General features: G+C 47.3%; 2 protein-coding genes across 5 annotated transcripts; one reads left to right on the top strand and one right to left on the bottom strand.

Annotated features, from left to right (window-relative positions):
• Positions 1–29,603: 29,603 nt before the first annotated feature.
• LOC123056897 (DNA recombination protein RmuC homolog) lies at positions 29,604–59,477 on the top strand. The gene is made up of 4 exons (XM_044480127.1): positions 29,604–29,744; positions 30,427–30,667; positions 30,751–30,824; positions 59,424–59,477. The coding sequence occupies exons 1-4, from the start codon at positions 29,604–29,606 to the stop codon at positions 59,475–59,477; spliced, it is 510 nt and encodes a 169-aa protein (XP_044336062.1).
• Positions 59,478–73,513: 14,036 nt separating this feature from the next.
• On the bottom strand, positions 73,514–96,584 carry LOC123061126 (probable peptide/nitrate transporter At3g43790). Of its 4 annotated transcripts, none has more exons than XM_044484075.1 (18): positions 96,456–96,584; positions 96,178–96,366; positions 87,118–87,158; positions 86,910–86,970; positions 86,656–86,758; positions 86,463–86,565; positions 86,318–86,371; positions 86,154–86,216; positions 76,187–76,236; positions 76,023–76,098; positions 75,739–75,948; positions 75,480–75,567; positions 75,228–75,313; positions 75,033–75,140; positions 74,426–74,470; positions 74,259–74,347; positions 74,109–74,152; positions 73,514–73,872 (listed from the first exon to the last, which is right to left on the bottom strand). In XM_044484075.1, exons 2-18 carry the CDS (start codon positions 96,350–96,352, stop codon positions 73,775–73,777), a joined length of 1,494 nt encoding a protein of 497 aa, XP_044340010.1. In that variant the 5' UTR covers positions 96,353–96,366; positions 96,456–96,584; the 3' UTR covers positions 73,514–73,774. The 4 variants fall into 4 exon arrangements, 3 of the variants coding, with proteins under 3 accessions (XP_044340010.1, XP_044340012.1, XP_044340013.1); XR_006428502.1 differs by having other exon boundaries at positions 73,837–73,872; positions 75,033–75,166; XM_044484077.1 differs by lacking the exon at positions 96,456–96,584 and having other exon boundaries at positions 96,178–96,454.
• Positions 96,585–144,179: the final 47,595 nt, after the last annotated feature.

The following is a 144,179-nucleotide window of genomic DNA, read 5'->3' as shown; positions in this document are numbered from 1 at the left end:
GGGGGCGAGCATAAGGGAAGGTGCAGGAGCTCACATGGGGTCGGAAGAGAAGCTCGGCGGGCTCGGGGAGGCTTCTGCGCCGGCGAATTGACGGCGGCGATCTCCGGGCACCGGAGGTGAAGACGATGATGCTCCGGTCGACTGCGGCCTCCTCTGGTCGCGTGCGTCGCGTGGGTAGCTTCACGGGGTCAGGGCGGAGCTCAGGGACGCATAGTGGGAGCGAGGGGGTGGCTGTGGCCCCGGTAACGGCGTCGGCGGCGATGGGCTCCGCTCGGGCGCGTGCAGGGAGGGAAGCAGAGGAGGGAACGGGGTCCAGGGGAGGAGAGGGAGGGCTGGACGGCTCCGGGCGGCTGCGTGGCGTCTCCACGCATGGATAGACTCGAAGGGGGAGGCCTCCAGCGCGAAGCAGGAGGTGGCCGGCGTCGACGCGCGCCACGCCTCGCCTCTGCTCGTCCTCCTGGCAGAGGAGGAAGAGGACAAGGGAGGAGGAGGTGGGCTGGGCCGGCTGGGGAACTGGGCCAGCTCTGGTGGCTGCGCGGGTAAGGCCAGGTAAGTGGGCTTCTCTCTCTCTCTTTTTTCTCATTTACTGTTCTGTTTTATTTTAACTCTGTTTTCTATTTTGCAGGGTTGTTTTTGATTTGTTTTAATATCAAATCATTTTATAAAATCCTGGAAATAATTATGGGTGCTTTCTGAATTATTCCAGTGACCCTTATCAATTTCCAACATTTATTTGAGCATTTAAATTATTTATAGTATTTAAAAGCCCAAAGTCAAATACAATATGATTTAATTCAAAAATCCAAAAATGACCTAAGGATATATTCATCATTTTTGGCAGAGGTTTCCACCTTAACCAGAAATCATGAACTTTTCTTAGGGGCCTTTTGGGTTTATTGAAAAGATTTTAACTTACCCTAGTTGAGTTGATTTAATGCTAGGGTTTGAACATCCCCATTTAAATTTTAGGCAAAAATTTAAACATGATGCAACACAAGGGGTCTAGCCTAGTGCATTACCAGAAGCTAGGGATGTGACAACTCACCCCCACTAAACAAGAATCTCGTCTCGAGATTCAAGCGTAGGGTAAGGTGAAGGGGAACGCAACTAGTATAATCTTCACGATCCCGGTTGCACTTCAAATGAACGTTGATTTGCACACCATCTTTGTCTTGTCGTCTTGTTCTGAGAATTCCAGCTAATCATGACAAGAAGAGGAAAGGAAAACTCTGGAAGGATCGGTCTTCTCGAAGATCGAACAACTCAGGATTATCTCCCGGAATGAGACATAGAACCGTCTCTCGGGTTGAGACACGAGATACACATCAAGAGGGGTGGAAGAAACGGATGACGGAGGTTCACTAGGTAGACCACAATTTCACGCTTAGGAAGGTGGTAAACGATTGTCAACGTAGCGAGGAGTTGAGTTGCCATGATACCACGACGAAACATCCTGAAGGAGGGTGATTCGTAGATTATCCCCTTAAGTGGCAAAAAGAATTACCTTTGATTCAGAGATCATTTAAAACCTTTATACCAGCCTAAGGAAATTCTCAAGCGATCGTTTGGAGGGGGGTCGGTAGAATGGCATACTCAGACTTGGATGATGTGGATTACCTTGTTGAAGACAACGCAATGTATGATTTTGCTTATCACCGGAAATGGAAGGGACCCATGGTAGAATGGCACATTGGCGGGGCAAGCTGGAAACAGAATGCAAATGCTGGGAATGATTCTGGTAACTGGGGAAGAACCCAACAACAGAGAGTGAATTCACTGTTTGAAAAGATCATAGCATTGCCGAGGAAACTGAGAGCAAACCCAGTTAGTGCCGACGATAACACCTAGAGCTTGTGCGTGCTCTCAAGAACTTGAGCATTTCCATATTCATCAAGGTTTTACCAACATCCGTGTCAAGGGTCCGGTAACACAACTTGCTGCCATGATGAATGATGATGGATGATGCAGATGCAAAGGAAGATAACACTTTCTCAGATTTCACCTTAGCGAGGCCAAGGAAATAAAAATCTGGATGATCGACCGAGAGACATTTAGCACTCCGCTTCTAATGTTCTCCTTGATGTGCTAGTGTAACCCATTCATAGATATGGTTTTGTATCTAGAACATCAAGTAAAGGTCGGACTTCGGAAACACAAAAATCCATAGGGGCAACTAGGGAGCAAACCCTACGAATCCTTATGGGGAGGTGGCCAACTTCATCAATCAAGATATTATAATAACAGGTCTTCCGGCTGGGTGTGTTGGCCACGACATCCACTTTACCGGTTATCGCGCGACTAATATTATAATTCTTGGGAAATATTCCAACCATCATATCTGCCTGAGATTCAGATCTGGTTGGTGTCAGGATATTCCAGACTCATCGAGTCTAGGAAGAAAAACGGAAATTTGCAACACAAATCGACGAGATGACATTGCGAGATTCTCGGGGAATGAACTACGATAGTAAGCTCCAAAACATGAGCTGGTTCTGCTACAAACATGTGAACACGCTGTCCCAGACAAGCATGACCACATAGTAGTCTTATAATAAAACACTACCGAGTTCAGGAGGGGAAACCATCAACGAGGGTATCGAAGTCCTTACATAAGTCCGGATTAGCTCTTATGAAGAAACTCCTTCTCCTTGAACAAATCAATCAGTGGCTTGGTGTGCTAGGGATACATATAGATTGAAGGTTGCAAGTCTTCAAACCACAGCATTCTTCGCACGTGTGCATGACTGATTTGGAATGATTCCAAAGAAAGCAACATTGACTTTCTCGAATCCACGGTGGCAACTTGCATCAGATGCACATGAATTAAAGGAAGTCACTACCTTCATCCAAACATATGCTTCATGAGCTAGCATGAACAAATGCTTTCAAAAATTTCCAACACTAGCTTAATGTTCAACAAAATTATGGAGGAGATAGGGATGTTGTCAATGGGCTCAACAACAATTCATTTAGGTTTCCTTTTTAAAAGGAATTCCATAGTTAAGTGAACAAGTAGTAGCATTGGTCAGACCAGAGATGTAATGGTGTATGCTCGAGGAATCAACCACGAATAAGACAACATTACGAGCATCGTTGGTACTGATTTGATTTGACGATAGCCCACACTCAAATCAAAGGATTGATAAGACAATAGGTCCAGCAACTGATCACAAGGACCAATCGATGAAGATATCATCTTTCTCCAACACACACTACACAAGAATATCCCTTTGGGACGAACTAAGTCAGGCAAGCTTTTATCTTCCAACTCTCCAAGTTGTTGTCTAGCTTAACCAACTAGCTCAGGGGTATCTAACGCCGATTCTTGGAGAGAAGGTGGTTCACAAGAAACCAACTTGATCACGAACTCAACATAACGGTCAGGTGACAACCCGGTAACACCTCCAAGAAGATATTTGGAAAGTCACGAACCACCGATATGTTACTAAGCTCGAGATCAATCTTGCTTTTCAGGGCAAGACGATATGATCAAATGGGTGAGGACTTGACAAAATCCTAACTCATCAATCGAAGGGTGCACCAAAATAAGGACTAGGTAGCACGATCAGTCTTAGAAGGATGATTCAAAAACCAACATACTAAGAATGAAATTATTATCCTTTAACTACCAAGCAACGAGGTTGCTAGGAGTATTGATTTCACACACCATGATTCATTTGTCGGCATTCCGGTGACAATAACACAGGAACCGAGGAATGAACAATGATGGCAAGAAGTATCACTGTACCAAGAGTTCATAGGATGGTGTGCAATTCCTATAACAATCTCGATATAAAGATGGTAATACTTCAAGGTAGAACAGACCAGAAGCTGGATTAGCATTTTGATCTGCGGAATACAATTGCTTTGACCCAATCCTAGATATGGAAGAGGTACTGGAGTTTGTTTCTCCTAGTCATTCCGGAATAGAATGGCTTGACAGACCACAAGAGTCATAGGCATCGATGAACGAACGCACGCATACTCCTGACTATCAATTGATAGACGAGGGTCAGAATACAACTACGGAGAACAACTCAAAGGAACATATAATTTTCTGAGTTGTGGATGCATAGGTTAGTATGTCGGACGAAGTTCAACATATTTCTTCCGGATAACCCATGCAGAAAGGTTGAGCTGGCAGAGTCACAATATAGCATGGAGAACCCATCGAGAGCACTCTGGTTATGATCTTTTGATCCAACAAACTACTGCCATAAGTGGTTCATAGTATTTGGAAGAAGGGAAATACCATGGACCTCGAGGACCAATGCAAAGGTTACTAATACCCTAAAGGAACTAGCAGACACTATCAACATGAAGCAAGTAGGGTGAATCTTGGTTCGAAAACCCAAGGAGTAGAATGTCTACTACTAAGTGGCATCACGGGATGCTTTCGAGAATAAAAGCCAGAATCATCACACTGGGACACAAAACATTGCTAGATTACTAGGTGACTCCCTAAACACCTAGGGCCATAATAGTATCTCCAACATATATGTCAAGGTAACGGAGTACCTCAACTCACTGATTAGTGTGGTTAATCTGGCCCATGGGAACATTGAAACAGGAAGAAAGGATTTGCAATTGCATCAGACTGCTTAGAAACCTGGGATGACTCGGACAGCATAACGGCTGTAAATGCTCAGAAAAGATTTGAGACATTCACAAAAATGGTGGCATAACCACTCAGAAGCACAATATCAAGGTCTCGAGATCAATAATTAACATACAGAAGTAGTAGGAACTGAAACGAGGCTTAAGCCCAACAATCTTATAAGTCTACGGATTAGTAACACGTGATCCTGATGGAAAGAAGAGATAGCCTAGTTCTTAATCCCCGTAGAAGAGAAGATGATGACTCAGATCAGAAGGCCATGAGGTATAAGGAGTAAAAAGAGCCTTACGTTCCATCCCACAATCAATTCCCTTACATAACTAAAGAATATCTAGACTCAACTTCGACCAGTTTGGCTTGGTAATCCTACAGGCAGTCAAGCTCTGATACCAACGCTGTCAGGACCCCGACTCAATGCCACATCGATCTAGCATGTAACACCTCATATCACTTTGCGGCCTCACGCACGGTATTCCCACGGGTGTCGCCTTACCTTTGCCCGGGACCGTTTGCGCCTTTTGGCACACGTATATGACAGTGTCGCTAGCATCCATATGATAAGGAGCCCGGGCTGACATGGCTAGTCGTAAACCCAAAGCGGCACAGACTTACAGGGACAGGCATCCATGACCCAGCATCGAACGTGTCGGTCATCAGCGAGTGAATCCAGGCTGTAGCACTGGCTAGCAGGACTCCGGTGAACCGGGCTGTAGCGGGCTAACAGGACTCCGGTATTCACTGCGTGACATTTCCCCGAAGGGACAGACACAGGAACGAAGAAGGACACATGCCGGCCAGCCTAAGTGTTCCGGAGCAGTAGCAAGCTACCATGGCTCGGTGGAAACACTAGGAGACATTTCCCCATAAGAGAGGCTACTAAAGATAAACAACTAGATGGTCAGATCCCACACATACCAAGCATTTCAATAACATACACACAATATGCTCGATATGTGCAAATACAACATGGCATCACAACATGACTCTATGACTCAAGTAATCTATTCAATAGGCTCCGAGGAGCGAGATATTACAAACATGGGTCTCATGACCCAACATTCAGAGCATACAAATCAAGCACAAGCGGAAGCTATCATGTCTGAGTACAGACATCTATAAATGAAAAAGGCTGAGAAGCCTGACTATCTACCAAATCCTGCCGAGGCACAAGATCGTAGCTGAGGTAACAAGCTAAACGTTGAAGACCACGCGGAAATACTAGTGAGACTGAAGTCTCTCTGCAAAACATAAAATAGGCAAACGTGAGTACAAATGTACCCAGCAAGACTTACATCAGATCTATCTACATATGCATCATTATCAACAAAGGGGTGGTGGGGTTTAACTGCAGCAAGCCAGCTCTGACTCGGTGGCTATCCTAAACTACGACTGCAATGTAACTCTTTGAGGTGGCGCACACGAGTCCACATATTCACCAACCAATACCCCACTATGGATCCGCTCCCGTCTCCCTACGAGAACGCCATCCATAGCACTCACGCTTATCTTGCGTATTTTAGAGTATCCACTTTCACTTGTCTATGAACTGATATAAGCAACCCAGAAGTCCTTTTCCGCGGACACGGCTATTCGAATAGATCATATTAACCCTGCAGGGGTGTACTTCTTCACACACGCTCTCACCACTTACCGCCGTTTACACGACATGTACTCGGCAACCTTCAAGCGGAAGCCCAACGTGGGTGTCGGCCACGACCTACCTAATCACTCAAGTCTCTAGTCCAGGTTTATCGCCTATTCGGGTTCCATCCATGAGGAGATCCGGCCGGAGTTTCGCTCACAGCCCCAAACGATGTGAACAGGGTTCCCGAGACACCAAACGGGCGCCCGGTACACCGTGCCACGTGCCTACCGCATCACAGCCCACCCCTACGGTCAGCGCTGTCCACGGCCTCCAGCATACTACAAACACCAGAAACTACTTGCAACTCCTGGACAGAGGACAAGGGTGATTAAGAAGCCGAGAGGGTCCATTGGTTTCGGGCCCAATGCGTGGTAGTAGCTGAATCATGGATCACAAACACAGAACTCAGTTCCTGAGGACGGCTGCAATGAGACAACCCACCATGTACTCCTACATGGCCTCTCACCGCTACCTTTACCAAATCGTGTTCACACACTTAGCTCACACACAGTAGGACATGTTCACACACCTCTGATTCATCCCCGATGAATCAGACCTGACTCAACTCTAAGCAGTAGCAGGCATGACAAACAAGCATGAATGAGTAGGCACATCAGGGCTCAAACAACTCCTACTCATGCTAGTGGGTTTCATCTAATTACTATGGAATGACAGGTCATGCAGAGGATAAAGGGGTTCAACTACCGCAGCAAGTAACAGATGAATCGATGTTGTCCTAATGCAGTAAAAGAGAGCAGGAGCGAGAGAGTAGGATTGTATCGGAATGAACAAGGGGGTTTTGCTTGCCTGGCACTTCTGAAGATAACATTGAGTCTTCATCAGTGTCAACGATCACATCATCGGTATCACGTCTATCGAGAGGGGACAAATACCGGCAACACAGAAAGGAACACAATCAATGCAATGCACAATATGATGCATGATCATGACATGGCAAAATGAATGTGTTTTGAGCCAATGCAACTAGCAACAGATTAAATGAAGTTGGTTTGAATACAAGATTCAAATTCAAACTCCATATGTGATTATTTAAATGCCCTTTATTTGATTTGTGCTAAACAGCAGCTATAAGTTGTTCTAACATGCATGAAAATGGTACAGATGGATTCTTTGAATTTTTCTGATAATTTTTCATATATAAATTATTTAATTTGGAGTTACGGTTAATTTTCTATGAATTTTAGAAGTTTTTACAATTTTCTGGAATTTTCTGATTATTTAGAATTAAAACAATTCCAGAAAATTAATTATGACATCAGCACTGCGTCATGCTTGCGTCAGCAAGTCAACAGGGCTGCCCCGGGTCAAACCTGACCAGTGGGGTCCACTGGTCAGTGACACAGGGACTAATCCCGCGTTGACCCGGGCTGGTTAGCTCTGACTAAGCCCTGGGGCCCACTGTCAGTGGCCTAGGGGGTTGGTTAGCGGGGGTAGTTAGGCCCTAATGACTGGCCACGTCGGCTCCTGCCGGAGTTTCGCCGGCGGCGACCATTAGCGCGGCGGCGAGAGTGGTTTGGGCCACTCCGGCGACCAAATGGGCCGCGGAGGGCATCTAGGAGGAGCTGGGGACGAGCCGATGCTCCTGGTGGAGTCAGTTGCACTCGGGGCGGCCGGAATCGGTGCCGACGGCGAGCGAGGCGGCGGCCGGAGCTCGGGTGAGCTCGGAGTCGGCGTTAGGGAGCTCGGGAGGAGGAGCTGGTGGGATCTGCGTGCTCCTGGGAGGGCACCGAACGCGTTGACACACTCAGGCACGGGCTGTGGTGGCTAAAACGACGGAGGCATCATGGCCGGCGGCGATGAGCTCTCGGCTCCGGCGGAATCGAGCTAGCGGAGAGAAACAGGGGGGGCGAGCATAAGGGAAGGTGCAGGAGCTCACATGGGGTCGGAAGAGAAGCTCGGCGGGCTCGGGGAGGCTTCTGCGCCGGCGAATTGACGGCGGCGATCTCCGGGCACCGGAGGTGAAGACGATGATGCTCCGGTCGACTGCGGCCTCCTCTGGTCGCGTGCGTCGCGTGGGTAGCTTCACGGGGTCAGGGCAGAGCTCAGGGACGCATAGTGGGAGCGAGGGGGTGGCTGTGGCCCCGGTAACGGCGTCGGCGGCGATGGGCTCCGCTCGGGCGCGTGCAGGGAGGGAAGCAGAGGAGGGAACGGGGTCCAGGGGAGGAGAGGGAGGGCTGGACGGCTCCGGGCGGCTGCGTGGCGTCTCCACGCATGGATAGACTCGAAGGGGGAGGCCTCCAGCGCGAAGCAGGAGGTGGCCGGCGTCGACGCGCGCCACGCCTCGCCTCTGCTCGTCCTCCTGGCAGAGGAGGAAGAGGACAAGGGAGGAGGAGGTGGGCTGGGCCGGCTGGGGAACTGGGCCAGCTCTGGTGGCTGCACGGGTAAGGCCAGGTAAGTGGGCTTCTCTCTCTCTTTTTTTTCTCATTTACTGTTCTGTTTTATTTTAACTCTGTTTTCTATTTTGCAGGGTTGTTTTTGATTTGTTTTAATATCAAATCATTTTATAAAATCCTGGAAATAATTATGGGTGCTTTCTGAATTATTCCAGTGACCCTTATCAATTTCCAACATTTATTTGAGCATTTAAATTATTTATAGTATTTAAAAGCCCAAAGTCAAATACAATATGATTTAATTCAAAAATCCAAAAATGACCTAAGGATATATTCATCATTTTTGGCAGAGGTTTCCACCTTAACCAGAAATCATGAACTTTTCTTAGGGGCCTTTTGGGTTTATTGAAAAGATTTTAACTTACCCTAGTTGAGTTGATTTAATGCTAGGGTTTGAACATCCCCATTTCAATTTTAGGCAAAAATTTAAACATGATGCAACACAAGGGGTCTAGCCTAGTGCATTACCAGAAGCTAGGGATGTGACACCATCTCCTTCTCTGCCGCCGCGGCCCGGAGGTGGGAGGTGTCCGTCGTGGCCGCCACCCGACTGTCGGCCATCATGGTCATCACCCACTTCGCCACCGTGGCCCGAAGGCGGGAGGTGGTGGTCGCGGCCACCACCCCATCATCGGCCGTCGTGGCCGCCAGCCCACCGTCAACCGCTGGGATCATCACCCGCTCTGCCACTGCATCTCGAAGGAGGGAGGCGGAGCTGGAGGCCCACACGTGCGTCAGCAACCTTGCGCGCTACATCGAGTTCCTGCAAGAGGAGGGGGAGCGCCTCGTCGAGCACGCAAAGAGCCTTACCGCAGCTATGGCCACACCACACGTCGATGCAGAGGCGAGGAATCAGGAGACCTATGAGCAGTCTGGCCGCTTCAAGAGGAATCGTCTGGAGCGGCAGTGGGCGTTCGAGCTGGCGAGCGTCGCAGAACGTGCAGCAGCGGCAGGCACCGTATTGCATTTCTCGAGCTCGTTGGTAGGCTCCTCCTCCTCTGCCTCTTACTGAGCGCGCTTGGCAGAGGAGAGGCTGCCAGAAGTAGCACAAAGCCCTTCCGTGGTAGTAGTATTTAGGGGCTATTTTGTTCAGTTCATCTGACTATAGATGTGTGGTCGAACTGTCCAACGTACTTAAAATTAGGTAGTATATATATTTGGACTAGCTACTTCAGTACGTGGTTGGCAACAATTAGGGAAAAGTTTGGTCGGTTCAGCTGTCGAGTTGAACTGTTTGTATAAATTAAGAATAACTGCTTAATCTATGAATGAAATCTATGCTTAATTACTAAATTTTAGTTGCAAAAATTAGATAGTGCTAGTGATTTATAGCTGCATATTTCGACAAATCGCAGTGTTACAAGGATTGAAAAATGGCAACGTTACTAGATCAACAAATGTAAATATTTCCAGTTTGACAAATGGCAACATACCCAATATGACAGATGCAAATCTTACCAAATTGTTTGTACATGGTTGCACACGGGTCATCCAAAACAAACGTTTGTGTTGAAGGGATGCACAAATCCTGTGTTGAGGATTTTCCCTCGACATAGGGGGATGATGAAAGTGCAACTATCCGTAGGTGGTTTTGGTAATTCCTAACAACATATAGTTCATTGAGCTAATACTATTTCAAGACTAATATTCCAGGAAAGCTCAATGATTGGCATGGCATGGATGAGAAAAGTGGACCCCTCAAAACACTAAGGACAAAAGGATTGGCTCAACCTCAAAAGCTCAAGACTCTACATTTTCCATTTTAGTGATCCAAGATCACATTGAGTCTATAGGAAAAGCCAATACTATCAAGGAGGGATGAGGTGTTGCTTAATGAGTTTCTTGCTCAAAATGCTTAGTGATATGCTCCAAAACCCTCAACTACTTTCTCACATCCACATATGACCAAAACCAAAAGTCAAACTCGGCCCCACCGATTCTTCCTATCCGGCGCCACCGAGTTTCAAATGTCATTGCCAGTGCCACAAACCCTAGGCAAATCGGTCTCACCGATAGGGATCTCGGTCTCACCGAGATGGGGTTGTAATCTCTCTGTTTCCCTTCGTAACATTTCAGTCTCACCGAGATGAGCGATCAGTCCCACCGAGATTGCAATGTAAACTTTCTGTTTTCCCTTCGTAATGTTTCGGTCTCACCTAAATGAGCGATCGGTCCCACCGAGTTTACCTGACCAGCTCTCTGGTTAGCTTATTACCAAAATCGGTCTCACAGAGTTTGTGTAATCGGTCTCACCGAGATTACGTTATGCCCTAACCCTAATCATATCGGTCCTACCGAGTTGCATGTCGATCCCACCGAAAACCCTAATGGTCACTAGCTTTGCTGAATCAGTCCGACCGAGTTTAACCATTTGGTCCCACCGAGTTTGGGAAGTTATGTGTAACGGTTTGATTTTGTGTGGAGTCTATATATACCCCTCCACCACCTCTTCATTCGTGGAGAGAGCCATCAGAACGAACCTACACTTCCAACTTATTTTTTCTGAGAGAGAACCACCTACACTTGTGTTGAGACGAAGATATTCCATTCCTACCATATGAATCTTGATCTCTAGCCTTCCCAAGTTGCTTTCCACTCAAATCTTCTTTCCACCAAATCCAAATCCTATGAGAGAGAGTTGAGTGTTGGGGAGACAATCATTTGAAGCACAAGCGCAAGGAGTTCAACATCAACACACCATTTGTTACTTCTTGGAGAGTGGTGTCTCCTAGATTGGCTAGGTGTCACTTGGGAGCCTCCGACAATATTGTGGAGTTGAACCAAGGAGTTTGTAAGGGCAACGAGATCGCCTACTTCGTGAACATCTACCGCTAGTGAGGCAAGTCCTTCGTGGGCGATGGCCATGGTGGGATAGACAAGGTTGCTTCTTCGTGGACCCTTCGTGGGTGGAGCCCTCCGTGGACTCGTGCAACCGTTACCCTTCGTGGGTTGAAGTCTCCATCAACGTGGATGTACGATAGCACCACCTATCGGAACCACGACAAGAACATTCGTGTCTCCAATTGCGTTTGAATCCTCCAAACCCTTCCTTTTACATTCTTTCAAGTTGCATACTTTAATTTCCGCTACTCATATACTCTTTGCATGCTTGCTTGAATTGTGATAAGATTGCTTGACTTGTCCGAAGTTGCTAAAATATGCCAAGAACTCAAATTGGGAAAAGGCTAGATTTTTATTTGGTCAAGTAGTCTAATCACCCCCCTAGACATACTTTCGATCTTACAAGTGGTATCAGAGCTTTGGTCTCCATTTGCTTTGATTTCCATAGCTTTTGGTGGTCATAGCCTTGGTTTCGCAACCTAGGAGAGTATGGCGTCTAGCGAGGGAAATTACCACCGTAGAGGTCCTTACTTTGATGGCACTAATTTTGCTAGTTGGAAGCATAAGATGAAAATGCATATTCTTGGACATAACCCCGCCATTTGGGCTATTGTGTGTATTGGCTTGCAAGGTGAATTCTTTGATGGGAGAGAACCGAACCTTGAAGCTACCGCGGAAGAATTGAAGATGCTACAATACAATGCTCAAGCTTGTGACATCCTCTTCAACGGATTGTGCCCCGAAGAATTCAACAAAATCAGCCGTCTTGAGAATGCAAAGGAAATTTGGGATACTTTGATTGATATGCACGAAGGTACCGACTCCGTCAAAGAATCCAAGTTGGATGTGCTTCAAAGTAAACTTGACAAGTTCAAAATGAAGGATGGTGGAGGTGTCGCTGAAATGTACTCTAGGCTTGCTCTTATCACAAATGAGATTGCCGGCTTAGGAAGTGAAGAGATGACCAACAAATTCACAATCAAGAAGATCCTAAGAGCCTTGGATGGAAAATATGATACCATATGCACATTGATCCAAATGATGCCAAATTAAAAAGATCTCAAGCCAACGGAAGTCATTGGAAGAATTGTTGCTCATGAGATGTCACTCAAGGATAAGGAGGAGCTCCATAACAAGTCAAGTGGTGCTTACAAAGCCTCATGTGAAGCTCCCACATGATCAAGTGAGAAACAAACCTTCAATGAAGAATTGAGCCTATTGGTGAAGAACTTCAACAAGTTCTACAAGAGTAGAAGCAAAGAGAGAAGTTCCAAGTCAAGGTCCTACAATGACAAAAGATCTTCTAGTCGAGAGCGAAACTGCTACAATTGTGGAAGACCCGGACACTACTCCAATGAGTGTACGGCCCCCTACAAGAGAAGATAAGATTCTCCCAAAAGAAGAAGTAGAAGAGAAGAATCGCCATCAAGGGAGAGAAGGAGTAGGGATGATCGTTATGAACGAAGACCCTCTCGGAGAAGCAGGGATTCAGAAAGGAAGGACAAGTCACAAAACGAAGACATCAAGCTCATGTTGGTGAATGGGTATCCGGCTCCGACTCCGAGAATCACTCCGACTCCGAATATACTCAAGATGAAGGTGTTGCCAGTCTAGCACTTGTGTCAACCAACTCCTACGACATATTTGATTCACCAAATGAAGGAATTGAAAGATGCTTCATGGCCAAAGGTCCAAAGGTATCACAACCCGAGTATGTTGATTTCAATAGTGATGAAGATGACTTGTTAGGTGATGATGATTTACTTGTTGACAACTCTAGTGATGAATACTATGATGAAACTTCAATTAATCATGCCAATCAAGATAAAAAGAATGACAATGATAAGGAGAAGATTGAGTCTCTAACTAAAGATCTAAACACTCTTAAGTTAGCTCACGAAACTATCTTAGGAGATCATCGAGAACTTTTAAGGACTCGTGAGAAATTACGTTTTGAGAAGCTCAATCTTGAGCAAGAGCATGAGTTCTTAAAGGCAATCAATGATGATCTTCGCAAGAAAAGTTCTTCTTACATTGCCATGTGTTTACTCTTATCCACTTACATGCCTCAAGTCAAGTCTAGTAACAAGAACAAGAAAGATTCTTTCTCTAGTAGTAACAATAATCATGCTAAATCCAATATTGTTGCTTCTAGTAGTTCTCTTGATTCCACTAATGATTCTCTTAGCCAAGTTACACTTGAGCAAGAAAATAGCTTATTGAAGGGAATCATAGAGAAAGGTGTTTACAAGAGCCTTGCCGGGAGTAAGCAATTCGAGGAAATTGTATGCAAGCAAGGAAGGCACCGGAAGAATCAAGGTATTGGTTTTGAACGAAAGTTCAATGCCAATGGAGTTGAGTGGGAAGGAGATCAATACCCCAAGATAAAGTTTGTTCCTCAACAAGAGAAGTATGATCCTACTTCTTTCAAAGGGACACAAGCTCAAGATGATCTTCCACCACAAGACCAAAAGGAAAAAGGCAAGGACAAGCTTCAAGAGGAAATTGCTGCATTTGAAGAAGCTCCTAAGGCCTTGGTCAAGTGGGTTCCCAAGACTACATCAAGGACCACTTCATCAAGTACAACTACAACTCCGAGGATTCCCATCAAGATGGTGTGGATCCCGAAGAAGAAGAACTAGAGTTCTTGAGGGTGACTCCGACAACATACTTCACTCTTATCATTTTGGCAAGAACAAGTGCAATCAACTTCCACATCTTGCACTAGTTCACGGAGTCACAAACTCTCTTGTTGGTAAGACAAGGGACAAGGTACCCCAATGCTCTCATAGACATCATCTTGTGTGTGCATCACTCTATGTCTATGGATATCCTTGTTTGTTCCTTGTGGGACTAACCCGTGTAGGTATTGAAAGTGCAACTCACTCCAAAGGATAGCTCCGAATGATCTACATCAACTTAGAGCATCCACATCTTCAACACCTACATGAAGTCATCATCGACAAAACCCAAGGTTAGTTCATCCCTCTTAGGGGGGATCTCACATCTAGGGGGAGCTTTACTCTAAAAATTGAGCTAAAGCAACTCTAATGGTGTGAACACAACAACGCTTTATGTAAAAGTGTTAACCCCACTTGTGCTTAAACGATGAGTATGACCTATGATCAAATGTTATCATTTGACTCCTAAGTCAATATACTCATATATAGATGACCTAGTCATCACCAATTGCTTGATAGATGCTAGAATTGTTTGTGCATGCTTTGCCACATATTTCACTTGTTATTTTATTGTGTGAGCATGTTGGTTGCATAATTTACTCATTCAAGGACATCCACTTGTTGTTTTGATTGATTGGTTTCCTTTTCTCTTTCCAAGTGGATGGACAAGAATGCCTAAGAACCTTCTCTACTATCTATGCTCTTCGCGTCTCAAACTCTATTCATGTTGCATCACAAAGCTTGATCAAGTCAGATTCGAACCACTCTGTGTGAGGAGCACTCGGAGTCCCCGATTCGTCATAGACTTAAACTTCCAAAACTTCTTTGTGCATTTTGGTCTAACCGATTCATCCATTTCGTTCATACCAAGATCACTAAGTCGATCTAGGTTTTTAATCTCGGTGCAACTGATTTGAACTTTTTGGTCACATCGAGTTGCAGTAACTGCTTGCAGTTATGCATCTCGGTGCCACCGAGTTGTTCCACTGGGTCACACCGACAGGGTCAGGCTATATATACCCACGGGCCAAAATTTGGAAAACTTTTCGAACCTCTTCGCCCGCGCTCAGCCTGCTTTGCCTCACTGGGTCTCCGCATCGTCCTCCTCGTCGCCAGCCGCCTCCAGACACTGGTCTCCGCCGCCGTCAACAGGATCGTCTCCGTCGTTGCCGCCGTAGCAAGTCCATCGCGGAACTAGGGTATGGACTTGATCTTTGTGTTGTTCTCACTCCGATTCCCTAGCACATTGTTTTTCCATGTATCTTGCCACGATTGAGATCACTCTATCCAATAAAAACACTCTGTAGTTTAATTGTGGATTGAAAATTTAGAGTTAGGTTTCCGCCGAAACCATCTCGGACCGACCGAGTTGTTGAAATCGGTTCAACCGATTTGGCTCAGGCCATTGCACATGTGATTCTCGGTCTAACCGAGAATTGCAAATCGGTGTGACCGAGTTCGAGTCTTTGTGAAACCCTAGCAGTCTCGGTGCCACCGAACTGTGACTCGGTTTGACCGAGTTCACTAGTTTAGGTTCCAATAACTGCGTCGGTATCACCGATATTTCAAATCGGCAGATCCAAAATGCTTTTTGTGGAAAACTAAAACTAAGTCTTTGATTCATTCTTTTGCAAAAACCTCTGCACTTTGTGATGCTCATCCACTCTACCTCATCTATAATCTATTCACAGGGTCTGCTGTCAGTGTTTGCATCATGTCAAATCAGAGTGATAGTCAGAACAAATCTGAGGAGCAGGTTCAGATGAGTGAGGGAACTAGTCCCTCCAGTAGCTCAGATGATGGAAGCAGGAGCACACCCAGCAACTTTCCTAAGGTAGCCACCAGGACCAGAAAGAAGAAAACCTCAGATTCTGAGGATGAGGACTATGTGGCTATTGAGGAAGAGGCCACCTCAAAGAGGAAGGTCCTGAAAAAGTAATGTGGCACAGCTGCTTCCACTAAGCCAGGGATGAAGCAAAAGGTTCCTACCAAGAGAGCTCCCATGTCAAAAGCCAGAACATCCACTCAAGAGACTTTGGGATCTGCACTCAAAGAGTAGGTTATGGCAGAAAAGAAAAGGAAAGAGAGGGTCAAGAAGACCACTGCCAGAGTGCTTGGGAGATCTTCAATAATGAAACACTCTGAAGAAGAGGAAGAGGAAGAGGATGCAACACCAGCACCCAAAGCTCAAAAGCTTATGGGAGATGCCATAAGATCAGGGGTTGCTCCATCTAAGCCGAAAGGAACTCCTAAGCAAGTTGCTCCAAAACCCAAAACTGCACCCAAGAGGAGCACGAGGAACATCCCAGCAGCAGAAAAGAACAAGGCCCCAGTGCCTGAAGCTGCAATGGAAGAAAAAGATGACGAGTCACATTTCTTGAGGAAGTTGTAGCCGAAAATTCCAGATCACAATGATGCTCATCCAGTAGCTGAGAACATGAAGATAAGGAAGGATTCAGGATTGAGGCTATGGAGAGAGTCAGATCCATATGCCACCAGAAGAAGAACTGTTGTGGACTACAGGTTCCATACCAAGGAACAGCAGGACTTCTATGAGACTATCTTACTTGACAAGAAGCCCATAGTGTGTGACATGAGATGGGTTGATTGGAAATTCATTGAGGAAAATGAGGATCACTTCCCTAGTGTATATGACAGCTTCAGGGTGTGCGGAGTCGATGAGTTTGTGGCTTATAAGCTCACAATGTGCAATGATGAGCTCATCATGCAGTTCTACTCCACAGCTCATTTCTACCCAGATGGAAGGATTGTCTGGATGTCTGAAGGCACTAGGTACCAGTCAACAGTTGTAGAATGGGCTCAGTTGATCAATGCCCTAGAAGAACAAGAAGATAACTTGGATGTCTATGCCAAGAAGAAGGAGGATCACAACACCATGGCACACATGTACAAAGAGATCCCAGATGCTGCTCTTGAGACACACAAGTTTGAATCAGTACATTACCTTCTGTCAGGCTTACCAACAATCAACTGGATCCTCAGGCACACTCTCTTGCCAAAGTCAGGTGATCACAAGATGATCAGAGGTCACTCCATCAACTTGCTGCACATATTTGATGTTCCACAGAAGTTCAAGGTCATGAGCCTAATTGTGGAAACCATAAAGAGGACAGCTGCAGATCAGAAGAGGAGTTGTGGGTATGCCCCACAAATCCAGGAGCTGATCAACTCCAAGATGGGCACTGGCACATATCTGCTGGACAAGGAGCACCTGCCCATCTACCCAGACTTTGAGGACAACACTTTGGTGATGGGTGAAAATGAACCATCTTCTATGCACACATAAGCCAAGAAGGAGAAGGCCAGGGCTAAAAAGGCTGCAAAGATGCCAACCACTGAAGAGGCATCTCAGTATCTTCTGAAGAGCAAGCAAGATCAGCTTGGCTACTTGATTGCCTCCACTCTGAGGATTGAGAAGGGATTGGCTACCCTGACTCAAAACCAGGAGAGCTTGGAGAGGATCGTGGAGCAGAAGTTCTATGACTTAGATGTGAAGGTCACTGAGATCCAGTCAGTCTTTGAGCAACTTCAGGATGAAGTGCATGAAAAGAAGGGCAAGTCTACCACTGATGCTTTTGCTAGAGTGCCTAGAGGACAAAGATCTGCTGCAGTGCCTGTTCCAGACACCAGAGCAACTTCATCTGCACCAGCTACAGCTTCAGTGCCACCAGCTCCAGCACCTACTCCACCAGCTCCATCTACATCAACTGACGCCTTCATCCTTGGAGTTCTGTCTACACCACCACCTAAAGACCAAGCCTGAGAGTCAATTTAGCACTATGCATTTTTTATGAACTTTTTGGTAACTTGTTGCCAAAGGGGGAGAAAATGTATAGATTATAGGCTTCGAGAGAGAGTGTTGCTTTTGTTCTCTCTTGCGTTTCTCCTTGGTGGTTGAACTTTATTATTTGCTCGTTTGAGATACTTTATGGTTGCGTGTGATACTTGGATGATCATGTGTTTGATCATATACTACTTTATGCTTGTTGGATGACATTATCCTTTTATATTCCATATGATCACTCACTTTGCTTGGTGATGAGTGCATGTATTTTAATTATTATCATTTTGAGCGCTCCACCAAGATGTATGTGACATGGAAGAGTAACCCATGATCCTAACTCTTTGTGCATTTGTGGTCCAAAGCAAATCTTAAACTATGCACAAATTTAGGGGGAGCTTTTGCATTTCACATACTTTTCAAAGCGACAATGTTTTTCACTCTTATTATCATTTTGTCGAAGCTTTGATCTATATGTTGTCATCAATTACCAAAAAAGGGGAGATTGAAAGTGCAACTATCCCTAGGTGGTTTTGGTAATTCCTAACAACATATAGTTCATTGAGCTAATGCTATTTCAAGACTAATATTTCAAGAAAGCTCAATGATTGGCATGGCATGGATGAGAAAAGTGGACCCCTCAAAACACTAAGGACAAAAGGATTGGCTCAAGCTCAAAAGCTCAAGACTCTACATTTCCCATTTTAGTGATCCAAGATCACATTGAGTCTATAGGAAAAGCCAATACTATCAAGGAGGGATGAGGTGTTGCTTAATGAGGTTCTTGCTCAAAATGCTTAGTGATATGTTCCAAAACCCTCAACTACTTTCTCACATCCACATATGACCTAAACCAAAAGTGAAACTCGGCCCCAGCGATTCTTCTATCCGGCACCACCGAGTTTCAAATGTCATAGCCACTGCCACAAACCCTAGGCAAATCGGTCTCACCGATAGGGATCTCGGTCTCACCGAGATGGGGCTGTAATCTCTCTGGTTCCCTTTGTAACATTTCGGTCTCACCGAGATGAGCGATCGGTCCCACTGAGATTGCAATGTAAACTCTTTGTTTTCCCTTCGTAACGTTTTGGTCTCATCGAAATGAGTGATCAGTCCCACCGAGTTTACCTGACCAACTCTCTGGTTAGCTTATTACCAAAATCGACCTCACCAAGTTTGTGTAATCGGTCTCACCGAGATTACTTTATGCCCTAACCCTAATCATATCGGTGCTACCGAGTTGCATGTCAGTCCCACCGAAAACCCTAACAGTCACTAGCTTTGCTGAATCGGTCCGACCAAGTTTAACCATTCGGTCCCACCGAGTTGGGAAGTTATGTGTAACGGTTAGATTTTGTGTGGAGGCTATATATACCCCTCCACCACCTCTTCATTTGTGGAGAGAGCCATCAGAACGAACCTACACTTCCAACTTATTTTTTCTGAGAGAGAACCACCTACACTTGTGTTGAGACGAAGATATTCCATTCCTACCATATGAATCTTGATCTCTAGCCTTCCCAAGTTGCTTTCAACTCCAATATTCTTTCCACCAAATCCAAATCCTATGAGAGAGAGTTGAGTGTTGGGGAGACTATCATTTGAAGCACAAGAGCAAGGAGTTCATCATCAACACACCATTTGTTACTTCTTGGAGAGTGGTGTCTCCTAGATTGGCTAGGTGTCACTTGGGAGCCTCCGACAAGATTGTCGAGTTGAACCAAGGAGTTTGTAAGGGCAAGGAGATCTCCTACTTCATGAAGATCTACCGCTAGTGAGGCATGTCCTTCATGGGCGATGGCCATGGTGGGATAGACAAGGTTGATTCTTCGTGGACCCTTCGTGGGTGGAGACCTCCGTGGACTCGCGCAACTGTTACCCTTCATGGGTTGAAGTCTCCATCAACGTGGATGTACGATAGCACCACCTATCGGAACCATGACAAAAACATCCGTGTCTCCAATTGCGTTTGAATCATCCAAACCCTTCCCTTTACATTCTTGCAAGTTGCATGCTTTACATTCCGCTGCTAATATACTCTTTGCATGCTTGCTTGAAATGTGTTAAGATTGCTTGACTTGTCCAAAGTTGCTAAAATCTGCCAAGAACTAAAATTGGGAAAAGGCTAGATTTTTATTTGGTCAAGTAGTCTAATCACCCCCCCTCTAGACATACTTTCGATCCTACAGAAGACCATAGCTCTCACATTGCATACGGGTGTTCTATAAAAAATGTTTGCGATCAAGAGCTGCAGAAATCATGTGTGGCGTACAGCATGCATGCTTCTCGGTGAGCCTCCGCATTGGAGTACAGCTCGCACGCCTTCCGTTAATCAAGCACTCAAGCACCTGTCCGCACGGCACCTCCTAGCCTTTAAAAGAGTGAGGCGTGGAGACACGTGAATGGTTAATAGAACGCACACAATTTCAATTATACAAAACGCTTGAGATGTTACAGTGGCAGCTATTTGTTTCAAAATGCCTTTGTTCGCTGTTATTCGAGTGCGCCTTCTCTCAAAATGGGCACGAAAAATACCACAGCATGTCAGGTTCCATTCCATTATACCATGCCAAGTTTCATGAATTTCAGACGAGTTTTTACTAGAATTTAAAAATAAAGTATCTCAATGTTTTTCCGGTTATCCACAGTGCCCTGGTGTTTGAAATTCATTCCCATTTCTTGCATGGGACCAAAGCATGCCCCGAAGGACACATATTTGATTTTTCAACCAATTTTTTTGCACTGGAGCTTGTGCATGTAGTTCAAATTTGAATTTTGCACATGAAATGCCTAGAAAACCCAGTTAATGTATCAAAATGTCCAAATGAACCCCCAAAAATTCCAAAAGTAAACACAACGCTCCTGTTGTTCTATGTTGACACTAGAAAAAAAATTGAAAGCAATAAGAGGCAATGGATATCGTTTCGTCCCCAAAGGTGGCACGTTCCCTACGGAAACCATCACGCTTGTTGTGAGAAGCTAAGGTTTGTGAGAAGCTTATACCCAAACATGCCCCAAATGGGACAAAAAATTTACCACAGCATGTTGATGCTACTCCATGATAGCATGCCAAGTTTCATGAATTTCAGACAACTTTTGGTTTTACTAGAATTTAAAAGCCAGGTATCTCAATGTTTGCGGCCGAGTGACGGTGGCAGGGTGTTTGAAATTCATTCCCATTTCTTGCATGGGACCTAAGCATGCAACCAAGGACACATATTTGATTTTTTTAACCAGTTTATATGCACTGGAGAATGTGCATGTAGTTCAAATTTGAATTATTCACATAAAATGCCTGGAAAACCCAGTTAATGTATAAAAATGTCCAAATGAACCCCGAAAAATTCTAAAATTGAAAACAACACTCCTATTGTTCTATGTTGACACTCGAAAATTTTTGAAAGCAATAAGAGGCAATGGATACCGTTTTGTCCCCAAAGGTGGCACGTTCCCTACCGAAACCATCACGCTTGTTGTGAGAAGCTCTGGTTTGTGAGAAGCTTATACCCAAACCTGCCCCAAATGGGACAAATTTTTTACCATGCCATGTTGATGCTGCTCCATGATAGCATACCAAGTTTCATGAATTTCAGACGACTTTTGGATTTACAAGAATTTAAAAGCCAGGTATCTCAATGTGTTGCGGCCGAGTGACGGTTGCGGGGTGTTTGAAATTCCTTCCCATTTCTTGCATGGGACCTAAGCATGCAACCAAGGACACATATTTGACTATTCAACGAGTTTATATGCACTGGATAATGTGCATGTAGTTCAAATTTGAATTATGCACATAAAATGCCTGGAAAACCCAGTTAATGTATAAAAATGTCCAAACGAACCCCCAAAATTCCAAAATTGAACACATAACTCCTATTGTTCTATATTGACACTTGAAATTTTTTTAAAGTAATAAGAGGCAACGGATATCGTTTCGTCCCCAAAGGTGGCACGTACCCTACCGAAACCATGAAGCTTGTTGTGAGAAGCTCTGGTTTGTGAGAAGCTTATACCCAAACCTGCCCCAAATGGGACAAAAATTTTACCACGGCATGTTGATGCTGCTCCATGATAGCATGCCAAGTTTCATGAATTTCAGACGACTTTTGGATTTACTAGAATTTAAAGACATGTATCTCAATGTTTGCGGCCGAGTGACGGCGGCAAGGTGTTTGAAATCCATTCCCATTTCTTTCATGGGACCTAAGCATGCAACCAAGGACACATATTTGATTTTTCAACCAATTTATATACACTAGAGAATGTGCATGTAGTTCAAATTTAAATTATGCACATAAAATGCTTGGAAAACCCAGTTAATGTATGAAAATGTCCAAACAAACCCCGAAAAATTACAAAATTGAACACAACACTCCGTTGTTCTACGTTGACACTCAAAATTTTTTGAAAGCAATAATAGGCAAACAATATCGTTTCATCCCCAAAGGTGGCACGTTCCCTACCGAAACCATCACGCTTGTTGTGAGAAGCTCTGGCTTGTGAGAAGCTTATACCCAAACCTACCCCAAATAGGAGAAAAATTTTACCACGGCATGTTAATGCCGCTCCATGATAGCATGCCAAGTTTCATGAATTTCAGACGAGTTTTGGATTTACTAGAATTTAAAAATTAGGTATCTCAATGTTTGTGACCGAGTGACGATGGCAGGGTGTTTGAAATTCATTCCTGTTTCTTGCATGGGACCTAAGCATGCAACCAAGGACACATATTTGATTTTTGAACCAGTTTATATGCACTTGAGAATGTGCATGTAGTTCAAATTTGAATTATGCGCATAAAATGCCTGGGAAACCAAGTTAATATATAAAAATGTCCAAACGAACCCCAAAAAATTGCAAAATTAAACACAACACTCGTGTTGTTCTATGTTGACACTCGAAAAATTTTGAAAGCAATAAGAGGCAATAGATGTCATTTCGTCCCCAAAGGTCGCACGTTCCCTACCGAAACCATCACGCTTGTTGTGAGAAGCTCTGGTTTGTGAGAAGCTCTGGTTTGTGAGAAGCTTACACCCAAACCTGCCCCAAATGGGACAAAACATTACCACGGCATGTTGATGCCGCTCCATGATAGCATGCCAAGTTTCATGAATTTCAAACTAATTTTGGATTTATTATAATTTAAAAACCAGGTATCTCAATGTTTGCGGCTGAGTGACGTTGGCAGGGTGTGTGACATTCATTCCCATTTCTTCCAGGGGACCTAAGCATGCAACCAAGGACATAGATTTGATTTTTCAACCCGTTTATATGCATTGGAGAATGTGCATGTAGTTCATATTAGAATTATGCACCTCCAATGCCTACAAAACCAAGTTAATGTATAAAAACATCCAAACAAACCCTGAATAATTCCAATTTATTTGACGACACACCTATAGTTGCATGTGCACTGCAGATAAAAGTTCTAGCAATTCAAGCACCATCCTTTGTAGTTGTGACCCCATAATTAAAATCAAGACTATAAATCAAGTAGATTGCACACAGTTTATTATCACCAACCATGTGAGATACATCCCAAAATGTGATGCCCCCGATTTGACCGTACACTAATCATACACGCAAATGTGTACGATCAAGATCAGGGACTCATGGGAAGATATCACAACACAACTCTACAAATAAAATAAGTCATACAAGTATCATATTACAAGCCAGGGGCCTCGAAGGCTCGAATACAAGGGTTGGATCATAGACGAGTCAGCAGAAGCAACAAAATCTGAGTACAGACATAAGTTAAACAAGTTTGCCTTAAGAAGGCTAGCACAAACTGGGATACAAATCGAAAGAGGTGCAGGCCTCCTGCCTGGGATCCTCCTAAACTACTCCTGGTCGTCGTCAGCGGGCTGCACGTAGTAGTAGGCACCTCCCGAGTAGTAGTAGTCGTCATCGACAGTGGCGTCTGGCTCCTGGACTCCAACGTCTGGTCGCAACAATCGGGTATAGGAAAGGGGAAAAGGGGGAGCAAAGCAACCGTGAGTACTCATCCAAAGTACTCGCAAGCAAGGAGCTACACTACATATGTATGCATTGGTAATAAATGGAAAAAGGGGGTAACATATGTGGACTGAACTGCAGAATGCCGTAATAATAGGGGGATAGCTAGTCCTATCGAAGACTACGCTTCTCGTAACCTCCATCTTGCAGCAGAGGAAGAGAGTGGACGGTAAGTTCACCAAGTAACATCGCACAGCAATAATCCTAACCGATGATCCTCCCCTCGTCGCCTTGTGAGAGAGCGATCGTCGGTTGTATCTGGCACTTGGAAGGATGTGTTCTATTAAGTATCCGGTTCTAGTTGTCATAAGGTCAAGGTACAACTCCAAGTCGTCCTGTTACCGAAGATCACGGCTATTCAAATAGATTAACTTCCCTGCAGGGGTGCACCACATTTCCCAACACGCTCGATCCCCTTTGTCCGGGGACACTTTCCTAGGTCATGCCCGTCCTCGGAAGATCAACACGTCGCAGCCCTACCTAGGCACAACAAAGATGTCAGCACGCCGGTCTAAATCCTATGGCGCAGGGGTCTGGGCCCATCGCCCATTGCACACCTGCACGTTGCGAGGGCGGCCGGTGAGTAGACCTAGCAACCTCCATTACAAAGGAAGTGACGTTACGTGGTCCAACCCGGTGCGCGCCGTTCAGTCACTGATGTCACGAAGGCTTCGGCTGATACCACGACATTGAGTGCCCATAATTGTTCCAGCGTAGTTGGTTAGTGCGTATAGGCCAGTAGCCAGACTCAGATAAAATACCAAGATCTCATTAAGCGTGTTATCTTGAACACACCGAATGCTGACCAGGGCCAGGCCCACCTCTCACCTGGGTGGTCTCAACCTGCACTGTCGCTCCGCCACAAAGATCCACACAGAAGGCCGTCGGGAAAGTATGTCCTTCCAGCCCCCAATTCGTGAATCAACCGCGGGTACTCAACAAGCCGACCCGACTTTAGTCACAACATATATCATGTGTAATAGGTAAAGTATATACCCATGATCAACACCCGACGTGATCACGGCCCGATAGTATAGCATGGCAGACAAATAAGAATGTAGGGCCACTAATGATAAACTAGCATCCTATACTAAGCATTTAGGACTGCAGGTAAGGTATCAACAGTTGTAGCAACAATGGCAGGCTATGCATCAGAATAGGATTAACGGAAAGCAGTAACATGCTACACTACTCTAATGCAAGCAGTAGAGAGAAGAGTAGGCGATATCTGGTGATCAAGGGTGGGCTTGCCTGGTTGCTCTAGCAAGAGAGAGGGGTCGTCAACACCGAAGTCGTACTAGGTAGCAGCGGCGTCGGTCTCGGTGTCTAGCGAGAGAAGAGGGGGAAGAAAAAATAAATATTAAGAAAACAAATGCATAGTGATGCATGACATGACAAGTAGCGGTGCTAGGGGTGCCCTAACGCGGTATGAGGTGGTACCAGTGAAGGGGGGAAACATCCGGGAAAATATCCACGGGGTTTCATGTTTCCGGACAGATGAACCGGAGGGGGAAAGTTGCGTGTTCGATATGCTAGGGATGCGTGGCGAACGAATGGGTTGCGTATCCGGATTCGTCTCGTCGTTCTGAGCAACTTTCATGTACAAAGTTTTTCTATCCGAGCTACGGTTTATTTTATATTAATTTTAAAAGAATTAAATCATTTTTAGGATTTATTTAATTATTTTAAATTAACATTATTCAGAACAGTGTTTGCTAACGTCATCATGACGTCAGCAGTCAACAAAAGTGTTGACTGGGTCAAACTGACGGTGGGTCCCACTAGTCATAGACTACTAACTAATTAACCAATTTAATTAGTTTAAATAACAGATTAGTCAGGTTAATTAATTAATTAGGCTAATCTAGTCAGGATTAATTAAGTTAATTAATTAATTTAGTTAATTAATTAATTAAAATTATTTTTTATTTTTAATCTTCTTTTTTTAAAACGTTCTGAGCTGGTCCCCATTTGTCATAGGCCCTAGGGGTCTTAGCAGGCGCCGACTGTCGGGTGGTAGGTGCGACATATGCCAACGGGTGGCTTATCATTGTGGGAGCCAGTAAGACGTCGCCGGTGCTTGGAAATGGGATGAGGCGAAGACATGCACGCCGGCGAATCTTACCCAGTTTCGGGGCTCTCCATGGAGATAACACCCCTACTGCTGCTCTGCGGGGTCTCCGCATGGTCACTAGATGAACAAGTAGCTACACGGTGCTCCTTGAGCTGTTTGGCGAGAGGAGGAAGAAGGGCACGGCTTGCTCTCTTCTCCTTCCTATGTGGTGTCTAAGACTAGCAGGGATTGATCTCCCTTTGCACGGATGCCCCGGGGGGTTTATATAGGCCTACCCCCCGGGGGTACAATGGTAATCCGGCTGGGCGCGGGGCCCAGCCGTCTGTGTCTATGCTCTCCGGCTTCTGCGCCGGCTGCTGGGGCCCGCCGGCTAGTGGGTCCCGTCGGCTGCCGGCTCCTTGGTCGACAGGCAGGCCCCATTGTCAGGGCCTTGTCGGCGGCTGGTTACTATTGCTCAATCTTGGTGGCGAGGGCTTCGCCGAAGTGGGCGTGGCTCCAATGCCGCCGCCCGGTGTGCGATCACTGTAGCCCCACTGTGTCTTGTCTCCTTAATGGGGCGTCTTCTTCGAGGGAGGTGGCAAGCCGGCTGTGGGGAGCCGACTCTATCTTGGGCCGACTGGGGGAGGTCTGGCCGCCTTCGGGTGTCTCTTTGCCCGAAGGGGCCCACCGCCCGTGGGCCGTACTGGTAGCCCGTCGTGGATGACATCAGGGTCAACATGGCAACAGTGCTGCGCCGGACGGGTCATGGCCACCCGTACGGCGCACTGTGCCAGGCGTGCTCCGGGATTCGGGGGTGGCAGGCTTCACTGTAGCCACACCCCGTCACATCGCCGTTATGTGGATGCAGACTTCGAGGGTACGATTTTGACCGCTTTATGGGAGTCGGCTTTTTGGAGTTGGCCTTCTCGCGGCCGGCTTCTCGGAGCCGGCCCCCCGCGGCTTTTCTTCATGAGGGCTGAAGTCGGGCCGCCTTCCGATAGCCGGCCTGGAGACATCCGGCAAGGGGAAGGCGGCCCTGTGTCTTGGATTCTAGAGGGCCGAATCGGCTCGTAATTTTTTCAGAAGGGCCAGGGGGAGCCGGCTAGGCTACCCATGGTTATTTACTCCGACAGTAGTACCCGAAGCTGATCGAGCTTCGAGGCTGACAAAGGGACGAGAAGCTAGGTCAGCTTCCTATCCCGAGGGGCCGGCTTTGCTCGTGTGCGCCGTCTTCGAAAAAGCTCTGTTTCTCGTAGGCGGGAACGCGGGCCACGTGGCGAGGAAATCCTGCCAACGCATGCGCGCGACGGGACGCCGCCGCAGGCCCGGGCCCGCCACTCGCAGGCCTCGATCCGAGCGTGGATCTTCTGTGGCCCACATGGACCACTCGCCTTCCCGCGGCGGTTTTATTCTGCCATCAAGGCACAATAATCGCGGGACATGGGGGAGTGGGCGCAGTTGATCCCCACATTCCCCCACGCCGCGCCTCCTCGGCTCCACCGCGCGGTCTATAAGTAGGAGGAGGAGGGGGGGCGGCAGAGGCTCGCGCGCTCTCCCTCACTCCGCCCCTTCTCGCCCTCCTTCTTCTTCTCTTCGCCGCAGCAACTCTTTGCCGCGCCGTTCCACCGTCGCTTCGTCTTGCTCCCCACCGCAGCAATCCTTTGCCGCGTCGTTTCGCCGTCGCTTTGTCTTGCTCCCGCTGCATCGCTCCCATGTCGCTGTCGAGCTCGTGGGATGGCTCCAATGTCCACGAGGACCACGTCGAGTTCCTCCGCCGGACGCGGCGTCTGCCCGGCGAGAACCTTGTGCGGGTTCATCAAGCGCCAGCGAGGGAGATTTCGTCGGCACCGGAGGAGGGCGAGCGGGTGATCTTCCACTCGCACTGCCTGCGCGGCTTCAGCCTCCCGGCGAGCGGATTCCTTCGAGCCTTCCTCGAGTTCTACCACCTCCAGCCGCATCACCTCACGCCCAACGCGGTGATGCTACTGTCGGCCTTCGTCACCCTGTGCGAGGGTTTTCTTGGAGTTCTCCCCACGCTCGAGCTCTGGGGGGGAGTTCTTCCAAAGCAAGCTCGGCACCGTCGTCGCGAGCGTGCCCGCCCCCTGCAGAGCCATCATTGCCATGAGGCGGGCGAGCGAGAACAATCTGTTCCCGTCCATTCCGCTGATCCAGTCGGTGAAGCTTTGGCAGAAGTCTTATTTCTACGTCAAGAACGTCGCCCAGCAAGGCAACTACGTCAACCTGCCGGCTTACATAGCCGGCCCACCGGCTGGGAGGCAGCCTTCGTGGAGCTACCGGGCCAGGTCGCTGTCTCAGGCCGGGAACGCAGCCGTCTCCCAGCTTCGGGTGATGATCCAGTCGGATGGCCTGACCGGAGCCGACTTGGTGGCCGCCTTCGTGGAGCGCCGGGTTCTTCCGCTCCAAGGCCGGCCTCACATGATCTGCCAAATGAGCGGCCGCTTCGACCCGTGCCGCCTGAGCACCAGGGAGATGCCTCACGCAGAGGTGTCTTACATGGTGAATTATATCTCCAACTACAAGCTCGCCGAGAATTGGCGATACGGCAAGGAGCCGTATTCCCGCGCCAACCCTCCACCTGCCGTAAGTTCTTTCTTCTTTTCTTCCTTTTTTGTAGCCGGCCTCATGATAGCCGACTCTTGATCAATTGGTTTGCCTTTTGCAGAACCCTCTTCTCCCGCCGACAGCCGGGGCCGCGGGGGTAGAGCGCCAGCTCCTCCCCGACCGCACGGTGGACGACGCCGACGATCCGGACCTGGGAGCGGCCGCCATGGAAGACGCCATCGTGGGGAAAGGCGATGAGGCCGGAGGCACGGGACTCGGGGCCAGCTTCGAGGACTGGCCGGATGACGACGATGTCGAAGTCGCCCCGCACCGCCAGCCGGCGCCCGATCATCAAGGCGCGGGCTCGTCTGCCGTGACGGCTGCCTGTGGCGGCGCGCAGAAGCACCGGGCCATGTCGACCTTCTTCGGCAGCTGGCCAAAAAAATCCAAGGCCTCCACGGCGGCGACCAAGCGGGATGAGGCGGCCGCGAAGGCGGCCCGCTTCCGCATGGTGGTGAAGCAGCCGCAGGCGATCTCTGCGTAAGTCGTCGAATGTCTTGCGTATATATTTTTTGTCTTCTTCGTCCGAAACTCTTCTAAACCTTTCTTTTCTTGCCGGACAGGGCGCTGCTTTCTCTCGAGCGAGGTCTCGGCGGCTCCTTAGTCGGGCCGACTAGAGGGTCCTCAAGCTGCCGCCACGTGGATCCCCGCGCCGACCTTAAGGAGGCCACGGAGTGGAACGCGTGGGAGGCGCGGGAGGAGCGGGAGGCGGCGGAGCGAAGGACCGCCCAGGCGAATAAGGAGCAGGCCGACGCGGCGGCCAAGGCCCGGGCGAAGGCGGCAGCCGCGGAGACGGAGACGGAGGCGGAGGCCTCACGCAACCGGCCTCCGCTGCTTGTTGTTCCCCTCCGCACCGTGGCCCCCGACGTTCCCGTGCCCCCGTCGGAGGAGGTCGACCAAGGCCCGCCGGTGATGGAGAGGCGGGAGGACCCCGTGATCTTCGTGGAGGAGGCGTCGCAGACGGCGCCAACTGGAGCGGGCCAAAGCGTCCAATCAGCTGCGGCGCCAGAGCAGCCATCCAGGGGCGAGCCAGCGGCAGGGGCCGGCCTCGAGGTGCAGTCGGCATTGCGCCGGCGCGCAGGGGTGGCGCCTCTGCGCTGGAACCGCACCGAGCAGCGGGCGCCAGCCAGACGGCGGAGGCCCTGGAAGCGGCCAGCATCAGCACGTCCGAGTGGACTCCCAGCAGGGGGACAGGCGAGCTGAACGCGGCGGCCCAGGAGGTCCGGAACCGGCTTCAAGCTCAGGCCACCTCGCTGCAGCGATACACTCAAGAGTTTCTCTCGACGCGGGCCGTCATCCGGGTGAGTCTTCTGTCCTTTGTTATTTTGCTCTTTCGATTTCTTCCGTGGGGGCGTGTCAGCGCACCCACTGGGTGTAGTCCCCGAGTTCCAAGCCGGCTGCTGCGCAGGCGGCTTGGAACTTACTAGGTTCTGACAACGTAGCTTATCCTTGCCTCCTGTATAATCTTCCAGGAGTATCATAACCTTCGCGCAGCCGCCTTTAACTCCCAGGCTCAGGAGCTGGGCTGGAGAACTGAGGACCTGACCAGCAGCCGGAGTGCGTGTTTGTCTCGTTCATCTCCTGCGGGGGCGCGTCAGCGCACCCACTGCATGTAGTCCCCGAGATTCGAGCTGACTGCTGAGCAGCCGGGTCGGATCTTCCTTGACGACTTCCCCTTATTAATTTTTCCTTTGTCTTCATGCTTGCAGGAGCCAATGCCGACTTGAGGGAGCAGCTCAGCAGGGCCCAGGCCTCCCTTCGCGCCAAGGAAGCCGAGTACAGCGCCTTGGTCCTGGAGCGTGACCGCCTGGTCAAGAAGTTGGCCGACCAGGAGGAGAGCCACAAGGAGGCCCTAAAGAAGGCGCAGGACAACGAGGACGCCCTGAAGGCCGAGTTTGAGACCGAAGCGGCGGGCTGGGCTGAAGCGAAGCAGGCGCTGAGCGAGGGCTTCAGCCGTATCGAGGATCTGATCGACGGTAAGCCGCCTTCTTCACTCCCTGCTTGCCCTTTGATCCCTGATTTGTGTTCCGACTTGTGCTGCTTTTTGTTCTCTGTGCAGACTACTTTCCCGGCTACTCCGTCTTCGCCACCCAATCCATCGAGGCCCATCGCGAGGTACGCCGGGAGGCGGGGGCTGAAATCGCGCCGGACGCGAGCCGGACGCTTGAGGAGCAGCTCTTGGCGGTCCAAGCCCGGCTGCAGCCGAATCACCGTATGCTCCGCCGCCTCCAGCGTGCCGGGGCGCAGGTGTTGGCCGCCCTCTGGCCAAGCGAGACGATTCCCCACACCCCGAGTCGGACTGCCGACTGGCTGGAGGTGGCAGTTGGCCGCTTCGAGGCCTGGAAGGCGTCGGCAGCCCGGCTTGGAGCTGGGCGGGCGATGGAGTTTGTCCGAGCCTGGTATCCGGGGCTGAACCTGGACCAGTTGCGCATCTGGCGGCTGGAGGCCGACGAAGAGTTGGAGGAGGTGCGGCCGGCTATCGCTCAGCGCGCTTCGGCGATCGCCGAGTGTATTGACATCAGCGTCTTCGCTCCTGAGATCAATGACGACGGCATTGCCCAGCCGGAGGAGTTGTTCGGGCTAGACCCGGCAGCGGGTGAAGACTCGGCAGAGGAGATCGCCTCCAGTGATGAAGGCGAAGACGACGAAGGAGAGGACGGCGAAGATGTTGAGCCGACTGGTGAACCAGGCAGCCAACCTCAGCCTGATCGTGCCTCCGGCAACAAGGCGCGTGCTAGCGCGCCCTCTGCAGGAGGCGGTGATCATGCCGAGGTTCGCCAGCCGGCCACTCCTCCAGCCGGCACTGCCGTCTCCACTGACATGCCCGACTCGCCAGTCGCTCCCTTGGCTTAGTCTGCCGTCCTTGTTTTTTCCTGCTTGTTGCCTTTTGAACAACTTTATTAAACTTGCGCAGTTCCACCCACTGGGGGTGTATTCGAACTATGTTGAATGCTGGCCTTTTGAAGGTCTTTTATGTAAATATTATTGCGTGTTTGGTTTCCATTCATGTATGCTTTTTATCCTTAGGCTGTTTCCTTTGCCGCCTTCCCCTTCTGGGAAGGCAAGTACTCGAGCTTTCTTAGATTGGAGTGAGGTGAATGGAAGCCGGCCGGCCGGCTACTCTGGTAGCCGGTCGGCGGTGGGAGAAAAACCGGCTTTTGTTATATTAGTCCGTTAGTCCCTAGCTGTTTTTCGTGTGGGCACCCGTTCCTGCCCTTAACTCTTGCCAGCTGGACAGCCGGTTCTTCGAATTGCGACTTTTGGCAAGAGAGGCTTGGGAGCTGGCACACTACTTGTCTGACTGCGGGTAGGACTTCTAATATAACTCCAGGCGGCCAGTCCCCGGGCCGACTAGTCGAACCCGGTGCCAGACGGAAAAAAGTGAATGCAATGACAAGGCCATAAGCATGATACTTTTCATTCATAGATAAAAGATGGCAGTCCCCGAGCTCTCCTCGGGGGCCTATTGTCTCATACTTAGTACAAAAGTTAGCATGATACATACTGCGTTTCAACTGTAAAACCTTAGGAGGAGGTTGGCGTTCCATGGTCGTTCCGACTCCTTGCCGGAGTCGTCTCTCTTTCATGCCTTCGGCTTCTGCACGTCGATCAGGTAGTAGGAGTCGTTGCCTAAGGCTCTGCTGATGAAGAAGGGGCACTCCCAAGGGGCCGAGAGCTTGTGCTGGCCGGCTGTTCGCTGGATCAGCCGGAGCACAAGATCACCCTCTTGGAAGGATCTTGGCTTGACCTTCCGCCTGTGGTAGCGGCGCAGGCCCTGCTGATAGATGGCGGACCGGCTGAGGGCTAACAGTCAGCCTTCTTCCAGCAGGTCGACGCCGTCTTCTCGTGCTTCCTTGGCCTCGGCTTCCGTGTACATGGTTACCCGAGGCGAGTCGAACTCGATGTCAGTTGGGATGACCGCCTCGGCACCATATACGAGGAAGAAAGGAGTGAAGCCGGTTGACTTGTTTGGTGTAGTGCGCAGACTCCAGAGGACAGTCGGCAGCTCATCGAGCCAACAGACGGTTGAACGCTCCAGTGGTACGATCAGTCGGGGCTTGATGCCGGAAAGGATGAGGCCGTTGGCTCGCTCGACCTGGCCATTTGACTGCGGGTGGGCGACGGACGCTAGGTCCAACCGGATGCCTTGCGTCGCGCAGAAACATGCCAAGGCTCCCTTGGCGAAATTCATGCCATTGTCGGTGATGATGCTGTGTGGCACGCCGTACCGAGTTGTTATATCTGCGATAAATGTCACGGCAGTCGGCCCATTCAGCTTCTTGATCGGCTTTGCCTCAATCCATTTGGTGAATTTGTCCACGGCGACAAGCAGATGTGTCATGCCACCGCGCGCCGTCTTGAATGGGCCCACCATGTCCAGTCCCCAAACGATGAAGGGCCAAGTGAGGGGAATGGTCTTGAGTGCTGAAGCCAGCATGTGTTGCTTGGAGCTGAAGAGTTGGCACCCTTTGCAATGTTTAACTAACTCCTTGGTGTCATCCAAAGCAGTCGGCCAAAAGAAACCATGGCGGAAGGCTTTGGCGACGAGTGATCTTGAGGCCGCATGGTGGCCGCATTCTCCTTGGTGGATGTCTCTGAGGATTGCAATGCCCTTCTCTTGCTCGAGGCATCGCTGGAGGACACCAGTGACACTGCGCTTGACGAGTTCTCTGTTGACGATTGTGTATGCCCCGGCTCGGCGTTGGACTTGTCTTGCCTCTACTTCCTCAGCCGGCAGATCTTGGTTTATTAGGATGTTGAGGATGGATTGAGCCCATGACGGAGCTGCGACTTCTTCTATTGCCAAAACGGCTACTACGACCAGGGCGGGCGGGCTGGGCGGTGAAATGCTGGAGTCGGCCGCCGCCTGTTGTGTTGGTGTAGTCTCCGGGCCGACTACCGCAGTCCCCGAGCCGGGTGAGGTAGTCCCCGGGTCGGGCGTAACTACGGAAGTCCCCGAGCCGCCTGCTGATACCCCCTGGCCGACTATCGAAGTCCCCAGGTCACCTGCTTGGTTCTTCGAGCCAGCTGGGTCGGGGTCAGGCGGCACGAAGATGGAATCGAACTCTGGGGACGGCTTGATAGACGGCTTGAGGAGGCGTTGTAGAGAGACACCGGTTGGTATTGCTTGCCGAGTAGAGCCTATTCGAGCCAGGGCATCAGCTGGCTCGTTGTCGGCTCGTGGTACGTGGAGGAACTCGCATCCTTCAAAATACCCACTGATCTGCTGAACGAGGAAGCGGTAGCTTGCCATATTTGCGTCCTTGGCATCCCAGTCGCCGGATGATTGCTGGACCACCAAGTCCAAGTCGCCATAACATAGGATCCGGCGAATGCCGAGTTCTTTGGCAAGCCGGAGCCCGTGTATGAGCGCCTCGTACTCGGCCACATTGTTGGAGGCGGCAAAGTGAATTTGCAGCGTGTATCTGAGCTTATCGCCTTTGGGAGAGGTGAGGATGACACCGGCTCCCAAGCCGGTGCGCATCTTGGACCCATCAAAGTGCATGCGCCAATGAGTGGAGTCGGGAGCCGGCGGTAGGTACTGGGTCTTGGCCCAGTCGATAAGGAAGTCGGCAAATGCTTGGGACTTGATGGCGGTGCGAGGCTGGTAGAAGATCGTATAGGGGGCCAGATCGATGGCCCATTTTGCCACCCGGCCGGATGCATCCCGGCTGCCTATGATCTCGGCCAGCGGGGCGGTGCATACAACCGTGATGGGATGCTCTTGGAAGTAGGGCTTCAGCTTCTTGGCGGCGAAGTACACGCCATAGCACATCTTCTGGTAGTGCGGGTAGTTCTGCTTCGAGGTAGACAGCACCTCGCTCAAATAGTACATCGGCCTCTGGACCGGCTGGGCTCGGCTTTCTTCTGGGCGTTGGACTACGATGACGGTGCTGACCACCCGGCTGGTTGCGGCAATGTAGAGGAGCATGGGCTCTTTCTCAGTCAGCGCCGCCAGGACAGGCGGCGTGGCCAGCATCTTCTTCAGCTCGTGAAAAGCTCGATCAGCTTGGTCATTCCACTCGAAGTGGTTGGTCTTCTTCATGAGGCGGTAGAGGGGAAGAGCTTTCTCTCCGAGCCGGCTGATGCAGCGGTTCAGGGATGCCAAGCAACCGGTAAACTTCTGGACGTCTCAAAGTTTGGTGGGAATCGCCATTCTCTCAATGGCCTTGATCTTTACTGGGTTGCATTCGATGCCGCGTTCGGAGACCAGGAAGCCTAGGAGCTAGTCGGCTGGCACTCCGAACACGCATTTCTCGGGGTTAAGCTTGATTTGGAACCGGCGTAGGTTCTCAAATGTTTCCTTGAGGTCTTCCAGCAAGGTGTCGCGCTTCTCCGTCTTCACCACAATGTCGTCTACGTAGACGTGGGCATTTCTGCCGAGTTGCTTGAGGAGGCACTTCTGCATGCAACGTTGAAAAGTGGCACCGGCATTTCTCAAGCCGAATGTCATAGTCAGGTAGCAGAAGGCTCCAAATGGCGTGATGAAGGCGGTCTTCAGGCGGTCTGCCGGATCTAACTTTATCTGGTGATACCCTGAGTAAGCATCCAAGAAACTCAACAGCTCGCATCCGGCTGTGGAGTCTATCACTTGGTCAATCCTTGGCAGGGCAAAGGGATCTTTGGGGCAGGCCTTGTTGAGGCTCGTGTAGTCTATACACATGCGCCACTTGTTGTTCTTCTTTAGCACGAGGACCGGGTTGGCGAGCCACTCTGGAAAGAAAACTTCCATAATGAAGCCGGCTGCCAGAAGCCGGGCAATCTCCTCTCCCACAATCCTGCGTTTCTCCTCTGATAGTCGGCGGAGGGGTTGTTTGACTGGCCTTGCGTCTTCTCGGACGTGTAGTTTGTGCTCGGCGAATTCCTTCGGAACGCCCGGCATGTCCTTGGGGGACCATGCCAAGATGTCCCGATTCTCACGGAGGAAATCGGTGAGCTCGCCTTCCTATTTGCTGTTTAGGTTTGCCCCGATGACGGCAAACCTCTCTGGGTGCTCGGGGTCAAGAGGTATCTTCTTCGTCTCCTTGGCTGGCTGGAAAGATCCTTGAGCATCATGCTCCTTGGGATCGGGGGACAAGGCTGACTGCTTGCCGGCCATGGCCACGACTCGGTCCAACATCTTCTTTTCTTCGACAATCACAAGGGACTCGGCCAGCCGGCTGCTGGCTGCTGCGCACTTAGAGGACTTCTTGTAATCGGCGGCTACGGTGATGACGCCTTTGGTGCTTGATATCTTCATCTTGAGGTATGCATAGTGGGGAACTGCCATGAACTTGGCCAAGGCAGGTCGGCCAAGCAATGCATGGTAAGGGCTCTCCAGGTCCACCACTTCAAACCAGATCACTTCCCAGCGGAAATGCTCCTTGTCCCCAAAAAGTACATCAATCTTGATCTTGCCAGGACAGGCCGGGTACGATGCCATGGAACACAGTCCGAGTAGGCATGAGTTGCTTCGTCTTGACATTCAGCTTCTCCATGGTGTCACGGTACAGTATGTTGATGCTGCTCCCGCCGTCTATCAGCACGCGGGAGAATCAGGCAGCGCGTCTATCCGTTGCAAGGGTGGCATCCAAAACCAACGCATAAGAGCCAGGAGACGGCATCACCTCTGGGTGGTCGGTCCGGCTCCAGCTGATATGTTTTTCTGACCAGTGCATGTGCTCGGCGGGGTTGGCAGCAACCATGCTGACTTCTTGGTGCCCTTGGCGTTTGCTGCGCCGGTCTTCGGGCTGACTTGTAAAGATGATATAGGCGGCATGCTCGTCGGGGAACTCATCGTGCACGGCTCCGACTGCGGGCCGAGCGGCCTACGGCTGCGGAGCCGGAGGCGGCGGACCGGCAGGCGGAGGCGGTGCGAGCCCTTCGCCTTTAGAGATTCGGGTGAGCCAGTGGCACTTCCGGGTCGTGTGGTTGGACGGCTTCGTGCCGCTGTGGAACTTGCACGAGGCGTCGAGAGTCTGCTCGTAGGAGAAGGCCGGCTGCCAAGCCGGCTTGCCGCCCCTCTGCTTCTTGGGTGCAGGCCGCGCTTCGGGCTGCTCGTCTTCGACTGTGGCCACCTGCCGACTAGTGGAGGGCGGCACCGGGCCCTTGCGCTTGTGGTTGTTCTGGTGTGGGCGTCGGCCGGAGTCCCCAGCCGGCGTCTTGGGCGCCAGGTTGAGTACCTTTCCGGACGCGTCTACCCGGAGTTTGGTATTCATCGAGGAGTCGGCAGTGGCGTACTTGTCCGCTATGATCAGAAGCTCATCGAGGGTAGTCGGCTCGTCGCAGAGGAGCTTGTGCTTGAGGAGGGGTGCCTTCTCGGCACCCGGCAGTGAAGTATTCTATGGCTTGCACCTCATGCACCCCTTCGCAAGAGTTGCAGAGCTCGGCCCAATGCGTGAGGTAGTCGCGAGTGGACTCGGCGGGGCCTTGTACGCACAAGGAGAGCTGTCTGGGCTTGGGAGCCCACTTGTAGGTGCTGGTGAAGTTGCGGACGAAGGCTTCTGTGAAGTCTAGCCAGCTGTTGATGCTGTATGGTTTGAGGCTGTTGAGCCAGGTCCGCGCCGTGCCCTGCAGCATGAGGGGCACGTACTTCACGGCAACGCGCCTGTTGCCGTTGGCTATGCTAACCGCCGTGGAGTAGTCGATGAACCAATCTTCCGGCTTCACGGAGCCGTTGTACTTGGGCATGTCTCTTGGGAGCGAGAACCCTTTGGGGAAAGGCTCGTCGCGGATGCGGGGGCCGAAGCAAGGCGGGCCGATATCATCTTCTTCTTCTAGCGCCAGGGATCGCGCCAGGCGGTCAATCCGATGGCGGGCGTCGTTCTCGCCGACTCCTTCGCGGCGACCTAGCCGGCCGCTGAGAGTCGGATGCGCAACAGGCGGCGGGGTGGGATATCTCTCTCCATGGGGCCGGGGCGGAGGTGGGTTGCCCCGCCACTCCACGGCCCGGGGGTGGCCTTCTGCGTCTCGCTCGATGGAGATTCGGGTTCGGCTTCGGCTGGCAGCCGGTTCTTTCTCGCGCCGCACGCGGGTTTTACCCGTAGTCGGCGTCTGGAACGTCGCGTCATGATCTCGGCACGGGGGAGGGCTTTCCGTGCGGGCGTCGGCTTCGTGCCGCTGTGCGGCTGCATCGATCAGCTGCTGGATGCGTCGGGTCATGTGGGGGAGTTCTTCGGCCCCCAATCCATCTAGCTCGTCTACGGCCGCCTGGGCGGCGCGCAGGTTCTCGAGTGGAGTAGTGTAGACTGGGCGATCCACTCCTAGCGTATCGGCGACGACAGCGCCGCGCTGTCTGACAACGTCGGCCCGGCTAGGCCAGCCTGGGGGCGGCGTGCCAAAGGCGGCGCGGTCGGCCTCGCGTCGGTGGGCCTCAGCGAGGTGTCTCATGGAAACCAACTTCCGGCCCTCCGCAAGGAGGGCAAGGCGGCGAGCTTCCAGTGCTTCAGCATCGGCATCGGCCGAGAGGGGGCTGGACAAGTCGTGGACTGCCGCGTGCGGGGCGTCGTGGGCGCTCTCGTCAGAAGCGCCGCCGTGGCCGATGACCATCACCTCGGTGGTGACAGCGTCGCCGCCATCGGTCTGGGGAAGCGGGTCGTTGTAGATCGCGACATTGGTGGGGAACGTGTCGAGTGAGGCCGTGTCGGAGTTGATAGACATCGGATCGGTGGAGCCAACCGACTCCAAGTCCACGGCAGGCTCGCCGGAGACGTGGAGCTGGCCGAGGAGGTTAACGAGGTGGTCGGTGCCCGCGTCGGAGGCGAGCTCGTCAGAGATGAGAGTCTTGTCAAGGAGATCGGCGAGGCTGCTCGTCGGACAAATGTTGGTGACGCCTTGTAGCGCGTCGTGGCAAGCGCCATCGGGCGTGCCGGGCTATCTACGCTCGCGGGGGAGGAAGAGGGTTCCCGTCCAGAACAGGTCTCCGGATGACGGTGCACCTGGCCCCACGGTGGGCGCCAAATATTGGGTGGTAGGTGCGACATATGCCAACGGGTGGCTTATCATTGTGGGAGCCAGTAAGACATCGCCGGTGCCTGGAAACGGGATGAGGCGAAGACATGCACGCCAGCGAATCTTACCCAGCTTCGGGGCTCTCCGTGGAGATAACACCCCTACTGCTGCTCTGCAGGGTCTCCGCATGGTCACTAGATGAACAAGTAGCTACATGGTGCTCCTTGAGCTGTTTGGCGAGAGAAGGAAGAAGGGCACGGCTTGCTCTCTTCTCCTCCCTATGTGGTGTCTAAGACTAGCAGGGATTGATCTCCCTTTGCATGGATGCCCCGGGGGGTTTATATAGGCCTACCCCCCGGGGGTACAATGGTAATCCGGTCGGGCACGGGGCCCAGCCGTCTGTGTCTACGCTCTCTGGCTTCTGCGCCGGCTGCTGGGGCCCGCCGGCTAGTGGGTCCCGCTGGCTGCCGGCTCCTTGGTCGACAGGCAGGCCCCACTGTCAGGGCCTTGTCAGCGGCTGGTTACTGTTGCTCAATCTTGGTGGCGAGGGCTTCGCCGAAGTGGGTGTGGCTACAGTGCCGCCGCCCGGTGGGCGATCACTGTAGCCCCACCGTGTCTTGTCTCCTTAATGGGGCGTCTTCTTCGAGGGAGGTGGCAAGCCGGCTGTGGGGAGCCGGCTCTATCTTGGGCCGACTGGGGGATGTCTGGCCACCTTCGGGTGTCTCTTTGCCCGAAGGGGCCCACCGCCCGTGGGCCGTACTAGTAGCCCATCGTGGATGACATCAGGGTCAACGTGGCAACAGTGCTGCGCCGGACGGGTCATGGCCACCCGTACGGCGCACTGTGCCAGGCGTGCTCCGGGATTCGGGGGTGGCAGGCTTCACAGTAGCCATGCCCCGTCACATTGCCGTTATGTGGATGCAGACTTCGAGGGTACGATCTTGACCGCTTTATGGGAGTCGGCTTCTTGGAGTCGGCCTTCTCAAGGCCGGCTTCTCGGAGCCGGCCCTCCCGTGGCTTTTCTTCATGAGGGCTGAAGTCAGGCCGCCTTCCGATAGCCGGCCTGGAGACAGCCGGCAAGGGGAAGGCGGCCCTGTGTCTTGGATTCTTGAGGGCCGAATCGGCTCGTAATTTTTTCAGAAGGGCCAGGGGAGCCGGCTAGGCTACCCATGGTTATTTACTCCGACACCGGCATTAGCGGGTTCGGGCGCAACGGGTGCCCAGCACCCGTTCGTTCGGGCGCACGCCCAGGGGCGGTTGCGGCGGCCGGCGACAGGGAGGCGTGGGCGCGGGGGCTGCAGCGGCGACGAGCAGGGACGGCGGCTCGCCGGTCGAGTGGGGAGTGCGGCAGCGGGGGTGATCGCAAAAGGGGGTGTACGGCCAGGAGCGAGAGAGGGTGCGGCGGAGCAAGCGGTGGGCGTTGCCGGTCGCGACCACCGCGTGGGTGCGCAACCAAGGCGAACGGCGGACGAGGCCACCGCGGTTGCGAAGCGAGAGAGCACGGGGCGCGGGCGACGTGCGTGTGCAGTGGAGCGAGGCGCGGGCTGCTGCAGCGATGCGGGGAGCGAGCACAGCGGTGAGCCACGGGGCAGGGGCAGGCCAAGCGGGCGGTGCATGGGGGGCGCACAGAAGCAGCGGGGCGAGGCAACGACGGAGGAGGGGCGGTGCGACCGGAGCTAGGTGGGAGCCGCGGCGGGGGTAGCCGGGCGCGGCCACCATGCGGTGGAGTGGGGCTAGGCAGGCAGTGGCGAGCAGCGGGGCTCGGCAGCGGGCGCGCGGGGCCTGGCGGTGAGCACAGCGATGTAGTGCAGTAGGGGAGGAGGCGCGGGCGGGCGGGCGGCAGGGCGTCGCCGTTGGCGCATGCGGAGGCACGCCGGTCGCGGCGTGGCCGCGGTGAGCAGGGGCGCGAGTGCGTCGCACGCGCGGTGGAGCCACGCGAGCGGGCGGTTGAGGCCCGAGCGGAGACGGGGGAGAGAGGAGGACCGGAGTGCTCACCGCGGGCATAGGGAACGGAGCAACGAGGCGCGGGGAGGAGGTCGGAGACGACCAGGCGACAGGGAGGCAGTCCGGTGGGGATGAGTCGAGGAGGTAGGCCGGCGTGGTTCAGTCAGCGTCGAGCGGCGATGGGGTTGGGGCGTCGTGCCCCGATCCAGATCCAGCGGGGGGAGTGGGGGAGTGGGGTGTGCTGGGAGTTAGGGTTTCTGGGTAGTGGGGGATATGGGCACGGTTGGTGGGCCGGCCTAGCGGCCTGGTGGCCTGCTGGGCTGTGGCCCAGTGGGGGGTGGGCTTTTCTTGTTTTTCTTTTCTTTTGTTTTATTTTCACCTTTCTTTTTATTTATATTCTTTTCTGTTTTAAATCATTTTAAAATATTTAGGCATTTTCTAAAAATGAGTTTTCTCCACAATAATTACTAGTGCAATATTTGACACCCATCGAACATTTTGTTTCAATGTTTGAAAACTTCTGTTGTTTGTCATATTTTGAATTGATTTTTGAATTGGTTTTGATCTAACAAGAGATTAGCAACAGTAACGGAGGTGACGTGGCATCATTAGCATGGCTTTATTGTAGCATAATTATCTGGGCGTTACAAAACTCCTCCACTACAAGAAATCTCGTCCCGAGATTTTAGTAGCTAGAGGGAAACAGTGTGGGGTATTCATCACGCAGGTGATCCTCGCGTTCCCAAGTGGCTTCTTCTTCAGAGTGTTGTGACCACTGGACCTTGAGGAATTTGATCGCCTTCTGACATGTGCGGCATTTAGCTTGGTCGAGAATGCGGACCGAATGCTCTTTATAGGAGAGGTCCTGTTGAAATTCGAGCACTTCATGATCCACTGCTAAGATTGGGTCCTTGAAGCAGCGGCGGAGCTGTGACACGTGGAACACATCGTGAACCTTAGAAAGGTTCGGCGGAAGCTCCAGTTGATATGCCACTTTTCCACGCCTTTCGAGAATAGTGAAGGGACCGATATAGCGAGGAGCTAGCTTGCCCTTGATCCCGAAGCGGTGAGCACCCTTCATTGGTGTAACTCAAAGGTAAGCCTTTTCGCCAGGTTGATAGACCATGTCTTTGTGATGACGGTCATACTGACTTTTCTGACGTGACTGGGCAGTCTTGAGATTCTCGCAAATAATGCGGACTTGTTCTTCGGCCTGTTGGATAATATCCGGACCAAAGAGTGGACGTTCCCCAGTTTCTGACCAGTTCAGAGGGGTCCGACACTTTCGTCCATATAGCACTTCGAAGGGGGACATCTTCAGACTAGCTTGATAGCTATTATTATAAGAGAACTCGGCATATGGAAGAGATTCCTCCCATTTCTTGCCGAAGGAAATTACACAAGCTCAAAGCATGTCTTCAATAACTTGGTTGACACGTTCAACCTGTCCTTGCGACTGAGGATGAAACGCAGTACTGAACGACAGATGAGTTCCCATAGCTTCTTGGAAACTTGCCCAGAATCTTGAAGTGAATAAGCTGCCACGGTCCAAACTGATAACCAGTGGAATACCGTGAAGTGAAACAATTCTGGACATGTAGAGAGTTGCAAGCTGACTAGCCATGATTGTTTCTTTGACCGCTCGAAAATGTGCAACTTTAGAAAGCCGGTCAATGATGACAAGAATAGCATCATTACCTTTCTGCGATTTGGGAAATCTAGTGATGAAATCCATTTCAACATGGTCCCATTTCCATTCAGGAATAGAGATAGGTTGCAGAGTTCCAGCAGGCCTTTGATGTTTAGCTTTGATACGACGGCAAACGTCACACTCATCAACAGAACGAGCAATGTTTTGCTTCATATTAGACCACCATAATCTCTGACGGATGTCTTGGTACATCTTTGTACTACCAGGATGGATGGACAGAGGCGTATCATGAGCTTCTTTCATAACCTTTTTAGTCTGATCCAGGTTTTCCTCGAACATGGTACCATTAGGAGGCCTTTGAAGTACAAGGCGCCATCATCGGCGATAGTGAAGAATGAGGGCTTTCCTTCTACGAGATGGCGTTTAATCTTCTGGACTTCAGAGTCATAACCTTGAATAGTCTTTATACCATCAATGAGATCTGGTATGATAGCCAGGGCATTTAGAGAACCCTTAGTAACAACACGGAGATTCATCTTCTGAAACTCTGGGGGAGGGGGAGCGAGCCCTCCAGGAGGAACAATATGAAGGTTCAGCTTTCTAAATTCTTCGACAAGCGAAGGCTGAACCTTGTGAACCTGGAGGTGGTTGTAGTAAGACTTGCGGCTGAAGGCATCAGCCATTACATTAGCCTTGCCGGGGGTATAGGATATACCCACGTCAAAGTCTGCAACAGTCTCCATCCATCTCTGCTGACGGAGGTTCAGATCTGGCTGAGTAAATAGATACTTCAGACTTTGGTGGTCGGTGAAGATCTCGCAACAATTACCGAGAAGGTAATGTCACCACTGCTTCAGAGCATGAATGACAGCAGCAAGCTCGAGGTCGTGAACTGGGTAGTTTTCTTCATGAGGGCGCAGTTGACGAGAGGCATAAGCAATCACTCTACGCTCTTGCATTAGGACACAGGCTAATCCTTGACGGGAAGCGTCACAGTAAATGACGAAGTCCTTCTTAGTATCAGGTGGAGCAAGCACTGGGGCAGAAGTCAACTTATCTTTGAGCGCCTGGAAACTTTCCTGACACTTGTCTTTCCATTGGAACTTTACACCCTTATGCAACAGATTAGTCAGAGGCTTGGCAATCTTGGAGAAGTTCTCGATGAATCGACGGCAATAGCTGGAGAGACCGAGAAAACTTCGGACTTGCTTGACATTCTTCGCGGGAGTCCAATCGAGAATAGCTTGAACTTGTTCAGGGTTGACAGCAATACCATCCTTGGAGATGACATACCCAAGATAGGTTACTTCAGGGAGCCAGAATTCACACTTGGAATACTTAGCATAGAGTTGATGCTCTCGAAGCTTTTCCAGCACAAGAGAAGATGTTCAGCATGTTCTTATTTGTTCTTGTAAAATACAAGGATATCGTCCAAATAAACCACGACGAACTTTTCGAGGTAATCCATGAATATATAGTTCATTAGACGAGAGAAAGCGGCTGGAGCATTCGTTAAGCTGAATGACATGACGGTGTACTCGTATGATCCATACCGAGTCACGAAGGTGGTCTTTGGGATATCCTCTTCACGAACACGGATCTGGTGGTAACCCAACCTCAAGTCAAGTTTGGAGAACACTGATGAGCCAGCCAGTTGATCATAAAGATCAATGATCTGAGGAAGAGGATATTTATTCTGAATGGTAGCTTGGTTTATAGGATGGTAGTCTTGGACTAATCGGTTCGTCCCATCCTTATTCTTAACAAAGAGAGAAGGTACTCCCCAAGGAGAGCAACTAGGGCGAATGAAACCTTTGCTAAGAGATTTGTCGATTTCCTCCTTAAGCTCAGTGAGTTCATGTGGCGGCATCTTGTAGGGTCGTTTGGCTATAGGTGTGGTGCCTGGTTTCAAGTCGATGATGAATTCGACAGCTCTAGCAGGGGGAATCCCTGGAAGTTCTTCTGTAAAGACATCTTGGAATTCACGAACGATGGGAATGTTTTCAATGCCCTCGAGTGGTGCAGCGTTCAACGCATTCAAGGCATAAAGCCGTGCCTCGGCGTTCTAAACTAGATGAGCTTGGTAAGCAATTATTTCATCAGAAGGGTGTAGCAGATGGACGATCTTAGTGGCGCAAACTATAGAAGAAGTATGCGCTTTCAACCAATCCATTCCCAGAATGAGTTCGATGCTACAAGACTTTAGAACGATGGGAGAGACAAGGAATTCCAGTCCTTCGATTTCAACAGGGATGTCGTTGCAAATCATGGAGGTCCGACATTGGCCCGCGGGAGTGTGTACTAGTAGCGAAGTGTTCATGTCCTCGCTTTTAATGCCATGCATGAATGCAAAATCTTCTGACATGAATGAATGTGATGCAGCTGTATCAAATAAAACAGATGCTGGTACTGAATTTACGAGGAGTGTACCCATCACGGTAGCAGGCTGGTCTAGAAATTCATTGAGATCAACGTGGTTGGCATGAACACGACCATAAGACCTGGCATTTTTGTTGCGAGGCTGTTGCTTCCACGACCAGCTGCAGGAAGGGCCAGTTGATTCTGGTTCTGAAAATAGTTCCTGGCGAGGTGACCTGGTTGGCCACACTTGTAGCACAGACCATTATTGGGAGTGGGAACAGGAGCTCGGGGTGGTGGAGCTGGAAGTCTTGGTTGCCTAGTTGGTGGGGGAGGCAAACGTGGTGCAGCATAGGACTGTCTTGGAGCAAGTGCAGTTGGCTGGTACATGCTGTTGGAAATCCATATCATATGCTTCTGAGAGGACGGGCCCGAAGATGAGCCCTTGTCATGGTTGCGCCTGTGAGAGCTCTGGTGTTCCTGCAGACCATTTTCGACATTGATGGCCTTGTTTACCAAGGTGGCGAAATCAACAAAGTCATGCACTAAAAGTGCGAGCTTGATGTCAGCTTGAAGGCCATCACGGAACTTCTCATGTCTGCGTGCATCAGTTGCAATGTCTTCTTCATCATAGCGGGACAAGTCCAGAAACTCCCGTTGATAAGCTTCCATAGTTTTGTTGCCCTGGGTGAGGTTGTGGAACTCGTGCTTCTTCTGGTCCATGACTCCCTGAGGAATGAAGCGGGCACGGAAAGCAGCTTGGAAGTCTGGCCAGGTGATGATTGTTCCAACTGGCAAAGTACGCCTATGGTTGTCCCACCATTGAGCAGCGGGTCCTTTCAGGAAGAAGGAAGCAAAGGTGACATAGTTAGCAGGGGCTACATCAGCAGACTCCATCTCATAGGTGATGTCACGGAGCCAGTCCTCAGCATTCAGAGGCTGAGTTGAGCTGCGATACACCATTGGGTTGAGGCGTATGAAATCTTGCAGAGTCACTTGGGCTAGCTGCTGGTTCATATGGGGGCGAGGAAACTGAGCCATCATATTTTCCATCAATTGGCGGTTCAGCTCGAACTGTTGGATCATACCAGCCATGTACTCAGGCGGTGGTGGGGCACGGCCACCACGACCACGACCACCTGGTCTAACCATCCTGCTTATATATAACAGGGGTAGTTCAGCATTGAGAAATTGCAAGGACAAGAATCATTCATGATGAAACATGCATAATGAAAGGAACACGATAGATACTACATAGTAGTTGGCATATCTTACAAAAGAGATCATGCATAGAGTTCGATACACAGAGTTCAGTACATAGGCTAAGAACATCATAGGCGGCACGCAGGCTCGCAATGATTGCATCTAACACTAACAAGAAAGCCTACATCAGTCCCAGGAAGAACTGTGGAGGTTGGTGTAGCCTGACAGTTGGTAGTGACGCGACGGGAAGTCCTCCGCGTGAGTAGCCTGGGGTCCGCGGATACTCTGGTGCGGAACCTAACGTGCAGGTGGCAGGAGAGGACCAAGTGCGGGAGAGTAGCCTCCCACATCTGGCCAGCTGATGCCCTGGGGCATCACGGTGCTGGCAGGGTAGATCACAGAACGCGACAGATCACCAGATCGGACAGAGGGGTGCAACAGCGTCAGAGCACCGTACAGGTGCTGACGAGTGGTGTACAACTCGTGGCGAAGAGCTCGGTTAGCTCTATCCAGCCCATCAGCATGCAGAACTAGGTTCTGATGGTAGAAGGGCTCTCGGGTGACAGTGGAGTAGGCAGCAGTGTAGTATCCCTCCGCACCAACATCGGATGCGATAGCAATGTGCCTGAAGGGGGAGGTGTCCAACTCACGGTACTCTCCACGAAGACGTGTCAGAGCAGCATAAGCAGCATCGTGGACCGCCATGTCGATAGTCACTCCAACACCATGAGTAGTGTGCAGCACGGTAGTGGAGTCATACTCCCGAGAGTAGAGGTGGACGATGGCACGGTACTGCTCCTGGTTGAAGTCCTGGTACTCCTCGTAAACGGTGTACTCAGGGTGCCAGCGATAACCTAGATAGGTCATCATCTCAACCAACACAACAGGTGATCCTGAGGCACCAATGGCCGTCGTGTGGCGCACGACCTGTCTCATGGGTTCCATCTGAAAACAAAGATGTTTCAAAGGAGTCAAATGACAGTGTGGATAATGTTCAATATACTACTCTAAATAATAGCTAGGGCTTATCCAACTTTGGGGTGAACGTGGTCATGGGATCCTAATGTTAGAGTTAGTAAAATCGTTTAACCCGAGTAGGAGAGAGTTCAGAGTCCCACAGTAAGGATCGAGGACTAAAAGATCCTAATACCACCCAAATGGCGACGTGGGCCTGTAAGACACACAGCCATGTTAGTAAAAAGTTTTGTAATGTCTAGACTCGACTTCGGCCAAGGAGTGTCGAAGGGGGATTCCTACAGGCAGTCGGCTCTGATACCAACTTGTGACGCCCCTGATTTGACCCTACACTAATCATACACGCAAACGTGTATGATCAAGATTAGGGACTCGCGGGAAGATATCACAACACAACTCTGCAAATAAAATAAGTCATGCAAGCATCATATTACAAGCCAGGGGCCTCGAAGGCTTGAATACAAGGGCTGGATCATAGACGAGTCAGCGGAAGCAACAAAATCTGAGTACAGACATAAGTTAAACAAGTTTTCCTTAAGAAGGCTAGCACAAACTGGGATACAAATCGAAAGAGGCGCAGGCCTCCTGCCTGGGATCCTACTAAACTACTCCTGGTCGTCATCAGCGGGCTGCACGTAGTAGTAGGCACCTCCCGAGTAGTAGTAGTCGTCATCAACAGTGGCGTCTGGCTCCTGGACTCCAATGTCTGGTCGCAACAAACGGGTATAGGAAAGGGGAAAGGGGGAGCAAAGCAACCGTGAGTACTCATCCAAAGTACTCGCAAGCAAGGAGCTACACTACATATGTATGCATTGGTATTAAATGGAAAAAGGGGGTAACATATGTGGACTGAACTGCAGAATGCCGGAATAATAGGGGGATAGCTACTCCTATCGAAGACTACGCTTCTGGTAACCTCCATCTTGCAGCAGAGGAAGAGAGTGGACGGTAAGTTCACCAAGTAACATCGCATAGTAATAATCCTAACCGATGATCCTCCCCTCGTCGCCCTATGAGAGACGGTCGTCGGTTGTATCTGGCACTTGGAAGGATGTGTTTTATTAAGTATCCGGTTCTAGTTGTCATAAGGTCAAGGTACAACTCCAAGTTGTCCTGTTACCGAAGATCACGGCTATTCGAATAGATTAACTTCCCTGCAGGGGTGCACCACATTTCCCAACACGCTCGATCCCCTTTGTCCGGACACACTTTCCTAGGTCATGCCCGGCCTCGGAAGATCAACACGTCGCAGCCCTACCTAGGCACAACAGAGATGTCAGCACGCCGGTCTAAATCCTATTGCGCAGGGGTCTGGGCCCATCGCCCATTGCACACCCGCACGTTGCGAGGGCGGCCGGTGAGTAGACCTAGTAACCTCCATTACAAAGGAAGTGACGTTACGTGGTCCAACCGGGTGCGCGCCGTTCAGTCACTGATGTCACGAAGGCTTCGGCTGATACCACGACATTGAGTGCCCATAATTGTTCCAGCGTAGTTGGTTAGTGCGTATAGGCCAGTAGCCAAACTCAGATCAAATACCAAGATCTCGTTAAGCGTGGGATCTTGAAGTCACCACGAACGCCGACCAGGGCCAGGCCCACCTCTCACCTGGGTGGTCTCAACCTGCCCTGTCGCTCCGCCACAAAGATCCACACAGAAGGCCGTCGAGAAAGTATGTCCTTCCAGCCCCCAATTCGTGAATCAACCGCGGGTACTCAACGAGCCGACCCGACTTTAGTCACAACATATATCATGTGTAATAGGTAAAGTATATACCTGTGATCAACACCCGACGTGATCACGGCCCGATAGTATAGCATGGCAGACAGACAAGAATGTAGGGCCACTGATGATAAACTATCATCCTATACTAAGCATTTAGGATTGCAGGTAAGGTATCAACAGTTGTAGCAACAATGGTAGGCTATGCATCAGAATAGGATTAACGGAAAGCAGTAACATGCTACAGTACTCTAATGCAAGCAGTAGAGAGAAGAGTAGGCGATATCTGGTGATCAAGGGGGGCTTGCCTGGTTGCTTTGGCAAGAGAGAGGGGTCGTCAACACCGTAGTCATACTGGGTAGCAGCGGCGTCATTCTCGGTGTCTAGCGAGAGAAGAGGGGGAAGAAAAAATAAATATTAAGCAAACAAATGCATAGCGATGCATGACATGACAAGTAGCGGTGCTAGGGGTGCCCTAACGCGGTATGAGGTGGTACCAGTGAAGGGGGCAAACATCCGGGAAAATATCCACGGGGTTTCGCATTTCCGGACAGATGAACCGGAGGGGGAAAGTTGCGTGTTCGCTATGCTAGGGATGCGTGGCGGACGAATGGGTTGCGTATCCGGATTCGTCTCGTCGTTCTGAGCAACTTTCATGTACAAAGTTTTCTATCCGAGCTACGATTTATTTTATATTAATTTTAAAAGATTTAAATCATTTTTAGGATTTATTTAATTATTTTAAATTAACATTATTCAGAACTGTGTTTGCTGATGTCATCATGACGTCAGCATGACGTCAGCAGTCAACAGAAGTGTTGACTGGGTCAAACTGACGGTGGGTCCCACTAGTTATAGACTACTAACTAATTAACCAATTTAATTAGTTTAAATAACAGATTATTTAGGTTAATTAATTAATTAGGCTAATCTTATCAGGATTAATTAAGTTAATTAATTAATTTAGTTAATTAATTAATTAAATTTATTTTTTATTATTATTATTTTTAATCTTATTTTTTTAAAAACGTTCTTTGGTCCCCGTTTGTCATAGGCCCTAGGGGCCTTAGCAGGCGTCGGCGTTAGCGGGTTCGGGCGCAATGGGTGCCCAGCACCCGTTCGTTCGGGCGCACGCCCAGGGGCGGTTGCGGCGGCCGGTGACAGGGAGGCGTGGGCGCGGGGGCTGCAGCGGCGACGAGCAAGGACGGTGGCTCGCCGGTCGAGCAGGGAGTGCGGCCGCGGGGGTGATCGCAAAAGGGGGTGTACGGCCAGGAGCGAGAGAGGGTGCGGCGGGGCAAGCGGTGGGCGTTGCCGGTCGCAACCACTGCGCAGTTGCGCAGCCAAGGCGAACGGCGGATGATGCCACCGCAGTTCCGCGGCGAGAGAGGCACGGGGCGTGAGCGATGTACGTGTGCAGCGGAGCGAGGCGAGCGAGGCACGGGCGGCTGCAGCGATGCGGGGAGCGAGCACAGCGGTGAGCCACGGGGCAGGGGCAGGCCAAGCGGGCGGCGCATGGGGGGCACACAGAAGCAGCGGGGCGAGGCGACGACGGAGGCGGGGCGAGGCGACGACGGAGGCGGGGCGGCGCGACCGGAGCGAGGCGGGAGCCGCGGCGGGCGTAGTCGGACGCGGCCACCGTGCGGTGGGGCGGTGCTAGGCGGGCAGTGGCGAGCAGCGGGGCTCCACAGCGGGCGCGCGGGGCCTGGCGGTGAGCACGGCGGTTTAGTGCAGCAGGGGCGGAGGCGCGCGCGGGCGTGCAGCAGCGCGTCAGCCCGTTCGGAGGGCGTCGCCGTTGGCGCGTGCGGAGGCACGCCAGTCGGGGCGGGGCCGCGGTGAGCAGGGGCGAGTGCGTCACGCGCACGATGGAGCCACGCGAGTGGGTGGTTGAGCCCCGAGCAGAGACGAGGGAGAGAGGAGGACCGGGGTCCTCACCGCGGGCGTAGGGAACCGGGCAATGAAGCGCGGGGAGGACGTCGGAGACGACCGGGCGACGGGAAGGCAGTCCGGCGGGGATGAGTTGAGGAGGCAGGCCGGCGTGGTTCAGTCAGCGTCGGGCGGCGACGGGGTCGGGGCGTCGTGCCCCGATCCATATCCAGTGGGGGGAGTGGGGAGTGGGGTGTGCTGGGAGTTAGGGTTTCTGGGTAGTGGGGGGATATGGGCGCGGTTGGTGGGCCGGCCTAGCGGTCTGGTGGCCTGCTGGGCTGTGCCCCAGTGGGGGTGGGCTTTTCTTGTTTTTCTTTTCTTTTGTTTTATTTTCACCTTTCTTTTTATTTATTTTCTTTTCTATTTTAAATCATTTTAAAATATTTAGGCATTTTCTAAAAATGAGTTTTCTCCACAATAATTACTAGTGTAATATTTGACACCCACCGAACATTTTTGTTTCAATGTTTGAAAACTTTTGTTGTTTGTCATATTTTGAATTGATTTTCGAATCGGTTTTGATCTAACAAGAGATCAGAAATAGTAACGAAGGTGGCGTGGCATCATTAGCATGGGTTCACTGTAGCATAATTATCCGAGCGTTACACAAAATATCTTGGAGCACCGTCGGTGTATAGTACGCCTATGGCCTACGCAAGAAGGTGCATCGGCTACAGCCCACAGCCGGCGTGTCAAGCACACTAGCTCACTCCCCAAATATCATTTCACTATTCATTCGTCACCCGTGAAAGATGGGGACGTGGACCCATGTCGTGAGGGCAACTTCGGCGACCCACTGTTGCTTCTCAGGCGGCGGCGGCAGCATCTGCCTCGGGGATAACAACTGGCGAGAGCGGCATAGCAGCTGTCCGTTCCGCAGCAGCGGCCTTAGCCCCGATGGAGGCTGCCCACTACCATGTCGTGGCCGTCCATTCCCAGCTCATGGCGGTCACCGCACAAATCGAACGAAGCTTCTCTGACAACGGTCGGCAACCCACGGCCGAAGAGTTGGCAATCGCCGAGAGAGTTCGAGCAACCGTCCGTTCCTACGCGGCATACCTTGCCACGACGGAGCCCGCCAGAGCCCAAATCGCGGCCGCCCACGCCCAGCTCGTGGCGGTCAATTCCAAAGATATGGCGAACGCGGATGGCGAGATGCTTGCCGAGTATGGTGCAATTGATGCCATGGAGCCCCTTCCCCAGGAGACCATCGGTCGTGAGCTGGACATGGAGGCGGCGGCGGAGATCGACGAGCACCAGCCATAATAGTACTCTTTGTTTTGTTAATTAAGAGCACCGGTCTTTAATTTGTTGGAGTAATGTTTAGGTCAGGTAGCTTTGTTTAATTGTCGAACTTGCTCGATTAAGAAGTTAGTCTCCTTTGTGTACCCAAATTATGCAATGACGTGGATGATCACTGTAACCAGGGAAATTCGAACCAAAATTTTTGACGTTCAAACTCAACACACACGGGTTAAGTTATCTGAATCATTTGTGATGTTCACATATCGTACACAGTTCTGAATAAGGGACCGTGCTTGATGACACTTTGCGCGCTAGTTTTTTCGCTGAAGCGATTCCAAATTTTCGGCTTCCGCGAAAATATCTACCTCCCCGCCCCCTCCCCCTTACCAAACGCCACATTTTCCCTGTTTCCGTCTTCCTTTCCAAGTTGAAACCTTCACTCCTTGTTTGCAGTGCCGCCTCCTTGCCGGCAACCCTCCTCGATGTTTCTCGGCCTCGTCTATCCAGGCAGGTAATCCACACCCGACCCCCATCCTCCTTCTCCTTCCACATCCCACATGCCCCGACCGCCGACGTGACACCTTCCACCCAAATCACCGACCCCTCCACCAAATAAGCGCCGGCCTAAGCCATGGTGCATGCAGTATAGCCAGGATCCCAAGGACCATTTGGCAGCGGAGAAGCAAATCGCGGCCGCATGCGTGGATGAGGTCACGATGGCTGCCATTCGTGTCGACCCCCAGATCTTGGAGGAGCACCTCGCCATCGAGGCCACCGTCGATGCCTCGCGCGCCGATGACGCGACGCGGTTGGTTGTTTGGTTCAATTCTGCAATGCGATGTTCAATTGTTGTGGGTGCATTCTGCTATTGTATACCATGTGAGAAATAAATCGAATTTGGTTGTACTAAATACATGAGAAACAAATATAATTGCTATATTTCCATGTTGTTAAGCATGCTTGGTTTGGTTAACTGTCTGGTCTTCTATTAGGAGTATGTTATATTGTGCAATGTGGTGCTTAGTTAATGTTTGGTTCATTTGTTGTGGTGTTTAGCTAACTGCTTGGTTCAATTCTACACTGCGATGTCCAATTGTCATGGGTAGAATTTTGTATTGTTGTGCATGTGAGGAATAAATCAAATTTGGCTGCACTTAATACATGAGAAACATACACAAGTGTTATATTTCCTAGTTCTTAATCATGCTTGGTTTGGATAAATGGGTTTTCCATGTGGCTTGAATTAATCTGATGAATCTGCAACGTGCTTATTTTTATCAACATATTTTACTGATAGCATGTGAACCCTTACTTAACCAAATGATTAACTACCTTATATGTGTTGTAGGGAAACAATGGGAAGCACTGAGGTTTACAATTGAGGTTAGCACGTGCATGGTCCGTTGTCTAATAGCACATTATTGTGCAATTGTAGGAACCATTCTAATATTTAGGTTTTTAACAATTTGGTCTTGCACATGTAGGTCCTGCTGTCAGAGGTTTTGACCCACTGTTCGACCCTTTTTGCATATGGGGAAATGAGTTGCCCATGAATATCAGTCAAGTCAAGAAACTCAGAAAGATTGCTAGGATAAAGAAATTAGAGACAAAAACAACAAGATCTTTGTCTGCACAATGAAGAAGACATCAGTTCACTACAGGATGGTACTAACTATTATATCTTGCCTTTTTTATTCATTTGCCCCATTTTCAATATAGAGAAGATATTTATGCACATCCTTATTTTCAGGCCTTTCCAAAGCAGTTCACTGATGATTACCTCCCAATCCACGTGTATGGTCAGGAGGCGAGGAAGGTATTCATACAACACCCATGGTTCAATATTGAAGTGTTTCTGAAGAGGACGAAGGATGGACGGTCAATCATCCATAGGCACTGGCCTAAAGTTACAAAGACCTTCAACATCAATGAAGGCTCAATATTCGCCTTCTGCTTCAGCAGTTTTCCAGATGAGATACATCTGTCTATGTACCGTCTATGATGCTAATTTCGAAAGGTTATAGATGTTGCATGTGAAACTTGGTCCTGGTGTAGTTGTGTAATGGGGTAGATGAGTGCTGAAGCTATATGATGTTGTACTATGATTTATTTCAATTATAAAAATGAAATATATTGTGTGCTTAATATGAAATGTCAATTAGATTAATAAATGGATTTTGAATAATCAGATAATTAGCCTGCTAATTGGGTTTTTCTATTGCAAAAGGTTATTGAGAAAACACTGTGTGTGATGCATTCAATAACGCACACAGTTTTTAGGAATAAATCGTGTTAGATTAATGAACAATCACACATGGCATCCTCTTGAAAACTGTTTACGTTAGGCCACCTGGCGCAAACGTTTACCACATAAAAATTATGTGTGATGGACAGCCCTTGACACACGGTTTCTTCTAGGCACCATGTGTGATGAGTTCACTAACGCAAACAATAAAATTGTTAATACCATGTGCAATGGAAACGCTATCACAAACAATTTAACCGGGAAAATTGTGTGTGATGTACTTGCGAACAGAAACGTTTTCCTTGGAGCGACTGTGTGGGATGTATATACGAACAGAAACGTTTAGTGTTGGCTGACTGTGTGGGATGTACTTACGAACGGAAATGATTTCGCATGTATAATTGTATTTTTTAGCACTATTGTACGTATTTCTGTATTTGAGTGATCGCCGGTCGCACACGACCTCATTTTGCCGAGCGTGTGTGCCAGGAGGACATATCCCCGACGGTTTCTAGGTCATGTGGGAAGGACCCCCCCCCCTATCGCCCACACTCACTTGGTGACGGTTCCAAATGCCGTCGCGTAAAGGGGTTAAAAACCGTTTGTTCAGCACCTCGCTATACTAGTGTACCTCCCAAGGGGGCGGTACTACCACTAGAGACCGGAACTACCGCTTCCTATAGCTGCTGAGGAAAATAGAGGCCTGAGGGGAGAACAGAGCACCGAGCGATAGTGGCAGCGGTGGTAGGGCGATACTACCGCCAACAGGCGGCACTACCGCCTCTACTGTCACTCCCACTTCCACTCGTCCTGCTAGGTCTAACGAGGTTCCACGGAAGTGACCCAGAGGTACTATCATAGAACCCGACACGAAAATTTGAGACCAGAGAAGAAAGCGGTAGTACAAGCGGAACTAGCAGCGGTAGTACCGCTAACAAGCGGTACTACTGCTGCCGCCCGCGGTACTACCGCTGGAAGCTCTCCACAACCACTTCAGCAAAATAGAGGGACAACTCCAAAGAAGCGAAAGATGACAATTGACAAGGGTGCAATATGAGTGTGTACATGATGATTCCAACCAAACCTTTCTAAAGCGGACCCCCTCTTGATAGTATGGTTTATCCTACGACTCAAATCCACCGAAAAGAAATGTAGGAAAATAAACCGTCTTCTGTAACATGCTTCGAGGGTCAGTAATTGTCGTGTGCCTTATGATGGAATATCTAAAATGCTCAATGCACACGATTAGTCTGCAAAAGTATTGTCATCAATCACCAAAACCACCAAGGGAGAAATATGCCCTACAGGCCCGCTACCCGAATTACAACCCGGATAACATCCTAACTACACCAGTCAATGGAGACTGTAGCTGGATCAAGTCGAAGGAATACTTTTCCAAAGTTCATAGTCATCCTGCATCGGTCTCTAAATACTGTGACTTATGGGAGTACATTACAAAAGTCCATGGTATGGAAATTGCTCCATGGAGTGCCGAGCAAAAAACCTATGAAAACATCTACCAATCCTCTAACACCATAGATTTATTTATGCGTTCTTGGTAAACAGAGTATCGGGTGCACCGGCATTGTAGCCGAGTAGGCTAGTGTGAAGCTGCGATCCCAACATTGATTGTCCCATACTTTTGGTGTGTTGTCAGTGGCCTCGTGTGTTTGTCATTGGTCTGCGCTGGGTCTCTCTCGTTCGGTTATTAGCCTGCTTTCGCCATATCTCTCGTGCAATGTAGTCGGGTTGCTGGTGGGTCATTGCTTTTCGGGCCTAGTCTGCCGGTCACTTTTGGTGTGTTGTCGGTGGGCAGTTAGGAAGTCCTTGAGGATGTTGCTGCTTGGGTTGGTTGTGTCGGCGCGGTGGTACTCGGATCGTCCAGTTTGGTGCTGCCTTGGCCGGCATGGCTAAGTCAGCGTTTATGTTGTCTATGGCCGCTTAGGAGGTCCTTGGGGCGGGCATTGCTTTCTGGGTCCGGCATGCTGGCCACTTTTGGTGTGTTGTCGATGGGCGGTTAGGAAATCCTTAAGCATGTTGTCGCTCTATTTTTTCGTGCCGGCATCATGGCGCTGGCTCGTCCGGTGTGGTGTTTCCTTAGAGCATCTCCAATAGATGATGTAGATTTGGAGATGTAAAAGTAGGCGTTCTATAATTTACATCTACAAAAAAGTCTACGATCCAACAGATGATGTATATTTGGTGATGTAAAACTCCAACTCCAACAAATGATGTAAAAATAGCTAAACGTCCATGCGGTAATCGTTGTACAGTAGCACTTTAGTCATTGTACAATTTGAAATAAAAACATCCCGAATTAAAACTTAGAATTTTCACCTGTCCACAATATCAAATTATTACATAATTCATCAAATCCACAACATCAAATGCAACACAAATACAACAAAGTTATTGCACTATATAGCAAACAAATAAGGAAACTAGGTGGTTCTTTCTCTATGCCATCTCCAGTACTCCTCCATCAAATCTTTCTGAAGTTCATCGTGTGTATTGCAGTCTCTAATTTCAGTGTACACCTTCATGAAATGTCTAATTTGCTCGTCTTCTCTCATCAACATAACGCGTACGGCCATCAGATCATAGAAGGTGTAATCTACATCCTATCCATGCTCATTCTCAATGATCATGTTATGCATGATCCCAGAATCTAGATGGTCATCACACAATAGAAAATTGGGTTTGCAAAATCCCAAATGCCCTATCCACATCTTTCCTAGCTGCCGCTTGAGCATTATGAAAGTAGAGTTCTTTCTTACCTTGGGTGGTTTGGATTGGCCTGACAAAAATACTCCACCTCAGGTAGATCGCATCTGCAAGGTAGTACACATAGTTGTATGTGTGGCCATTTGCTTCGAAGGTCACCAGTGGAGCTTCTCCATTGGCTAACTTGGAAAAAAGAGGTGAGTGGTCGAGCACGTTGATGTCATTGCAAGATTTAGGCATCCCAAAATATGAATGCCAAAACCATGTTTCTTGATCGGCAACGGCCTCAAGAATATGGTGGCCTCCTTCCCATGACCCTTAAAGTGCACATGCCATTCTTTAGGACAATTCTTCCACTTCCAGTGCATGCAATCGACAGACTCTAGCAAACCTGGAAACCCACGGGCTTTGTTCATCTCCAAAAGCATGTGACTATCTTGAGCATTGGGTGCTCTCAAGCACTGTGTACCAAACACTTCTACCATAGTCTTTGCAAATTGTTTGACATGGAAGATAGAAATGCTCTCTGCAATCGCCAAATTGCCATCAATGTAGTCTACCAAAACACCATAGGCCACCATGAGCAAAGCGGCAGTGACCTTCTGCTTGGGGCTATGTCTAAGCAACCCGACACAATTCCTCTTGTGCTGGACGGATCGATCATGCTGCTTCACAGAATTGCAAATGTGGATGAACAAATCTTTGGCCATCCTAAACCGGCGACTAAAGTACCTATCTGGAAAAACGGTTGCGCATCAACCTCTCATGTGCCTCAACCCGTTCTCTTCGGATGAGCTCACAGCCAAACATGGAACCACCGTGCTTCGGCTTCTTCCTCTTGTGCATTGCCACTAGCATAGCAATATCCTCTTCTTAGGTCAAACCAAATTCCTCATCTGACAAGGAATAGTCCATGAAAGAGGAGTCCTATGAGCTCATCTACAATATGGAACACCGTCAAACTATATCTTGACGCCCGATAAAAAAATCATAGTTTGCACGATTTTTACCTTGGGGGAATTTGCTCGAACAGATTGTGTGCGAGGTGGAAGAAATTGGCCGGCGGCGGGTCGGATAGTTGATGGGCGACGGCTGCGGATGACCTATGGACGACCGCGACGTTGTAGTAGAACACCGCCCATGGCGACGGGAACAACCAAGTACCGGCGGCGGCTCCACGAGTGGGCGGGCGGGCGTCGCGCGGATCCTCTATCTCCGGCGGTGGGCAGCGGCTAGCAGAAGCACCAACGCGTCCATGACCACGCCTTCGATGACATTATGGCAGCCGGAGCTCCAACAAATCTGCAAATCGGTCGTGCGTCGTCGACTAGGCAAAATCAAATCGTCGTCGGTGGCGGCTATGGCGGCGGGATCGGAGATGGACGGGCGAGCAGCGGCGATGGCGTTTCAGGGCAAAAATCGCCAGTGGTGGAGGCGGACGGACGTCGGGTAGGCGGAAACAGAATGAAGGCAGTTGGGCAGCTGACACACGACTGAAGATTTATATCACCTAGGTGGAGCTGCAAATTTGCATCTCCAAGTGTTATATTTTACACACTTGGAGGAGGTGATGTAATGTTTTTTGCATCTACATCATCTATTGGAGGTGGGATTTGGGGGGCCTCAAAGATGTATAACTTTATTATTTTGGACGCTGATAACGCCCACACATGTAACATACTAGACATCCGCCACACATCGTGTGTGGCATAAGCATGAGGTAGCCCACAAGGGCCATGTGTGGACGAACATTAGAACTACCCACACATGTGGGTGCAGCTACTTCGTGTCACATGCCCAACAAGTACTACTCATCCCCATGCGCGTGTGGCACGAAGTAAAAATGCCCACGCGTCCTGGCGTAGCTACATTAGTTACCCACGGGATGAAGCTTTCGTTGCCATCTCGGATGGCAAATGTAGTTGTAAAAGCATGGCAACTCTCTTTATTTTGGTTAGCTATAGTTGCCATGTCTAATTTATGATAGTTGTCGCGTGCATTCAAACCATAGTTTTCGTGTGTGATTAACTACTTGCTACATGTGGTCAAACAAAATAGTTGCCATGTGTGTTTACCTAGCTGCCACGTGTGGTCCAACCATAGTTGACATGTATGGCTAATCATAGTTGTCGTGTGTGTTTACCTGGTTGCCGCATACGCGCAACTGCAGTTGCCATCTACCAACGAATCATAGTTGCCATGTGTATTTACCTCATTGTCACGTACGTGCAACTGCAGTTGCCATCTATTATCGTACAAGTGTCGTGTGGGCGAAGAGCAGTTCACCACAAGCGAGTGGGCTGGTTGGTGACTATGTGGGCGGGAACTGGTTCGCCCACATGACGCAGCTGGCAACCGCGCACTGCGAGTCGTGTGGGCGAGCACTCTAATGCCCACACAACACGCTATGCCTACGTGACACTCAGATTCCTTTAGGATTCGTCCAAAACAAAATCAAGGTGGATCAAGGCATGTGAGTGATGTGAAAAAATGTCACACGTGTGGACGTTATCATTTGGGATTATTTTTGCATCTACATCATCTATTAGATATGCTCTTAGCCGGCATGGTTAAGCCGCTCAAGTGTTGTCTCCGGACGATTAGGACATCCTTGGAACCTTGGGAGGATGGCCATCTCTGATTAGCCCGCTTGATACCGATTGTATTCCTGTTCCTTGATTAATAAAGCTCCCGATTCAGTCTCAAATAAAGAGACCCTTAATCATGTCCCCTTTTCACCCCCAACAAAAGAGTTTTGTCCTTTGACTGAAAACAGCTACCTGTGTTTCAGTTTGCTAGTTCCGCAATGCAGGCAATGCAAGCTGCTCTGGCGGATATTGAGGTTTTGTCTTTTAAACGTGGATAGCAAGGTTTAGATAGAAATAATAGTTTCCCAATCTGAAAAAATGGATTCATTGTTGCGGAGTTCAAGGTACATATGAAACTCTTTAGATTAACTATTAGAATCCAAGTTATATATGTTTATAGATACCTATTCGTATCTACCTTGTACATGTAATATCTACTCCTATATATTGAGAAGCAGCGCACCCCTGTTGGCCTCAAACAAGCCCCTCGTGCTTGGCATGCTCGTCTTGGTTCTACTCTTTGGTCGCATGGATTTGTTCCCTCTACTGCAGACACATCTATGTTTCTTCTGCAGCACCTAGGGCTCACGATGTACCTATTGGTTTATGTTGATGATATTATTCTCATCAGTTCTTCACCTACTGCAGTTGATAAACTCATACTAAGTCTTCAACATGACTTTACTGTTAAGGATCTTGGTCCTCTTCACTATTTTTTGGGGATAGAAGTGACTCGTACTACTGCTGGTCTCTCACTCACTCGGAGGAAATATTCCCTGGACCTTCTTCGACGTGCGGGTATGCTTAAGTGTAAGCCTGTCACCACACCAATGACTGTGACTGAGAAGCTCTCTGCTGATGTTGGTGCTCTCCTCTCGCCTAGTGATGCTACAAAGTATCGCAGTATTGTTGGTGGGCTACAATATCTTACTATTACTCGACCAGATCTTTCCTTTGCAGTTAACCGTGTCTGCTAGTATCTTCATGAGCCTCATGACACACACTGGTCTGCGGTCAAACGCATCATGCTTTATGTTCGTCTCACTGCCGCCTTTGGTTTGCATCTTCGACCGACCACCTCTACAGTGTTGTCTGTTTTCTCTTATGCGGACTAGGTAGGGAGTCCTGATGACCGGCGATCTTTTGGGGATATGTTGTGTTCATTGGTTCCAACTTGATTGCCTGGAGTGCTCCCAAGCAAGCCATTGTTTCTCGTAGTAGTACAGAAGTTGAGTACAAAGTTGTTGCTAATGCTACTGCTGAACTCATTTGGGTGCAGTCTTTGCTGCGAGAACTGGGTATTCCTCGAGACGTACCCCCGGTTCTATGGTGTGATAATATTGGAGCTACATATCTTTCATGCAATCATGTCTTTCATGCAAGGACGAAGCACATGAAGTTGACTTTCACTTTGTGAGGGAATGAGTTCACTAGTAGAAAAAGGGCCTATTGTCCCGGTTCGTAAGGGCCTTTTGTCTCGGTTCCTGAACCAGGACTAAAGGGTCGGTACTAATGCCCTATCCCTTTAGTCCCGGTTCAATCCAGAACCGGGACAGATGGGCCTCCACGTGGCATGTGCGCGGAGCCCAGGTAGGAGGGCCTTTGGTCCCGGTTGGTGGCACCAACTGGGACCAATAGGCATCCACGCGTCAGCATTTCTGTGGCTGGGGTTTTTGTTTTTTTTGAAAGGGGGGGGGTTTGGGGGTTTGGGGGGTTAATTTAGGTGTTTCATATATTGTGTTAGCTAGCTATAATTAATAGAGAGAAGTGTCCTCTCTTATGTTCGTGCTTGGTCGACGCTACGTACTATACATACGTATAGAGAGGACTAGACACGCTAGCTAGCTAGTAAGCAAACGAAGGAAACAGAAGATTGTCATGAACATATATGCATACAGAGAGAAGTGATATCGACCACCTCTCCTCTCCGAGAGATTGGTCGAACAACAAGTTCTCGTATATCTATCCGACACTACCGGCTACATATATACAATAATTATCTCTTACAAATATAATCTCCTAACATACGGACTCATGGTCCACATAGTATTCTCCGTCTTCAGCGATCACGTGGTCAAGAAAGAATGCCGCCAATTCCTCTTGAATTGCTCGCATGCGAGCTGGTGCTAGGAGTTCATCCCGCTTCCGAAACATCTAATTTGAAGAAGGGGGTCAATACATATATATATATATGAATGAATGAAACTCAACACAAATGATGGTAATAAAATAAAATTGTGAATGTTGTTATTTACGCACTTCATATTGTTCGTCAGAGTAGCCCCGCTCACAGGTCGTGTGGCGGATGGACTCGCAAACGTAGTATCCACAGAAATCATTCCCTTGTTCCTGCCACAACCACTTTACAAGAAATAGAGGTCAATCAAACTGATAAGCAAGAATGCCAAATGGTATTGATGAAACTAGCGCTTGAATCAATAGGAGATGCGCGGAACATGCTACTATAGTACTTACTTTCGGGTGTCTAAATTGCAGCTTCTTCGGGAGTCCCGGAGCTTTTTTGGTGAATTTTTTCCAAACCCTGCCAGACAAAGAAAACAATTACTTGATATATCAGGAAATGAACAAAGTTGCTGATATGGTGGATAATGATCGATTTAACTTACTTCTCGAGCATTTGAGTCATGTCCGCATAGTCCTGGGGATCTTTTCGTCTTGAGTCTAAGACGGTTACTAGTCCCTGCTCAAGCTTAATCTCTAGGAGAATATAGTGGAAACTGCACACGCATGCATAACTCATCAATTACATTACTATAACCTTGACTAATATATAAGGGAAACCGAATATGCACAAGACAGTAACACTCACTTGAAGTTGTAAGGAAAGAGTATTATATCTTTGTTTTCATTTATTACCAACGATCGTAGCAAGTTGGCCTCGGTATCTGCGGCATGAAATTTAACCTGAGTTGCATCTATGATATTTGTGTTAATGAACCCAATATCACCGATTTGTCTTTTCTTCAATTCGACGATCTTCAATCTGCATAATATAGTGAGGATAATTATAAATACATGCAATGAAAGAGCTGAGCTATATAGAGAGACTTAATGACAGAAGTAGTACTACTTACAGACAGTAGCAGGTGACCGTTGCTTTATCGAGGGCCAATTGATTGAAAAACTGAAAGAACTCCTCAAATGGAACAGGCAACAGATCAATTCCAACGAGGTCATGCTCCTTTTTAACTCTCACATACAAAGTACTCCTCCCCCCAGACTCTCTGCAGATTTTCAAGTACCAATCATGCAATCTTCGCATCATCGTTGATAGAGATCTTTCATCTTTGACGAGAGGCTTCCCGTACTCGTATCTTTGTATCTGCACCTCCATGAAATCATAATGTACATCGTCGGGCAGGTAATCTCCAAGATTGCTATAACCGGGCACCATCCTCGGATCATTAGCGACGATGTCGCTAGGCACCTTGAGCGGGGGGCACGATTGCTTCGCTTGTTCGCCGAGCTGGGCAATTTGTTTCCCAGCTCGTCGTTCTTTCAGCCTTTGATCACTGACAGTACTTCCCGACCGCTCCGCTTCGGCAAATTCCTTTCCAATAATGCGCTCATAGTTTCCTTTCGGCGGAGACTTGGGTGGTTTTGTCAGGGCAGCCAGAGTGCGCTTCGCTTTCACCGGATCTACCTTCTCCTCCGGAGGTGGATGTTTCTTTGCTTTCACCCCTTCAAAGAAGTTCCTCACTTCTTCTCGCGCGATCTCGGCGTTCTCCTCTGGGGTCCTCTCGTATGGTAACTTCTCTGGAGTCTTCAGAGAAGGACCGAATCTGTATGTCCTCCCGCCTCTGGCTGTACTGCTAGACGCCGGCAGAGCAGACGGAGCGGTTGTCTTCTTTACTTGCTTACGAGGCGGAGGAGAAGGACTACGACGCGCCGGAGCAGCCGGAGCGGCGGCAGGTCTCTTCCGCCCTTGCTGATGAGGCGGAGAAGGAGGAGGCTGGCTGCTCGGGCGCGCCGGCGCAGGCGGAGAAGGAGGCGGAGTGCCGCCACGCGCCGGAGAAGGAGCCGGCCGAGTGCCCTGATCGTCACTCGCCGGAGGAGGAGGCGGTGGAGGAGGCGGAGTGCCCTGACTCGCCGGAGGAGGAGGAGGAGGCGGAGGCGTCCAGTTCGGAAGGTTGATGAGCTCCTTCCGCCATAGGCATGGAGTCTTCAGAGCAGAACCCAGCCGAGTCTCCCCTTCACCGGTAGGGTGGTCAAGCTGGAGGTCCTCAAATCCCTCCGTTATTTCATCCACCATCACCCTAGCATATCCTTCTGGAATCGGCCGACAGTGAAAAGTTGCGCCGGGTTCAGTAGGAAAAACAGAGCCAACAGCCGCCTTGACCTTCATATTAATCCATTGCGTCATAAGGTGGCAATTTTGAGACTCCGTGATAGCATCCACGGGATAGCTGGCAGGAGCCGTCAAGACATGCTCCGGCTGAAGCAGCTCGGTGGAAGCCACGCTGCTTCTCCGCTGAGATGGCGGGGTAGCTTCGGGGGAAGCTTCGGCAGTTCGTTTGCTGGATTTGCTTCTCGTTCCTCTATCGCTTGTACCCTAGCGTGCAGCGCCTGCAGTTGGGTCTGCTCCACTTTCTTCCTCCTCTCGTGGCATTTGTAACCGCCTGCGTCCGGAAACCCAGCCTTCCACGGAATGGAGCCTGGCGTGCCTCGTGTCCGTCCAGGGTGCTCAGGATTCCCGAGGGCCATTGTGAGCTCGTCGTTCTCTCTGTCTGGAACGAACGTCCCTTGCTGCGCTGCTTCGATATAGTGCTTAAGCCTCTTGACTGGTATTTCCATTTGCTCGTCCGTCCAAATGCACTTCCCTGATACAGGGTCCAAGGTTCCGCCAGCCCCGAAGAACCAAGTCCGGCAACGGTCTGGCCAGTTAATTGTCTCTGGTTCGATCCCTTTATCAACCAGATCATTCTCAATCTTGGCCCACTTAGGCCGGGCTGCGAGGTAGCCACCTGACCCCGTGCGATGGTGATGCTTCTTCTTCGCAGCATTTTGCTTGTTTGTCGCCGACATCTTCTTACTCTTTTCCGATGTCTTGTGGGCCACAAATGCGGGCCAGTGATCTCTGATCTTCTCATATCTGCCCTTGAATTCTGGTGTCTCTTTATTTTCGACAAACTTATTCAGCTCTTTCTTCCACCTCCTGAATAGTTCTGCCATCCTCTTAAGAGCAAAAGACTTGATTAATTGCTCTTTAACTGGCTTCTCCGGATCATCCTCTGGCGGTAGGGTGAAATTTGACTTCAGCTCAGTCCAAAGATCATTTTTCTGCATATCATTGACATAAGACACCTCAGGGTCTTCTGTAGCCGGCTTTAACCATTGCTGGATGCTGATCGGGATCTTGTCCCTAACCAAAACCCCGCACTGAGCAACAAATGCGCTCTTTGTCCGGAGGGGTTCAATCGGTTGGCCGTCGGGCGCGATTGCTATGATCTCAAACTTTTCATCCGAGCTCAACTTTTTCTTCGGGCCTCGTCTCTTTACCGAAGTTGTGCTCGATCCGGAGGGCTAGAAAAAAGAACAAAGACTTAATTAATATGTGTACATACCAAAACAATGAATGCATCAATTAGCTAGTCAGCAGAAGCTTAACTAATATATATACCTGGCCGGACTCGGTTCGGTCACCGGAGACGTCATCACGGTCTCCTTCTTGCACCGGCATTGTGTCACCGGAGCCGTCCTCACGGTCTCCTTCTTGCACCGGCATTAGGTCACCGGAGCCATCATAATCATAGCCAGCTGCTTCCAGACCATCGGTGTCGTTGAGAAACAACGAGCAGACGGCATCACTTCCTCGTGCGATTATGTCCCCCAACAACTCTTCTTGTACTTCGTCTCGGGCGGTGTCCATAGTTTCTACAAATATTTACAACATGGCAATTATTATTCAAACATGACAGATGGATATATTAGTGGCAAACGTAGAACTAATATTAATTAGTGGCCTCGACGCTGCTTCTCTAGGGTTTGGGGTGGCCTCGACGCTGCTTCTCTAGGGTTTGGAGTGGCCTTGACAACACTTCAAGGATAAAAAAAGAAGAGGAAGAAGAAAAAAAGAGGAGAAGAAAGAATAGAGGAGTAAGAACTCCTCTATTCTTTCTTCTCCTCTTTTTTTTCTTCTTCTTCCTCTTTTTTTATCGGGACGAGGGTCGTCGAGGGTCGCCGAGCGGTAGAGGAAACCCTAAATAGCAAGTATCGTGGGTGTGAGATACATGTGGCCGTCGGTGTCGGACACTACATCCACGTCCCACAAGTGACGTGGGCGTCGAAGCCCGCGTCACTTGTGGGACGTGGATGTAGTGTCCGACATCGACGGCCACATGTATCTCACATCGACGATACTTGATATTTAGGGTTTCCTCTACCGCTCGGCGACCCTGACCCTCGACGACCCTCGTTCCCGATAAAAAAAGAGGAAGAAGAAGAAAAAAAGAGGAGAAGAAAGATTATTTCTTCTCTTTTTTTCTTCTTCATCCTCTTTTTTTATCGGGAACGAGGGTCATCGAGGGTCTTTCTTCTCCTCTTTTTTTTCTTCTTCTTCCTCTTTTTTTACGGGAACGAGGGTCATCGAGGGTCAGGGTCGCCGAGCGGTAGAGGAAACCCTAAATAGCAAGTATCGTGGGTGTGAGATACATGTGGCCGTCGGTGTCGGACACTACATCCACGTCCCACAAGTGACGCGGGTCGACGCCTGCGTCACTTGTGGGACGTGGATGTACTGTCCGACACCGACGGCCACATGTATCTCACACCGACGATACTTGCTATTTAGGGTATATCGACCCCCCCCCTCGTGTTGAAGTTATCGGGAGGTGGTATATATATCGACCCCCCTCGTGTTGAAGTTATCGGGAGGGGGTATATCGACCCCCCCTCGTGTTGAAGTTATCGGGAGGGAGTATATCGACCCCCCCCTCGTGTTGAAGTTATCGAGAGGGGTATATCGATGACGACAGACCCGATAAAACATAAGAATACGAAGAAGAAATAAAAAGAGGAGAAGAAGAAAGGAATAGAGGAGAAGATCGAAGAAAAAAGAAGAAAAAAAGAGGAGAAGAAGAAAGGAATAGAGGAGAAGAAGAAAAAATAGAAAAATTCTATTTTTCTTCTTCTCCTCTATTCCTTTCTTCTTCTCCTCTTCCTTTTCTTCCTCTCCTCTTCTTCTCCTCTTCCTTTTCTTCCTCTCCTCTTCTTCTCCTTTTTCCTCTTCTTATTTTCCTTTTTCCTCTCCTAAATATATAAAAATTTTCTAGAAATGAAACTAACCTAAAATGTACTAAATCAGAGAACATATATAGATAATCCTTTTCTAAATATTTAAATCTAACTTTTGCATATATGAACATATATACACAGAGAACATACAAACATATATACATTTTTATAAAAAAGCAAAATACAAAATACAAACATATATATGAAAAAAATCTGAAAAGAAGCAATATACACAATATATATACTGACATATATACATAATATACACAATATACACAAGCATATAATATATGAAAAACAGGGGGGCCGGACCAACGGAGGGGCAGGGCGACGGCGACGGGCGGGTCGGGGCGACAGCGACGGGCGGGGCAGGGCGACGGCGACGGGCGGGCAGGGCGACGACGACGGGCGGGCCGGGGGGCGCCACGCGCGTCGGGGCAGGGCGGCGAGCGGCGTCGGGCGAGGGCACGGCGAGGCACGGGCGACGGCGACGGTGCGGTCGGGGGCGAATGCAGGGGCGATGGACGGCGTCGGGGCAGCCTGGCGGCGTCAATGAGCTCGGCATCGTCGGGGGCAAATGGTCGATGAGAAACTGAAATTTTCACAAGTCCTGGTTATATATCAAGAGCATTGGTCCCAGTTCGTGGCACCAACCGGGACCAATGTCACCTTTAGTCCCGGTTGGTGCCACCAACCGAGACCAAAGGCCTCTTTTCAGCAGCCCAAAGGGCGGGAAGCGGCGGCCTTTGGTCCCGGTTGGTGGCACCAACCGGGACTAAAGGGGGGCATTGGTCACGGTTTGTGCCACGAACCGTGACCAATGCCCCCTTTAGTCCCGGTTGGTGCCATCAACCGGGACCAAAGGCCTGCGCCTGCCAAAGCCGCGGTGCGGTGGGATGTTTAGTCCCACCTCGCTAGCTGAGGAGCGGCCGCACCTGTTTATAAGCGCTGCCCCGCCCTCTCCATCGAACTCCTCAGAACTGCAGGCCTTTGGGCCTAATCTCACACCGCTATGCCTGTGGGCCTGCTGGGCCTTCTGCGGGCCTGAATCCTGGCCCATGGATGGGCTTCTAGTCGTATTCAGGCCGTGGTGGCCCAGTAGGTGCCATTTTTTTACTATTTGTTTTTTCATTTCTACTTAGAACTAAATACTTATAGTTTTTAGTGATTTTTTTCTTTTAGGTCACAAAAATTATAAACTTTCTGTTAGTGCCATTAGTTTTAAAATTTGAATAGTTTAAATTTGAATTTTTTAAAATTTGTGTGAATCACTAGTTTATGAATAACTTTACTAAAAATTGATTTTTGAGTCATTATTTTTCCTGCTATTTAATATTACTGTGTTTTATCATTATACTCAATTTGGTAATTTTAGTTAGTCATAACAAATATTATAGGCATTTTTTTCTTTTTTGCTATTTATTTTTTCATTTCTACTTAGAACAAAATACTTATAGTTTTTTAGTGATTTCTTTTTTCTTTTAGGTCACAAAAATTATAAACTTTCTGTTAGTGCCATTAGTTTTCAAATTTGAAAACACTTTTTTGGTTTTTTTTTGCTTTTAGTGCCTATTTTTTCTAGTTTTTTTGTTTTGTTTTCTGCATTATTTATTTTCTTTTGTTTTTTGCTTTATTTTTTAATTCTTTTTGCTTTTAGTTTTAGAAAAATTATAAACTTTCTGTTAGTGCCATTAGTTTTCAAATTTGAAAACACTTTTTTAGTTTTTTGTTTCTTTGTTGCTTTATTTATTTTATTTTGTTTCTACTTACAACAAAATACTTATTGTTGCTATTTTTATTTTTTTCAGTTTTTTTGTTTTGTTTTCTGTATTATTTATTTTCTTTTGTTTTTGCTTTATTTTTTAATTCTTTTTGCTTTTAGGTCAGCAAAATTATAAACTTTCTGTTAGTGCCATTAGTTTTAGAAAAATTATAAACTTTCTGTTAGTGCCATTAGTTTTCAAATTTGAATAGTTAAAATTTGAATTCTTTGAAATTTGTGTGAATCACAAGTTTGTGATTAACTTTACTAAAAAATGAACATAGATGCACCTATAGAGAAAATTCGACCTAAATTCATAGTTTTCAAATGAACTCTGAAAAAGTTGGCATAGCATACTCGTGTGTTACAAAGTTGGCATGGTATCATCATAATAGTTGCGGGAGAAAGTCTTCACTTTTTCTTCGCTTGTGTCATTTGCTTATTGCGCCGTAACCATGGATAATCTTCATCGTTTATCAGGATGCTTGGGTCAGCCTTGACATTGAAGGGAGGAATTTCATGAAACTTTTCATAATCTTCAGACATGTCTGTCTTGCCCTCCACTCCCAGGATATCCCTTTTTCCTGAAAGAACTATGTGGCGCTTTGGCTCATCGTATGATGTATTCGCTTCCTTATCTTTTCTTTTTCTCGGTTTGGTAGACATGTCCTTCACATAGATAACCTGTGCCACATCATTGGCTAGGACGAACGGTTCGTCAGTGTACCCAAGATTTTTCAGATCCACTGTTGTCATTCCGTACTGTGGGTCTACCTGTACCCCGCCGCCTGACAGATTGACCCATTTGCACTTAAACAAAGGGACCTTAAAATCATGTCCGTAGTCAAGTTCCCATATGTCCACTATGTAACCATAATATGTGTCCTTTCCGCTCTCGGTTGCTGCATCAAAGCGGACACCGCTGTTTTGGTTGGTGCTCTTTTGATCTTGGGCGATCGTGTAAAATGTATTCCCATTTATCTCGTATCCTTTGTAAGTCAATACAGTCAAAGATGGTCCCCTGGACAACAAGTACAGCTCATCACAAACAGTGTTGTCACCTCTGAGACGTGTTTCCAACCAACTGCTGAAAGTCCTGATGTGTTCACATGTAATCCAGTCGTCGCACTGCTCCGGGTGTTTGGAGCGCAGACTGTTCTTGTGTTCATCGACATACGGGGTCACCAAGGTAGAGTTCTGTAGAACTGTGTAGTGTGCTTGAGACCAAGAATATCCGTCCCTGCATATTATTGAGTCACTTCCAAGAGTGCCTTTTCCAGTCAGTCTCCCCTCATACCGCGATTTAGGGAGACCTATCTTCTTAAGGCCAGGAATGAAGTCAACACAAAACCCGATAACATCCTCTGTTTGATGGCCCATGGAGATGCTTCCTTCTGGCCTAGCGCGGTTACGGACATATTTCTTTAGGACTCCCATGAACCTCTCAAAGGGGAACATATTGTGTAGAAATACGGGCCCCAGGATGACAATCTCGTCGACTAGATGAACTAGGACGTGCGTCATGATATTGAAGAAGGATGGTGGGAACACCAGCTCGAAACTGACAAGACATTGCGCCACATCACTCCTTAGCCTTGGTACGATTTCTGGATCGATCACCTTCTGAGAGATTGCATTGAGGAATGCACATAGCTTCACAATGGCTAATCGGACGTTTTCCGGTAGAAGCCCCCTCAATGCAACCGGAAGCAGTTGCGTCATAATCACGTGGCAGTCATGAGACTTTAGGTTCTGAAACTTTTTCTCTGGCATATTTATTATTCCCTTTATATTCGACGAGAAGCCAGTCGTGACCTTCATACTGAGCAGGCATTCAAAGAAGATTTCTTTCTCTTCTTTCGTAAGAGCGTAGCTGGCAGGACCTTTATACTGCTTCGGAGGCATGCCGTCTTTTTCGTGCAAACGTTGCAGGTCCTCCCGTGCCTCAGGTGTATCTTTTGTCTTCCCATACACGCCCAAGAAGCCTAGCAGGTTCACGCAAAGGTTCTTCGTCACGTGCATCACGTCGATTGAAGAGCGGACCTCTAGGTCTTTCCAGTAGGGTAGGTCCCAAAATATAGATTTCTTCTTCCACATGGGTGCGTGTCCCTCAGCGTCATTCGGAACAGCTAGTCCGCCGGGACCCTTTCCAAAGATTACGTGTAAATCATTGACCATAGCAAGTACGTGATCACCGGTACGCATGGCGGGCTTCTTCCGGTGATCTGCCTCGCCTTTGAAATGCTTGCCTTTCTTTCGACATTGATGGTTGGTCGGAAGAAATCGACGATGGCCCAGGTACACATTCTTCCTGCATTTGTCCAGGTATATACTTTCAGTGTCATCTAAACAGTGCGTGCATGCGTGGTATCCTTTGTTTGTCTGTCCTGAAAGGTTACTGAGAGCGGGCCAATCGTTGATGGTCACGAACAGCAACGCCTTTAGGTTAAATTCCTCCTGTCTGTGCTCATCCCACGTACGTACACCGTTTCCATTCCACAGCTATAAAAGTTCTTCAACTAATGGCCTTAGGTACACATCAATGTCGTTGCCGGGTTGCTTAGGGCCTTGGATGAGAACTGGCATCATAATGAACTTCCGCTTCATGCACATCCAAGGAGGAAGGTTATACATACATAGAGTCACGGGCCAGGTGCTGTGATTGCTGCTCTGCTCCCCGAAAGGATTAATGCCATCCGCGCTTAAAGCAAACCATACATTCCTTGGGTCCTTTGCAAACTCATCCCAGTACTTTCTCTCGATTTTTCTCCACTGCGACCCGTCAGCGGGTGCTCTCAACTTCCCGTCTTTCTTCCGGTCCTCACTGTGCCATCGCATCAACTTGGCATGCTCTTCGTTTCTGAACAGACGTTTCAACCGTGGTATTATAGGAGCATACCACATCACCTTCGCAGGAACCCTCTTCCTGGGGGGCTCGCCGTCAACATCACCAGGGTCATCTCGTCTGATCTTATACCGCAATGCACCGCATACCGGGCATGCGTTCAGATCCTTGTATGCACCGCGGTAGAGGATGCAGTCATTAGGGCATGCATGTATCTTCTCCACCTCCAATCCTAGAGGGCATACGACCTTCTTTGCTGCGTATGTACTGTCGGGCAATTCGTTATCCTTTGGAAGCTTCTTCTTCAATATTTTCAGTAGCTTCTCAAATCCTTTGTCAGCCACAGCATTCTCTGCCTTCCACTGCAGCAATTCCAGTACGGTACCGAGCTTTGTGTTGCCATCTTCGCAATTGGGGTACAACCCTTTTTTGTGATCCTCTAACATGCGATCGAACTTCAGCTTCTCCTTTTGACTTTCGCATTGCGTCCTTGCATCGACAATGACCCGGCGGAGATCATCATCATCGGGCACATCGTCTGGTTCCTCTTGATCTTCAGCAGCTTCACCCGTTGCAGCATCATTGGGCACATCGTCTGGTTCCTCTTGATCTTCACCAGCTCCCCCGTTGCAGCATCACCGTATTCAGGGGGCACATAGTTGTCATCGTACTCTTCTTCTTCGCCGTCTTCCATCATAACCCCTATTTCTCCGTGCCTCGTCCAAACATTATAGTGTGGCATGAAACCCTTGTAAAGCAGGTGGGAGTGAAGGATTTTCCGGTTAGAGTAAGACCTCGTATTCCCACATTCAGTGCATGGACAACACATAAAACCATTCTGCTTGTTTGCCTCAGCCGCATCGAGAAACTCATGCACGCCCTTAATGTACTCGGAGGTGTGTCTGTCACCGTACATCCATTGCCGGTTCATCTGCGTGCATTATATATAATTAAGTGTCCAAATTAATAGAAGTTCATCATCACATTAAAACCAAAGTACATACATAGTTCTCATCTAACAACATATAGCTCTCCAGAGCATCTAATTAATTAAACCATACATTGAAACTATGTAAAACATTTCAATGCGAAAACAAATGCGATCATAATCGCAACCAAGGTAACAATTGATCCAACGGCATAATGATACCAAGCCTCGGTATGAATGGCATATTTTCTAATCTTTCTAATCTTCAAGCGCATTGCATCCATCTTGATCTTGTGATCATCGACGACATCCGCAACATGCAACTCCAATATCATCTTCTCCTCCTCAATTTTTTTATTTTTCCTTCAACAAATTGTTTTCTTCTTCAACTAAATTTAACCTCTCGACAATAGGGTCGGTTGGAATTTCCGATTCACATACATCCTACATAAATAAAATCTATGTCACGTTGGTCGGCATAATTTTCATAAACAATAAATGAACCAATAGTTATAAAGATAATATATATACCACATCCGAATCATAGACAGGACGAGGGCCGACGGGGGCGGATACCAAAACCATCGCACTATATAAGATGCAATAATAAAAGTAAGAAAATAATACAAGTATCTATGTAAACATACAAGTAAGAATATTTTTCCTTTCAGAAAGAAGATAAGAACAAGAGGCTCACCACGGTGGTGCCGGCGATGAGCTCGGCGCGGGTGATCGACGGCGGTGAAGACGGGGACGGGGCGTGACGGACCGCTAAACCTAGACAAATATTGAGGAAAATGGAGCTTGGAGGTCGAGCTTGGAGAGGAGAAAGCTTAAGTAGTGTGGCTCGGGCATTCCATCGAACACCTTGTGTGCATAGGAGGTGAGCTAGAGCACCACCAAGCCCTCTCCCCCTCGGCCAGAAAAAAACAGAGCAGTGTGCTCTGCTCTTACGCGAGGGGGTATATATAGGCACCTCATTGGTCCCGGTTGGTGGCATGAACCGGGACTAAAGGGGAGCCTTTGGTCCCGGTTCAAGCCACCAACCGGGACCAATGGTGGTGTGCCAGGAGCGAGGCCCATTGGTCCCGGTTCGTCCCACCAACCGGGACCAAGAGGTCCAGATGAACCGGGACTAATGGCCCACGTGGCCCGGCCGGCCCCCTGGGCTCACGAACCGGGTCCAATGCCCCCATTGGTCCCGGTTCTGGACTGAACCAGGACTAATGGGCTGACCCGGCCTGGACCGTTGCCCCCTTTTCTACTAGTGGTTGCACAAAAGCTACTACAAATCAAGTTCATTTCATCAAAAGATCAACTTGCGGACATTTTCACTAAGCCGTTGCCACTTTCCTTGTTTGAAGCTTGTCGGCGTAATCTCAACCTTCTTGACACCGGTTAAGATTGAGGGAGGGTGTTAGAATCTAAGTTATATACGTTTATAGATACCTATTCATATCTACCTTGTACATGTAATATCTACTCCTATATATTGAGAAGCAGTGCACCCCTGTTGGGATCGTGCGAGACCCTCGAACAATTACGTCTTATATTAACAATCCACCAAAACAATATTGGTCTTCTTACCAGGAACCAAAGCACCTTGTGCGTAGGAGTTTTGACAACAACAAAAAAGATATCTTGCCACATCTGATCACACAACCAAAAACATATGAAAAATATATGTGACACAATACATGACGCGGTTTTTTTTTATCCAGGGCTGCAAACTGTGGTGTGTCCCTAACTTTACTTAACTAGCTGGATGAACATAATTGTGTGCTCATCATTTCAGCGCACTCGGCATAGAGAAAAATGGCTTGAACGTCAGCGAGAGCCCGATTACTGACACCATGTTCAGCATCCAGAACAGGATCTGATCACCTGCATATCGGATGATAAATCAAATAAGTATATGCCCTGATAATATGTACTCCCTCTGTCTGAAAAAACCTGTCCCTCAAATAGATGTATCTAAGTTACTGCTAGATACATTCATTTGAAGGACAAGCTTGTGACAAGCTTTTTCGAACGGAGGGAGTACTTGTTTCCATTCAAGTCGAAAGCAAAGCTATCAGTACAAGTGCAATTAGCATGGGTTATATGAGCAATGTGTTTACCTGGTATGAACAATCCAGTTATGTTCTTCTGAGCCCATGAAAACCTAGATAAAGGCAAAAGGTTAGCTAATTGGTTAGGAATCACACTTGCGGCCAAGCAAAAACTCACAGTACTTCCTACTCACAAAATAAAAGAAACACTGTGCTTACAGAATTCCTGCTGCCGCTGGGGCTACTGCTTTGAAGATTGACATCAGAGTCACAGATATACCATTTGCGACACCCCTTTGTTCTTGTGCCTGTACACGTTTCATTGGAGAAGTTAGAACATAGCAAAAATGAATCAAAGAAAATGCAATAAGACAGATGATACATACCACCGCTGTGTTCTGCAGAATGTTGCATGCAATAGTAATCGTAGCCTGTTCCATTTTAGATGATAAATCAAAATATGTTCATGATTAAATTGTCTATTAAAATCACTGCCCATGGAGCTTATTTGTCCAAGGGTACTGAACATCTAATTTTATTTCATCTGTACGAGTGGTGCTCAATTATGGTTTCTTTAGACCCGCCCAAACAGTCATCAACGTGATTGTATTCTTTTAAAGGAAGGTTTTATTGATCTTCCGACCTCTTCACCAAGATGATGAACATGTCTGTATAGGATGTTACTAATGTAAGCAGCGAGGTCAGTGGCAGAGTATGAATGTTTGGAGGAGCTAAATGAGAATATTTTCTTCCATCTAAGTCCTCAAAAAATTTCCTTCGGTGATTTGCATTGGGCTGGGGGGGCATGAAACCCTTAGCTATACACATATCTCCGCCCCTGAGCGAGGTATAATTTTTCTTTGTACTGGATGGGTTCTAGGGTTTTTGCCAACCACCGATGAACACCCCTAGTTTGTATTATTTTTCACCTTAAACGAAGCAATATAGATAATAATATGCTAACAATTTGTTCCGACCAGAAAATGGACATACCGCAAACATATTCTTAAGAAGCGAGGCTATGTTGATGAGTACTTTGAGCTCCACACCATATAGGTTAGCCATGAATGGATATGTTGCAAGGAGAAGTATAGATAATACCTGAAAAAACAAACATGCATTTGGTACTGTACAGTAGATTAGACATATTAATGAAGTATCTTGACGCAAAATGTTCTTGTCACATACCGCTGCAGAACGGAATGGCTTGACTAGCCCAGCATACTTGGCAAGGAGCGGGTAAATCAGAAGTTGATATACCAAAACACCAAAACCTGCAAGCTCGAACAAAAATGGCCACAAGGTAAAGGAGTTCAAAACCAGTACTTCATGTAATAGGTAAAGGAGAGATGCCAGATATGTGTCCAGTTAATTCATTTTGTGCTGAATGTTTCTCTTGCGCAATGACCATACTATACAAATTGAAGAAACATCACATACCTGAGATAGTTAGCACGGTACCAACCTCCTGGGATGTAAAACTCAGTCCCCGGTATTTTCTGCTGCTCACAGCCCAGAGTGAAAATATCTGACCATGGAATTTACAGAACACATGCAAAGTTGGTTTAGTTCCTTACAAAAAAAGGTTGATTTAGTCCCTAATATGATTGTTCTCTAAAGGGTAGATATCATATATACTAGCATCTTGTCAACCTAAAATATTGTTGAATGTGTTCAATATGCCTAAACATAGATTTACCTCAAGATAAGCTGTATCATGGAGAGAAAACACACAGTAGAGGGTTATTGCTGACATCAACTGCCAGTTCTTTAGCAGGTTCTTTGTGGATGCCATTCTGCCTGATCCAGATTGTTTAGCATTCCTGTCTTCTGAGGTCGAATCAGCAACTTGCGCCTCCATTTCCTCAATAGCTTCCACTTTGTCATCATGGTACATGTGCAGAGTTTCCTAAAAAGAATCATTTATTCAAGTAGGAAATCAAGGGAGAGAAAAAAAACCATAAGGAGATTTATGGGCAATACCGGGAGCCAAATGCATGCAAGACATGCTCCTGCTGCTAGAACCGATATGACGAAGCAAGGGAGGAAGTATGGAAACCTATAAGTAGATGTAATTTGAAAGGTTTATCTTATCTTCCCAACAATGCAAAATTTGTATCATTGAAAAAGTATGAGTAATAATCTACCTTCCAAATATGGATTCCTCAGAGAAAAGATTCGGGTACTTCTTTGCAGGCTGGTACAAGACAGAGAATACACAATGTTAGCCAGAGCCATTCATATAAGATTACTAACTATCCTCCAAAGGGAGATGTTGTGTTCATCCTTTGACAAAAATTCTAGTTTTCACTTTTAACTGTTAGATATAAATTCCTCCAAATAAAGCATATATGTACTTTCCTAACACTGCCATGACAGTAAAGTTCTTGCCTATTGGTACAGTATTTTGGTTTTGCCCCAATTAGTAGATGATCCATTATTCTCAAGCTCTACACCACGGTTACATATAATTATAGTGGCCTAGTGAGTTATTGTAGTAATGGCTTTATTGAACTATTGTATGCACGAGTAACTTACGCTTAGTTTGTTAAATGAACGCATCCGCCACCGCCAGGAACCCCCCTGCACCCACCACCGCTGCGCCGCCGCCGGAGGGCCGGCCGGCGAAGCCGTGCCGCGCCCCGGGATGGTGGCGGCGGGGCCGATCCGTCCCCCACATGCTTCCCCCTCCCCGCCCCGCGAATCCACCAGCCGCCGCCGGGATGCGCCACCCTCCGCCCGCTTCTGCCGCACTGCCGCCGGTGGGCTGACCGGCGAGGCCGCGCCACACCCCAGGATGCTGCCGCCGGCCGGATCTGTCCCCCGCGCGTCTCCCCCACCCCTGGCCCCGCGTCCTCCCGCCCCCACCCTGGCTCTGGCGTGGGCGCCACTCCTCCCAGCGCTGTTGCACGTCCTGTTGGAAATATGCCCTAGAGGCAATAATAAATTGGTTATTATTATATTTCCTTGTTCATGATAATCGTTTATTATCCATGCTAGAATTGTATTGATAGGAAACTCAGATACATGTGTGGATACATAGACAACACCATGTCCCTAGTAAGCCTCTAGTTGACTAGCTCGTTGATCAATAGATGGTTACGGTTTCTTGACCATGGCCATTGGATGTCATTGATAACGGGATCACATCATTAGAAGAATGATGTGATGGACAAGACTCAATCCTAAGCATAGCACAAGATCGTGTAGTTCGCATGTAAAGATTTATATATGGGAAGTCCTGTTTTGGTCACCGGAAAAGTTTCGGGTTTTATCGGTAACGTATCGGGACCACCGGGAGGGTCCCGGGGGTCCACCAAGTGGGGCCACAAGCCCCGGAGGGCTGCATGGGCCAAGTGTGGGAGGGGACCAGCCCCAGGTGGGCTGGTGCACCCCCCCACAAGGGCCCAAGGCGCCTAAGGGGAGGAAGGGGGCAAACCCTAAGGGCAGATGGGCCTTAGGGCCCATGCCTGGTGCGCCTCCCTCTCCCCCTCCACTTGGCCGCCACCCTAGATGGGATTGGGGCTGGCCGCCGCCCCTAGTGTGGAACCCTAGGTGGGGCGCACCCCTCCCTCTCCCCTATATATACTTGAGGACTTGGGGCTGCCAACAGATGAGTTTTTGACCTCTCCCTGGCGCAGCCCTACCTCTCTTTCTCCTCATATCTCGCGGTGCTTGGTGAAGCCCTGCTGAATCACCACGCTCCTCCACCACCACCACGCCGTTGTGCTACTGCTGGATGGAGTCTTCCTCAACCTCTCCCTCTCTCCTTGCTGGATCAAGGCATGGGAGACGTCACCGGGCTGTACGTGTGTTGAACGCGGAGGTGCCGTCCGTTCGGCACTAGGATCTCCGGTGATTTGGATCATGGCGAGTACGACTCCTTCAACCCCGTTCTCTTGAACGCTTCCGCTTAGCGATCTACAAGGGTATGTAGATGCACTCTCCTTCCCCTCGTTGCTGATTTCTCCATAGATAGATCTTGGTGACACGTAGGAAAATTTTGAATTTCTGCTACGTTCCCCAACAGTGGCATCATGAGCTAGGTCTATTGCGTAGATTCTATGCACGAGTAGAACACAAAGTAGTTTTGGGCGTTGATTTTGTTCAATATGCTTACCGTTACTAGTCCAATCTTGTTTCGACGGTATTGTGGGATGAAGCGGCCCGGACCGACCTTACACGTACTCTTACGTGAGACTGGTTTCACCGACTGACATGCACTAGTTGCATAAGGTGGCTGGCGGGTGTCTGTCTCTCCCACTTTAGTCGGATCGGATTCGATGAAAAGGGTCTTTATGAAGGGAAAATAGCAATTGGCATATCATGTTGTGGTTTTTGCGTAGGTAAGAAACGTTCTTGCTAGAAACCCATAGCAGCCACGTAAAACATACAAACAACAATTAGAGGACGTCTAACTTGTTTTTGCAGGGTATGCTATGTGATGTGATATGGCCAAGAAGAATGTGATGAATGATATGTGATGTATGAGATTGATCATGTTCTTGTAATAGGAATCATGACTTGCATGTCGATGAGTATGACAACCGGCAGGAGCCATAGGAGTTGTCTTTATTTATTGTATGACCTGCATGTCATTGAACAACGCCATGCAATTACTTTACTTTATTGCTAACCGGTAGCCATAGTAGTAGAAGTAATAAGTTGGCGAGACAACTTCATGGAGACACAATGATGGAGATCATGATGATGGAGATCATGGTGTCATGCCGGTGACGATGATGATCATGGAGCCCCGAAGATGGAGATCAAAAGGAGCAATATATTGGTCATATCATGTCACTATTTGATTGCATGTGATGTTTATCATGTTTATACATCTTATTTGCTTAGAACGACGGTAGCTTAAATAAGATGATCCCTCATTAAAATTTCAAGAGAAGTGTTCTCCCTAACTGTGCACCGTTGCGAAAGTTCGTCGTTTCGAAGCACCACGTGATGATCGGGTGTGATAGGTTCTTACGTTCACATACAACGGGTGTAAGCCAGATTTACACATGCGAAACACTTAGGTTGACTTGACGAGCCTAGCATGTACAGACATGGCCTCGGAACACAAGAGACCGAAAGGTCGAGCATGAGTCGTATGGTAGATACGATCAACATGAAGATGTTCACCGATGATGACTAGTCCGTCTCACGTGATGATCGGACACGGCTTAGTTGACTCGGATCATGTAATCACTTAGATGACTAGAGGGATGTCTATCTGAGTGGGAGTTCATAAGATGAACTTGTTTATCCTGAACATAGTCAAAAGGATTTTGCAAATTATGTCATAGCTTGCGCTTTAGTTCTACTGTTTAGATATGTTCCTAGAGAAAATTTCAGTTGAAAGTTGATTGTAGCAATTATGCGGACTAGGTCCGTAAACTGAGGATTGTCCTCGTTGCTTCGTAGAAGGCTTATGTCCTTAATGCACCGCTCAGTGTGCTGAACCTCGAACGTCGTCTGTGGGTGTTGCGAACATCTAACATACACGTTTTGATAACTACGTGATAGTTCAGTTAAACGGTTTAGAGTTGAGGCACCATAGACGATTTCGAAACGTCGCGGAACATATGAGATGTTTCGAGGGCTGAAATTGGGATTTCAGGCTCATGCCCACGTCAAGAGGTATAAGACCTCCGACGAGTTTCTTAGCCTACAAACTAAGGGAGAAAAGCTCAATCGTTGAGCTTGTGCTCAGATTGTCTGAGTACAACAATCATTTGAATCGAGTGGGAGTTGATCTTCCAGATGAGAAAGTGATGTTTATCCGAAGTCATTACCACCAAGCTGCTAGAGCTTCATGATGAACTATGATATATCAGGGACATATATGATGATCCTTGAGATATTCGCGATGTTTGACAACACAAAAGTAGAAATCAAGAAGGAGCATCAATTGTTGATGGTTGGTGAAACCACTAGTTTCAAGAAGGGCAAGGGCAAGAAGGGATACTTCGTGAAACGGCAAATCAGCTGCTGCTCTAGTGAAGAAACCCAAGGTTGAACCCAAACCCGAGACTAAGTGCTTCTGTAATAAGGGGAACAGCCACTGGAGCAGAATTACCCTAGATACTTGGTAGATGAGAAGGCTGGCAAGGTCGATAGAAGTATATTGGATATACATTGTGTTAATGTGTATTTTACTAGTACTCCTAGTAGCACCATGGTATTAGATACCGGTTCGGTTGCTAAGTGTTAGTAAACTCGAAATAAAAGGCTGCGGAGTAAACAGAGACTAGCTAAAGGTGAGCTGGCGATATGTGTTGGAAGGTTTTCCAAGCTTGATGTGATCAAGCATCGCACGCTCCCTCTACCATCGAGATTGGTGTTTGCGTTGAGCATAGACATGATTGGATTATGTCTATCGCAATACGGTTATTCATTTAAGGAGAATAATGGTTACTCTGTTTATTTGAATAATACCTTCAATGGTCTTGCACCTAAAATGAATAGTTTATTGAATCTCGATCGTAGTGATACACTTGTTCATGCCAAAAGATATAAGATAGTAATGATAGTACCACCTACTTGTGGCACTGCCACGTAAGTCATATCGGTATAAAACGCATGAAGAAGCTCCATGTTGATGGATCTTTGGGCTCACTCGTTTTGAAAAGTTTGAGACATGCGAACCATGTCTATTGGTGTATATGCATGAAGAAACTCCATGCAAATGGACCGTTTGGACTCACTTGATTTTGAATCACTTGAGACATGCAAATCATACCACATGGGCAAGATGACTAAAAGCCTCATTTTCAGTAAAATGGAACTAGAAAGCAACTTGTTGGAAGTAATACATTTCGATGTGTGCAGTCCAATGAGTGCTGAGGCGTGTAGTGGATATCGTTATGTTCTTACTTCACAGATGATTTGAGTAGATGTTGAGTACATTTACTTGATGAATCACGAGTCTGAATTATTGAAAGGTTCAAGTAATTTCAGGGTGAAGTTGAAAGATCGTTGTGACAAGAGGATAAAATGATATGATCATAGAGATGAATATCTGAATTACGAGTTTGGCACAGAATTAAGACATTGTGGAAATTGTTTCACAACTAATACAGCCTGGAACACCATAGTGTGATGGTGTGTCCGAACATCATAACTGCACCCTATTGGATATGATGCATACCATGATGTCTCTTATCGAATTATCACGATAGGTTATGGGTTAGGCATTAGAGACAACCACATTCACTTTAAATAGGGTGCCACGTAATTCCGATGAGATGACACCGTATGAACTATGGTTTAGAGAAACCTAAACTGTCATTTCTTAAAAGTTTGGGGCTGTGATGCTTATGTGAAAAAGTTTCAGACTGATAAGCTCGAACCCAAAGCGGATAAATGCATCTTCATAGGACACCCAAAACAGTTGGGTATACCTCCTGTCTCGGATTCGAAAGCAACAAGGGATTGTTTCTTGAATCGGGTCCTTTCTCGAGGAAAAGTTTCTCTCGAAAGAATTGAGTGGGAGGATGCTGGAGACTTGATGAGGTTATTGAACCGTCACTTCAACTAGTGTATAGCAGGGCACAAAGAGTTGTTCCTGTGGCACCTACACCAATTGAAGTGGAAGCTTATGATATTGATCATGAGACTTCGAATCAAGTCACTCCCAAACCTTGTAGGACGACAAGGATACATACTACTTCAGAGTGGTACGTAATCCTATCTTGGAAGTCATGTTGCTAGACAACAATGAACCTACGAGCTATGGAGAAGCGATGGTGGGCCCGGATTCCGATAAATGGCTCGAGGCCATAAAATCCGAGAGAGGATCCATGTATGAAAACAAAGTGTAGACTTTGGCAGAACGGCTCGATGGTCGTAAGGCTGTTGAGTACAGATGGATTTTAAAAGGAAGACGGACAATGATGGTAAATGTCACCATTAAGAAAGCTCGACTTGTCGTTAAGATGTTTCCCGACAAGTTCAAGGAGTTGACTACGGTGAGACTTTCTCACTCGTAGTGATGCTAAGAGTCTGTTGGAATTATATTAGCAGTCACTACATTATTTATGAAATCTTGCAGATAGGATGTCAAAAACCATTGTTTCTTCACGATTTTCTTGAGGAAAGGTTGTATGTGATACAACCATAAGGTTTTAACAATCCTGAAAGATGCTAACAAGTATGCAAAGCTCTAGCAATCCTTCTAAGGACTGGAGTAAGCATCTCGGAGTTGGAATATACGCTTTGATGATGATCAAAGATTTCGGGTTTATACAAAGTTTATGAGAAACTTGTATTTCCAAAGAAGTGAGTGGGAGCACTATAGAATTTCTGATGAATATATGTTGTTGACATATTGTTGATCAGAAATGACGTAGAATTTCTGGAAAGCATATAGGGTTATTTGGAAAGTGTTTTTCAATGGAAAGCCTGGATTAAGCTACTTGAACATTGAGCATCAAGATCTATAAGGATAGATCAAAACGCTTAATGGTACTTTCAAATGAGCACATACCTTGACATGATCTTGAAGGTGTTCAAGATGGATCAGTCAAAGAAGGAGTTCTTGCCCGAGTTGTAAGGTATGAAGTTAAGACTTAAAGCTCGACCACGGCAGAAGAAAGAGGAAGGACGAAGGTTGTCCCCTATGCTTTTGTCATAGGCTCTATACGGTATGCCATGCTGAGTACCGCACCTGATGTGTGCCTTGCCACATATCTGGCAAGAGGGTACAAAGGTAATCTAGGAGTAGATCACCAGATAGCGGTCTAAATTATCCTTAGAGAAATAAGGATATGTTTCTCGGTTATGGAGGTGATAAAGAGTTCGACGTAAAGAGTTACGTCGATGCAAGCTTAACACCTATCCGGATAGCTCTGAGTAGAGATACCGGATATGTATAATGGAGCAACAATGTAGAATAGCTCCAAGTAGAACAGTTATTTGAAATGGCACCAAATGTAGCGTAGTAGTTCCATCTACAAGATGACATAGGAATTTGCGAAGTACATACGGATCTGACTGTTGCAGACCCGTTGACTGAAACCTCTCTCACAAGCATAACATGATCAAACCCAGAACTCTTTGGGTGTTAGTCACATGGGGATGTGACCTTGAGTGTTAATCACATATCGATGTGAACTGGATTATTGACTCTAGTGCAAGTGGGAGACTGTTGGAAATATGCCCTACAGGCAATAATAAATTGGTTATTATTATATTTCCTTGTTCATGATAATCGTTTATTATCCATGCTAGAATTATATTGATAGGAAACTCAGATACATGTGTGGATACATAGACAACACCATGTCCCTAGTAAGCCTCTAGTTGACTAGCTCGTTGATCAATAGATGGTTACGGTTTCCTGACCATGGACATTGGATGTCATTGATAACGGGATCCAATCCTAAGCATAGCACAAGATCGTGTAGTTCGCATGCTAAAGCTTTTCTAATGTCAAGTATCATTTCCTTAGACCATGAGATTGTGCAACTCCCGGATACCGTAGGAATACTTTGGGTGTGCCAAACGTCACAACGTAACTGGGTGGCTATAAAGGTGCACTACGGGTATCTCCGAAAGTGTCTGTTGGGTTGGCACGAATCGAGACTGGGATTTGTCACTCCGTGTGACGGAGAGGTATCTCTGGGCCCACTCGGTAGGACATCATCATAATGTGCACAATGTGATCAAGGAGTTGATCACGGGATGATGTGTTACGGAACGAGTAAAGAGACTTGCCGGTAACGAGGTTGAACAAGGTATCGGGATACCGATGATCGAATCTAGGGCAAGTACAATACCGCTAGACAAAGGGAATTGTATACAGGATTGATCGAATCCTCGACATCGTGGTTCATCCGATGAGATCATCGTGGAACATGTGGGAACCAACATGGGTATCCAGATCCCGCTGTTGGTTATTGACCGGAGAACGTCTCGGTCATGTCTGCATGGTTCCCGAACCCGTAGGGTCTACACACTTAAGGTTCGATGACGCTAGGGTTATAAGGAATAGATATACGTGGTTACCGAATGTTGTTCGGAGTCCCAGATGAGATCCCGGACATCACGAGGAGTTCTAGAATGGTCCGGAGGTAAAGATTTATATATGGGAAGTCCTGTTTTGGTCACCGGAAAAGTTTCGGGTTTTATCGGTAATGTACCGGGACCACCGGGAGGGTCCCGGGGGTCCACCAAGTGGGACCACAAGCCCCGGAGGGCTGCATGGGCCAAGTGTGGGAGGGGACCAGCCCCAGGTGGGCTGGTGCGCCCCCCCCCCCCCCACAAGGGCCCAAGGCGCCTAAGGGGAGGAAGGGGGCAAACCCTAAGGGCAGATGGGCCTTAGGGCCCATGCCTGGTGCGCCTCCTTCTCCCCCTCCACTTGGCCGCCACCCTAGATGGGATTGGGGCTGGCCGCCGCCCCTAGGGTGGAACCCTAGGTGGGGCGCATCCCTCCCTCTCCCCTATATATACTTGAGGACTTGGGGCTGCCAACAGATGAGTTTTTGACCTCTCCCTGGCGCAGCCCTACCTCTCTTTCTCCTCATATCTCGCGGTGCTTGGCGAAGCCCTGCTGGATCACCACGCTCCTCCACCACCACCACGCCGTTGTGCTGCTGCTGGATGGAGTCTTCCTCAACCTCTCCCTCTCTCCTTGCTGGATCAAGGCATGGGAGACGTCACCGGGCTGTACGTGTGTTGAACGCGGAGGTGCCGTCCGTTCGGCACTAGGATCTCCGGTGATTTGGATCACGACGAGTACGACTCCTTCAACCCCGTTCTCTTGAACGCTTCCGCTTAGCGATCTACAAGGGTATGTAGATGCACTCTCCTTCCCCTCGTTGCTGGTTTCTCCACAGATAGATCTTGGTGACACATAGGAAAATTTTGAATTTCTGCTACGTTCCCCAACACGTCCCTGCCTGACGCCCTCCACAGAAGACCTTCCCTCCACCCTCCACGGCGAGGCCATGCCCTGCTGGTGCGACTGGTCGTGGGTTGGGTGCGGGATCTGCGGCCGGTCGCGGGGGTGTTCGCAGTCGGCCTTCCTGCATGCGGCCCCCTCGTATTCGGCGGCCCTCTCTTTCCCGAGCCGCGGTGATGGCTCATGCGCGGAGGCGGCGAAGCTACATTGCTAGAGGCAGTCACGAAGTCCCTCAAGACGGGTACTTGCTGGCGCTGCTCCGGCCCCGGCGAACTTGGACCCGCGTCTCTCCGGTGTCCATGGCTGCCGGTGTCCTCTGTTGGGCGGCTCCGGCCTCGAGAACCCAGCAGTTGCGTCCCTTCCAGCTCGCCTGGCTCCTCGATGTCTCGACGGCTATGGCCACGGCAGCTCGGATCTACGTACCTCTAGTCCTAGCTTGCCGGCGTTGCTGTTCGCCGTCGCCCCACCCCCTCTTGGTTTACTTCACCGTCTGCCCTACCTTGTACACTTCAAAGCCTTCCCTTTTTGCCAGATCCAATGCTCGTGGATCCGGAGGAGGTGCCACCCTCCGACGGCAGGTGCAGCCCGCCAACCCCTCTTCCGACATGGCGGCTCCGATCAGCGTTGGCTTCCTCATCCTCGTTTCCAGATTCGGCGGCTATGGGATTGCTTAGCCTCAGGCCAGGGAGAAATCCCTGCTCGGTTTGCCGATGCTGGAAACGACGGCGTCTGCGGATGTCATTTCCTCCTTGGAGGCGTTGTCAAGGCCCTCGGTTGCGCCCCTCTTCGAGCTCAGGGGAAACCCTAGGCCCGGTTCCTCCGGACCGGATGGCGACGGTATCTCGGCGTCGTATTCCTTCTTGAAGGCGCCATCTTGCTTGCTCGTGTTGTCCCCGGTCTTGGCTCTGGCGATGTTGGTGACCTTGTTGGTTCGAGTTTGCTGCTCTTTGTTTGGGTTTGGTAGGTTTAGCTGTGTTGTATCTTCTCTTCGGGCTGAGCATCCCTTGTCTTTCTGCTCCGGACACCATGTTCACGCCTGTCTGCGTTCGTGTCATGTGTTGTACCCTTATCTGTACTTATTCTGCTCCTTCTATCAATGCAATGATACGCAAGCTTTGCGTATTCGCGAAAAAAAAGTGGTTAAATACGATCTTATTTCTGCAAGGATACTTCTGTATTTTTATAACTCGATATCAAAGTTGACTGATCCTCACCTGTGCAAGAAATCCTCCAATGGCTGGTCCAATAACAAGAGCTATTGCTCGTGAAGATGTAACCTATGACATAATGTCAGACATAATTATCAGCTAGTAACAGATAAGCCTTTCTTCAAATGAATCAAACCGAGAGTCTGAAAATAAAGATGAACTGTTCTCACAAGAGAAATTCCTAGTGCTTGGTGCTCTTTTCTGCAGACTTCTGAAGCATAGGCCTGAAAAATGCAGACACAACCGTGAGTGTTCAACAACTAATGCCATTTGCTTAATTTAATTAACTCATCACCCTCAGTGTACAGAAATCACCTTGATTGGTCCTAATATACCACAGAGTAACCCAAGTAGCCCCCTAGTTACAATTGCCATCCAGTAAGTCGTGCTAAGGCCGAAAAGGGTGTTAAATACGATCCTGAAAAAGAAGTAGTAGCGTAGGATTAATTTTGATTGAATTGAATGGAGTACGAAATATGTTTTCATAATCTAACTGAATTTTCCATACACTGAGAGGATACTGATAACAATGCAAGGCTTCCTCCCATATTTGTCAGCAAAAATGCCCCATGGCACAGCACTGATGGTTCTTCCAAGGAAATAAGCAGCCCCTTGAGACAGAGTATACAGTCAGTAGCTAATAGTCGAAAAATAACTATTTTCGAATTATGACGCTATTAGAGTCTATTCGGTGTACTTGTAGTCTTTTATTCCCTTATTTTTCCAGTAAATTGACAAACGTTGACAGGGGACAATACTAACCAACAAAACCAGCATAGAACCCAATGTCTTGCTCTTGCTTTGCGACTTCCAAGTCCCTAATCTGTTAAATAATAACAACGGCGAACATATAATTAATCAACAATAAAAAAATATAATTAACCAACACAAAGTATGTAATAATTCAACAAACGACAATTCATGCATACAATCAGGATAGATGTTTAAGTTTTGCGACTTCTGTACATACCATGAAGTATAGATAGGGAAACAGTGACTGGATCGGTAGAGCTGGAAAGATAACAAACCAAGTTGTTAGTTAGCAAACGCCAACAATTGATATACCTTAACTTATAAAAAAACCTATAGAAATATGTCCAATCTTTTAACGAAGGTGACAAAAAAAGTGAGTTTTGTAGACAAACTGCAGAAAGAGCCTCTGGAGAAACCATGAAATAAATGCAGAAAGGTACATGTTTGAGAGCATCTCCTAATGTTTTGAAGTCTGAAATCGGAATCTCTTGGTTATGTTAATTGAAAGCGATTGGATTGCATTATTGTACTAGAGTGGCAAATCCAAATGTTATAACCCTCCAGATTCTGGCAGTCATACAGCTGTTCCATGAGGATGCTGCCTGATCATCAGAGGAAATCCTGTAAAAAAGAGCATCGTGTGGCATCATACCGGCACACAAGCATGCGATCCAAATGTAGAGGAACTCCGTGTAGGGTATCCGGTGGTCGGCCTGCGTCTTCCTCTCCTGTCTGCATCCGGGGCATCGTTCATGGTACACCTTCCTGACGCGGAGCAATGGCGCCTCTCGGCCTGATCCGGTCATCTTGATGCCTCCGGCTGCGACTGCGGCTGAATGCTACGTGACTCTTCCTACTCCGTTGGACGTCCTTAATCCACATCAAGATGATGCCTGGATTCTGAGAGTCGCGCGGCATCCTCGTTTGCCAAGAGCTGGAGAATGAAGCCTGGCTCTAGTTGTTCGTGGATTCTTGCCTTTGGTTTGTTTGGCTAAATTTAGGTGGCGGGATGAGAGGGTTGGCCAAGTCTTTCTCCTTTGGAAAGGCTTTACGTGCATGTGTATATAGTACTAGTACAAGTGCGGCCGCTCCTCTTTCTCACTCCATAAATCATAATGGCAAATTATTTTTTTAGAAGTAAAAAGCTTAATGTTTTTTTAATAAAAGCTTAATGTTGTTTTCAATCTATTGTGCAGTTGCAAACCAACCTATGGTTGGATGATTAGAGGGACAGTGGTATCTTCAGCCCACCAGGGCTCAAGTCCGACGATGAGCCGCCTACGGTGACTTCGCAAATCTCAAGATGATATGCCGGCTCAGGCTCTCAGAGGTGCTCATAGGGTACGGTGTGCGTGTGTGCATTCATAAGGGTGAGTGTATGCGCGTATGTATGAGCACTTGTGTCTGTACTGTGTTAAAAAAATCTATGATGGAGTTTTCTTTTGCTAAGAAACACCGTACAAACGCAGACACTCTGTGTTAAAAAAACCTATGGTGGAGTTTTCTTTTGCCAAGAAACACCGTATAAACGCAGACACTCAGACACCGTACAAACCTATGGTGTCTTTTGCCAACAAACACCGTACAAATCTATGGTGTCTGCGTTTGTACGGTGTTTCTTGGCAAAAGAAAACTCCATCATAGGTTTTTTTAACACAATACAGACACAAGTGCTCATACATACACGCATACACTCACTCCTATATGAACGCATACAAGCACCAGTGCAAAGTCTAGGACTTGAACTATGGTAGGCTGGTTTCACCACAAGGAGACACCGAAGGCCTCCACAAATTGAGATTTGACCGTAGAAGGAACGAATTGTATCCAAGGAACAAGGGGATAAAAAAGTAATAAGAGAAACGCATTGTTCATGGCTTGTATTGTAGTCGTATTCTTGTAGTCCGCCCTCCATGCCTCTTTAGTCTTTCTAATCCCGAGGCATTTTTCCCTCATTCCTTTTGTGGTAGCTTACGCGTAAGAAAAAGGCATCTTTTTCAGCTTGCAAGATTGCTTCGCTTCTGGCGACTAGTTCTACCCACAATGTCTAAAGCTACCTTGAATGAATGAACGATTTGTAATCCCCATGAGTTAGATGGACCTAACCATCTGCTCTGTTCACCCGATGGTGGAGTTGGGAGGGCATGGTTTGAGCCCACACATCTTGGACCACTCCGTCGCCTCAAGGAATCATTGAGATCGGGCTCCTCGTATAGGAAGCAAAAATAATATACACTCGGTCAAGCTTGAGACATGGGGTATGTTTGATTGCTCGCAGCCCCCCAAACAGTACCAGTGCATGCAAAAAAGCCTATTTGATTGCTCACGCGAGGCATTGGCTCGTACACGCACGAAACTCAAAGCATTCCATATCCTGACTTGCTAGGAACGCTTGAATCGACCGTTTCAGTGGAGCCGGGCTGAGGCGAGCGCAAGTCAGGAGGGGGTTGGCGTATGTAGGGGTGCAGGCATGGAGGTGGTGAGAGACGAAAATCTATAGGTGTGATATGGCGCGAGATCTGTAGTCTCAATCCCTCACCACCCTCCCCTTTTACTCGCTCACCTCTATTGGGAGAACAAATCCAGCCTCAGTTCTTGACAGCGGTACCGGCGGCGACTTACATCTGTGGTACCGGCGGCTCGGACCGAGATCTGTTGCACCAGGATGTGCTCCTCCTCCCTTAAGCCACTCGTCACCTTCGTCTCCGTCTCGTTCGCCTCGTCTCCGACATGGGCGGTCATTGTCTCACATGGCGGTAAGCAACATACAACTACCCACCACCCCTCCACTATTTTGTCATTAGCTAAGGTGTAGGGTCGATTTTGTTGTTACTTACCAGAACATCGATTTCACTAGGACAAACGGATGAAGCTGCTCGTTCAAGCATCAACACTCGTAGTTGTGACTCAGACCTAGGTCATGTTGGTCCACAAGAGAGTGGTTCGTCATAATTCGAAGCCTGTGATTAGACATGGTCCAATGTTATCCCGAGATAGTGAGAGGATGACGAATCTAAACTACATCTACAACATTAATGATGTAGAGATTGTCAACATGCTTCGGATGACAAGATCGTGTTTCTCCAAGATTGTGAAGATGTTTAGAGAGAGGGGGTTGCTAGAAGATAACATCTACACCTCTATGGAAGATCAAGTAGTAATGTTCCTTCATGTTGTAGGTCATAACCAGAAGTTCAAAGTGATTTACAACACAATTAGGAGATACAAGGAGACAACTTCCCGGTATTTCAAGCAAATCTTATATGCTATTAGAAAGCCCAGAGGAGAGATGATCAAGGCACCTAACGGTCAAACTCCTTCGAAGATACGTACGAGCTACAAATGGTATCCATATTTCAAGGTGAGCAGTACTAACTATTAGTTCTTGCCATGAGATGATTGTATTGTTATGAGTCATAATACTTTTTCAATGCTATCACATGATTGTACTGATGCAATAGATCGTACTCACATGACTGCTATAGTGTTGAGGTCACGGGCTGCAGCATACAAGCATAGAAAGCACTACACAAGCCGGAATGTACTTGCTGCTTAGGAAGGATCAACCCATGATGCTAACATTCTTCAATATCCCTGATAGTAAGTTCTAGCTAGGAGATGTTGGATATGCATGTCGTCCTAGGGTTCTTCCACCCATTAGGAAAACTAGGTACGATCTTGATGAGTTCTCTGCTAGGAACTATCCTAAGATTGCCGAATCTAGCTTTAGAGTTAAAGTTGAGAGGGCATTTGGTGCTTCGAAGAATAGATTAAAGATTCTTGATCAAAAGGCATTCCACCCTTTCATACCCAAGTTAAGCTTGGTCTTGCATGTTGCATTATTCATAACTGGATCTTAGAGCGGGGTCCTGATGAGTACATGTCGGATGAGGATGATGTGACAACTAATGATATTGGATCTGTCCATGGTGTGAAGGCACATGCTAATGAAGCTTGCAAGAGCAAAAGGTTGGAGTGGGCTAAGGCAATGTGGTCTAAGAGGCAACAAAAGGATCTAAAGAAGACGAGGATGGTGAAATTTTCCCCCTTTTATCCATATGACTCTTAATTTGGTACTGTCATTGGTTAGTAGTTAGGACCAAAATGATGTTAATTTCATGTTTGTATAGTGCACTTTGTGGTAAGGCCACAACTAGTGAGAAGGGGTGACGAGAACATTAGGCCAGGAGCAATCAAACGCCAGGCAATTGTATCTTCACAGCCATAACCATGTAGTGCTGCCAACCCATCAAACGACCTTGTGATGCAATGCCGGCGGCCAACGAAGTGCAAAACATGGTTTAAAAACTGTATTTTCTTAAAGAAAGAATGTAAGGTAGGCTCGTACAGTATAATTGGTGCAACAAGCTAAAATTGCAAGTACCATGCCTTGAACCTGAATGGCTGGAATGCATAAATCCCTTTCCACCACTAGGCTATGCCTTAGTTTGCGTTCAAAGACTGTATTAGCTTAGCCAGGCTCTACCAGGCCAAAAGTGCAAGGGGGGCAAAATCTATTTGAGCAACCACCGTACGTTTGTTAAGGGGGCTCCTATCACGCACAGGATTGGGACGATCCATTAGGGACTCAATTGGATGTGGTAGCGATTCAACTCACACTGTAGCGACCCAGGCAAGTACCGTAGCGACTCGACCAACATTACAACGATTTGACTGACAATGTAGTGGTGGGACCGACACTGTAGTGATCACAGCGAGTACTATGGTGACTCGAATGGATACTGTAGTGATTGACTTTTTTGGTTTGTTGTTTTCTATTCAGCTTTTAAAACACAAAAAGGTATTTTTAAAAGTGAACATTTTTCTTAAAACTCAAAAAATTCTCAAATTCCTAACAAAATTTGAAAATACGAACATTTTTTGGAAATGCGGATTTTTTGCCAAAACATTTTTTGAAAACCATGATTTTTAAAAACATGAACTTCTTTGGAAATTCCAAACATTTTTTAGAAAGCATTTTAAATAAACTCAAATAATTTCGAAATTCCAAACATTGTTTGAATAGTGAACACTTTTTGAAATTTTCGCACATGTTTTGGACGCAATTTTTTTACAAAAATGCAAAAAAAAATTCAAAAACAATTGCATTCCTTAAAATAAATCCAAACATTTTTTTTGAAATTTGTGAAAAGAAACAAAAAAACTGTAAAAAAATCAGTAAAAACAAAAAAACAAAAACAAAAACAAAATCCCAACGGGAAGGTTCCCAAAACCGAGTTATGTAGAACGTACATACAATAGATTAAATGGGACGGCTCATCTCACCATCCTTGTGTGTTTGGTCGATATGCTTTCACACAAAGCGACAAATAGGATTTGCCTTTGTCAAAGACCGTACTTATTTGTAGTCTGTGTCCGCGTCAATAAAATCCATGATTAATTGCGTGCATCTACACAAAAGATTCGGAGCGAGTGACGGCTAAGCTTCCGGGAAACTTCCTCCATGGTGTTCCAGGCTGCGCTCGCTCGCTCGCTCCCTGTCAGGGAATAGACGGACCAAATACTTCACCCCGATAGCAACCCAACCGGGGTCTGGATCTGGAGTGAAGACCATACGGATGGGATGGATCGCCACCACGTATCCTCTATGTGTACGGTGCACTGGGAGGAGGGTAGATGTGGCCATTTCGGGTCCCACATCATGCTACTACTAGCACCCATCTTGGTACCGTACACATGCCACTGACGTTGATGTGCAAAAAAAAAGAGACATGCCACTGACGTTGATGCGCAAAAAAAAAGACATGCCACTGACGCGCAGCACATGGAGGATCAATGAAACATCTGTGTATAGGTCAGTTATAAGGTCAGGCACGGTAAGCAGCGGCCTGCGCGCCTTTTTTTTGTCTAGGAAAAGGAAACGCTCTGGACATGGCAGATGTAGAGCAACTCAACGTTAGCTACGATTAATACAAACTTTTTCAAAGCCGTCGTGAAAGTGCAGTTTCTGGAATTCCTCAAAACGTTTGGCAAATCCACAAATTGTGCTCTAGTGCCAAGTTCGGCTAGCTAGCCCTAGTCAATTGGTCGAAGCCTGCTACCCTACCATGCCATGTTCAAGGAGTTAATGGACTAATACCTTGTGCTGCTTACAACAACATAGGACTATTTGTATTGGAGTTTGAAGACTATAGAGGTAATATCATCCAGAGTCATAGAACTTGCGCTAAATGTTCAGTTTCGTGCTAAAACTTTAAAAATACGGATTTATGGCTATCCAACTTGTGTTATCGTGCAAATACGGTCACTTTGCTCGTATCTAGCCGTATAGCCTGCCCATGTGACGCGCCAGCCTGACGGAGGCCCACCTGTCAGTGGTTAGGAGTGCACAAGGGGTTGGGTGACTCTAGCACACCGTTTTTCTTTTCAGAAAAATCCCTACGTAATTTAGTCAAATATAATGAAAAAATGATGGGGGTAGATTGGGTTCGAACCAGCAACCTGTTTTTTTACGACATTGAACCAACAACCTGTTAATTAAACAATTACATCCATCCCACAAGTGCTGCTCGAAACACTCGCTTCCGACTAATGATGTTCGCGCTCATCGTCATATGGCCGACTCTCCACAGTGCGGCCTGTGCGGAGTCCGCGACTCCTGGCGCCATTCGCTCTTGGAATGCACGTCGTCTCGAAGCGTTTGGGCTCTCATGGATGAGGAGACTACACATAAAATCATAGAAACATCGGAGCCCAAGGCAAAGCAGTGGTTATTCACGCTAATGGAGCTGCTATCTCATGAGGATTTTGTGTTGGTTGCGGTAACTCTTTGGGCCATATAGCACTCAAGGCGTAAGGCGATCCATGAAGCTATATTCCAAAGTCCCCACACGACTTATGGATTCATCACAAGGTTTATAGCCAACCTCGGCATTGTTAACGAGAAAAATCAGAGAGGGGCGGCGACAGTCGTCACACACGATCACGCACATACACGTCCAAGGAAGCCACCAACAAGACACTTCAAGATACATGTGGATGCGGGAGTGACAGGTAGAAAAGGAGGATCAGCTGCGGCTATTTGCAGAGATGAAGAAGGAAATTACATGGGGAGTTCAGCCCTTGTTGTCGAAGGGGTCACGGACCCAGCCTCCCTTGAAGCGATGGCATGCCGGGGGGCCTTGGCCCTTGCAGAGGATCTTGGAATCCAAAACCTGGTGGTGGCTTCGGATTGCCAACAGGTGGTATCTGATATCAACAAAAACGCTAGGGGAACATATGGAGCGATTGTTAGCGAGATTAATCTTAGAGCACCTCCCTTGCACTGTACTTTTGTTTATGAGAGTCGTGCTGTCAATGTCGGTTAGCAAAGTTTTCTTTTTCTAGAGGTCGAGGACGCCATGTCTGGTTTGGTGCTCCTCATGATGTCAGATGTATCCCATTCCAAGTGGACTTCATGAATAAAGTTGGATTTTACCCCTAAAAAAAACCAGTGCTGCCCGATGTTGTACATGCACAACTAAAATCTATTTGATTACACACAAAAGCACGTCAAGTTATTCTAAAAAAAACATGTCAAGTTTGTCCAGGTTAATCAGATAAATAGACGCACATGTCTAACTGGTAATTTAGGGGTGGGGCCACTAGTCGGTGTGATACTAACAACAGGTTAGGCTGACCAGGTAACTAGACTAATCTACACAAGGCCCACCTGTCAGTGGGTCAACCAAAAATTTGTAACTTGGGCGCATGGATAATTCCGCAGGGAAAAAAGGAGCCCGATGGATTCCATTCCTCGACCTCAAGTGTGAAACCGCAGGAGCTAACCACTACACCAAGTACCTATAATTGTCTAAAAGATAAACAATAAATTTTATATTTGGCAATGAAACTACTCGTATTCAGGTTTTTTCTCCCGGACCGAATTTCTGATAACAGATTGGTTACCATAAATTTTTGTGGTCCCCGGAAAACTATGTTATTGCCTGAATTTTTTAATTTAAATGACAGAAACCATGTCAAATATATATCTCTCATATGCATACAGTATCAGAACGACAATGAATTGAACTTGCGATTTTTCAAATTTGAATTTCATTTGAATTTTTTGGCCAAAAAGGTGAGAATTTTTGGAACCGGTTTTCTGGCTGAATGTGGGGATAAATGAAATATAAAAAGAATATGCATCCATATTAAAGAAGGCACATCTCTTTATAGTCACGAGTATGTAGCTAGTGCATGTGTGTATACGATGTCTAGAGTTCAAATCTTCTTTGCGATTAAGTTGTATCCATGTGTGTTATTAAGGGGCTACTGCTTAATTAAATACAAAACAAGGGGTGTTTTTGTAAAATAAAAATATGCGCGCCTCGTTCAAGCTGTTCCCCATCATTGACAATGGGCATAGCCACGCTGACATGCCACATCAGCGCAGGATACGTCTGAATACAAGCAAAGTGACCGTATTTGCATAAGGATGCAAGTTAGATGACCATAAATTTGTATTTTTAAAATTTTAGCACCAAATTAAACATTGAGCGTAAGTTGTATGACTGCATGTGATATTATCTCAATACTCCCTCCATTCGAAAATATAGTGCGCCCGCGCTTTCCGAGGTTCAACTTTGACCATAAATTTAACCAACGGGACCAACTGCGGCGGGAGAAAAAATTATATAATTGAAAACTTTTTTCGAATACGAATTCACTGATATAATTTTTGCTCCCGCCGCAATCGGTCTTGATAGTTAAATTTACGGTCAAAGTTGAAGCACGAGAATAAAGAAAGTACTACATTGTGAAATGGAAAGAGTATTATATTACTACTCCAGTATAGACATGATAGAATTCTACATAGAGAGGTCCCACCCTATGCATCTGTTGTTGTTGTCTACTGCCTCCCGTATCAGTTTCGCACCCTTGATGATGGAGAAGGCACATGTGAGTTACTCCATCGTTCTCAGCTTTCACCCATCGTATAGGACAGAGGGAGCAGTAGTAGTAAAGCAAGACCATCGTCGTTCAGCTAGGGAAACATTAATGTATTATAGAACAAAAAAGTACAGGTGTTGATGTATTCTACTCCTTCCGTTTTTAAATATAAGTCTCTGTAAAGATTTTATTGTGGTCGTATGTAGTTCATAGTGAAATCTTTAAAAAAAACTTTAGGAACGGAGGGAGTAGTAGACAAAGAGTACGAACGGAAGAAACGGCGTACGCGTCCTACATCCAGAACGCTGGAGGCTGGAGCTGGACCCATGCTGGAAACAAGAAACTCAAACAAGGTGGAGGAGAAGAAAGGGAGGGGCGCACTAACCGGCGCAGAGACAGACGACCCACACGTAGAAGAAGTTGAGGTAGGGGATGCCGGTCTTGCTCTTGTTGATCTCGTCCAGCCTGCATCCTGGGCACCCTTCCTTGCAGAGTTTTCTCTCCCTCGCTGCTGCCAGCAATGGCGCCGCCGAAGACTCGTTTCTCTCGCTGGCGGCCATTAACTAGCTTCTCTCTGATGAACAGGAAACGGGATGCGGAGATCAGCTCGGTCGACCTCTGCTTCCGAGAAGTGAAGCAGAAAAACGAAAGGCGCCCGTTCACCTCTGCGGGAGTAAATGGAGCAGTAAAGCGCACAAGGTAGGCGTTAGCGTAGTGAGCATCTGCTGCTTTTAGTGCGAGTGTAGATGCGGGCGCGCCTTGTGGACTGTGGTGTGTTGTTCCTACCTGGTGCGTGGGATGGACAAGAGGGTTTGGTCCGGAAAACCTATAAAAACATCTCCAGCCGTGTCTCCAATAAGCTTTCTTAGGTCATTTTTTTAGTACCGGCGCTAAAAAATGCCCTAATCGCGCCCCCCAGGACGCCAATAAACGCCGGTTCGGCCCTTTTTTCCGCCCGGTGGTCACAGGCCGAACCCGGCGCACTGGGGCAGTTGGGGGTTCCGGCGCAAGGGAAAAGCGCGGCTGGCCCACGCTGTCAGGGGAAAAGTCAAGGTTTTCTTCCCTGACTCGTCTCCCATCCCTCGCGCCCTCGGCCGCCAGTAGCTATATCCCGGCGCCGCCCGCCGCCTTTCACCACTAGATAGTCATTTCACGCTGGAAAAATAGCAGAGCTTCGCCGCGGGAGCCCCTCCAACAGCAGCTGGGCGTTTCCGGCCGCGGAGGGGCAGTTTAGCGGCGCGTACATGCCCACCGGGCGCAAGGTGTTCGGTGATTTGCCTGCCTCGGCGATGGACTCGGATGACGAGGAAACGCTCGCCGCGCTGCTGGAGGAGGAAGCCGAGGCCGACGTCCAGGAAGAAGAGCATCTCATGGTGCTCGCCGCCCTCGCCCAGCTGCTGGCGAGCAATGAAAAGCCGCGGCGAGGTGGCTCGGCGCCGGGGCGGGTGAAAGCAAAGAACCAGCATCGTGTCGAAGGCTACTGCATGCTCTACTCCGACTACTTCGCCGATGCTCCACTTCACGACGAGAAAACATTTCAGCGCCGTTATCGGGAGTTCGACAACTACTTCAAGTGCAAGATGGATTGCACCGGCGCCCTTGGATTCACCTTCATCCAGAAGTGCACGACAACGATGAGGATGCTTGCATACGGAGCTCCCGGTGATTCACTCGACGACTATGAGCGCATGGCCGAGTCCACCAGCATAGATTATTTCTACAAGTTCTGTCGGGAAGTTGTGGCAGTGTTTGGACCGCAATACTTGAGAACACCCAATGCGGGAGACGGGATCCTAGCACAGAATGCAGCAAGAGGATTTCCTGGGATGCTTGGGAGCATCGACTGCATGCATTAGAAATGGAAGAATTGCCCATTTGCTTGGCAGGGGATATACAAAGGCGCCAAAGGCGGTTGCAGTGTGGTACTTGAGGCAGTGGCCACACAGAACCTCTGGATTTGGCACTCCTTCTTTGGTATGCCAGGAACTCACAATGACATTAACGTGCTGCAGTGCTCTCCTGTCTTTGCCAAGCTTGTTGAAGGTCATTCTTCGGCGGTGAACTTCGAGATCAATAGGCGGCACTACAACAAGGGGTACTATCTAGCTGATGCCATCTATCCGAGATGGTCGACATTTGTGAAGACGATCTCAAACCCTGTGCCAGGAGGCAAGAACACCTGGTTTGCGAAGGTTCAGGAGGCTTGCAGGAAGGATGTCGAGCGTGCATTTGGTGTGCTCCAATCTCGATTTGCTGTTGTCCGTTACCCTGCTCAGACCTGATCGAAAGATCAAATGTGGGAGATTATGACTTGCTGTGTCATCTTGCACAACATGATTATTGAGAGCGAGCAAGAAGACCCAGTGTTTGACACTGAACCATACTACAGGCAGGGTCCTCTAGCCGAAGTTGATCACCAGCTATCGGCAATCTGGACTGCTTATCTCAGTATGCGTCAGGAGATCTGAGACCCACAGGTGCATCATCAACTGCAGCAAGATCTGATAGAGCATCTATGGAGGCCCAAGAGCGACGCCGGGCGCGACGTGTGATGAAATATGAGTTTTTATTTGTTGAACTATATAATTTGTATTGAACTATTTGTTGTTGTACTATTTTGTTAAAGTATTTGATATTTCTATGATGAAATATGTGATAAAGAAAATTATGTGCATAATTGAACGACGAACAACGGCGAACCACGCCAAATATGAGCCTATTGTCATCCATATGAGCCCTTTATTCGCCAAAATGAGGCTGAAAAATGGACCAATATCGACGCCTGGGGGCAAGCTGGGAGCGACGATGGACGCACAACCGCCCCAGCACCAATTGTATCGCCGGCTCACCCCTAGGGGGCGATTTTTATGCGTCCTGGAGGGCGAATGGCTGGAGATGCTCTGAGACGTACGCTTCGTCATGTTGCCGAGAAATTGCACAGGGTTCACAAGCCAGCGATGACCTGGGCCGGCCCGTTCACCGCTTCATGGATCCCTGTTTTAAGAAACCGTATAGGGGGGTTCCTAGCTGGGTTTTTTTTTTTTCTGATTTTAGGAATCTTCTAAGAGGTTCCTGAACCGTTTTTCTTGTCTCTGTTTAATTTTATACTCTATTTTTCATGGTCCTTTTTTCTACTTCTTACTGTTTCTTTTTATTTTTCTTTCCTTTTTTGTTTTTATTTTTCATTTTAATTCTTCCTCAAAAATCGTTCGTCTGCTTAAAAATTGTTCGCAGTTTTTCAAAAATGTTTGTGTTTTAAACTTTTATTCAGGAGTTTCAAATATGTTCATGTTTCCAAAAACTGATCAGGTTTTTAACTTTGTTTGGGAGTTTGAATTTGTTTTTCATGTTTTCAAAAAACGTTCACGTTTTCAGAAAAATCCTATTGTCAATTTTGTTTGCAAACTTTCAAAAAATGTTCCAGTATTTAAATTTCTTTGGGATTTCCAAAAATTGTTTTGTTTTTCAAAAATTGTTCGTGTTTTCAAATTTTATTAAGAGTTTCAAAACGTTTATACATTTTCAAAAACATGATTTTGGAAAAATGTTCACATTCTTAGAGAATTTTTGAGTGAAAACTGTCCAAATTTCATTAAACATTCATTTTACAAATAATCAGATTTTTCATAAACATGAATAATTTTTTAAATCCTGAACATTTGTCCAAAAACGCGAGGAATTTCTGAAGTTTTTGCAAAAGAATGATAAAATACGAATAAGTTCTATAGCACGATCAATTTTCGAAATTTGTACAAAAATGGAACACAAACATTTTTTTGAATTGTGAACGAATTTCAAGTTTGAGAACATTTTTTGGAATTTCGAAGAAAAAGTTCAAAAACACGAAAAGAAAAGAAAAAGAAAATGTTTGGATCTGACGTTGGTCTTGTTCTTATAGGCTTGCACTGCAATGTAATCAATACCTTTCATTATGTACGATGGCTAGCATGGATAGCTTGTTTGCTAGAGGTCTCGTGATCAATGGTCGGTCTCCATTTTTTTGCGAATTTATAGTTGCTACATTGGTCGATCGCCGCTCGCTTCGCTCGTTCGCCAGTGGGCCGGCCCGGTCGGGGCATGTGTGCGTTTGTCCAACAGTCTGCCGCAATAAGCAGCAGATAGGAGCTCCCGTCGTATCGTCAAAGGTGAGACTCGAGCTGGGCCAGTCTAACGCGGCCTGGGCCCGTTGTGTTCGAGCCACAGAAAGGCGGTTGGGCTGGCCCGGTGTGCCTTTGGGTCGTGCTATGCTCAAACCTTACGAGTGGTGTGCCAAAAAGGTAATAAGTAATGTTGGGCAGCCCGTCTCTAACATCACGCCAGTCATAAACGTTTAGTGATGTGATTCCGGTACACGTCACTGCTAGCACATATACTAGCGGTGTGCCCTGTAATGAATACGCAACTACTATGTTGTAGTATTAGTGACGCACACTAGTAATCGCTTGTCGTTCATATTTTTTTGGCCTAACAAAAAACTACCATGACAATACATTTTGTTGTCATGATAGCAATATTTAACATCTTAATCAGTTTTTTTTCTATCATTGCAGCGTTTTTAGCCAAAGGGCTCGTTTTTGCTGCCATGACAACATTATTTAGCCATCGTTGTTGTCATGACAACATTTTTAAAATTTAAAACCAGTATATATGATGTCTAAACAAGTACGCTTAAGTTTAACACTTCAACACTAGTAACATGCATATAACATGAACATGTGCTACTTTAACAATTTTGAACACATGTTCAACACTTCAACCATAATTAAAGACGTTTAGATTTGACCATAGCGTGTTAGGAAATATAGTAGAAAATAAAACATTTCGTCATAATATCAACCAGGAACACTATAAAGATGCAATAACTATTTAGATCGGATCATTACCAACTCTGAGTTGCAGCAGAAGAAGACGAGTTGGCGTACATCGAACATGAAGTCCCTCGAACCGTTCTTGAACAATCCCTCAAACCGAAGACCAAAAGCACAACCTCTCCATAGATTGCAAGCGTACATGCTTAACGATCTGGCAGTGCTTCGCCGTCCACAACTAGTCATTGCCGTAGAATTAGAGGACAGAGAAATGAACCTCACGAGGCATCTCTATTATGAGGATTAGAGAGAACTAGAACTAGATCTAGTCTACATCAAACTAAACAAGAACTAGAACAAGAGAGAACTAGAGGAGGCTCCAAAACATGTGTTCTAGGGGCTAGCCTTGCACCTCTATTTATATGTTGAGACCTGGGGTCGCAACTTGGGAAGGGGGCCTCCCAAAAGTCAGTTTGGAATGCAAGGAAGAGTCCTTGGATTCCAACATGAAAAGCCTAGGTACCTTTCGTTTTCAGAAACGCCACGGACAACAGCATCTGGCCCAAGGCCAAATGGCAGGGACCCTGGCGTTTGGCCCCTGTTCTCCAGAAAAACTCCTTTTGCACCGACCTAAAGCATTGTGGGCCTTACCCCTTGGTCTAGCCAATGTGTCCTCGCACCAGGGACCCTTTGGATTTATCCGGAAGCTTCTGTAACCTTCTGGATATCACCAAAAGTTCCTAGGACCTTCCCGGGATCTTGCAAAACATTTCTGGAAAAAATTTCTGAAACTCTTTCGGAACTCTCTTGAAACTATTTCTTATGTTCCTAGAACTATTCTGAGAATATTTTCTCATAACTCCCAGTCCACTAAAACTCAACAGATCATGATTCCCTTAAGCTTGTGACCCTGTAGGTTCGGTAAAATATAGACATGAACAAAACCCCTTTCATTCAATGACCAATAGCAGAACTGTGGACATCCATATTGATCCCTATGAATGCATGAATGATATTCGAGTGAATCTTTGGTTAACATGTGCTATTCCCTTTGCTCCATGATACTTTGCAAAACTCGAGGTGAGATATATCGGTATCAGCTTGAGTCATTCTCATGCTCACTATACTGGTCTCCTTGTTACCGGTTTTGTTCTTCTTTCTCGTTGACATATTCCAGCAGCCCCGTGACCTAGTCACCTGTGTATGGCCAGGCGATGATGGATGTTGTCATGATACGTCTCCAACATATCTATAATTTTTTATTGTTCCATGCTATTATATTATCAATCTTGGATGTTTTATATGCATTTATATGTTATTTTATATCATTTTTTGGACTAACCTATTAACCTAGTACCCAGTGCTAGTTGCTGTTTTTTGCTTGTTTTTGGCTTTTCAGAAAAACACTATGAAACAAAGTCAAAATGAAAAAAATCTTTGGATTAATTTTTTTTGGACCAGAAGGGACCTTCAAAGCTTTGTGAGGAGACCAGACAAGATACGAGAGAGCCACAAGCTCGAGGGGTGCGCCCCTGGGCCCCACATAGCTCCCTTTTACCTAATTCTACTTCTATAAATTCTCAAATATTCCCAAACCAACAGAGAGCCACCCGAAACACTTTTTCCGCCGCCGCAAGTTTCTGTTCTTCCGCAATCCTATCTGGAGGCCTTTTTCGGTACTCTGCCGGAGGGGGAATCGATCACGGAGGGCTTGTACATCATCCTTGTTGCCTTCCTATGATGCGTGAGTAGTTCACCACAGACCTACAGGCCCATAGCTATTAGCTAGAAGGCTTCTTCTCTCCCTTTGGTGTTCAATACCATGTTCTCCTCGATGTCCTTCGAGTTCTATCCGATGCAATCTTCTTTTGTGGTGTGTTTATTGGGATCTGATTAATTGTGGGTTTATGATCTAAATATTCATGAGAAGTAATTGGCACTACAAAAAATACACTTCCGTGATGATACGCGTTTCTCACAGTAGGTCACGTTTTTTATCATGCATGTACATCCATGACGATTTTATGACAGAATCAAGATAGTCATACCTGTGCTGCCGTAGAAGTGTTCCATGACAATACCAAAATTATCGTCACGGAAGTGTCCACTTCCATGACGATAAATGGCGCGTCATAGAAGTGCTTTCGTCAAGGGTAACCGACATGTGGCATCCACCATAACGGGTTGCCGTTAAGCTATCATGTTCCGGTTTGGATCCGATAACCCGTTAATAGCCCCAACCAATGGGGATTTTCCACATGTAAAATTCTCATTCGCCGAAGGATCCACGTGTCGGCTCAACATTGGGGCAGATGTCATTCACTCATAGTACGGGAGGCGCCTATGATACGTTGGCACATGGCAAGGCCCAATAGTGGCCCATTCTAGTGAAGAAGGCTGACCCAGTAAAAATTAGCAGGCCGACCCATATAAGGTCTACTTGTGCCAGGTCCATTTAAGCCCACAACCCATACGAGATGTGCCAATTCGGCCCGTCAACGGCCCATTAACAATTTGACACCATTGTAGCCCATCGTCAGTTCGAGCCCGTTAACAGCCTGCTATATATTTGGGCTCAATATCGGCCCGATGTGGTTTCGGCCTGTTAACGACCCATTCAAGGGATGGCCCATATTTCAGGATGTACGTCTTTCGGCCTTCTAGCGATCCATTTAAGTGTTGGGCCAATTTCCGGCCCGGTGTGTCTTTCAACCTGTTAACGGCCCATAAATGAGTTGGGCCATTTGCAGTCGGACCTGAGTTTCAGCCTTTTAATGGCCCATGCTCTTCATGGTCCAATACCAGCCCGGTTTCTCTTTCGGCCTGCTATATATATCCGCGGCCCAAAATTTGGAAAACTTTCCGAACCTCTTCGCCCGTGCACTACTAGGGAAAACGTTATACACAGAATCTTAGCAGCATCGCGGTTTAAAAACAGGCGCTACTGCTAACTAGCAGTAGCGGGCTTAAAGGAACCGCGCAACTAATAACTAGATAGCAGTAGCGCTCTAGGTGAAACAAGCGCTACTACTATAATTGCCACGAATTTACCCCCAGGATAGATATAGTAGTAGCGCCTTTCCCTGGACGCGCTGCTGCTAAAGTACTTAGAAGCAGCGTGTTCTGCAAAACTCGCTGTTGCTAAGTGTTGCACCTAATTATGTTTAGTCCAATACTGCTAAGCGAACAAGGTGTTTACCACCTTAAATATGTTGACTATTTAGATTCTACACAAAAAGATCAATGATGACCAACGTATATTTTTGATGCGTGCTTAGACTTAGTAGTAGCGTTTTTCGTGAAAACACGCTATAGCTACTTTAGCGCTATAGCTATAGCGCGTTTCCTGAAGTGCGCTACTGCTAGTTCGACTTAACCACCCGCCCGCTCAAAATTTTGCTAAGTCCTCCTTTCCCCCACTGTTCCCCTACTCCTCTGTCGCCGCTGCCCGAGCCCGAGCTTGCCCTCACCGCCGCCGCCCGCCGCCGCTCTCGACCTCACCGTTGCCGCCCGCCGCCGCTCTCGACCTCACAATCGTCGCCGCCTCCCGCCGCCGCTCTCGACCTCACCATCGCCGCCGCCTCCCCCACCCCCTCCGCTCTCGACCTCACCGCCTCTCTCGACCTGACCATCACCGCCGCCTCCCCCAACCCCCCCGCCGCCTCCCGATCCCGAGCCCGCCCTCGCCGCCCCTACCTCTCCGTCGCCGAGCACCTCCCCGCCACCGTCTCTCCCCTCTCTGTAAGCCCCCCACCCCTCCCACACCCTCGTTCCCTCTGCGTAGTTAGTACTAGATGTTTTTTAGTAGTAGTAGATGTTAATTTAGGGTTCATAGATAATGATTTTTTAGCAGTAGTAGATGTTAATTAGTAGTAGTGATGGTACTAGTTAACTATTGTATAATGTAGTTTATTTTTACTATTTTTAGTAAGTGTTTAAAATAATTAGTAAGTAAATTAATAAACTAGCTGAACTACTTTAGTTGTAGTTGAACTAGTTTAGTAAGTAAATTAATAAACTAGTTGAACTAGTTGAATTAATAGAACTAATGTATTTTTAGTAAGATAATTAATATAACTAGTTGAACTACTTTATTTTTAGAAAGAACTAGTTTTTTTCTATTTATAGTAAGTTTATATTTAGTAAGAAGTAGTTGAATTAATAAAACTAGTTGAACATGTCATATTTGTTGTTATTTTTTAGTTTAAGCAATTATTCAGGATGTATTAGTGATAACTTATATGGTTTTTGCTTTTGCAGAAATCAAGGAGCCCCTCCATCATCCCCGCCGTCGTCCCCGTCATCGACCCCCTCCGACATCGAGGTGAGACTAGCCAAATATCCATGTATATCTTGTGTTGCTCAAATAGGATATGTGGTTGCCCAAGTGGCCGTTCATGTTCAGTTTACACCTCCGAGTGGCCTATGTTTTGCCGGAGTATTGATTAATTTCCGTTCTGGCAAATTTCAGGTGCTCAATATGTCCTTTTTTAGCAAATGTCATGCTGGATTTTTCTGTGAATTCTGGCATGACTTGTGCTAGAATATGTAGGAAATATCGAGTGGCCTGGATATTCTCGAAAAATAATGATCTAATTTAGGTTTTTAGTACATATATTTAATTGTACAAGTTTAATCTTTGAATTATGAACGTAGGAAATGTCGTACTCGGACGACAGTCTCCCGGGGGAGTGCAGCTGGTGCTACGACAATCGAGGTATGTGCGACAGGTTCGTTGAGCTGGACGAAGATCGGCGCTTCAGCATTAAGCTCGAGGAGACCTTTGATGTTGAAACGGTACGCAACAACGACAAGTGTTTTTTTTGTAATTAAGCATGACTTCAACTATTTGAACGTCTAATTTTCATCTTTTACAATTCGACTAGCTTATCCCATGCCATGCAAGACGCTATGTACAATTCTCAGAGCGTAACCCATTTTGGTTGCCAAAATTGGGAAGCACTTTGCAAAATGTATGATTTTTATGAGGGTATGATTGTCACCATGGATCTTGGTGATCCTGACATCGAGCAAGACAATATGGACATCTGGGTCCTTGTTGATACGCTTTCGATTCTACCGCAATGTGAGTTTCTCAAACATAGTTATTAACTAATTTATATTGTTTATTTCAAAATAGTTGACAGCTTATTTCCATTGGCAGCTTATTTTGAATCTTCAAAGAATATGCAGAAGATGGTAGACAAAACGCACTACACTGATGGCTCCGAATTAACTTATAAGGAGAAAAGTCATCTGATTGCTTATTGTACTTATCTTGAGAATTACAATACCTATTATCGAACTCCTCCAAATTATGGTGAATACGTGCCACTAGTGCATGTGTTGAACCACGGTAACTTCTATGGAGATACCCTGGTAAGATTTTTTACTATTACGACATCCGTGCATCTTTTGCATACTTCTAAAACTAGTACATCATTGCTAACTACGAAGTTATTACTATGTTTTTCAACAGAAAACCCCGATGGATTGTGTGCCTCATCTGATGTATTAGAGTGGTCGCCTTGCAGTTCTGAACATACAACCAGGTCAATCTAAGGAGCTCACCTGTGCATATCAGATTTCTAAAACCGGTGAACACATGCTAATCAAAGAATGGAAAAAATGTTTGGACATTCGCAAGGAGGTTCTTGGAAGTAACATTATGTGAAAGGCAAGAATTAGAGACAGGATAATCTCCATTCTCCATAATGGAGAGTCAGGGGCTATCTTTTTTTTGCTATTTTACCTTAGAGAATATAGTAGGTCCTAAGAGAATGTAGTAGGTCCTATGAGGTACAATATGTTTATTATGTGATACAATGTCTTAGAGTTGATGATGAGGAGTACTTGTGATTACGACTAGTGATCAATTTGCTATGTGATGTCTCATTGATGAAAACGATGATCTTGAGGAGGTGTTATATGACAATGATGTATTATGATGATAAGTTGTTAATGATATGATGATGCTGATGATATTTATTATATCATTGGGTGAAAGAACCGCGGATTAGTTTCAAGTGGATGTACATCCACTTGAAACTAGTCCACGGTTCTTTCACCCCGTGATGTAATAACTCATTATGATGTAAAAACAATTTCTAAATTCCTGTTGTATGAAAACTTGTGTAAAGGTGTACGAATACAACATGAAATAAAAAAGAAATAAAATATGAAATAATAGTAGCAGCGCGGGCAGGGAGAAGTGCTACAACTAATTACCAGTAGCGCTCCTCCGGGAAGTCGCTACTACTAAGTCGATTTTAGCAGTAGCATGGGCGGAGGCACGCTACTGCTATACGTTAGCTGTAGCGCCTTATCAGTAGCGCATCGCCCCGCGCTACTGATAGGCCTAAAACCCGCGCTGCTTCTAGGTTTTTCCCTAGTAGTGGTGCTTAGCCTGCTCTGCCTCCCTGGGTCTCCGGATCATCCTCCTCGTCGCTAGCCGCCTCCTGTCACTGGTCTCCACCGCCGTCAACGGGGTCGTCTCCACCGTTGCCACCGTAGCAAGTTCATCGCCGAACTAGGGTATGGACTTGATCTTTGTGCTGTTCTCACTCCGATTCCCCAGCACATTGCTTTGCCATGTATCTTGCCATGATTGAGATCATTCTATCCATCGAAAACACTCCATAGTTTAGTCGTGAATTGAAAATTTAGGGTTAGGTTTCCGCCGAAACCATCTCGGACCGACCGAGTTGATGAAATCGGTTCCACCGATTTGGCTAAGGCCATTGCACATATGATTCTCAGTCTGACCGAGAATTGCAAATCGGTGTGACCGATTTTAGCACTTTGTGAAACCCTAGCAGTCTCGGTGCCACCGAACTGTGATTCATTCTGACCGAGTTCACTAGTTTAGGTTCCAAAAGCTGCTTCGGTATCACCGAGTTTGCAAATCAGTAGATCCGAAATGCTTTCTGTGGAAAACTAAAACTAAGTTTATGATTCATTCTTTTGCAAAATCCTCTGTACTTTGAGATGCTCATCCACTCTACCTCATCTATAATCTATTCACAGGATCTGCTGTCAGTGTTTGCATCATGTCAGATCAGAGTGACAGTCAAAACAAGTCAGAGGAACAGGTTCACTTGAGTGAGGGCACTAGTCCCTCTAGCAGCTCAGATGATGGCAGCAGGAGCACACCAAGCAATCTGCCGAAGACTGCCACCAGGGCAAGCAAGAAAAGAACCTCAGAGTCAGAGGATGAGGACTATGTGGCTGAGGAGGAAGAAGCCACCTCAAAGAGGAAAGTCCTGAAAAAGGAATATGGCACAACTGCTGCCACTAAGCCAGAGATGAAGCAAAAGATTCCTGCCAAGAGAGCTCCAATGTCAAAAGCCAGAACATCCACTCAAGAGACTTTGGGATCTGCACCCAAAGAGCAGGTTGTGGCAGAAAAGAAAAGAAAGGAAAGGGTCAAGAAGACCAATGCCAGAGTGCTTGGGAGATCTTCATTAATAAAAGACTCTGAAGAAGAGGAAGAGGAAGAGTATGCAGCACCAACACCCAAAGCTCAGAAGCTTATGGGAGATGCCATAAGATCAGGGGCTGCTCCATCTAAGCCCAAAGGAACTCTTAAGACAGCTGCTCCAAAACCCAAAACTGCACCCAAAAGGAGCACCAGGAATATCCTAGTAGCAGAGAAGAACAAGGCCCCAATGCTTGAAGCTGCAACTGAAGAAGATGATTCTGTCGTGTTAAGGAAGTTGAAACCAAAAATTCCAGATCACAATGATGCTCATCCAGTAACTGAAAACATGAATATAATGAAGGATTTTGGTCTAAGGCTATGGAGAGAGTCTGATCCATATGCCATCAGGAGAAGGTCTGCTGTGGACTACAGGTTCCATACAAAGGAACATCAAGACTTCTATGAGACTATCCTACTTGACAAGAAGCCCATAGTGTGTGACATGAGATGGGTCGATTGAACATTCATTGAGGAGAATGAGGATCACTTCCCTGGTGTATATGATAGCTTCAAGGCTTGTGGAGTTGATGAGTTTGTGGCTCAGAAGCTCACAATGTGGAATGATGAGCTCATCATGCAGTTCTACTCCACAACTCACTTCTACCCAGATGGAAGGATTGTCTTGATGTCTGAAGGTACTAGGTTGCAGAATGGGCTAAGTTGATCAATGCCCCAGAAGAGAGTGAAGATGACTTGGATGTCTATGCCAAGAAGAAGAAGGATCACAACAGGATGGCACACATGTACAAGGAGATCCCAGATGATGCTCTTGAGACACACAAGTTTGGATCAGTACATTACCTTCTGTCAGGCTTGCCAGCAATCAACTGGATCCTCAGGCACACTCTCTTGACAAAGTCAGGTGATCACAAGATGATCAGAGGCCATGCAATTAACTTGCTTCACATCTTTGATGTCCCACAGATGTTCAAAGTCATGAGCCTAATTGTGGAAACCATAAAGAGGACAGCTGCAGATCAGAAGAGGAGTTGTGGATATGCCCCACAGATCTAGGAGCTGATTAACTCCAAGATGGGCACTGGCACATATCTGCTGGACAAGGAGCACCTGCCCATCTACCTAGACTTTGAGGACAACACTGTGGTGATGGGTGAAAATGAGCCATCTTCTATGCACGCACAAGCCAAGAAGGAGAAGGCAAGGGCTGAAAAGGCTGCAAAGATGCCAACCACTGAAGAGGCATCTCAGTATCTTATGAAGAGAACGCATGAACAGCTTGGCTACTTGATTTCCTCCACTCTAAGGATTGAGAAGGGGTTGGCTACCCTGACTCAAAACCAGGAGAGCTTAGAGAGGATCGTGGAGCAGAAGTTCTATGACCTAGATGTGAAGGTCACTGAGATCCAGTCAGTCGTTGAGGAACTTCAGGATGAAGTGCAGGAGAAGAAGGGCAAGACAACCACTGATGCTTTTGCTAGAGTGCCCAGAGGTCAGAGGTCTGTTGCAGTGCCTGTTCCAGACACCAGAGCAACTTCATCTGCACCAGCTACAACTTTAGTGCCAGCAACTCCAGCACCTACTCCACCCGCTCCATCTACATCAACTAATGCCTTCGTCCTTGGAGTTCTGTCTACACCACCACCTAAAGACCAAGCCTGAGAGTCGATTTAGCACTATGCATATTTTATGAACTTTTTGGTAACTTGTTGCCAAAGGGGGAGAAAATGTATAGATCATAAGCTTCGAGAGAGAGAGTTGCTTTTTATTCTCTCTTTTTGTTTGGTGGTTAAACTTTGTTTATTTGCTTGGTTGAGATACTTTATGCCTTTGTGATACTTGGATGATCATGTGTTTGATCATATGCTACCTTAATGCTTGTTGGATGACATTATCCTTTTTATGTGATCACTCACTTTGCTTGGTGATGAGTGCATGTATTTTAATTATTATCATTTTGAGCGCTCCACCAAGATGTATGTGACATGTAAGAGTAACCCATGATCCTAACTCTTTGTGCATTTGCAGTCCAAAGCAAATCTTAAACTATGCACAAACTTAGGGGGAGCTCTTGCTTTTCACACACTTCTCAAAGCGACAATGTTTTTACTCTTATTATCATTTGTCGAAGCTTTGACTTATATGTTGTCATCAATTACCAAAAAGGGGGAGATTGAAAGTGCAACTATCCCTACTACTACTGCTTCTGCTACTTCTACTGCTACTGTTGCTGCTGCTACTCCTACTGCTACTACTGCTACTCCTACTACTACTACTACCACTACTCCTACTACTCCTACTACCACTACTACCACTACTACTACCACTACCACTACGACTACTACTACTACTACCACTACTACTACTACCACCACTACTACCACGACTACTACTACTACTACCACTACCACGACTACCATGACTACAACTACCACTACTATCACTACCACTACCACTACCACTACCACTACCACTACCACTACCTGAAGAGTTGAAGGAGCTGAAGAAGCAACTCGATATTCAAGAGAGAATGGGTCTCATCCGGCCTAGTTCTTCTCCGTGGGGTTGTGGTGTTCTTTTTGTGAAGAAGAAGGATGGAACGGACCGACTTTGTGTTGACTACCGTCCATTGAACAAGAAGACCATCAAGAACAAATACCCACTTCCCAACATCAACGAGCTGTTCGAACAACTCAAAGGTGCCCAAGTATTCTCCAAGCTTGATCTCCGTATGGGTTATTATCAGATTCGAATCCGTGAGCAAGATATTCCCAAGACGGCTTTCAGGACAAGCTATGGTTCATATGAATACACTGTCATGTCTTTCGGCCTCGTCAACGCTCCTCCGACTTTCTCTCGCATGATGAACTTCATCTTCAATGCCTACACCAATGACTTCGTTTTGGTCTATCTCGACGACATTCTGGTTTTCTCGAAGATAAGGAAGATCATGCCAAGCACTTGCGTTTGGTTCTTGATAAGCTCAAGGAACATCAGTTCTACGCCAAGTTTTCCAAGTGCGAATTTTGGCTCGATGAGGTTCTTTATCTTGGTCATATAATCTCTGCCAAGGGCATTGCGATAAAACCTGAGAAGATGTCTACAATTGAGAATTGGGAACCCCCTCAGAATGTGAAGCAACTCCGTAGCTTCCTCGGTCTCGCAAGCTATTGTTGAAGATTCGTTGAAGTCAAGTACGTTTGGTCTCCGGAGTGTGACATTGCTTTCAACACTTTGAAAGAGAAATTGATCACTTCTCCAGTTCTCACTCCGCCTGATGAATCCAAGCCGTACGAGGTCTTTTGTGATGCCTCTCTCCAAGGTCTTGGCGCAGTATTGATGCAAGAGAAGAAAGTTGTTGCTTATACCTCTCGCCAGTTGAAGCCTAATGAGAAGAACTACCCCACTCATGATCTCGAGTTGGCGGCAGTTGTGCATGCTCTTTTGACTTGGAGACATCTCTTATTGGGAAGAAAAGTGGACATCTTCACTGATCACAAGAGTCTCAAGTACATCTTCACTCAGCCTAATCTCAACCTCAGGCAAACTCGATGGGTCGAAATGATTCAAGAGTATAATCCGAGTATCGAGTATACTCCAGGCAAGGCCAATGTGATTGCTGACGCATTGAGAAGAAAGGCTTATTGCAACAGTCTGATTCTCAAGCCTTATCAACCCGAGCTTTGTGAAGCTTTCCGCAAACTTAATCTGCAAGTTGTTCCTCAAGGTTTCCTCGCCAACCTTCAAGTCTCTCCTACCTTGGAAGACCAGATTCGCCAAGCCTAGCTTCTTGATGCTATGGTGAAAAGGTGAAGATTTGGATTGCCAAGAGTCAACCCAAGTACAAGTGTTACCGCCTTGATGACAAGGATACTCTCTTCTTTGAGGATCATATTGTTGTACCCAAAGGTGACCTTCGTAAAGTGATCATGAACGAGGCTCACAATTCTCTCCTCTCCATCCACCCTGGGAGTACGAAGATGTATCAGGACCTCAACCAGGCTTATTGGTGGACTCGAATGAAGCGCGAGATTGCTCAATTTGTGAATGAGTGTGATGTCTGCAGAAGAGTGAAGGCAGAACACCAAAGGCCAGCTGGTCTCCTCCAACCTCTTGCCATTCCAGAATGGAAGTTTGACCATATTGAGATGGACTTCGTGACTGGGTTTCCAAAGTCCAAGCGGGGCAATGATGCTATATTCGTTGTCATCGACAAACTCACCAAAGTGGCTCATTTTCTGCCTATCAAAGAGTCAATCACTGCAGCTCAATTGGAGGAACTCTATACCTCTCGGATTGTCTCTCTGCACGGTATTCCACAAGTGATCTCTTCAGACCGTGGCAACATCTTTACCTCTAAGTTTTGGGATTCTTTTCAGAAGGCCATGGGCACCAACATCCGCTTCAGCACAGCTTTCCATCCTCAAACTAGCGGTCAAGTCGAGCGTGTCAACCAGATTCTTGAAGATATGCTCAGGGCTTGTGTGATCTCCTTCGGCATGAAGTGGGAGGATTGTCTTCCTTATGCTGAATTCTCCTACAACAACAGTTTTCAAGCAAGTTCATGCAAGGCCCCATTTGAAATTCTGTATGGCAGGAAGTGCCGTACCCCTCTCAACTGGTCTGAAACCGGTGAACGTCAGCTTTTGGGTAATGACTTAATCACAGAGGCAGAGGAAATGTGCAAAGTCATTCGAGATAACCTCAAAGCAGCCCAATCTCGCCAGAAGAGCTACTATGATAGTAAGCACCGTGATTTGGCTTTCGAGATCGGAGATCATGTTTACCTCCGCGTCTCTCCTACGAAAAGGTACTTGTCATTTCGGTATCAAAGGGAAGCTTGCCCCTAGATACATGGGACCTTTCAAGATTGTCAGCAAGAGAGGCGATCTCGCCTATCAACTCGAGCTTTCTTCAAACTTTGCAAATGTTCATGACGTGTTCCATGTCTCTCAGCTCCGAAAGTGTTTCAAGACTCCTGACCGCACCATCAACTTCGAGGACATTGAGCTCCAAGAAGATCTCTCTTATCGTGAGCACCTAGTTGCTATTCTTGAAGACACTGAACGCAAGACTCGCAATAAGTCAATCAAATTCCTCAAAGTCAAGTGGTCACACCATTCCGACCGTGAAGCTACCTGGGAACGTGAGGATCACCTCCGTTCTGAGTACCCGGCGTTCTTTCAGTCCTAGATCTCGGGATGAGATCCTTTCGTAGTGGTGGAGTGTTGTAACACCCCGGATATGACTTTCCCAATTTGTACTCCAACTCTTGCCGTTTCCGGCGTTAAGTTATTTTATTTTCTCGGGTTCGGGTCTTTGTCTCTGTGTGTTGTTATCATTGTCATGCATCTCATATCATGTCATCATGTGCATTGCATTTGCATACGTGTTCATCTCATGCATTCGAGCATTTGCCCCGTTGTCCGTTTTGCCTTCCGGCGCTTTGTTCTCCTCCGGTGGTCATTTCTACCTTTCTTTCGTGTGTGGGGTTCAAATATTTCCGGATTGGACCGAGACTTGCCAAGCGGCCTTGGTTTACTACCGGTAGACCGCCTGTCAAGTTTCGTATCATTTGGACTTCGTTTGATACTCCAACGGTTAACCGAGGGACCGGAAAGGCCTTGTGTGTTGTTGCAGCCCAACACCCCTCCAATTTGGCCCAAAACCCACCTAAACCTCCTCCATCATATAGAGCGTTCGATCACGATCGCGTGGCTGAAAACCACACTCCATTTGGAGCCTCCTAACTCCTTCTATGTATAAATAGGCCTTCCCCGTCCAAATCTCGGGTCAAATCCACCCCTAACCCTAGTCTCCCCTCCTCCGCGCGCCGGACACGTCCGCCCGGCGCCGGACAGTTCGCCGCAGCCAACCACTTCTCGCCACGTGGTGCGCTGCCACCCACTCCCGCTCCGGCCCGCTCGGCCCGGGGAGAGCCCCCGAGGGCCCGAGTCGCCGCCGTCCGCCTCTTCGCGCCTCCGCCCGCGCGCCGCTATCTCCTCCCGCGCCGGCGACGCACCCCGTCGCCACCATGCCGGTCTCCGGCGACCTAGCTCCGCCCCGCTGCCTCGACGCCGGCGCGCTGCCGCACCGCACCAGCGCTGCCCTACCTCGCTACCCGGAGCTCCCGGAGCTCCTCTGCCGCTCCAGAGACCAGATCCGGCCGCCTCCTCTTCCCCTCGCCAAGTCCGGCCACCGTCGCCCCGATTTTTAGTGAAGAACTCCGGCAACGTTCGATCTGCTATAGTGCACCTGGCGGCTACAGTAAACCCTAGATCTGAGGGTTGACTTCTTCTCCCTCTCCTAGATATTTTTTGCAAACTTTGGCATGTCGTAACTCTGCATCCGTAGCTCTGATTTGTGCATATAGCATATCAAAATGTTCGCCTTAGAGAGTACATCATTTTATTCCATTGCATCATTTTCATTTGAGTTCATCTTGATGCCCGAAATGCTGTTAGAAGAGGGCTATTTGAGATAATTGTCAGATCTACTACTCCATTTAGATATTTGTCATTTTTGCCATGATTATTGTGTGCATGATATGCCCATGAGTTCTACTTATGTTTTGTTAAGGGTTTTGCCATCTTTCCAGAGGTGCAACCCATGTATTTTTGTGATGTGTGTGGTGACTAGCACAAGCTTGCCAAGTGAGGCACTTGGTAATGCTGATTTCAGGGACTTAGCATTTCCACCAAGTCCTTGCCTGTTTATCTCATATGGCCATATGTTCATGTTGTTTCCTAGTGATCCGTGCCTCTTTTGAGGATGATCAGTAAGGATGTTTTGTTAATCTTGTAGTGCTCTATCCAGCCATGTCTTTGTTTGCAATCATGGAGCACCCTAGCTTGAGTCAATCGAGCTCTACTTTTGCTACTTCGTGAATCTGGGCAGATTGTCTACTTGTTAGCGATTTTGCCGATGATGTTGTAGTTGATCCGTGCATGCTATGTTATTGTTCTTGCCATGTCTAGCTTGAATTGTGTGTATTCTTGATGGGTGTATGCTTAGATTGTCATGACTTGCTCCGTAGTGAGTGCATCGAGCTCATAAACATGCCTACTTGATATCTGTTTTCAGCATGCTCCAGTTTTCACCAAGTCTGAGAACTGATTATGTTTTTTCCATGTTCACATGCTTGCAATTGTATTTTCTGATCCCTTTTGGCTCAAGGTCACTAAGGGACTTTTATTAAGCTCTTTTAGTAGCTCCATGCCATGTTTTACTTTTCCATGTTCAGGTCATGTAGCATGTAGTTTTGTTGCTCCGAAGAGTGCTACCTGATCTGAAATTTCAGACAAGTGTTATTTTCACCAAGTCTGAGATTTGTTTACCATATGCATTTTGCCATGCTTGTTTGAACCTGTTAATGGATGAATTGGCCGTAGCTCAGTGCTAGACTTTTGTTAAGCATCTTGAATACATCCCTTCCATGTATTTTGATGCCATGTTTGGGTGCTGTAGCTTGTTCACCTCATTGCATTTAGTTGGCTACTTGCTGTAAATCGCAAACCGGTGTCATATTTGGATCGCTTGCCATTTCCAAACCGTAACTCCGATTCCGGTGTTCTTTATATCGTTTTCAAGCGATTTCATCTCATATTTCCAGTGGCACACTTGGATTTCCAAGTTGAGGCCAGGTTCATGCATCCCTTGTCAAATCTTGCATATGCATCCCGCATAGCATACCGTCCTTGCATCATATTGTTTGATCCTTGCACGTGGTTGATTGTGTTCCGTTTGCTTGTTTGTCTTGTTTGGGTAGAGCTGGGAGACGAGTTCGCTAACGAGGAGCCCGTTGAGTTTGCTTTCGAGGATCCAGTCAACTCTGACAACTTTGCAGGCAAGATGATCATACCCTCGAAATCACTACTATCTTTGCTATGCTAGATTGCTCGCTCTTTTGCTATGCCAATGCTATGATGCCTACCACTTGCTTTCAAGCCTCCCAAATTGCCATGTCAAACCTCTAACCCACCATGTCCTAGCAAACCGTTGATTGGCTATGTTACCGCTTTGCTCAGCCCCTCTTATAGCGTTGCTAGTTGCAGGTGAAGATTGGAGGCCGTTCCTTGTTGGAACATTTATTTACTTGTTGGGATATCATTATATTATCTTGTTATCTTAATGCATCTATATACTTGGTAAAGGGTGGAAGGCTCGGCCTCTCGCCTAGTGTTTTGTTCCACTCTTGCCGCCCTAGTTTCCGTCATATCGGTGTTATGTTCCCGGATTTTGCGTTCCTTACGCGGTTGGGTTATAATGGGAACCCCTTGATAGTTCGCCTTGATTAAAGCTTTTCCAGCAATGCCCAACCTTGGTTTTACCATTTGCCACCTAGCCTCTTTTCCCTTGGGTTTCCGGAGCCCGAGGGTCATCTTATTTTAGCCCCCCCGGGCCAGTGCTCCTCTGAGTGTTGGTCCAACCGAGCGATGTCCGGGGCTACCAGGGGCAACTCTGGGCTGGCCTACCCGACGTCTTGCTCATCCGGTGTGCCCTGAGAACGAGATATGTGCAGCTCCTATCGGGATTTGTCGGCACATCTGGGTGGTGTTGCTGGTCTTGTTTTAACCTGTCGAAGTGTCTTGAAGAACCGAGGTACCGAGTCTGATCGGAACGTCTCGGGAGGAGGTCTATTCCTTCGTTGACCGTGAGAGCTTGTCATGGGCTAAGTTGGGACTCCCCTGCAGGGATTTGAACTTTCGAAAGCCGTGCCCGCGGTTATGGGCAGATGGGAATTTGTTAATGTCCGGTTGTAGATAACTGAACCTTAACTTAATTAAAATGAATCAACTGAGTGTGTTACCGTGATGGCCTCTTCTCGGCGGAGTCCGGGAAGTGGACACGGTGTTGTAGTAATGCTTGCGCAGGTTGCTCTCTAGTTTGTCGCTTGCGCTTTGCCTCCTCTTCTCGCTCTCTTTTGCGAACAGGATAGCCACCATATATGCTAGTCGCTTGCTGCAGCTCCACATATATTTACCTTGCCTTACCTATAAGCTTAAATAGTCTTGATCGCGAGGGTGCGAGATTGCTGAGTCCCTGTGGCTCACAGATTACTATTACACCAGATGCAGGGCCTGATGATTCCGCTCCAGGTGATGCGCTCGAGCTCAAGTGGGAGTTCGACGAAGAGTCTCAGCGTTACTATGTTTCCTTTCCTGACGATCAGTAGTGGTGCCCAGTTGGGGGTGATCGGGACCGTGTCGCAGGTTGGGTTATCTTTTATTTTGGCGCCGTAGTCGGGCCATGAGTGTTTGGATGATGTAATGTTATTTATGTACTTGATTGACGTGGCGAGTGTAAGCCAACTATGTTATCTCCCCTTTTATTATTATATTACATGGGATGTTGTGAAGATTGCCTAACTTGCGACATATGCCTTCAATGCGATTATGCCTCTAAGTCGTGCCTCGACACGTGGGAGATATAGTCGCATCGAGGGTGTTACAAGTTGGTAATCAGAGCCTTCCCCGACCTTAGGAGCCCCATTGCTTGATCGTTATTAGCGGCCGAGTTGTGTCTAGAAAAATGTTTTGAGTCATTTAGGAATTATATATCGGAGAGTTTAGGAATTCTTTTTACTTCCCAGTCTCCTCATCGCTCTGGTAAGGCATCCTGACGTAGAGTTTTGACTCTTCTCTTCTCAAATTTCACTAAAAAAATTTAGGATCACGCGGGTATCTTGGAATCGTTCCGATGGTTTTATGACGAGAACATTGTCTTGGTGCCTCCTGTCAGGGGTTTTGTGGAAGTGTCCCGGGGAGTTGAGCTCTGAGGTGTTGTCGTCATAATTTTATCGTTGCAGTTCTGGAATACCTGAGTTTAGTACGCCGACATCGAAAATCTCTTTTATGCAGTTCGTTGGTGAGATAACCTCGACGCCACCCAGTACTGGGGCGGGAGTTCGGGAGTATCGCCATAACTTGTATAACGGATGCTTTTCGAAGGTTGAGGTAGATGGTTTCCGAAGTTTTTCTCGGTTATGTGTTGAAGGATGGATACAGCTGGATGTAGGATTTGCTAGATTTGGGTGAGATATTATGCTTCCCCTGTATCCCCAACACCTGATTGCATAACCGGCAAGGTTCGGGAGTTTCATAGGTGGGAAATCTTGTAGCTCTAGTTCTTCTTCCATGGATATTTGGTTTGAGATTGGGATTTCTTACCGAGTATTCGTTCTTGATCCGTACCTTGTTGATTTATTTCTCTACCTAAATTCTAAGTGGCTTCTCAATTTATGGATATGTGACCATTTCAAGAAGAATGCATTCGTTCATTTTGTTTGGATGTGAAGACTTTATGTTGCAATTTTCATTCCATTGGATTCAGCTTCAATATTTGTCTATCAATGTGCTAATGGATGTCAACCTCTTCAGGATGGCTCCTCCAACGCGCACGACTCCGAATCCTGATCCGCCACCACCTCCACCTCCTCCAGAGGCATGGCAAGCTGTGATGGCCGCAACCAATGCAAACACACAGTTGATCATGCAAATTCTTCAAGAGCGCAATCAAGGCAACCAAGGGAACCAAGGCAACTATCAAAATCACTCTGCTACACTCAACCAGTTCCTTGCTAATGGGCCAAAGACTTCCAGCAATTGTGTTGAGGCAACCGATGCTGACGATTTGCTTGTGGATCTGTGCAAGCATTTCGAGTGCAATAACGTCAGGCCTGAGGACTTTGTCAAGTTCGCTTCCTTCCAACTCAAAGATCAAGCTGCAGAATGGTTCTAGCAGTACAAGGATTCCAGAGGTGGACGTGTTATCACTTGGGATGAATTCCGTCAAGATTTCAGAGCTCACCATATTCCCCAGAGCGTGGTTGAAAGCAAGCATGAGGAATTCCGCAACCTGAAGCAAGGCTCTTTGTCTGTCTGTGACTATAACAAGTTGTTTCAGAAGCTCACCACTTTGCTAAGCAGGACGTCCCTGATGAGAAGAGCATGATATACCAGTTCAGGGGTGGTCTCAGAGAAGAAATTCAGCTAGCTCTTGTTCTCTTTGAGCCTTTGAGGTACGATGAGTTCTACAACATGGCACTGAAGCAAGAGGCTGCTCAATTGAGGTGTGATGCTTCCAAGAAGCGAGTCAGAGATGTTACTCCTTCTTCCTCTACTCAAGTGGCCAAGCAGCAGAAGTATTGGCTTCCTCCTCCTCCGTTCCGTCAGCCGTATCAGCAGAAGAGCAAAGGTGGCAGTGGATCTTCCCACCCACCCAACCCTGGCTTTCAGAACAAGACTTCGTCTCAAGCTCCAAGATCGAGTGCTCCGTATCACCGTCCGCTTTCAGAGGTCACGTGCAACAAGTGCCAACAGAAGGGTCACTATGCCAACAAGTGTTTCAACCAGAGGCATCTTCCTCCTCCTCCTCCTGTCAGATCGGCAAGTACAGCTATGGTCAAGCATAACACCAAGTCCGCCAAGGTCAACTTGCTGAATGCAGCTCAGGCAGAGGACTCACCAGATGTGATCATGGGTAACCTTCCTGTTAATGACATTCCCGCAAGAGTTCTTTTTGACACTGGTGCATCTTTATCATTTTTATCGAAGCCTTTTGCATCCATGCATGATGTGCATACTATTGATTTGCCTAAGCCGATAGCGGTTTCTTCTCCGGGTTTGTTCATTAACACTAAAATGATGGCTCCGGACATTACTATCACCTTGGGCGACTACAAGTTCCTTTCTTCTCCTATGGTTCTTGTCAACTCGGATATTGATCTTATTCTCGGGATGGATTGGCTTTCTAAGCACAAGGCTCAGCTTGATTGTGCAGCCAGGCAGATTCAATTGACTCATTCGTCTGAGGATGTAATTGTCTTTGCCGCTCGTGATGATACCATCCGTCTGTTTTCTCTCAATGAGAAGGGTGAACTGGATGCTATCTCGCAAATTCCAGTCGTTTGCGAATATCAAGACGTCTTTCCAGAAGAGCTTCCAGGAATGCCTCCGCACCGGCCAGTTGAATTCGTTATTGATCTTGAGCCCGACAGGAACCTGTGTGCAAGCGTCCTTACAAGCTCGGACCTGAAGAGTTGAAGGAGCTGAAGAAGCAACTCGATATTCAAGAGAGAATGGGTCTCATCCGGCCTAGTTCTTCTCCGTGGGGTTGTGGTGTTCTTTTTGTGAAGAAGAAGGATGGAACGGACCGACTTTGTGTTGATTACCGTCCATTGAACAAGAAGACCATCAAGAACAAATACCCACTTCCCAACATCAACGAGCTGTTCGAACAACTCAAAGGTGCCCAAGTATTCTCCAAGCTTGATCTCCGTATGGGTTATCATCAGATTCGAATCCGTGAGCAAGATATTCCCAAGACGGCTTTCAGGACAAGCTATGGTTCATATGAATACACTGTCATGTCTTTTGGCCTCGTCAACGCTCCTCCGACTTTCTCTCGCATGATGAACTTCATCTTCAACGCCTACACCAATGACTTCGTTTTGGTCTATCTCGACGACATTCTGGTTTTCTCGAAGAACAAGGAAGATCATGCCAAGCACTTGCGTTTGGTTCTCGATAAGCTCAGGGAACATCAGTTCTACGCCAAGTTCTCCAAGTGCGAATTTTGGCTCGATGAGGTTCTTTATCTTGGTCATATCATCTCTGCCAAGGGCATTGCGGTGAATCCTGAGAAGGTGTCTGCAATTGTGAATTGGGAACCTCCTCAGAACGTGAAGCAACTCCGTAGCTTCCTCGGTCTTGCAAGCTATTGTCGAAGATTCGTTGAAACCTTTTCTAAGATTGCGAAGCCTCTCTCTAATCTTCTCCAGAAGCACGTCAAGTACGTTTGGTCTCCGGAGTGTGACATTGCTTTCAACACTTTGAAAGAGAAATTGATCACTGCTCCAGTTCTGACTCCGCCTGATGAATCCAAGCCGTACGAGGTCTTTTGTGATGCCTCTCTCCAAGGTCTTGGCGCAGTGTTGATGCAAGAGAAGAAAGTTGTTGCTTATACCTCTCGCCAGTTGAAGCCTAATGAGAAGAACTACCCCACTCATGATCTCGAGTTGGCGGCAGTTGTGCATGCTCTTTTGACTTGGAGACATCTCTTATTGGGAAGAAAAGTGGACATCTTCACTGATCACAAGAGTCTCAAGTACATCTTCACTCAGCCTAATCTCAACCTCAGGCAAACTCGATGGGTCGAAATGATTCAAGAGTATAATCTGAGTATCGAGTATACTCCAGGCAAGGCCAATGTGATTGCTGACGCATTGAGCAGAAAGGCTTATTGCAACAGTCTGATTCTCAAGCCTTATCAACCCGAGCTTTGTGAAGCTTTCCGCAAACTTAATCTGCAAGTTGTTCCTCAAGGTTTCCTCGCCAACCTTCAAGTCTCTCCTACCTTGGAAGACCAGATTCGCCAAGCCCAGCTTCTTGATGCTATGGTGAAAAAGGTGAAGATTGGGATTGCCAAGAGTCAACCCAAGTACAAGTGCTACCGCCTTGATGACAAGGATACTCTCTTCTTCGAGGATCGTATTGTTGTACCCAAAGGTGACCTTCGTAAAGTGATCATGAACGAGGCTCACAATTCTCTCCTCTCCATCCACCCTGGGAGCACGAAGATGTATCAGGACCTCAAGCGGGCTTATTGGTGGACTCGAATGAAGCGCGAGATTGCTCAATTCGTGAATGAGTGTGATGTCTGCAGAAGAGTGAAGGCAGAACACCAAAGGCCAGCTGGTCTCCTCCAACCTCTTGCCATTCCAGAATGGAAGTTTGACCACATTGAAATGGACTTCGTGACTGGGTTTCCAAAGTCCAAGCGTGGCAATGATGCTATATTCGTTGTCATCGACAAACTCACCAAAGTGGCTCATTTTCTGCCTATCAAAGAGTCAATCACTGCAGCTCAATTGGCGGAACTCTATACCTCTCGGATTGTCTCTCTGCACGGTATTCCACAAGTGATCTCTTCAGACCGTGGCAGCATCTTTACCTCCAAGTTTTGGGATTCTTTTCAGAAGGCCATGGGCACCAACATCCGCTTCAGCACAGCTTTCCATCCTCAAACTAGCGGTCAAGTCGAGCGTGTCAACCAGATTCTTGAAGATATGCTCAGGGCTTGTGTGATCTCCTTCGGCATGAAGTGGGAGGATTGTCTTCCTTATGCTGAATTCTCCTACAACAACAGTTTTCAAGCAAGTTCGGGCAAGGCCCCATTTGAAATTCCTGTATGGCAGGAAGTGCCGTACCCCTCTCAACTGGTCTGAAACCGGTGAACGTCAGCTTTTCGGTAATGACTTAATCACAGAGGCAGAGGAAATGTGCAAAGTCATTCGAGATAACCTCAAAGCAGCCCAATCCCGCCAGAAGAGCTACTATGATAGTAAGCACCATGATTTGGCTTTTGAGATCGGAGATCATGTTTACCTCCGCGTCTCTCCTATGAAAGGTACTCGTCGCTTCGGTATCAAAGGGAAGCTTGCCCCTAGATACGTGGGACCTTTCAAGATTGTCAGCAAGAGAGGCGATCTCGCCTATCAACTCGAGCTTCCTTCAAACTTTGCAAATGTTCATGACGTGTTCCATGTCTCTCAGCTCCGAAAGTGTTTCAAGACTCCTGACCGCACCGTCAACTTCGAGGACATTGAGCTTCAAGAAGATCTCTCTTATCGTGAGCACCCAGTTGCTATTCTTGAAGAGACTGAACGCAAGACTCGCAATAAGTCAATCAAATTCCTCAAAGTCAAGTGGTCACACCATTCCGACCGTGAAGCTACCTGGGAACGCGAGGATCACCTCCGTTCTGAGTACCCGACGTTCTTTCAGTCCTAGATCTCGGGACGAGATCCTTTCATAGAGGTGGAGTGTTGTAACACCCCGGATATGACATTCCCAATTTGTACTCCAACTCTTTCCGTTTCTGGTGTTAAGTTATTTTATTTTCTCGGGTTCGGGTCTTTGTCTCCGTGTGTTGTTATCGTTGTCATGCATCTCATATCATGTCATCATGTGCATTGCATTTGCATACGTGTTCATCTCATGCATTCGAGCATTTGCCCCGTTGTCCGTTTTGCCTTCCGGCGCTTCGTTCTCCTCCGGTGGTCATTTCTACCTTTCTTTCGTGTGTGGGGTTCAAACATTTCCGGATTGGACCGAGACTTTCCAAGCGGCCTTGGTTTACTACCGGTAGACCGCCTGTCAAGTTTCGTATCATTTGGACTTCGTTTGATACTCCAACGGTTAACCGAGGGACCGAAAAGGCCTCATGTGTTGTTGCAGCCCAACACCCCTCCAATTTGGCTCTAAACCCACCTAAACCTCCTCCATCATCTAGAGCGTTCGATCACGATCGCATGGCCGAAAACCACACTCCATTTGGAGCCTCCTAGCTCCTTCTATGTATAAATAGGCCTTCCCCGTCCAAATCTTGGGTCAAATCCACCCCTAACCCTAGTCTCCCCTCCTCCGCGCGCCGGACACGTCCGCCCGGCGCCGGACAGTTTGCCGCAGCCAATCGCTGCTCGCCACGTGGTGCGCCTCCACCCACTCCTGCTCCGGCCCGCTCGGCCCGGGGAGAGCCCCTGAGGGCTCGAGTCGCCGCCGTCCGCCTCTTCGCGTCTCCGCCCGCGCGCCGCTGTCTCCTCCCGCTCCGGCGACGCACCCCGCCGCCACCACGCCGGTCTCCGGCGACCCCGTTCTGCCCCGCCGCCTCGACGCCGGCGCGCTGCCGCACCGCACCAGCGCCGCCCTACCTCGCCGCCCGGAGCTCCCGGAGCTCCTCCGCCGCTCCAGAGACCAGATCCGGCCGCCTCCTCTTCCCCTCGCCAAGTCCGGCCACCGTCGCCCTGATTTCCGGCGAAGAACTCCGGCGATGTTCGATCTGCTATAGTGCACCTGGCGGCTACAGTAAACCCTAGATCTGAGGGTTGACTTCTTCTCCCTCTCCCAGATATTTTTTGCAAACTTTGGCATGTCGTAACTCTGCATCCGTAGCTCCTATTTGTGCATATAGCATATCAAAATGTTCATCTCAGAGAGTACATCATTTCATTCCATCGCATCATTTTCATTTGAGTTCATCTTGATGCCCTAAATGCTGTTAGAAGAGGGCTACTTGACATACTTGTCAGATCTACTACTCCATTTAGATATTTGTCATTTTTGCCATGATTATTGTGTGCATGATATGCCCATGAGTTCTACTTATGTTTTGTTAAGGGTTTTTCCATCTTTCCATAGGTGCAACCCATGTATTTTTGTGATGTGTGTGGTGACTAGCACAAGCTTGCCAAGTGAGGCACTTGGTAATGCTGATTTCAGGGACTTAGCATTTCCACCAAGTCCTTGGCCTATTTATCTCATATGGCCATATGTTCATGTTGTTTCCTAGTGATCCGTGCCTCTTTTGAGGATGATCAGTAAGGATGTTTTGTTAATCTTGTAGTGCTCTATCCATCCATGTCTTTGTTTGCAATCATGGAGCACCCTAGCTTGAGTCAATCGAGCTCTACTTTTGCTACTTCGTGAATCTGGGCAGATTGTCTACTTGTTAGCGATTTTGCCGATGTTGTTGTAGTGGATTCGTGCATGCTATGTTATTGTTCTTGCCATGTCTAGCTTGAATTTTGTGTATTCTTGATGGGTGTATGCTTAGATTGTCATGACTTGCTCCATAGTGAGTGCATCGAGCTCGTAAACATGCCTACTTGATATCTGTTTTCAGCATGCTCCAGTTTTCACCAAGTCTGAGAACTGATTATGTTTTTGCCATGTTCACATGCTTGCAATTGTATTTTCTGATCCCTTTTGGCTCAAGGTCACTAAGGGACTTTTGTTAAGATCTTTTAGTAGCTCCATGCCATGTTTAATTTTCCATGTTCAGGTCTTGTAGCATGTAGTTTTGTTGCTCCGAAGAGTGCTACTTGATCTGAAATTTCAGACAAGTGTTATTTTCACTAAGTCTGAGATCTGTTTACCGTATGCATTTTTGCCATGCTTGTTTGAACCTGTTAATGGATGAATTGGTCGTAGCTCAGTGCTAGACTTTTGTTAAGCATCTTGAATACATCCCTGCCATGTATTTTGATGCCATGTTTGGGTGCTGTAGCTTGTTCATCTCATTGCATTTAGTTGGCTACTTGCTGTAAATCGCAGACCGGTGTCATATTTGAATCGCTTGCCATTTCCAAACCGTAACTCCGATTCCGGCGTTCTTTATATCGTTTTCAAGCGATTTCATCTCATCTTTCCAGTGGAACACTTGGATTTACAAGTTGAGGCCAGGTTCATGCATCCCTTGTCAAATCTTGCATATGCATTCCGCATAGCATACCGTCCTTGCATCATATTGTTTGATCCTTGCACGTGGTTGATTGTGTTCCTTTGCTTGTTTGTCTTGTTTGGGTAGAGCCGGGAGATGAGTTCGCTAACGACGAGCCCGTTGAGTTTGCTTTCAAGGATCCAGTCAACTCTGACAACTTTGCAGGCAAGATGATCATACCCTCGAAATCACTACTATCTTTGCTTTGCTAGATGCTCGCTCTTTTACTATGCCAATGCTACGATGCCTACCATTTGCTTTCAAGCCTCCCAAATTGCCATGTCAAACCTCTAACCCACCATGTCCTAGCAAACCATTGATTGGCTATGTTACCGCTTTGCTCAGCCCCTCTTATAGCGTTGCTAGTTGCAGGTGAAGATTGGAGGCCGTTCCTTGTTGGAACATTTATTTACTTGTTGGGATATCATTATATTATCTTGTTATCTTAATGCATCTATATACTTGGTAAAGGGTGGAAGGCTCGGCCTCTCGCCTAGTGTTTTGTTCCACTCTTGCCGCCCTAGTTTCTGTCATATCGGTGTTATGTTCCCGGATTTTGCGTTCCTTACGCGGTTGGGTTATAATGGGAACCCCTTGATAGTTCGCCTTGATTAAAGCTTTTCCAGTAATGCCCAACCTTGGTTTTACCATTTGCCACCTATCCTCTTTTCCCTTGGGTTTCCGGAGCCCGAGGGTCATCTTATTTTATCCCCCCCGGGCCAGTGCTCCTCTGAGTGTTGGTCCAACCGAGCGATGTCCGGGGCTACCAGGGGTAACTCTGGGCTGGCCTACCCGACGTCTTGCTCATCCGGTGTGCCCTGAGAACGAGATATGTGCAACTCCTATCGGGATTTGTCGGCACATCTGGGTGGTGTTGCTGGTCTTGCTTTAACCTGTCGAAGTGTCTTGAAGAACCGAGGTACCGAGTCTGATTGGAACGTCTCGGGAGGAGGTCTATTCCTTCGTTGACCGTGAGAGCTTGTCATGGGCTAAGTTGGGACTCCCCTGCAGGGTTCTGAACTTTCGAAAGTCGTGCCCGCGGTTATGGGCAGATGGGAATTTGTTAATGTCTGGTTGTAGATAACTTGAACCTTAACTTAATTAAAATGAATCAACTGAGTGTGTTACCGTGATGGCCTCTTCTCGGCGGAGTCCGGGAAGTGGACACGGTGTTGGAGTAATGCTTGCGCAGGTTGCTCTCTAGTTTCTCGCTCACGCTTTGCCTCCTCTTCTCGCTCTCTTTTGCAAACAGGATAGCCACCATATATGCTAGTCGCTTGCTGCAGCTCCACATATATTTACCTTGCCTTACCTATAAGCTTAAATAGTCTTGATCGCGAGGGTGCGAGATTGCTGAGTCCCTGTGGCTCACAGATTACTATTACAACAGATGCAGGGCCTGATGATTCCGCTCCAGGTGACGCGCTCGAGCTCAAGTGGGAGTTCGATGAAGACTCTCAACGTTACTATGTTTCCTTTCCTGACGATCAGTAGTGGTGCCCAGTTGGGGGTGATCGGGACCGTGTCGCAGGTTGGGTTATCTTTTATTTTGGCGCCATAGTCGGGCCATGACTGTTTGGATGATGTAATGTTATTATGTACCTTGATTGACATGGCGAGTGTAAGCCAACTATGTTATCTCCCCTTTATTATTTACATTGCATGGGATGTTGTGAAGATTGCCTTACTTGCGACATATGCCTTCAGTGCGATTATGCCTCTAAGTCGTGCCTCGACACGTGGGAGATATAGTCGCATCGAGGGTGTTACAATAATGTCCGGTCTTCTGACACTTAAAGCAAGTGACTTGGCTCATGTCTTTCTTGGCTGGGGTTGATGGGTTTGTACGGTTCTGGTTGTTGCTTCCTCCATTACCATTACCATTCTTGGTGCCATTGTGATTGTGCGAGCTACCTCCTCCATGAGTATGCTGGAAATGTCCTCCCGATCTAGGGGTAAATCGTGGCTTCTGCTGAAACATGGGCAGTTCGAAAAGCCTGTTGAAACTGGTCCCATGTGACAGTGTCGACAGGGAAAGTGGCTGTGAAATTCTCCCACCATGATGCTGCGGGTCCTTCAAGCTGATGTGCGGCAAACTTCTCCTTCTCCGCATCTGTGCATCCTGCTGTGATCAACTCTCTAGCTGTCTTGCGGAGCCAATCATCTGCTACTATCGGCTCGGTGCTACTGGAAAACACCGGCGGATTCAGCCTAAGAAAACGGGCTAAGTGATCAACATGTAGTGGTGGTGGGTTGTTGTTGTTGTTCCCCTGATTCTAATTCTGGACTAGCAACTGCATCAATGTGTTCTACTGCTAGATCAACTGGGTGAGCTCCGGTGGAAAGGTAAATCCGGGGTCACGTCTCGGAGGCATCTGAGGGTTTAGAAAAGATGAGATTTAAGAATAGAGGGGGTCTAAAGAGAAAACACTACCCATATGCACATGAGGCAAAAGCAGACAATTCACTTCATTCAATCAAACAAGGGCATACAATCGATCTAACTATCGCAAAAGTGCTTCGGACTACTGTATTTACATGGTGGACTACTACTACTACTGATGAGGTGGTCTACTAGAAATATTCTTCGGTTGCAGACTCCATGATATCTGCTCCGGCTTCATCAATATAGTCATCATCGCTATCATCTGGGTCCGAGTCGGTGTCGTCGATGATGTTGTAGTCTTCCGGGCGAATCTCCTTGGGTTCTTTGTCTTCATCTACTGGTGTAGGGACTCCCATAAATATCCCGATCTTCTTGATCAGATCGTCATTCTTCTCCACCAATACTTTGATTTCCTCTTCGTAATCTTCATGTGTAGCCTTGAGTTCTTCCTCCAGTTCTTTGATTCTTGTCCTAGCCTTCTTCAGGTCTATCATGTCGGTGCACATCTGGTTTTCCTGACGTCGAATGTGCTGGTTTAACTCCTGGATAAAAGCTGCAATTGATCTATCCTTTCTGGTGCTGATCATCTCCCAGTGCTCATCTCGGCGCCCATAAATCTGGTAGATAGTATCCTTGAGATCATTGCGGTAGACTTCTCCAATGCGTCCCATGGTGATGTGAGCTGCCATGCTCTTTCCTAGACTCCAAGTTGGTGCATTAAAAGAAAATTCTATGGGCTCAGTAACTGGCATGAACGGCCTTCCTGGAACTTGAACTTGAATCATCCAGCACTCTTCTTCAGGTAAAGTGGCATTGTAGGTTCAGGTGAAGCTTGGTACTCCTATGTTCAGGTATCTAGTGACTTCCTTCAGGTGACGTCCAAAGGGTGTATCTTCATCCGGTTGCGTGAACTTGTTCCTTGCATCCGCCATCCTAAAGAGTAGAAAAGATGAGAGGTCAGAAGAGAAGAGAGTGAATAGTGTTCTAGGTCTTTAGCTTAGTGGTCGTGTCCTACAGTCAGCGTGTGCTCTGATACCATCTTTGTAGCGACCAGACCTCAAACAGTCTGATCTTTGTGCTCAGGCATCATCCCTAGATGAGTAATGCTGACACCACACAGTACTTGAAGGATTTATAACAGAGTAGCAATCGCACACTTATTACATCAAGTGTCTCAATAGAGAACTTATTACAATAAATATGGCTTAAGGCCATCTAATAACGATAACATCGGAAGGCTTGGAAGATAAGTGAGTCCATCAACTCCAACGGCATCACTGAGTATAGAACCACGACCTAAAAATTCCTTAATCATCGTCTAAAAAGTCTGCAACATTAACGTTGCAGCCCGAAACGGGTCAGCACATGGAATATGCTGGCAAGGTAACACGTAGAGAGTAATGGAATGAAACAACTATTCTATATGCATATTTGGCTGGTGGAAAGCTCTATGGTTACAGTTTTGCATAAAGCCAATTTTTCCCTACTACAAAGGAATACATTTTATTTAACTATCATGGTAGTCGTTAAATATTGAGAATGGTTGACAGCATCCTCAATCCCAATTAAGCATCATCATTAAACAAAACCCAACAAAATTAAATCTTAGGGTAACATGTTGAGATTCACATGATAATCCAGGTACTAGATACTCAAGTTGTCCATAACTGGGGACACGGCTAACCATGATTAGTTTATACACTCTGCAGAGGTTTGCACACTTTTCCCCACAAGACCCGATCGCCTCCGTTTGGTTTCTCGCACTACATGGTGTTTGAGAAGACGGATGACTGAGACATAGTCTTTCAGAAGTGCTAGCACCTTACGATGGATAGACCGTTACACCTAATTTCCCCTACATCTGCTAGTCTACCCTGTAAGAGTTCGCACAACCTAATCAACTATGCTAGAGCCCATAATAGCTTGTGGCTGCACACAGAAGTTTCTAGTATGAAAAATCTCATGATCCCTTTGGGCCTCGATGGCGGTCCATAAAGAAAAACAGGCAATCCTGGAATACCCAGGTACCTCAATCCACCCAGATGTGTGTTTAAGTTGCCACCTTAGATAAACCATTAATTTAACAAACTCACATCTGTCATGGATATCACTCACCCAATCCACGTCTACTAGCATAACATAGCAATAGTAAGCAAACGTAGAAGTAACTCCCAAAGGTTTGATAATACAACATGTAATAGGTACTACCTCAACTACTTCCCAAACCCACAATTTAATTAGATCCTAATCATGCAATGTTTGAAGATTGACCTAATGCAATAAAACTGGGTAGTAGGAGGTATGATCAAAGTGTTACTTGCCTTGCTGATGATCCGCGAAACCTAGAGATTCGAAGTAACAGGCGGCCCACTTCGGGTATTCTATCGTAGACAAACAAACAAGCATACAATAAGTATTCATCTAATGCACAGTTAAAACTTAAATAGGAGATCTAACCAGAAAGTTCAACTTAAGAACTTCGGTTGGCAAGAAGAATCAAATCAAACGAAGCAACGAAAGTCAAACGGCAAAAGAAACATGCTTCGTTTACTATTCTGGATCTAGGGAAATTTTTACAGTGGCAAAAACTTGTTTAAGTTGGTTAAACTGATAGAGGGTTTCGATATGAAACTCCAGGCGCTTGAATCGCCTGATTCCGATAAACGAGCGAAAAATTATACTAAAACGAAAATCGGATCAGAAATCGCGATCAGAAAAATCGCTGATTTAATCCAAGAAAAGAAAAAAAACGACGAACGTTCGCTAGAACGAACGAATGCTCGCTATTTAAATAAATCGAAAAAACCGATCTATTTAAAAAAATCAAAACTAAAAAAACGAACAAAACCGTCGGAAAAACCGAACGGTTTTTTAGAAAAAAGAAAAAAACCGGCGTCTAAAAAAAACTACCCGGCAATTCCGGCAAGGTTCCCACGGCGGCGACAGGCTCCGGCGACGGTGGGCGGCGTCGGGATCCGGCGCGACGGCGGCGGCGTGGGCGGCGACAGCACTAGGGTTCGGGGCGGCGGGGCGGCTCCGTGAGCCGCGGGGTCGGGCGCCCCGGCTTTAAAGGCCGGCCCCGGAGGAGTCCGGGCCTAACACGGCCCGTAGGTCGGTTTCGTTTTTTAAAATTATTTCGCGCAGAAAAACAGATAAAAGAAATACTAAACGGACTCCAAAAATCCCAAAATAAATTTTCCCGGGCTTCTAAAATCAAGCCGCACAAGGTGAACGTTTATTTGGGGCCTAAATGCAATTTTGAAAAACGCACATTTTTCCTAAATTCAAATAAAATAACGAAAAACTTCGAAATAAAATCTTATTTGATTTTATTATTAAATCCTCAATATTTCTTTATTTTGGGAAAGTCATTTTATTCCCTCTCTCATATTTTTGTAATAGAAATAATTGATGATAAAATAATTAAAATCAAATGATCCTATTCTCAAAATTTGAGAAAACTCAAATATGAAAATAACGAAATCCCCAACTCTCTCCGTGGGTCCTTGAGTTGCGTAGAATTTCTAGGATCAAAACCAAAAGCAAATAAAATATGATATGTAATGATGATCTAATGTATAACATTCCAAATTGAAAATTTGGGATGTTACACTACTACCACTACTACTACTACTACTGCTACTACCACTCCTACTACCCATAAGATCCCATCTTGGGGCCTGTTCCAGAGCTCCGCCGGAGGGGGCATCCATCATGGAGGGCTTCTACATCAACACCATAGCCTCTCCGATGAAGTGTGAGTAGTTTACCTCAGATCTTCGGGTCCATAGTTATTAGCTAGATGGCTTCTTCTCTCTTTTTTGGATCTCAATACAAAGTTCTCCCCCTCTCTTGTGGAGATCTATTCAATGTAATCTTCTTTTGCGGTGTGTTTGTTGAGACCGATGAATTGTGGGTTTATGATCAAGATTATCTATGAACAATATTTGAATCTTCTCTGAATTCTTTTATGTATGATTGGTTATCTTTGCAAGTCTCTTCGAATTATCAGTTTGGTTTGGCCTACTAGATTGATCTTTCTTGCAATGGGAGAAGTGCTTAGCTTTGGGTTCAATCTTGCGGTGTCCTTTCCCAGTGAAAGTAGGGGCAGCAAGGCACATATTGTATTGTTGCCATCAAGGATAACAAGATGGTTTTTTTATCATATTGCATGAATTTATCCCTCTACATCATGTCATCTTGCTTAAGGCGTTACTCTGTTTTCATGAACTTAATACTCTAGATGCATGCTGGATAGCGGTCGATGAGTGGAGTAATAGTAGTAGATGCAGGCAGGAGTCGGTCTACTTGTCTCGGACGTGATGCCTATATACATGATCATACCTAGATATTCTCATAACTATGCTCAATTTTGTCAATTGCTCAATAGTACTTCGTTCACCCACCATAAAATACTTATGCTCTTGAGAGAAGCCACTAGTGAAACCTATGGACCCCGGGTCTATCTTCATCATATTAAATCTTCCAATACTTAGTTATTTCCTTTTTACTTTGCTTTTATTTTACTTTGCATCTTTATCATAAAAATACCAAAAATATTACCTTATCATATCTATTAGATCTCACTCTCGTAAGTCACCGTGAAGGGATTGACAACCCCTTATCGCGTTGGTTGCGAGGAGTTATTTGTTTTGTGCAGGTACTAGGGACGCACGCGCAACCTCCTACTGGATTGATACCTTGGTTCTCAAAAACTGAGGGAAATACTTACGCTACTTTGCTGCATTATCCTTTCCTCTTCAAGGAAATCCAACGCAGTGCTCAAGAGGTAGCAAGAAGAATTTCTGGCGCCGTTGCCGGGGAGGTTCGCGCAAGTGAAGATTTGACTCCCGACAATGAGCCATTTCTGGCGCCGTTGCGGGGGAGTCTACGCAAAAGTCAACATACCAAGTACCCATCACAACCCTTATCTCCCGCATTACATTATTTGCCATTTGCCTCTCGTTTTCCTCTCCCCCACTTCACCCTTCGTTTTATTCGCCCCCCCTCTCTCTCCTTCTTCTCTTTCTCTATTTGCCTCTTTTCCGTTTACTTGTTGTTATGGAGAGTCCTCTATCTTCTCCGTTGTCTCCCGAGAATGAAGTTCTAAATTTTAACCAAAGGGAGGGAGAAAATCTAAAAGACGCTTGGTATAGAATTTGCAATGCTCAAAATAGATCTACGAGGAAGCAATCTACTTCCGTTCTTCTTCACAATTTTTATGTAGGCATTGCTCCTTGGTAGAGATTTGTCCTTGATACCATTACCAGAGGGAATTTCTTGGGTAGCCACACTTTTGATTCTTATAATGCTATGATAGATTTATTTGGCTCACCACCTCTTTTGGTTAATGGAACTGTATTAACTTTGGAGCATGTAATGCAAAGGCTCGAAATTATTGAAAATAAGGTTGCTACCATAGAGTCAATTGAAAATTTGGATAAAAAGATCCACAACCGAATCTCTCAATATGGATCTAATGTAGGAGTCACTTTGAAAAATATTAAAGATAAGAAACCCATAGTTAATGAGAAAATAAATCGGGATTCCACTAGAATTTATAAACTTGAGGGTATTATTACCAACTTGGGAACCTCTTTTTACTCTGTAAAGAATACTCGAAGTCCCCCTACTAAAATTTCCAAGCTTATGTATGTTCCTAAAAATAAGGGTGAATCCTCTAGTAAGGAAACCGCTGACCTCAAATCTATAATTATTCATCCCAATCTTGTTGCTATCATTAAGGAACCATTTGTTACAAATGAATTTTTCGATCTTGTGCCTAAAAGTTTGGAAGACGCCTCATTGAAGAATTACCAACCAAAGATGGCAATACCTAGATCTATCCTTCCTTTTTATGCCTAGCTAGGGGCGTTAAACGATAGCGCTTATTGGGAGGAAACCCAATTTTATTTTTATTCCTTGCTTTTTGCTCCTGTTTAGTAATAAATAATTTAACTAGCCTCTGTTTTGGTTGTGTTTTTTTGTTTAATTAGTGTTTGTGCCAAGTAGAACCGTTGGGAAGACTTGGGGAAAGTCTTGATATCTTGCTGTAAAAAACAGAAACTTTAGCGCTCACGAGAACTGCTGCCATTTTTATTTGGAAAGTGCTATTTAGTTAATTCGTTTTGCAGATGATTAATAGATAAATTACTCACGTCCAGCAATTTATTTTAGAATTTCTGGGGTTCCAGATCTTGCACTAGCTACAGATTACTACATACTGTTCTGTTTTTGACAGATTCTATTTTTCGTGTGTTGTTTGCTTATTTTGATGAATCTATGGCTTGTAAAATAGTTTATAAACCACAGAGAAGTTGGAATACAGTAGGTTTAACACCAATATAAATAAAGAATAAGTTTATTACAGTACCTTGAAGTGGTCTTTTGTTTTCTTTCGCTAAAGGAGCTCACGAGATTTTCTACTTTAAGTTTTGTGTTGTGAAGTTTTCAAGTTTTGGGTAAAGATTTGATGGATTATGGAACAAGGAGTTGCAAGAGCCTAAGCTTGGGGATGCCCAAGGCACCCCCAAGATAATCTAATGACACCTAAAAGCCAAATCTTGGGGATGCCCCGGAAGGCATCCCCTCTTTCGTCTACTTCTATCGGTAACTTTACTTGGAGCTATATTTTTATTCACCACATGATATGTGTTTTGCTTGGAGCGTCTTGAATTATTTGAGTCTTTATTTGTTAGTTTACCACAATCATCCTTGCTGTACACACCTTTTGAGAGAGCCATACGTGATTTGGAATTTGTTAGAATACTCTATGTGCTTTGCTTATATCATTTGAGTTATATAGTTTTGCTCTAGTACTTCACTTATATCTTTTAGAGCACGGTGGTGGATTTGTTTTATATAAACTATTGATCTCTCATGATTCACTTAGATTATTTTGAGAGTCTTAATAGCATGGTAATTTTCTTAAATAATCCTAATATGCTTGGTATACAAGATTAGTACAAACTTTCTTACGAGTGTGTTGAATACTATGAGAAGTTTGATGCTTGATAATTGTTTTGAGATATGAAGATGGTGATATTAGAGTCATGCTAGTTGGGGAGTAGTTGTGAATTTGAGAAATTCTTGTGTTAAAGTTTGTGATTCCCGTAGCATGCACGTATGGTGAACCGTTATGTGATTAAGTCGGAGCATGATTTATTTATTGATTGTCTTCCTTATGAGTGGCGGTCGGGGACGAGCGATGGTCTTTTCCTACCAATATATCCCCTAGGAGCATGCGCGTAATACTTTGCTTTGATAACTTGTAGATTTTTGCAATAAGTATGTGAGCTCTTATGACTAATGTTGAGTCCATGGATTATACGCACTCTCACCCTTCCACCATTGCTAGCCTCTCTAGTACCGCGCAACTTTCGCCGGTACCTTAAACCCACCATATACCTTCCTCAAAACAGCCACCATACCTACCTATTATGGCATTTTCATAGCCATTACGAGATATATTGCCATGCAACTTTCCACGGTTCCATTTATTACGACACACTCCATCATTGTCATATTGCTTAGCATGATCATGTAGTTGACATCGTATTTGTGGCAAAGCCACCATTCATAATTATTTCATACATGTCACTCTCGATTCATTGCATATCCCGGTACACCGCCGGAGGCATTCATATAGAGTCATATTTTGTTCTAAGTATCGAGTTGTAAGAAAATAAAAGTGTGATGATCATCATTATTAGAGCATTGTCCCAAGTGAGGAAAGGATGATGGAGACTATGATTCCCCCACAAGTCGGGATGAGACTCTGGACGAAAAATAAAAATAAAAAAGAGAAAGAAAAGAGGCCATAAAAAAAGAGAAAAGGCCCAAATAAGTAAAAAAATGAGAGAAAAAAGAGAGAAGGGGCAATGCTACTATCCTTTTACCATACTTGTGCTTCAAAGTAGCACCATGATCTTCATAGTAGAGAGTGTCTCATTTCGTCACTTTCATATACTAGTGGGAATTTTTCATTATAGAACTTGGCTTGTATATTCCAATGATGGGTGAGGGAGTCCCAGATTAGGGGGTATCCAGACAGCCGGACTATATCCTTTGGCCGGACTGTTGGACTATCAAGATACAAGATTGAAGACTTCGTCCCGTGTCCGGATGGGACTCTCCTTGGCGTGGAAGGCACGCTTGGCAGTACGAATATGTATATTTCCTTCCTTGTAACTGACTCTGTGTAACCCTAGCCCCCTCCGGTGTCTATATAAACCAGAGGGTTTAGTCCGTAGGACCAACAACAACAATCATACCATAGGCTAGCTTCTAGGGTTTAGCCTCTTCGATCTTGTGGTAGATCAACTCTTGTACAACTCATATTATCAAGAACAATCAAGCAGGACGTAGGGTATTACCTCCATCAAGAGGGCCTGAACCTGGGGAAACATCGCGTCCCCTGCCTCCTGTTACCATCCGCCTAGACGCACAATTCGGGACCCCCTACCCGAGATCCGCTGGTTTTGACACCGACATTGGTGCTTTCATTGAGAGTTCCTCCGTGTCGTCATTGTTAGGCTGGATGGCTCCTTCAATCATTGATAGCGATGCAGTCCGGGGTGATACTTTTCTCCTCGGACTTTTCTTTGTATCCGGCGGCTCTGCACTGCGGGCCAACTCGCTTGGCCGCCTGGAGTAGATCGAGAGTTACGCCCCTAGCCACCAGGTTAGGTTTGGAAGCTTAAACTACATGACAGACATCCGCGGAGACTTGATCTTCGATGGATTCGAGCCCCTGCCGAGTGCGCCGCACGGTCACGATGAGCATGATTTAGCTCTGCCATCGGACAGTGTTCAGGAGACCACATCGGCAACCGCTCCGACCCTCAATTCGGAGCCAATTGCGCCTTCCATGGACGGGTGGATAGACCCCGCCACGGAGGCCACATTCTCAGCGGCGATCGAGCCAAGTGTCGACCTTACCCTTCATGGGAGCCGTGACGCCAAACTGCCGGACTCTTCCCCGGCCCCGGACTGCGAACCGCCTACGCCCGTGCTCCGACTGGGCGCCGATCATGGAGTTCACCTCCGCGGATATCTTTCAGCACTAGCCCTTCGGCGACATACTAAATTCATTAAAGTCTCTCTCCTTGTCAGGAGAGTCCTGGCTGAACTATGTCCGGCAGGATTGGGATGCGGATGACGAAGAAATTCGCCGCCCACCCACCACCCACTTAGTAGCCACTGTCGACGATTTAACCGACATGCTCGACTTCGACTCCGAAGACATCGACGGTATGGATGACGATGCATGAGACGAACAGGAGCCATTGCCCACAGGGCACTGGACGCCCACTTCATCATATGACGTATACATGGTGGACACACCCAAAGAAAACGACGACGAGGAACGGAAGGACGCAGCGAAGGATCGTTCCCTCGAGAAGCAGTCAAAGCGGCAGCGTAAGCGCCGCTCCAAATCCCGCCTCGGCAGAAACAACGATCATATAGACCCAGCAATAGAGCAGGGTGAGCCAGCAGACGACAAACGTGGCATTGAACCACCGTCCGACCATGGCAACACGGAGAATCAAACCGAACAACCCGACTCCGGCGAAGATAACAGTCCAGATGACATCACACCGGACAGGCACCCGGAGCAACAAAATACCCATCAAAGGCTTGTTGCCACTGCGAGGAGTCTAAAAAAGCAGAAGCAAAGGCTCATGGCTGCACAAGACACACTCAGAATTAGATGGAGTGAAGTACTCAACACTGCAGCAAAATACGGCGGTAGTCGCCACACAAAGAGCTACCCGAAGCGAAAGCTGCTACCTGAATTCGATGAGGAGGCCTTAGATCCCCCGCAATCAAAAAACAAAACAGCCATCCGGTCGGATAGACGACCTCGTGGCCAACATAGAGCGGCAAACGACGCCACACACAATCCAGTACGCGATCCACGTGAGGGCTCGCATCAAAAGGACAGCGCGACCAGATCCATCTACGGGCCAAGCAAGTGCGCTCCAGCATGCAATGCAACACAACAAAAATCCGAACACCACGGTACACCCAAATACAGGGGTGTGGCACACCCCCTATGTTTCACCGATGAGGTGCTGGACCCTGAATTCCCAGAGGGATTCAAACCCGTAAAGATAGAGGCGTACGACGAAACGACAGACCCTGGGGTCTGGATTGAGGACTACATCCTCCATATCCACATGGCTCGAGGAGATGATCTCCACGCCATCAAGTACTTATCCCTCAAGCTCAAAGGGCCAGCTCGGCACTGGCTTAAAAGCCTCCCCGAAAACTCCATTGGAAGTTGGGAAGAGCTCGAAGACGCTTTTTGGGCAAATTTTCAAGGGACCTATGTCCGACCACCGGATGCAGACGATTTAAGTCATATAACTCAACAGCCCGGAGAGTCAGCCCGAAAGCTTTGGAACATGTTTCTCACTAAAAAGAACCAAATAGTCGACTGTCCGGACGCCGAAGCCTTAGCAGCGTTCAAGCACACTGTTTGAGACGAATGGCTTGCCAGACACCTCGGCCAAGAAAGGCCGAGAACAATGGCAGCATTAACAAGCCTCATGACCCGCTTTTGCGCGGGCGAGCACAACTGGTTAGCCCGATGCAGCACCAGCGACCCAAGTACATCCGAAGTCAGGGACGGAAACGGGAAGCCACGACGCAGCAAAAACAAGCGCCGGAATAAAGAAGACAGCCTGAAGAGCATGGCGGTAAACGCGGGATTCATAAGCTCTCGGCCAGGTCAGCAAAAGCTGCCCTTCAAAGGCAACAGAGACGAACTGTCCAGCCTAAACAAGATTCTGGCCAAAATATGCCAGTTCCACAACACCCCCGACAAACCTGCAAATCATACCCATAGAGAATGTTGGGTCTTCAAGCAGTCCAGCAAGCTCAACACCGAACACAAGGGGCAGGATACACCAAGCGAAGACGAGGACGAGCCTCGCAAGCAAAGCACTGGGGAACAGAAGAAATTCCCACCAGAAATTAAAACAGTAAATGTGTTACATGTGATGAAGGGGAGAAACAAAGCGGCACTCCTAGAGACACGTGCCCCAGGGCCTATCACCGCGGAGTTCTGCCACTGGTCGTCCCAACCGATCAATTTTAATCATCGGGATTACTCGGCAAGTATCTGGCATGCAGGATGGGCTGCCTTGGTGTTAGACCTGATAATTGACGGATACCACTTCACACGAGTCCTCATGGACGGTGGCAGTAGTTTAAACCTGATATATCAGGACACAGTCCCCAAAATGGGGATAGACCCAACAAAAATCAGCCATAGCAATACTACCTTTAAAGGAGTAACCCCAGGCCGAGAAGCACATTGCACGGGCTCCCTACTACTAGAGGTTATACTCGGCTTTCCCGATAACTTCCGCGGTGAAAACTTAACCTTCCACATCGCTCCGTTCCAAAGTGGCTATCAAGCACTACTCGGACGTGAAGCTTTCGCTCGCTTTAACGCAATACCGCATTACGCTTCCCTCATGCTTAAGATGCCCGGTCCACGTGGCATCATTATAGTAAATGGAAATATTGAGCGCTCCTTGCGCGTGGAAGACCGTGCGGCTGCCTTGACAGCCGCACACTAAACGACCTCACCAACTAGAGCATCTGACATGTCATTAAGACCACGGACGCGGTTAGACAAGTCCGGTGCAACTATATATAATTGATATAGGTTTGATGGCTATACCCCTATAACAATACAAGGGGATCAACGTGTGTAAACAAGTGACAATTAGGCTCAACTTTACTCATCTTGAACTGTACATGGTTGTAACGCCCCGAGACCGATGTGCTAGGTGTCCTCCAGTTATTCGCTATTGTTGCCTTGTCATGTGCTTGCGTGTCATGCATTGCATATCATGTCATCATGTGCATTTCATTTGCATACATGTTTGTCTCATGCATCCGAGCATTTCTCCCGTTGTCCGTTTTGCAATCCGGCGCTCCTATGTCACCCGGTGCCCCTTTCTACCTCTTTTCATGTGCGGACGTTAAACATTTCCAGATTGGACCGAGACTTGTCATGCAGCCTTGGTTTACTACTGGTAGACCGCCTGTCAAGTTTCGTGCCATTTGGACTTCGTTTGATACTCCAACGGTTAACCGAGGGACCGAAAAGGCCTCGTGTGTTCTGCAGCCCAACACCCTTCCAAAGTGGCCCAAAACCCACCTAAACCCTCTCCATCATATCGGTTGTTCGATCATGATCGCGTGGCCAAAAACCGCACCTCATTTGGACTCTCCTAGCTCCCTCTATCTATATATATGTGGCTCTCCCTGAATTTTCACGCAGTCCAAACCCTAGCCATCTCCCTCCTCGCGCCACCGGACATGTCCGCGCCGCACCGGACATGTCCAGCCCTGCCGGCCACCTCGCTCTGACGAATCACGTCGTGCCACGTTGCCCTCCCAGCCACCGCAGCCAACCAGCCGTCGCCACCTCAGCGCCTCCTCCCTCCCTTTCCTCCCGCGCCCCCCGCCGGCCCGCGAAGCCCAGGCGGGGCCCGCCCGGCCGGACGCCAGCGCCGCCGCCGAAGCGTCCCGCGTCTGGGAGCGCCCGATCCCCGCCGCCTCCTTCCTGCCGTACGGCGCCACCGCGCCGCCGCGGGCAGTTCACCGGCCACCGCCGCCTCGCCCTTCGAACCGCGGCCGCCGCCCCTTCTTCGACCCGCTCCGGCGCCGCCCGCCGGCAACCTTCCTCCGCCGCCCTGCGCCGGGATCCGGCCCGGATCCGCCATCTCCGGCGAGGTCCACCTCTCTCCCCGCCATCTCCGGCGAGAACCGTGCCGGCGAACCTCGGATTCCGTGCCGTTGACTTTTACCTCGAGGGTATAATTTTCCTAAGTCCTGAGATTTTCTGATTCATATGCATTTTTCATCGCATGACAACTCTCTCATCGTCGATCCGATTTGTGCGTGTAGCATATCAAAATGTTCGCCGCGACGAGTACATCATTTTATCTCATTGCATAATTTTCATTTGAGCTCATCTTGATGCCCGAAATGTCATTGGAAGAGGGCTATGTGAGTAATTTGTTAGATCTGTTTCAGCAAATGGCATTTTGTCATTTTTGCCATGTTTAATGTGTGCATGATATGATCCTGAGCTCTACATGTGTTTTGTTATATGCCATTCCATCTTTACAGGGGTGTATGCCATGTATTTTTTGTGATATTTGTGGTGACTAGCATAAGCTTGCAAAGTAGTGTATTCGGTTATTCTGATTTCAGGGACTTAGTTTTTCACCAAGTCCTTGTTCTGTTTTTGTCGTTATGCCATATGTTCATGTTGTTTCCTAGTGATCCGTGCCTTGTTTGAGGATGATCAGTAAGGAAGTTTTGTTAACATTGTGGTTCTCTATCCATCCATGTCTTTGTTTGCATTTATGGAGCAGCCTAGCTTGAGTCAATCGAGCTCTAGTTTTGCTTTATCGTGAATCCTGGCAGATTGTTGACATGTTTAGCGATTTTGCCGAGGATGTTGTTATTGATCCGTGCATGCTATGTTGTTGCTATTGCCATGTCTAGTTCCTATGCCATGTATTCTTGATGGGTGTATGCTTAGTTTGTCATGCCATGCTTTGTAGTGAGTGCATCGAGCTCGTAAACATGCCTACTCATTAACTGATTTGCATGCTCCAGTTTTTCACTAAGTCTGAGATCTGTTATTGGTTTTTTCCATGTTCACATGCTTGAAATTGTATTTTCTGATCCCTTTTGTCTCAAGGTAACTAAGGGACTTTTGGTGGTCTTTGAGTAGCTTCATTCCATGCCTTTCTTTGCCATGTTAAGTTCCTATAGCATGTAGTTTTCATGCTATAAAGTGTGCTTCCTGATGATTAATTCCAGACTTCTGTAAAATTTCACTAAGTCTGAAACCTGTTATCATTTGCACTTTTGCCTTGCTTGTTTGAACCTATTAATGGATGAATTAGCCGTAGCTCAGTGTTCATCTTTTGTCAAGCATCGTGAGTGGATCCCTGCCATGTATTTTGTTGTCATGTTTGAGTGTTGTAGCATAGTTATCTTGATGCATTTAGTTGGTCACTTGCTGATTATCGCAGATCGGTGCCATATTTGTTTTGCTTGCCATTTCCAAACCGTGCATCCGATTCCGGTGATCTTTATATTGATTTCAACCGAAATCACCTCACCTTTCCAGTGGAACTCTTGGATTTCCAAGTTGATGCCAGGTTCAATCATTCCTTTCCAAATCATGCATATGCATCGCATCCCGCATCCCACATTCCGCATATCATACCATGTTCATGAGTGGTTTGTTTACTATGTTGTGTGCTTCTTTCCGGTGTTGCTTCTTCGGGTTGGTTCCGATAACGTCGCGTTTGTGAGGACCCGTTTGGCTACGTCCTTTTCTCTTCTTCATGGACTCGTTCTTCTTCCTTGCGGAATTTCAGGCAAGATGACCATACCCTCGAAATCACTTCTATCTTTGCTTGCTAGTTGCTCGCTCTTTTGCTATGCCTATGCTGCGATACCTACCACTTGCTTATCATGCCTCCCATATTGTTGAACCAAGCCTCTAACCCACCTTGTCCTAGCAAACTGTTGTTTAGCTATGTTACCGCTTTGCTCAGCCCCTCTTATAGCGTTGTTAGTTGCAGGTGAAGTTTGAAGCTTGTTCCATGTTTGGAACATGTATATTTTGTTGGGATATCACAATATCTCTTACTTAATTAATGCATCTATATACTTGGTAAAGGGTGGAAGGCTCAGCCTTATGCCTGGTGTTTTGTTCCACTCTTGCCGCCCTAGTTTCTGTCATATCAGTGTTATGTTCCCGGATTTTGCGTTCCTTACGCGGTTGGGTTATAATGGGAACCCCTTGACAGTTCGCCTTGAATAAAACTCCTCCAGCAATGCCCAACATTGGTTTTACCATTCGCCACCTAGCCTCTTTTTCCCTTGGGAGTCGCGCTCCCGAGGGTCATCATTATTTAGCCCCCCCGGGCCAGTGCTCCTCTGAGTGTTGGTCCGACCGAGTAGACTACGGGGCCACCTCGGGGAAACTTGAGGTTTGGTTTTACTCGTAGGATGTCTCATCTGAGTGTGCCCTAAGAACGAGATATGTGCAGCTCCTATCGGGATTTGTCGGCACATTCGGGCGGTGTTGCTGGACTTGTTTTACCATTGTCGAGGATGTCTTGTAACCGGGATTCCGAGTCTGATCGGGTCTTCCCGCTAGAAGGAATATCCTTCGTTGACCGTGAGAGCTTGTGATGGGCTAAGTTGGGACACCCCTGCAGGGATATGAACTTTCGAAATCTGTGCCCGTGGTTATGGGCAGATGGGAATTTGTTAATGTCCGGTTGTAGAAAACCTGAAGTTGACCTTAATTAAAATACATCAACCGCGTGCGTAACCGTGATGGTCTCTTCTTGGCAGGGTGCGGGAAGTGAACACGGTGTTGGAGTAATGCTTGACGTAGGTTGTTCTAGGATCACTTCTTGATCATAGTTGTTCGACCGTGCTTTTGCCTTCTCTTCTCGCTCTCTTTTGCGAATAGGTTAGCCACCATATATGCTAGTCGCTTGCTGCAGCTCCACCTTATACCTTTTACCTTACCTATAAGCTTAAATAGTCTTGATTGCGAGGGTCTGAGATTGCTGAGTCCCCGTGGCTCACATATACTTCCAAAACCAGTTTGCAGGTGCCGATGTTACCGAGCAGGTGACGCAACCAAGCTCAAGGAGGAGCTCGATGAAGATCTTGTCCTTTGTGTTGTTTCGTTCTAGTTGATCAGTAGTGGAGCCCAGTCGGGATGATCAGGTATCTGTGTAGCATTTGGGGTAGTCTTCTTTTATTTTGGTTCTGTAGTCGGACCTTGATTGTATCTGGTTGATGTAATGCTTTATTCATGTAATTGTGTGAAGTGGCGATTGTAAGCCAACTATGTATATCTTTCCCTTATGTATTATATGGGTTGTGTGAAGATTACCTCACTTGAGACATTGCTTTCAATGCGGTTATGCCTCTAAGTCTTGCTTCGACATGTGGGAGATATAGCCGCAGCGAGGGCGTTACAAGTTGGTAATCAGAGCCTTCCCCGACCTTAGGAGCCCCCTGCTTGATCGAATCATTGGCGTTGTTGAGTCTGGAAAATTGTTTTGAGTCATGTAGGAATTATATATCGAAGAGTTTAGGAATTCTTTTTACTCCTCAGTCCCTTCATCGCTCTGGTGAGGCATCCTGATGTAGAGTTTTGACTCTTCTCTTCTCAAATTTCACTAAATTTTTTTAGGATCACGCGAGTATCTTGGAATCGTTCCGATCGATTTGTGACGAGAACATTGTTCTTGGTGCCTCCTGTCATTTAGGGGTTGTGGCAGTGTCCCGGGGAGTTGAGCTCCGAGATGTTGTCGTCACAATTTTATCGTTGCAGTTCTAGAATACCTGAGATTAGTTTCGCCGACATAAAAAATCTCTTTTATGTAGTTGTTGGTGAGATA

Source organism: Triticum aestivum, chromosome 3A, assembly GCF_018294505.1.
Source record: "Triticum aestivum cultivar Chinese Spring chromosome 3A, IWGSC CS RefSeq v2.1, whole genome shotgun sequence".
NCBI classification, from domain to species: Eukaryota; Viridiplantae; Streptophyta; class Magnoliopsida; order Poales; family Poaceae; genus Triticum; species Triticum aestivum.
Note: the sequence above shows the minus strand (reverse complement) of the source record. Positions and strands in the feature narration are given on the sequence as shown.

Excerpts from the sequence above, each read along its gene's own strand:
- LOC123056897 (XM_044480127.1), top strand. The coding sequence starts at position 29,604 with ATGGAGAGGCGGGAGGACCCCGTGATCTTCGTGGAGGAGGCGTCGCAG. Across the intron at positions 29,745-30,426 it reads CGGCAGGGGCCGGCCTCGAG|CTCAGCAGGGCCCAGGCCTC; the intron begins GTGCAGTCGGCA and ends TTGAGGGAGCAG. Across the intron at positions 30,825-59,423 it reads AGGTACGCCGGGAGGCGGGG|GCAATGCAAGCTGCTCTGGC; the intron begins GCTGAAATCGCG and ends TCCGCAATGCAG.
- LOC123061126 (XM_044484075.1), bottom strand. The coding sequence starts at position 96,352 with ATGGCCGCCAGCGAGAGAAACGAGTCTTCGGCGGCGCCATTGCTGGCA. Across the intron at positions 86,971-87,117 it reads TTCCCTATCTATACTTCATG|ATTAGGGACTTGGAAGTCGC; the intron begins GTATGTACAGAA and ends ATTATTTAACAG. Across the intron at positions 75,949-76,022 it reads TTGCATGCATTTGGCTCCCG|GAAACTCTGCACATGTACCA; the intron begins GTATTGCCCATA and ends GATTCTTTTTAG.